At 47.7% G+C, this 140,395-nt stretch overlaps 6 protein-coding genes across 12 annotated transcripts in view; 3 read left to right on the top strand and 3 right to left on the bottom strand.

Annotated features, from left to right (window-relative positions):
* LOC110078856 (5-hydroxytryptamine receptor 3A) overlaps positions 1-6,409 on the bottom strand; it is a 14,376-nt gene extending 7,967 nt beyond the window's left edge. The window contains exons 1-3 of the mRNA XM_020793403.3: positions 6,048-6,409; positions 1,259-1,425; positions 472-516 (exon numbers count right to left, since the gene is read on the bottom strand). Of these exons, the coding sequence (XP_020649062.3) occupies positions 472-516; positions 1,259-1,425; positions 6,048-6,114 (279 nt within the window). The 5' untranslated portion in view covers positions 6,115-6,409. The remainder of the gene's footprint in view (positions 1-471; positions 517-1,258; positions 1,426-6,047) is intronic.
* A 26,472-nt stretch (positions 6,410-32,881) lies between these two features.
* Positions 32,882-59,260, top strand: USP28 (ubiquitin specific peptidase 28). 7 transcript variants are annotated; one of them, XM_072979336.2, is made up of 26 exons: positions 32,882-33,034; positions 36,024-36,101; positions 37,251-37,377; positions 38,094-38,214; positions 38,650-38,812; positions 39,901-39,987; positions 40,522-40,659; positions 41,251-41,324; positions 42,052-42,128; positions 42,770-42,915; positions 44,702-44,829; positions 45,084-45,179; positions 45,919-46,092; positions 46,480-46,682; positions 48,305-48,375; positions 49,071-49,299; positions 50,169-50,360; positions 50,556-50,695; positions 50,881-51,078; positions 51,953-52,048; positions 53,539-53,717; positions 54,553-54,631; positions 55,670-55,749; positions 56,293-56,416; positions 56,987-57,182; positions 57,845-59,260. In XM_072979336.2, exons 1-26 carry the CDS (start codon positions 32,960-32,962, stop codon positions 58,018-58,020), a joined length of 3,447 nt encoding a protein of 1,148 aa, XP_072835437.2. In that variant the 5' UTR covers positions 32,882-32,959; the 3' UTR covers positions 58,021-59,260. The 7 variants fall into 7 exon arrangements, with proteins under 7 accessions (XP_072835437.2, XP_072835436.2, XP_078235734.1 ...); XM_072979335.2 differs by having other exon boundaries at positions 42,049-42,128; XM_078379608.1 differs by lacking the exon at positions 50,881-51,078.
* CLDN25 (claudin 25) lies at positions 59,140-61,533 on the bottom strand. The gene has a single exon (XM_020794811.3). The coding sequence runs from the start codon at positions 61,410-61,412 to the stop codon at positions 60,723-60,725; it is 690 nt and encodes a 229-aa protein (XP_020650470.3). The 5' UTR covers positions 61,413-61,533; the 3' UTR covers positions 59,140-60,722.
* Positions 61,534-65,227: 3,694 nt separating this feature from the next.
* LOC110079406 (G protein-activated inward rectifier potassium channel 4) lies at positions 65,228-78,467 on the top strand. Its single transcript, XM_020794460.3, has 4 exons — positions 65,228-65,500; positions 72,254-72,524; positions 73,261-74,512; positions 75,885-78,467. The coding sequence occupies exons 2-4, from the start codon at positions 72,309-72,311 to the stop codon at positions 76,253-76,255; spliced, it is 1,839 nt and encodes a 612-aa protein (XP_020650119.3). The 5' UTR covers positions 65,228-65,500; positions 72,254-72,308; the 3' UTR covers positions 76,256-78,467.
* A 1,390-nt stretch (positions 78,468-79,857) lies between these two features.
* Positions 79,858-91,550, top strand: ZW10 (zw10 kinetochore protein). The gene is made up of 16 exons (XM_072979334.2): positions 79,858-80,188; positions 81,431-81,565; positions 81,928-82,029; positions 82,138-82,215; positions 82,327-82,486; positions 82,798-82,947; positions 83,580-83,771; positions 84,037-84,200; positions 84,847-85,029; positions 85,251-85,489; positions 85,841-85,912; positions 86,344-86,501; positions 86,880-87,010; positions 87,665-87,796; positions 89,164-89,366; positions 90,118-91,550. The coding sequence occupies exons 1-16, from the start codon at positions 80,000-80,002 to the stop codon at positions 90,236-90,238; spliced, it is 2,409 nt and encodes an 802-aa protein (XP_072835435.2). The 5' UTR covers positions 79,858-79,999; the 3' UTR covers positions 90,239-91,550.
* A 365-nt stretch (positions 91,551-91,915) lies between these two features.
* TMPRSS5 (transmembrane serine protease 5) lies at positions 91,916-100,614 on the bottom strand. Its single transcript, XM_078379699.1, has 10 exons — positions 100,566-100,614; positions 99,367-99,453; positions 98,033-98,225; positions 97,572-97,685; positions 97,144-97,187; positions 95,924-96,089; positions 95,398-95,561; positions 94,273-94,371; positions 93,393-93,823; positions 91,916-92,778 (listed from the first exon to the last, which is right to left on the bottom strand). Exons 1-10 carry the CDS (start codon positions 100,612-100,614, stop codon positions 92,614-92,616), a joined length of 1,512 nt encoding a protein of 503 aa, XP_078235825.1. The 3' UTR covers positions 91,916-92,613.
* Between the last annotated feature and the right edge of the window lie 39,781 nt (positions 100,615-140,395).

The following is a 140,395-nucleotide window of genomic DNA, read 5'->3' as shown; positions in this document are numbered from 1 at the left end:
TCCACCTATTCCTGTGATGACGTCTGCTCCATTCTGATGCAGTTCCATTTGCTACTGTCGCTGCTGTGAAATCTATGGGAGAAGGAACAATGACTCTCTCACTGGCAAGATGTGCAACCGTAACCTATGCTATCAAATGTGGATTCCTGCCTTGAGCAGGGGGTTGGATTCAATGGCGTTACAGACCCCTTCCAACTCTATGATTCTCTGGCTCTATGGTTCTATGTGTAGTGAAAGGGAGACTGCAGTTAGAGCCTCAGACAGAACCCAGGCATTATCTGAAGAGGAAGGTGAGGCAAGGGGACCATGGTGCCCAGAGCATGCGCCATTATCCAGAAACCCAAGTCTTCTTCACATGTGAGTAAGATGAGAAACACAGTTTCCAAGCTGGGTGGTGGCTTGGTCTAAGCAAGGCCAACCAAACAGAAAGCTGGCCACGTCACTAACAAAAGGGCCTTCCTCTCTTCTTACCTGTCTATACCAGATATATGTTGTCAGGACCTGGTTTTTTTCATCCTGTTCAAAGCAAAGAAGGTAGAAATTGGTTTCACAAAACAGAAGGGCCAGTTCACTAATGTTCATGACATGAGCCTTTGGGAGTCCATAAGGTAGCCCCATAGGGGAAAGGGTCTCCATGAGTCACAATTGACTTGATGGCACATTGTTAATAATAATAAAGGCATTGCACAATCTTATTTCTCGATTCTATATAATGACTGCACGGCTTTCTTTTTCTTCTTCTCTTTTCGCCTATGGAAAATTCAAGTAGTCATCTAAAGAAAAATTGGGGAAGTCACCCTTCTGAATTATAATTCCCTAAATTTCTCAGCTAGCACTTTTAGTTGCCATTTTGGCCGGGCTGGATATTGTAGCTTTGAAAAGCGGTTTTTCTGCCCCTGCATTTGATTCAACGCAATCTTGTTGTGAAATAGTCCCCCATGACAGACGGGAACTGAGCCATAGCTATTCCCAATTAATAACTGACAGATGAAAAATAGACATGCGGAACTTTGGAGAGAATCAGCCGAATTTAGAAAGGAACACAAAGTTCAGAAATCAACCCAATCCAAGTTGTTTCGTTAAGTGGAAGTCTCTATGGAAACCCACTTCTCTAGGCTCTAGAGCCAAGAAAAGCGGGAAAGGTTCTCACTCCTCCATAGACTGAAACAGTTGCTGGATCTTTGTGGATGGCATGCGAGACTTCCACACTTTAAACCACTAAACCAAGAAGCTTGGGCAGTAAGGAGATGGCACCTACCACACTCAGAATAGCGTAGACCATAAAATCAATGGCCACGTTGGTGGCCTTCCTCCAGTTCCGGACGGGCCGAACGCCCTTGGTGTAGTTGGCCAGTAAATAGTCAGAGAGATGGCGGAGGGCCGGCTTAGTTGGGTTGATGGCTTTGTTGGATATCTTCTGGTAGGCTTGGAAACAAAAATTAAATGCAGATCAGGAGGAGCATTTTCTTGTAATGGACCGTCTTTTGGTTAATGTGGATCTCTGTTGGTGAGAATCAGAACCATTGGCCAGAATACAACTGGTAAGGTGTGCATTATTCACTGTAGTTACTTGCAGCTAGTTGATGAGATGCCTGGTAACTTGACAAGTGGCTGTGGCTCATTACACAATCTGAGAGCATTCCTGCCACTTTCTGCTTCCTATTTTTTATTCCCCTGAATGTACAGTTCACTCCTGTATATGTGTACTCATCACTCACAAGTGGCTATAGCTTAGTAGCTCTATTGTCCTTTAAAGGCCCTATGGTATAAAAGTACTGAAATTTGGAGGAGAGGAACAAAAAATTAAAAAAATTAAACCAGTAAAATCCTCAGACTGCCTCTGTGCCCAGTCATTTTGGGCATCACCTGTGGCCCAACCCATCAGGGAATACAGCCCCATTGGAGCAGATGACATCCTATTGGAATTATGACCGTAGGTTCCTTGGGGTAAAGATCTGTGATTTTTATTTTATTCCTTTACTTCCCCTGTGCTTGGGGGATGTTGGTTGTATAAGAGAAAATCCCTCCTATGTACCTATGCTTCTATGACTGTATTGATGCTCTTACATCAGAATGAAAAGATGCATGACGAGCTTCTTGAGGATGACAACTCACTAGCATTTGTCTTCGATGCAGATGTATCTTGCAGACCAACTTTGGATCCCTTCGTCACAAAACTTAAGCTAGAACAACAACAACAAAGACAAAAACTCCCGTTGTTCCTGCCGCCACCACTACTGCTGCTGGTGGTAACGTCTCTCCCCGTACATGACTTCCTAACCCTGGGCCACAATTCACACTTGCATCTCGGACATAATTGGAATAGATCTGCCACTTCACAGGGAAAGCTGCCTTGGTGGCGGCTTTTCAAGCAGACCCCTCTGCCTTTTCGCACTGGCTGTAATTCCTCCAAGTGAGCTGGGCTCACGGGCTCATGGCAGCTGGAGAGAGAGAGAGCCTAGGGAAGGCAGAGGAGAAAGAGGAAAACAAATTAGGGGAGTCAGCAGAAAGCAGGCTGGACTCCTAATTGGACTGCCAGTTTTGCCTTTGTCTCTTCCAAATGACCCTTAAGGAGCCAACTGGCATGGGGCAAGTTCTGTGGCTGCCCATGATTTACACCAGGACTGGGTCTCGGAAGACATTTCCCTATAAAAAGAAAGAAAGAGGATTGCATAGGCTAGAGTCCAGTTCTTGGGGGATAAAGTAGAATTCATGAGACTTTTGGACCCAGGCACCAAAAACCTCAGATCTTGAGATTTTCTTGGAGAGCACAAGTTTGATGAGGAAAGACAGCTGGAACAGAGCAAGCTGATCTCACTTACAGCCAGCAGAGTGTGAGGGTTCAAGTATCACTAGGGTGGTGGCTCTCCTCTGGGTTTTGAGCTGAAGTGTGCCAGAGCTGTCCAAGGTACTGAAGTTTTTACAGTATGGACTAAAATCTGGAATGGATTCACTGCTCAACTGACCCTGGAGCCTCCCTCTTCCACTACTCACAACCAGTAGCAGCCTCTGGTCAGTGCAGGGGAGTGGGCACTTCACCTTGAAGTGCTGGGATTAAGTGCTCTTTCTATCGGTGGCTTTAACAAGAAGCTTGGGGAGAGGGGTCATCAATGCCGATTACTCAGCCCCTTCAGGGGACTACAGTGCCCAGGGATCAAATGAATCCTCTCTTTTGTTTTCTGCCCCCATATTTTCTGCACGCAACAGATGGGGAAGGGCTCCGTCAAGAACTGTGGCAGATTGTTAATTTTCCATATCACAGGAACACAAAGAATGTTGATTGTCACATAGAAAGGGCAAGAAAACAGATCATGCAGTTGCAGGACCGGTCCTGGACTGACTCACACCTGGAAGGGATCGGCATTCAACTGAAAGGTGCAGGATTGCCCCCTCCCCACCCTTTCAAGAGAATCTATTTGGCTTTTACCAAGGTAGCAGTCCATATTCCACGATGAGTCGTGGAGGATGTCCACCCTGTTCTGTGGGAGCAGTAAGTCGGATCTTTGTTTTTCTTCAAAATTCTAAAGGAGCTCTCCAAAGCGCTAAACGTATTTTTCATTGGCAACTTAGATACTTTCTGTAAAGTCTAGAAAGCCCTCCGATATCAGAGTCACCACCTTCCACAGCTAATGGTGGTAGTAGTCCTGCATTGGAGGTCATAAGAGATAGAGCTCAGTACCTCAGTGTGATGATGGCTTCTGCATGTCAACAATGGATATCACAGATTTGGAAAAGGGGATGATGGGGAAGTGGAGCAACTTCCCTAAAAAGGAAGACTGTAAACATTTGGGCTTTTTCTTCCTCTTTTTTTCCCCAGCTGAGGGCAAGGGGAAGGAGGTCATGCTAGACGTCTATAAAGCGATGTATGGTGTGGAAGAAATGATAAAACTCCCCCCCGAACTCCTAATTACAGAACTTGGGGTCATCCAATTAAATTGATTGGCAGTAAATTCAGAAGAGATAAGACAGTACTTCTTTGCAATAAGTGTAATTAATTTATGGAATTCTTTTCCACGAGATGTGGAGCGCCCAGCAGTTGAGAAGTCTTAAAAAGGGAGATTGGGCACACTCACAGATGATGGAGCTGATGATGCTGTTCTGTTTGTGCCTTTTCTTGAGGACTTCTTTGGAGGTCTTTCTGGTTGGTCACTGTGAGAACAGGATGTTGGACCAGACAGATGTTCAGCTGATTCCAACAGGGCTTTTATACACTTAGAGACCATTTGTTACTAATAATTCTGGGAACTGGCCTGAATATAAACCTCATTGGAGCAAACACATGTTTCCAGTACCCTCCTCGTTTATAATCACAGGAGGAATGTTCTGTGCTTTGTGTGGTCCATCTTTTCTCACCTCTTGCACAAGAGGGAAATGGCTGAAACTTTGTGTGAGGGGAAAACCCTGCTGCTTTGAGTAGAGTTCTGCTCCCCCAACTTCTATATCTTCTGTTTTGCTTCATGTTTGCTGACAGGATTCTGGCTGTTCACTTTCTTTCTGTGAGATTTCCACAGACTTCCAGGGAAGAACTTCAAGGTGTGTCCTGACTCTTACATCTCAGCCAGAAGTAAGGTACATCTAGCCCTCATATTATCAGGCCTTTCTCTAGACTATGGGGGGGCATGCTGCTAGTTTATTCTAGGGACAAATATTGCATTTCCAAAATGGCTTCCCAATAGATGGTGTTTTCTAACCTGGCTTCATAGAGCAACCACACGAGCCCAGCATTTTCCAACTACCTGCAAATTTGCTTGCATGGCTTAGCAAAAAGTATAGTTCCTAATCAACTGAACATCAGCCAGCAATCCATTATGTTACTGGGAACAGGAAATATGACCAGCAACACAATCGTCAGCACTGTTGGTGCTCTCTGAGACTTCTAGACCTTGCCATTCTAAGGGACGAAGCAGTAGGGTAAGAATGCCCAGTGTCAGCTTGCCATAAAAGTGGTTGTTGTCATTGTTTTCTGGTGGGTTATTTGCTCTCAGTAGCTCTGTACTGAAATTTCCACATTTTTTTAGCTTGCTAGATGGCTCAAACACAAAGAATCCTCAAAGTCTGAGAGGCAGTTCTAGTAAAAATGATCTCCTGAAACTTGAGTTTCTTGCTCTGGAATTCGGTGACTCAAATTTCATGGGGCAGCCCATTCGCTTCAGTCTGAATTTGACTGGCGCTCTCCAAGAGGCTGATCCAATTGGGAGAAGAGGCTTCAGCACCTTGGAGAGTTCCCGTAAAGCCAGAGTGGATTCACCAACCTACAAACATCTCTTGTGCAAGGGGCAAAGCCTGCATTAGGTGTTTTAAAACTGAGCTTGATTTGGAAAAAAAAAACTAAACAACCACCACTATTCCACCAGAATGTGGTCTTAAATATTGCTTTTTAATCTCCAGCAACTTAAAATCCAGTATTTTCTACTAAAATAAACGTGGTGTTGTAAGAATATCATAAGCATAATCCTGCTGGATGAAAAGGCTGTTTAGCTGAGTGTTTTGCTTTCAGCGATGGCAGATCAGGCATCCCTCAAAGAACACCCCAACATTTTTAAAGGGGGAGTTACAGGCTGGCTGGTTGCTTTTACAAAGCTTTTGTGGATTAAACCCACTTCATTGGTATTTTCCCTTGTCATCTCATATTTGGAGGTAGACTGCCTCTAGACACAGAGATTCAGATCCACAACAATGGCTGATTACTATTGTTGCAGCCCTCACCCATGAATTACAGGTTGCCTACTTACACCAGGTTGCCACCTCCAAACCACTCAGCAGGAAATCCAGCCATTTCTGAAAACATTTCACTTCACCAACACTGTAGTTGCGATGTTCAAGCCATAAACCAAGCCCTAATCACACAGTAACAGATGTCCTTCTCTAAGCGTACAACCCAGCTACCTGATGGCCCAAGAAATTGGGATGGGAGTTCAAAGCAGAGGGAAACATTCGGCTCCCCTTCTCATCTGAACCCACAAATGTGGAGGTTCTTCACAAGGTCTCCAGACAACAGAGACGAGATGAACACAACACGACCCCTTACAACTTCCAGGTACTCTTACCTTTGCTTTCCAGCAGGGCAGCAAACAGGAGCAGAAGGAGAGGGATCCACAGAACAGAGGGCGCCATGGATGTCTTCGGAAAGAGAGTCCACGGAGGTGCTGTACTTCTTACTGCTCCCTCGGATCAAAATGGAAAGAGTCTTTCAGTTCACTCACCCTCTTTCCACCGGTCTGTCTTTGTCTGTAATGCAGATAAATTAAATGCAATTAAGGAGACAGAGAGACTTTACTCCCCTCCTAACTGTTTTTTCCAAACTGTTGGATTTTTTTAAAAAAAAACTGCATAATTAATGTTGCAATCAGTCTCTCCCTCCCTCCCTCCCTCTCTCTATCTCTCTCTCTGTTTTTCTGTCTCCCTCTCTGATTCCTCAAGTTTCAGGCATAGAGGATTCAAGGATACTCAGCCACCCACCCAAGCTGATGTCATGCAAAATGATCAGGCATTGATGCTCATCGCTCCTGCATCTCTACCACTCCAGGGGGAGAAAGGATGCCGGGCACCACCCCGTCGGAGCCATCTGCCCAAGGGTCAACCCTGAGAGCCCATACAGTTACCCGAGACCAGCTTGAGTGCTCTCCCAGCAAATTGAGGGGGATGTTTTAGCAATCATCTTCGCATTAAGGTATTGGGTGTGGTGATAGGGGTACAGCTGGGATGGGATAATGTTCCTGCCCTCCTGATAGGACTGGACCACCTCTCCTGGGATTCAAGGCAGAGCAAAACAGGTTGTGCAAAACATGTGATGTTTACAGGATATGTAAGGGAGACCCCAACGTTCCCCTTACCATAGCTTGTTCAATCTGAGCGCCATCCAAATGTCATGGAAAGGTCTCGCAGCAAACGTGCTGTTTCCCGAGTGCAAGGATGTGGAAAATTATTCCCAGTTGCCCACTTTCACGGCTGCTGAATCTGGGCCTCTCCTGCAACTGGTCTTCAGCTTCGTCAACCCCTCTTCTCCCTCTTGCTTGCAGGAAGAAAATTTAGGAGAACAAGGCTGGATTCTCAGGGTCCCTATTTTTGCCATTTGGAGATGCCTTGCTAAACGTGTGTTAGCGTGACTTTTTAACCCTGTCATGTTTCGCAGTAGATGCATCTTATCTCTAGCATGGAGGCATTACGTGGGCTTTGAAGTGCTGAGTTGAGGAGCTGGCCCTTCACACGCTTCAGCTGCACAGGTATATTAGAGGACCTTGACTCCCCTAGGAATCATGTGTGTGTGTTCTTTTTAAGGAACTCACCGTGTTTACCACTACTTTGTGCCAGCCAGGTTGCCATGATCATTTCCATTCATCTCGCAGGATAAATAAGTTGTAGATGTTCCAGTTATTGTGCCACTGTTACGAGGGCCAGGCAATGGTAGGAAAATACTCAACAGTTCCCTCTTACAGCCAAACTTGAAACTGCACATTGAAAATACTTTACAAAATACAAACGTTGGAACGGCACTTCCCTTGCTGCTTAGAATTCATTTAAAAACTTTACAAAACTTGCCTAAAACCCCTTAAACAGGAACAGTTGGAAGCAATTAGGAAATGTTGCTTGCTGTTTCAAAAAGTAAGTTGCCCTTCATAACTGTTCATTATGTAGTTTATGAAATGTAAACTAACTATAATGTTGTTACTTCCCAAAATTACTTAAAGTAATTGTGACTTGTAACTAGTTACTGTGAAATGCCATGCACATCAGAAATGATGCTGTTTGCATGCTGTAAAAGTGCTCGGTCTAGGACCTCAGCCTTCTTCCCCATGTGGTACCTGTACTCCAGGAAATGTGCAACAGAAATCTTTTTTAAAAAATTGTCCTTAGAAAACTAGTCATCAAAGAAGCCAAAATGGGATATTGGTTTCTCCCACCGTAAGTCTTTATCCTGGTGTTTTTCTCTTTCAGAGAGAGAGAGAGAGAGAGAAAGGAGAAACCAGTAGCTTCTGCTTCATGTTTCTGAAATCTCATCCTTCATCCAAAAGAAACGACCCCTTAATGGAACCAGTTGGGAAACCAGCAGGAATTAGACCCCCCCCTCGGCCACCGTGCCAAGTCAAATTGCATCAGAGGACAACGCGAAGTCAATTCAAACAAGATAAGAAATTAGCGCGGAGCTCTGATGAACTTGCCCCTTGACTGCCAATCGTTGTGTCGTGGAGAAAGCGAACGTAAAGCTGACGCTAATTTGATTCCTTGACTCTGTTAGAGGGGAAACCACCTTCCGGGCAGCAAAGTAGAAACCGTTGTCTTCTGATTGAATTTAGAAAATAAAAAGCAAGGGGCGGTTGAGCCAAAGAGGGCCCGGGTACCTCGTAGAAGGCTGGCTCGTGTTAGTCTCGGCAGCATCAACACTAATGGGTCTGTTGGTTTTTACCAAAGGATAGAGGGGCAAGCTTTTCATAACAAAGCAGAACTAACTAGGTGAATAAATACATAGCAAAATCTTGCCTGCAAGTATGGCTGAGGACGTCCAGGGTCACTGCAATCTCTCAAAATTAGGGGAAGCCTGGAAAGGAAAGATTTCTGGGTCCAAGCTCTGGAAGGACCCGGGTGGTTTACAAATCAGGTGAATAAATGCATGTTCATAACCTCAACAGAAGAACAGATATAGCTCAGCAGGTTGCAGTCCCCAGCTGCCGAGCTAGAGGCCTGGCGTTCGAACCTGACTGGGTCTCAAATGGAGGAGACTAGAAGAATTTCTCTAGAGCCTGCGTAGCTTATGGGGTGATGTGCCCAGCCCCCTATGGTGGCCTTGGGGAAACTTGTGCCATCAGAAGGATGGTGTGGGAAAGGACTTTCTGATACTTTATACCTAGAACAACTCAGGGAAGGTTGCTATAAATTGACTAGGTGCTGCAACAGACAAAGCCGGCCACAATCCACAGAAGCTTGTGCCTCCCAAGATGGGTTTAGCTCTTCAGATGGCACAAGGGTCTTGGGTGTTCCTTGGAATTTCAAAGCTGAAGATGCTTGGCCCAAAGCTGAAGATATCCTAACCGCTGACGGGTATCGTGTGTCGTTCTTAAAAGGAGGTTGTATTTTTCCCCCTGCCTTGATTGTTTTGGGTCTCCAATTAGCCCCATGGATCAGCGGTTCATATTACCCTCACGTCTGTTCTCCCGCTCCATCCATCGAGGGCTCCCGAGAGCGCCCCTGCCAGAAATGGATGCAGTCTTTGTGGGCCATCAAAGATGAATCGGCAGCATCCCAATCAGATTTACTTTCTGAAAATGGTATAATGGGCTTTTATTAGCTCTCTAATCTGTGGTTCAGTAATTGGTTTCCCGGAAAATCAAAGGAACTTTGTATCTAGAGACTGCCAAGCTTAGGCTTCTCACACAGGGGCAAACTTTGCTCTCTGAGATCCGGTGAAGAACTGTGTCCAAAAGAAGATCTTTCGTGCCTCATTTTCATTATTTACTTATTTATTTTATTCCTTGTATCTTTAGCGTTGCACCTTTTTTCTTTTTTTTCTTTTTCAACTTTAGATGCCAGCCTTTTTGTGTGGAGAGGTAGACCAAGCTAAAGTGTTTTTGTCCCGGTGCTGTTTCTCACAGATTTTTTTTTTTAAATGAGCAAATTAAAAGATGGACCCCTTCATGTTCACAAGAGAACAGGCAAGTCATTCAGAAAGAGTGAAGTGAATTATTTCACAGTTGTGGACATATTGTTTCCTCAGCTCTCATGTGTGTTCATGTGTGTGTGTTCATGTTTGTGTGTGTGTGTGTGTGTGTATGAATGTACTTTCTTCTCACCGACTTGCAAGGATTCTTTTTAGTGATTTGATAGGGGGCAGTTTTGATTACTTCCCCTAACACAAAACTCACACCCTTGTGTGTGAGCGTGCGTGTGCACATACACAGGTACTGCCTTTACCTGGTATTTGTTCAAAAGAGGAAGATTTAACATGTGGCTTGCTTTGGATCAGTGGAGGCTGCCAGGCAGGGGATCCATTCTGGGTTTTAGTCTGAACTCTGCAAGAGCTGACTAAGGTGCTGAACCTATTTTGGAGGGCAGGATTGGGAATCTTGGATAGCTCCCCAAATACCCAGACTCACAAAGTCAGATCCCCACCAGCCTCCACTGCTTTGGAATACCATACCGGAGGTCACCTTCCTGTTTTTTGTTGTCATTTTTCTGGTTCAACGCCCGCTTCTAATTAGTGCTTTTGAAAAAAATAGAACTGCATGTGAAAATTAGCTGAAGCACTTGGCTGATTTTTGCTGCCATCATCATTCTCCCCCCCCCCCTTCGTTGTTTCCTTTCAAATAGCTTCACCTCAGGGCCAAATGAAAATCTGAATGCCACCTTCGTAACCAGGTGCCTTCATCCCTGTCACCCGTTCGTGGAAATGCTGCCTGGGGATTATGGAAGATGTAGTCCGATATTGCTTCTTGAACAAGGGCTGGACTCTGTGATCCAGAGGGTCACTTCCAGCTTTGCAATTCTATGATGATGATGATGATGATGATGATGATGATGATGATGATGATGATGATGATGATGATGATCCTTAAGGAACTGCTGGATATCTCAGTGGTTTAGATCTCTGGCTGTGGAGCCAGAGGTTGGGGGTTCAATCTACCCTCTGGGTCTCCTTAAGAAGAGATGTGTTCCATCGTCCAGAGGGTCCCTTCCAGCCACCATTGACCCTCACCACCATTCAAGGAATTTCCAAGGGCAAGCAGGGATTTGAACCCAGGTCTCCTGAGTCCTGGTCTGAAGCACTCTATCCAATAGATAGTGATCACACAGGTTCTCACTGCGAGCTCTGTTTCCTGCCGAAAGCAAAGGTTTGCGTCCCCCTCATGCGGACAGATGTACAGACAAACACACTGTGCTCCCGTCACCTTCTGAAAACCCTCAGAACTTGGAGAAACAGGGAACCTGCTTATGGCCGCCCCCCCCCCCGAGTCCTGTCTCTGAGGTGCCGCAGAGGTTTGGCAAATGGCCACACGGTGAGCGATTTCTTTCGTTGATGACGACAAGCCGCCCATAAAGGCTAATGGGTTTTTGAAGGATTTCAAGCAGGAGACAATATGTGGGCTGGGCAGGTCTTCCATTTTGAGGAAATCTAAGATGGCCCCGGGCTGACTCTCTTCATGGGCCACGGTACCACGCCGCCCGTTCAGAACCGTTGGAGATTCTTCACTGCAGACAGACTTTTTTAAAAAATCCATCTTCGTGCTCTTCGCTAAAACTGAAATTATAACTGAGAAGGGGGCTTAAAATCTGATCTGACTTTTCTGCTTCAAACATTTTTCTTATCAAAGCCATGCACCCTGAGCAGCCTTCCCGTTTCCAGTGAGAAAGGACAAGAGGTCCCCATTTCTCTGCTTCTACACAGGGAAGAAAGTAAGTGAGGAGGGGGCTTTAAAGCAATTGGTAACAAGAGAGGGAGGAAAGTAACCACTTACTGCCAATGCTGGTGCTAGATTTACAGGAAATACGCTGCAGGCTTCTACTTCTTTCTTTGGAAAATGCAGTGCATCACACTAGTAATCACAGCTGTCAAATCAGGAGACTCCAAAAAGGCAGAGGGCTGGATTAGTCCACCTCGAGAAAGCAGAGGAAGGTCTTTTGTAAAGTCAATGGCTCTAAATTACCAAACGAGTCTCAAACACTTTGCGGTGTAACAGAGGTGGCTTGCAGGGGGCTCACTGTTCCCAGAGCAATCCATTTCTCTCCCAGCTACTCTGAGGAGGGCAGCTTAGCTCAGAAGGAAGAGGAGAGCCTGATGGGGTGAAGGGGGATATCAAAGCCCCTGCTTACTAAGAAAGTCCTGGGATTTTGACCCCGGTTCCACCACACCCCTGGCAGGGACACGAGTGGCCCTTAGAGTTCACCGTTCCCAGAGACGCAAGAGGTTGCCTTCCAGGACTTGACAACGGAGGGCCGGTGGTTGCTGCCAGAGACAGGATGAGTGCTCTTGGAATATTGCCCCACAGGCGGCCGTTCTTCCTTGCTTCCCTGCTTCTTAATTCTTTCCTGTCTCCTTCCCATGGAGGACTCCTCTTTAATGCCTCTCAGCCACTCTCAGCGGGCTATTCACATGGCACCATATCGCAGGCACATCGAGGCGGAAAGCCTTCCCCTTCAATCATGCTGGGGATGGCTCCTTCTCTCTCTCTCTCTCTCTCGTCCCATGGCCCCCCGGGCATGTGGGGTGGTTGTTACTCACTTTTACAGGGCTGCCCCTCAAAGTGCATATTTCAAACTCACGAAGGACACACCAGGGCCCTCGCTCGGATCGGCAGAGAGCTCGGAGCCCCTGGCAGGCCGGATGCCGGACGAGATGGCAGGAGGGACTCAGCGTCGCATGGCGCTCATCTCATGGCTGTCATGGGTCATTTCAGGCACTGATGGCTTTTTGCTCCCTGGCTAAGAGGCAGGATCTTGCCAAGTTCTCGGGCGCTGCTGCTGCGTTGTCTCACTAATTATGGAGCCATAAATGTCTCTTTAGGTAAATAACTCACTAAAAATAGAGGTGGACTAAGAGACAGAGAGCATGTGGGGGGGGGGAGCAGAAAGGATTCCAGAGAGGCCTGTGATGGGAGGATCCAGAGAGGTAAGTTGATCCGAGGGATCCAACTTACAGGGTCTGGCTGGGTCAAGGATTTCTAGCAATCCCTTTGTGCGGACAGGTCTTTTTCACAGGTCAATCACAATAACTCCACATCCTTGCATACCCTTTCATCCTTCAAGAGAACAAATAATAAGAATAATGGTCTTAGAACGCCAGAGCTGGAAGGGACCCTCTGGATCACAGAGTCTAAACCCCTCTCAAGAAGGCCCAGTGGGGGAATCGAACTCCCAACCTCTGGCCCCCCAGCCAGAGACTTCAATCCCTGAGCGATCCAAATGGGGGGAAACAGGGACGTCGTAAAGGGCAGAAAGCGACATTGTGCTCGAAGCGCGGTCTATGAAAAGATGTTCCAGTGCTGCAATCCTGCACCCTTCTAGAACCCAGTGAGATCTCCTTTCTAATCGACATAGACAGTTGCGCACTGTAATTTGTGCATATGTTGTACACAGTCAAAATTATGTAGCTGAGCTTCTTGAAATCCATTTATTTCCACCAGTCATGATGGGTCTGAGTTCTAATTCTGCTGATGTTTGGCGAGGAAGGCTTGCTTCCTGGGAAGACTGAGAACACTTGATTATTGCTTCTCAACTGCCTTTTGTTGGGTTCAATCAGGATCAAGATGACCCATGTGCCTTTACGATTCCCGCCCCCCCACCTGTGGGTTCACTAGTTTCCTCGAGGTTTTTATGAGTAGGGCCAGCTAAGAAAAATGCCTGTAATGGATTCCAAATTTATTCCCATCTCTCTTTGGAAATCAGAATTTATGTTAGTGATAAGGAAACCTCACCAAGTGGAGCTCACATGCTTAATAATAAAAAGGAATGAGGCTAATAAATAACGTGCTGGAGGAATGGATGCTGGCAGGTTGGAAGCCGAGACGCATTCTACTGTATTTCATCATTTAATTATCAATTGCGACGAAGGCAGGATTGGGGGCATCCAAGCCCATCTCCATTTAAAATTCAACTGTGACCTGTGTAATGATGAGCTACTGAGCTTTGCCAGCAGCGAAGGGAGGACTCTTGATGGTGTTCAGAGATGTGGAAAGGAAGAGGGTTCGGCTGACGCCAGCAGCTTGTTTTGACAGACGGAGAAGAAGTCATGGCAGCTAGACTTCCCCATGTTTGGTCACCAGGTCCATGACTACTGTACTGTGAATCTCTATCTGTTGTCTTAAGTCCCCATCACATCTAGAAGAGCTTCCCAGAACACCTCTGGAAGGTCATTTTTTTAAAGAGATGATTGTCCAAGACATTGGAGAGTGTGAAGTTGGGACAGCTGGTCTGCTCTGGCTCATAGTGACTCACCAGGACACAGGCAAAAGTTCCTAGATTCTCCTTAGCTTGCCCATCACTTGATCCCCGAGTTCTTTTGAACTGGGTGCTGGATCTAAACCAGGTCATCTATCCTTAAGCTTTGAGCCCTCCTGTTATTCTGTCTCCCTTCAAATCCCTTCTGGGAGTCCACCTGTTCTATATAGCCTATGGAATCACTCCTCCACCTTCATCTCTGTCTTCATGAAGTCTAGCCTGAGCATGGCTCTCTGAAATCAAGGCAGATCCTTGCCAGATCGGCCCACTTCCATTCCCCTCTCTTTCTTCTGCAGCCCCCTCCCCCAGTGTTGAATTTGAGTGTGCATGGGCCTGGGGCAGGAGCCTCGTCTCCCATCCTTTGAAAAACATCCCACACTTAGGTGGCACCATACAAAAATGAATAAGAAAGAAAGAGATTGTAGAATTATAGAAACATAGAATCAATGAGTTGGAAGGGGGTCTATGAGGCCACGGATTCCTACCCCCTGCTCAAGGCAGGAACCCAAGTCAAAGCAGATCTGGCAAAGGTTGGACGAAGTTTCTCTTGAAGGCCTCCAGGGTTGGAGCATTCGCCAAGGTCATTAGTTCTATTGTCGTACTGCTCTAACAGTTAAGAGGTTTTCCCTGATATTCAGCCTAGATCTGGCTTCCTGTAGCTTGAGCTCCTTATCACATGTCTTGTGTCTTTGTACCTACTCTGGTTACCACATGGAGGCAAAATAAGCCCTCGGATAACAGAATGCTTTGGGAGCCATCATTCCAACATTTAGCCATGTCTGGGATGGCAGGTGTATGCGTAGGATGCACCATGGATTCTGAAGAGAAGCAGTTCATCCAGACAGTCAGAACTTTGGGTTTCCTCACCATGCTAATTAGATGATTGCTTTATTATGCATTATGATTGTTATGTGCTTTGAAACAGAGCGCTATATCTGTACTGTATATCAGATCTCACTGGGGGGGGTAGTGGTTTCACACAAGAAAAAAAATATTGCAGAGAACCGCCAAAGGCACTGCTGTGGGATGATGAGCAGGATGACAACCCTCAGCAGGCATTGACCACCTGATACTTCTGGGCACGGTTGATTTGAGGGTCTGAAGCCCGTGGAAGAAGTCACCCAGCACAGCCAGGGGGTCGTGGAAGGCCCAGGTGGAGGGGCAGCCCAAGGAAGCGTTTCCACGTCTGGCTCCTGGCCTTTTTCTCCCAAACTGGAGGAGGTCAAAGGGGTGGGGGGGAGGAGGAAGGGACCGATTTGAAAACTGCTGGATGCTCATCCTTTCATTAGCAGCGGCAGGAGCATTTCATGGGCAATTAGTGCTAAGTACTACTGCTAGCAACAGCAGCAGCAGGTAAAAAAAAAAATAGTCCCTCCGGACTGGCCATTTTGCGCAGTGGAAGGTGGCTGTTTTGACAGGGGGAAGAATGTTTAGATCCACTCTTTGTAGGTAGCTTTTTAAAAAAAAGATTTAAAAGATTTCTCCATGAACATAGGACCCTGTTCTTCAAGAGGTTGTTTGGGGAGCAGTCTTAGCAAGCTGGTCTAATCAGCCCTCAAAGCTTCTATCTCTCCCCTTCTTACACCTTCAACCACTGGTTCCCCCAGTCCCTGTATCTTTTTTAATGTTGCCTGGTTTACATCGTTTCTCCTGTGACTAATGCTGAGGTTGCTGGTTTTTTCTAGAGTAGCAACCACAGGATGGAGGTTAGTATTCTGGAGCCAAGCACATCCACTGTTAGAAAGTGACTATATGTCATCCCTTTGGAGGGGAACAATCACCCCATGGAGAGAGCCCTCCATTTACCTCCTGATGGTCAGCCAAGGAAGGAAGGAAGGAAGGAAGGAAGGAAGGAAGGAAGGAAGGAAGGAAGGAAGGAAGGAAGGAAGGAAGGAAGGAAGGAAGGAAGGAAGGAAGGAAGGAAGGAAGGAAGGAAGGAAGGAAGGAAGGAAGGAAGGAAGGAAGGAAGGAAGGAAGGAAGGAAGGAAGGACGGACGGACGGACGGACGGACGGACGGACGGACGGACGGACGGACGGACGGACGGACGGAAGATTATCAGACTCTCCTCTCCATTTTTTCTTCTTGACAGCCCTGGGAGGTAAGTCAGGCTGAGGCAGAAAAAGCAACTGATCTCATGAATTTAAGAGCTGGCGACCTAAACCTGAATGCCCCAAATCCCAGTTCAAGGCTGTCTCTACTTGCCCATTCAAAAACCAGGTATGCCCTCTGGAGCAGCAAGAACATTGCCAGCAGAGCTTTAGATCTGTGCTGCTTGCTACACAGATTGTCCAGGCTCCTACTGACGTTTCTCCAACCAGCATCAGTCCCCAGGCCAGCTTCTTTGGGGAGCTGTCCCTGGTGCTGAACTTCCTTCTGCATCCCCCTCGGCAGCAGAAGGACTCCCTTCCCATCCCAGGCAGCAGGAAAGAAAACAAGCTCCTTGCTTTTAAAATTCCCCTAGCAAAAGGCAGCAAGTGGAAGAGACGAACGCTTTCGATTTAACCGTGTTTACCATTAGACACCCTTCAGGTGTTAGCAATATTATGCCACCATTTCATTATCCATTAACGCCAGGCAATAATCAGCGCATGAGAGGTATTTGCTGCCCATTGGTGCTAATGAAGGGAATCAATCTCCACCGGTGCCCCTTCAGCAGCTGCCTGCTGGAGGAAGCGCATTGCCCAAGGTGAACTGCCAACAGGCTCCTCTTTGCCAGAGGAACCCACCGGCACTCCATCTTCCACTGCTGCCTTCACAACAGGAGCAGGGATGGACATTCAACCACAGGTTTGCAGACGTTGGCCTCTGTGTGTTTACTCTTTCCCCCCCCACCCCAAAAAAAAGAGGTGACGGACAAAGAGCTTGCAGGAAAAGGAAGGGGCGAGGGAGACAGACACTGTCTGTGTGACGCTCAGTCTTTGTGAGAGACTGTGAGAGGTACACCTTGGAGAAAGTCAAAAGCAGCTCATCAAGCCCACACATTTCTGCTGTGGCGTCTTCATTATCAACCACATGCCCAGCGCCGTCTTCCCTCATCCCACAGATGCTGCCTTTAGCACGATTTCCTTTAAACCTTCTCCGCCATTCGCTACGCCATTAATAAACTTTGCAGGCTGATATCTTTAAAATTAATGAGGTGTCAAGAAACACATCAAAACGAAAAGCACATCCCCTCCTCCGGTGAATGGGGTGGGCAAATTAGCTTCCCCCTTTTTCTATGGGCCTCAGGAAGAACTTGATAAATCTTTAAAGGCCTGTGAAAGCTGTGTAGAATGAAACACACTGATTCGCCTGCTGTGTTTCTGACTTTTTGCTACCAAGAAGCTAATGTTTACCCCAATGACAGGCTGAATCTTCATCACCTGAGATGGGAGGCATGAGCGGTCCATGGGAAACCATTCCTGATTTACCCCCCATCCGTGCCATTAATATCCGTCTCAGTGGCTAGTCCGAGGGCAATATAAAATTAATTGAAACAATGAAAAATGACTAGATTCCCTCTCGTGCATCCACTCCAGGCCAAATGTGCATTTACACATCACCATGTGAAGTCAAAGTCACGCCCATGGAAGACAATCTACAGCTGCTGCAAGTCCAGAAGTCTCTCCATTGCATAAAGCAGTAATGATGCCTGGAAAAACTGAGGCTGTGGGTTCAGGAGGACCAGCACAAGTCCTGTGCTCACTGACCTCTAGCATTTCCAGCCTACATCAGGGTCTCCCTCACCTTGGTACATGGTGCTTCTGAAGGCCAGGTTGAAGTTCTGGGTGTCAAATGGAAAAGAGTACATTTCCATCTTGCAAGCCAACATCACCTGGGTGGGCTTGGGGCTCTTGATCATCCCAGTGTCATTTAAGTTGACAAAGGGCAGATCCAGGGATTTGCTGCCATCGACGAGAGAAACGAGGGAGAAAGAGACAGGGAACGGCTAACCTAGCAGAGAGGGTGCTGGATTTTCCTTGCTACCTCTACAGTCTCTGTTGTTCCAGACACATTGCAGTTCAACCAAATCCAAGCAAAAGACAAGCATGGTCAGAACTAAGGAGAAGATGAGGCAGGAGAGTGGAGAGGAGCTTCAAGAAAGAAAGACAAGTGTATGGGGAAAGAAGGAAGACCAGGAAGGTCTTCAGAGCAAGAGGCAAGGTTGATACGAGACAGCAAGTCTGCAGAGTTGTTGCTTTTTTTGAGAGCGAGACAGAGTGCCTTCACACCACACAAGATACAGTAGTTTGGCACCACTTCCCCTCTCTTGGTTCTGTCCTACAGAATATTTGGGGTACGTACATCATTTGGTAAGATCTTTAGACTTCCCTGTTGCCATTCAGGAGCTGGCATGGGAGTTCTTGGGCACAGCATTCTAATTATCCCACCAAACTCCAAAAAAAGAGGGAGGGGATTCCATAGGGCAGAGTCACGGCAGCAAGAGTGGTATCAACCCATCATCACTCTGTGGTGTGTAGACGCATTCTCTAGTTAGCTCTAATGCATAGACCTTTTTTTCTTTCCTTTTTTAAGGGAAAGAAGAGTGGAACTATCTGCCAGAAGTCTCTTCCTGATTCCGTTGTTGCTGGGAAACTGGCCGATCAAGCTAAATTAATCCCAACAATGTATTTTCTGTCATCAGATGACCAGTCTACAAAACAGCTCCGTGGTATTCATTATCTCAAAAAAGCACAAGCGTACAATAGACTCTGTGTGTGTGTGTGTGTGTGTGTGTGTGTGTCTGTGTACAACTGGATCAAGCTTGCATGCATGTGGGGTTTCCCATCACTCTGTGCCCTTTCTTGATTAATGAATTAATTCAATTCATTTCCCATCTTTCTGCATTATGATCCAAAGGAGCTAAAAATGGAAGATTCTTTCACCGTACCATATAAGCTCTAAAAAAAGAACAATATCAAAACACTATAAATTTATGAAGGAATTTTTTTAAAAAAGGCACCCTAACAGGGAATCCACATGAGATGTTGATGGAATCATGAACAAACATAGGTAAAATCTACTTTGGTCCAAGCTTACAATCCACCAAGGATAATATCTGGAACCCGGACAGAGGTGATGGGTAAAGAGATTTCTTGGGTCCCATCATAACCCCTGGAATTCCAGGTGAATCATCCTTCCTTCCAGATGTGGAAAACTATATATATATATAGTACAAATCGGAGCATGATTTTCTTCCAGCCAGCTATGGTTCTCCAAGGTTTCAGCAGGTTTCTGTCTTAGCCCTTCCTGGACACCCCCCCCAACCATCCTCGATGCTTCTTCCTCCAAGAGCTACCTGATCCAGCTTCATTTCCAAAAGCAGGTAAGATTCTGCCCTGTCTTCCAACCCATTTCTTTTCATCTCTTCTAGAAAACTCTTTGCTTTGGACCCAGCCTCTGTTTACCGAAGCGTCCAGATTCCACCTTTGGCTTCCCAGGACCAGAGGAGGGGATCGGTCACTGGATGTGAAACTTGAACCCCTTTCTCTCCATGCTGGCCGGCCAATACAGCACCTGCTCTTGTTGTATTGCTCACAACTCTTTCTTCCCCCTTTGGGGTTTGTTTGGGGGGTGCGTGTGTGGGCACAGATCCCTTCTGTCTTGCTTGCTAAAATCAAAGGATATTTGGAAGACTTAAAATTCATTAGTCTACCCAACATAGGGGGCCTACTTAGCCTTAAATTGGTGGTTAGCAAACATACAGATAATTCCTCCACATTCTTATATATCTTTCCCCCGGTTCGGCATTCTGTCGGAACAGATGCCTTGGCGTCTGTCTGGGAGGCTCTAGTCAGTGGAGTGGAAGACGAAGGTATGTGGAACTCAGCATTGACAAAACTCAATCTAAACAAATTGGAACTCTTTCTCTCCTGACTAGATGATCAGATTTCCCCAAGGCCCTCCGAAGAGCGGGAGATTCTCCGGCGGCTTCCGCCTTTTATGGGCGTGAAACAGGAGGCAAAAGATCAACAAAAGGAGTCGGAGGCGGTGGTGAAGACGAGGCGAAGCGTCTTTCATGCGCCACAATGGCTGCCGAATGTTCCTCTATTAGTGCGTGCACCTGGCGAGGTCCCGGCTCGGGTGGCACTCTTCCTGCGCCTGCCACTTCCGACAACGGCGATGAGGCCATCAAATCACCAGGGGGTACAAATATGGTTCTTCTCAGTGTGAGTTTGTTCCCCTCAAACAAGGGAGAAGGCTCTCCTCTTCCAGCGCAGTGACCAAGTCACTCTGTTCCCCCAGAGGTGGGCTTTGTGCCCCCAACTTGCTTGCGTAGAGGAAGTTGGGTTTGTTTGTCCACCTAGCCCCTGTGTTTGTTTACTGTGAGGGAAAGCAGCCCACTCCGTTTGGGTCTCTCACGTACCCAGCTGTTGGCCGACGTTGGGCACATAGGAAGTTACGAACACATAGCCTGTGCTCTGCTGCAGCACGAGAAACCTAGTGCGACAGATAATGGCAGTGATGTGTCTCTATCTTGTGTTCATCAGGTCACACATAAGCGCGGATGAAGAGTTGGGCTCGGATCCTGCTGGGACCTTCGCTGAGAGGGGAGGCCGATCACTCCATCTCAGAGGAAAGCCTTTTCTTTCACCTCATGCAGCGCCTGTGTGTCCACTTCCCCCTCTCTTCCTCCCCCTTTGACTCTCCGTCACTCTCAAAACTCAACCCGCAAAGGTTTCCTGTACCCCAAGACCAGGCACTGGGAGAGTGTGGGGGGGAGAGATGGAGAGAGGAGAACCCCCACTTCAGAGATTGGCTCCTGGGTTTCTTCCCTCAGTGTGAGAACCCCAGAAGGTCTTAAACCAGGGTGGGAAATGAGTGGACCATGAGACAGTTCAACCTCCGGTTTCTATCCTCCCAATCTGCCATGATCAATGGGAAACCCATTCCTTATTCCTGTTTTAAACTCCATCGGCGTATAGCACCATGGGTTGCTGTGGGTGTCAGGACTTAATCTGGGAACAGACAGAGCCATTAAGAGAGAGGAAATGCCCCTAAGTGCTCTTCTTTCTGCACTGCAAAATCACACCCTACTGTCATATATGGTGAAAGCAGAGGCCTGAGGCTGAGCTTCTGGCAGATTTGTGAGTCTCTGCAACTCCCTCGCTCGCTCGCTCGCTCTTTGCCTCAGCCCTGAACAAATAATCTGTCTTCCTCATTTTTAGATCCAATTTTCCATCTTTCTCTGTTCCATTCCATCTGATCCCCCGTGCGAAAGCTGTAGAACACCTAGGCCAAAAAAAGAAAAAAAAAGTTTTCATCCTATTTCAGGCAGAAGCAGCTTCTTGAGAAAATGTGAAGATTTACTTCCTCAAATAATACCTGCGCGCCTGACCTCTAGAAGGGCAGAAATATTATTCTCTTACATGTCTTTCTTGGCTGTGCCTACCTCACAGAAAATGACAAGGTTGATTGCTGCCAGCTGGTTTGCGTAATGTGGCAACATAAGAATTAGCAACACATCCCTGTTTAGACCTCTGGGTCTACTACAGACATGCTCTGTGTGCACACATGCGTGCGTGTATCCATGTGCGTGCGACCTGTTTAAAGCCATTCCCCACAGGAATGGATGCCCTTTTTAAAGTTCTTCTGAAGGTGTCAGGTTAGGCAATGCAATGAAGAATTCCTGGGGCACTGAATAGCTGCAGCCAAATTTTCTGATAAGCAAAAAAACACAGGTCATTAAGTCTACCATAAACATGAATACAGAGGACTCTGCCGTTCATAAGATGGTCTCATGACTCATTCAAAACCAAGTTGGAAACTTTACAACACAATCACTTCCACCAGTATAGCCCCTGGCCATACTAGGTAGAGACTCTAGAAGTTGTTTTATTTTCAGAAATAACTTCCAAGTGGTGTACTTCCTCAGAGTCCCCTAGCTACAGTTTCCTTCCTTCCTTCCTTCCTTCCTTCCTTCCTTCCTTCCTTCCTTCCTTCTTTCCTTCCTTCCTTCCTTCCTTCCTCAGGCTTTAAGCATCAATATTACATTTTCATAAAAGGAACAAAAACAAACATGTTTGGACAATATTCATTCATTCATTCATTCATTCATTCATTCATTCATTCATTCATTCATTCATCTTGTATACCACCCATCTAGCTACCAAGGCCACTATTTATTTATTTATTTATTTATTTATTTATTTATTTATTTATTTATTCATTCATTCATTCATTCATTCATTCATTCATTCATTCATTCATTCATTTGATTTGTATGCCGCCCACGCTCTGCAAGAATCTCCAACAATATCAGTCATACGCAAAGTTTTAAGTGCATTTTGAGGGGAGCAGAGTGGCTAATATTGTGAGTGCATCCAAATTCAGCCTAGGAAAGATGGAGCAGCCAACAGACCTTGGCGATGAATGGCTTTCACCTCTAAATACTGTATGTAGAGTTAAATGCTTTAAAGGACTGTTCCAGGGTGAATGTTATGAGGCTGCTTGGCCAGTTCCCGGGAAGAGATGGAAGTGTCTTTCCCGTCACCCTTCCCCTTTAACTGGAGATGCTGGGGGATGGCCATGGCTTTCACCTCTAAATACGTAGAGTGAAATGGTTTAAAGGAGATGCTGGGGGACGGCCCTGGAACCTTTTGCACACAAAGCAATTCCTCTGCCCTTGAGCCATGCCCCTTCCCACACAAAACACAACCAGCTTGGAAGCCGGTGTGCCAAGCTCCACCACCATTTCTGGTGACAATTTCATCTCACGTTCGCCAACTAAAATATGACAATTTCTTAAAATGTTCACCAGAGGCAAGCTGGAGCTGGCAGTATTGGTTTTATTTGCTAGTCCATTCACCCGATGAATGATTCCGCACTCAAATTCAATTATTTGTCCAATTGTCCAACCCAAGATCCAAGAAACCCAGTTGTTACTGGAAATCGGCTCTATGGCCCCCCTGGATCTCTCCTGATTTTCTTCCATACTTCATTTTGTTTTATTTGTTAGCAAAGGCCCAGCTCCTACAGCCACTTCCTTGGGAGTAAGCCCCACGGAGCTCAGTGGGGCTACTAAGAAAATGTGCTCAAAAATCGGGCTGTGCAGTGTTTCTGTCCCAGTGGATGGAGAACCAGGAAAAGATCAGGTCAGGGGCAGCTGGGTAGACGTGACCTCGGCTTCGAACCTCGAATGGGAAAGGCTGCTAAGGGCCCAGAAGGAGGACAGGAAGGGTGGCCTGTTTTCTACTTGAGCCTGGCTTCCTTCTCTAGCAGCCCGCTCTGCTCTCTTTCGCCTACTTCTGAAGCCACTTTAATTTTTTGGATAATAGACTCGGCTTCCTGTTAATGGGCTTTTTCATTCTGTGTTGTGCAGATCTCATTCAAGAATCTCAACCGAGAAAGTGAATGTGGAATAGGAATTAGTGAACCCAGAAACCCATGTGGTTTGAAAGCTAATGAGATTTTATCTGATCCTGTAGAGAGGCGCTTCTGTTCCTTCTCTTGGCTTCCGTCTCCTTTCCCCCACAACCCACCCCACGTGAACCAGCTACCACCGGGACTCAAAAATCTGTCTGCAGAGCAGCAAAGACTCTAAGGATAAAGGGGGGAACAGGAATGCAGAGGGCTCGGGCAGAGGGAGGGCAGTGCAGGCAGAGACACGGAGACCCAAAATTGCAAGTGACAAGATCCTTGAGTGGCCCCTCCGAAATGCAAAAAGATTCATCCCTCCCTGGCCCCCGCTCGGTGTTCTAGCAAGTCCTTGGGGAGGCCAGCCTCGCCAACTCATTGGGTTGAAGCAAATTGCCAATGTGTGTGAGCAAAATCTAATCTGCCGGGTCCGACGTGGCGCGCGCGCCCGCTCGCTGGGCCTCTGATAGCTGTTTTGATGAGCTGCTCAAAGTTACAAGGGATCCAGCAGGAGACGCTAAATGAGATGTCCTGTCTCAGCCGGCTGGGGCCGCTGGGGCCATGTTTTCATGAAGGACGCCGCGCCGGGATCTGGGCCAGCAAGTAACGCCTGCCTTTGGTCAATGTCATGGTGGCTAAAATCCAAAGGAAGGTGCTGCTGGCATGACCTTCTCTGCAAGAGAGGCAGAGAGCGTGCAAAAGAGTTATCCTTGATTTCATCTTGGACACCAGAATGGGGACGAAGATGCTCTTATAAGATCACAAAGGCAAAGCTGGAATCAAAGAGGCCCAGATAATAAACCTCCAGTTTCTGGGAGCATGGTCGTTTTAATGTTAAAAGATTTGGGGACCTAGACTGCAGTATTGTTGTGTATGATTCTCGATGTTGGTGAAGTGGATAGACAGACTAGGACTCTGGAGGCCTGGATTTGAATCCTCGCTCTGCCATGCAAACATACGAGGGTGTGGAACTGTTAAGCAGCTTCTCAAATATCTCACTTACCTTTGAAGCTCTATTAGACTTGCTATACATTGGTTCTGGTTTAACAGCACATAACAACTGTTATGTATTCAGTCCTAAAATGCATACTGTCAGCTGTAGTGTTGGGTTTCCTTTCTGGGAGAAGAGAAAATCCAGATGATATAAAAAGTATTGGATTTGGCTAGGGGAAGCCACACTGGAGTCTGTGCCTTCGGACAGATTCAAGGTGTGGACACATTACTTTTCTGCATGACAACTCTTTATCTATTAGAGCAGTACGGAAATGGGACCCATGAATCTTGGGAGGGGGTGAGCACTCCAACACTGGAGGCCTTCAAGAGAAAGCTGGACAACCCTCTGTCAGATCTGCTTTGATTTAGATCCTTGCTTTGAGCAGGGGTTTGGACTTGATGGCCAACTGCATGGGTCTACAATTCTACGATTCTAACTCCTTGATTTCCTGAGTAGTCCTGCAAAAAAAAAAAAAAAGGTAACTTGTCCAAAATGTGGTTCACGGACTTTTATACCCAACTGTCTTCTGTTGTTGCTGTTGTTGTGTGATCACTAAACACAATGTACCAAGGCATAGCATCTTGGGATGCCTTGTAAGAGAAGCAGATAGCCAGGAGTGCAGAATTTGGGGGAAAGAACTTCTATTTACTAGAGCTGCTCCTTTCAGGATAAATATTTGAGTGCTTGTTCATTTCCTGGTACTGATGTATACACATCACTTCAATAAATTGTTATCAGAGGGGTACATGAAATAGAAACAACAACAACAGGCTTCTGAAAGTGCAATAAAAGAACTGTCCATGAAACAGCAGGATAAAATAGCCACATTAAATCGATGTACTAATACTCTTCAGATGTTGAAAGCATGGGAGAAACAAAAAGGGAGAGGAAAGGCATTGTCTTTTGGAGACTAAATTGATCTATTCCTACCAAGGCTCACTGGGGGATAACTCCATAAGGAAGGCAAGGCTGCAGTTAGCCCTACCTTCTCTCCTGGTCCCACGCAGGTCATCTGAGATGACTCAGACATGGTTCTCCAAAGGCATGGTCCTTATTTAATCAATGTCCCTTTAGATGCCCATCTCCTTAGCTGTGTAAAGTTTGGAAGCTAAATACAACTGAATTGTGTTCAAGGATGGTCCCCAATAATCAGCCCCAGCTTGAAAACCACCAGCTGGGTGTTATGCTAAGTGCAATAGTTGTACAGTCTCCAGAGTGTGCAACTCTCTACAGTGTACAACTCTGTGCAAGGAGTACAGCGTGCTCTTTATGCGACAACACAGTCTGAAAGTTGTGAGAGCACAGGGGCCAGAAGGAATGATGCTGAGGCTGTGAAGAAGAAGAAGGTCAGCTGCCTTGCAGAGTTAGAATCTCTTGTTGAAATATTCTTCGTAGTAGAAGTACAGACTCACAAAAGAGAATAGCTTCAAGTTCCCCAGATACAGTAGTTCTCCTCATTAACTAGCACTTCCAGTCTCTGAGACATTAGTAGTAGCAAGAATAAATCCATGTCGTTACAGTTGTAAATAGATCAATAGCAAACAAGACAAGCAAACTATTTTCCTACAGACTAAAGAGAGGGAAAGGAGCACTCAGTAGAGAGGCGGGGCTCTCTTTGAATTCAGAGGTGGGAGGGAACAATTGGTTAGTGCTGGATAGACTGACAGCCACCCCAGCCCATAAAAGCTCCATTCCAGCCACACCTTCTGTAAGCAGCATGCAAGCTTGCAAAAAATCCAACAAACTGTCCGTGTATTATTGTCATCGGTGGATCTCGTACCTTCCTAAGTATATTGATCACGTTAAATGGAAACTCTTCTTCTTTCTCTTAAAGGGGAGTACCTCCTCATGACGGGGAGAGGCAATGTGGGAGAGTCAAAAGCTTTATTTAGAGGGGAACTTTAGAATCATGAGGTCCTTTTTCGGCTGAACGACAGAGCTGTGTTTCAAAGTTTTTTGCCTATAAAAATATACGAAATGGACCTAATGAAACAGATCAACATTGTGTGGCCAGCTCTTTATGTCCAGGAGGGTCAGCAACTGAGGAAGAAGCTCTCTGTATGGACCACGGATGGCAGATGGACTTCAGAATACATTGGGTTTAGGAACACTGCCCAGCTTGTAGCCAGATGGTTTACGGAGTGGGAACCTATTCCCAAGAATGAGTTGAATTCCATTTTGTTTCTGCCTCCTCTGTTTTAATCTTCCTGCTACCTGGCACTCGATGAAGCTCGCTTCAGCCCCGCTGCAAAAGCGGCGCCGGCTGAACGGCGTCCAAAATGGAACTAAGTTGGGGATTTCACCTGCTCTCCAGAACCAGAAGTCAAAACCGGACGTTTCCATGGGGACGGCGTTGCTTAATGGAGTTAATGGTGGTGCTAAAAATAGGCTTCCTAATAATCCATTGTCAGCTGCGGTGCAATAGAGTTTCAGGCTCGGTGCCCACCTGTGCCCATTGTGGCTGCCGTCAAGGGAAGCAATGCTTCTGGGCTCCCGTCCAAGCAGAAACGGCAGCCACAAGCCCCGGGCGCAGGCGAATGTCAGGGACCCGTCGTCGTGAGCAGCTGCATATTGCTCCTTTCTAGATGTGGGCATCGTTGCCACCCAGACTCTGAAAACTCAGCTGACAATGAAGCTGAATAAATAGGCTTGTTCCAGAAAAAACATTTTTTCCCAGGTGGCAGCCTGCAGGAAACTCAGACCGGAACGGCTGTGTTTTCAAGCCAAATTGTTTATACAGTCTGGATCTCCGACATCAGGCATATACATGTCTTAATCCCGTATCCTTTGAGAACTGCCAAGAACATTTCCTCTGAGTTTGGCCGCAGTTCAGAGTCCCAGAGCATGCCTTTTATGTCGTGGTTATAGAGAGACGAGCTGCCTAAAGCACGGTGAATCAAGAACAGATGGATATATTTTAGGTGATGCCTGTTCTTTTAAAATCTAGATCAGCTGAGTGACGCATGCAGGTTGGCCAGTAACAGATCCCTTTCTCTCAGTCCCACCACCTTTACAGGTGCGCTTGGTAGGGACACAGGAGGGGGCCTTTCCTTTGGCTGCCCTTAGACTCTGGAACTCCCTGCCACTGGAGGCCAGGCTGGTCCCCTCTTGGCTGTCCTTCCACAAGCAGGCAAAGGCTTTTTCTCTTCAGGCAGGCTTTCCCTTGGCAATTGCAAAGTCAGAGACCATCTCTGAATATGGCTCACGCACTGGCATTTTGGGCATTGACGGCAATTAACCAACCTCTCTTGACTTCCCTGGGCTAATGGGCCATTTCTACTGCCTAATGAAGAACCATCACTAATACTGCAGGGAAAGTGGTGTCAGGATAACCAGGTTGCTCATCATCTTTCTGCATTGATGTCTTTTAATTAAAAGACAAGGTATGCTATGATTAATGGGGCTCCTTCGGCAGGACTTGGCTTGGTGTGTTTTAGAAAGAAACCCAAAACCCTCCTTCCTGGTAAGATATACAGCCCCATCGGTCATGGCAGTCAGGATGCGTCAACGTGTATTTTTTCCACAAGGGCGATGACTGGAATGGAACAAGCGCCCAAAGACAAGCAAAAGGGACCCGATCCACTGACCCTTCTTGGCCAAAGCAATAGAGACGTAGCAAAGGGCTCTTTAAACCCCTGTGTTGTGGAAAGCAGCCGAGATTTGGGTAAGAAACCCCAATAGCTATTGCTAATTCTTGCTGGATGCTTCCAGTTGCTGATGATGGTCCTTCTCAAGTCATCAGAGTTCCTGGAGTCTAGATGAGGCAGGGGTTTTACACAGAGAAAGAGACAAACAGAGAGAGAGAGAGAAAAAAGAATCTGTTCATTCATGCCCTGGAAAGGAGAGCAAACATTCTGTGCCTCTTTTTTTTCTCTAAAACTAAGTCTAAGGTCTTTAAATTCTATCCAGCTTGCCGGACGACTCAGTAGGCTGAGGTATCTGGCTGTGGAGCCAGAGGTTGGGAGTTCAAATCTTTGTTGTGCCTGCTGCGAGTAGACGCCAGCCAGGGCAAGCGGGATGGTCCCACTGCACCCCCTCCCCAGAATAAGCGAATGGGAAACCATCTCTGAGTCTTCTCTCCCTAGAAAACCTTGAAGAAGGGCTGCTGTAAGTCCGCATTGACTGGACAGCTCGTGATGATGATGACGATGACGTTGAGGATGACCATTTTCAGTGCTCATGTTCCATCTGGAATTGGTGCGAGAAGTTTAGAACAGGGTCTTCCGGTGTACCCTCTCAGCTAAAAATGGCAGAAACTCCCAACACTTCCTACACAGATTTTATGGTAAAGCTGCGATGCGACACCTCATCGCAAGCCTGGAGGTAATCTCCAAAATGCATGTTGAACAGAAAGAGTGTGGGGGGGGGGGGAGAACTCAACCACACCGGGGTTCACAAAGGTCACTGATAACTTATAAATCCTGGCACATTTCCGGGATTCATGCTCTCATAAGAGAGGCGCCGGGTAGATGGTGTTCCATCTGCTTCTAGAACTTTATGTCACCGTCCTGCACGGAACCCCGGGCGCCGTTACCTCCTTCCTGCCGCGGCGCTCGGCTGCCCCCCCGTGCGCTGTGCTCAGTAGGAAAGCCACAGTGGAGGCACGGCCCTGCTGGAATGGCCGTCTGAATTATCGAGATGGTGAAAGGTTTATTATGCAAACATAATAAACGTAATAAGGGACGTGTTTATTATGCAAACAGCAACTGAGTTATGTGTCCTTTAAGACTACTAAATAGTTTTTAATTACTGCTATATCAGTAAATCCCATAAATATGCAAATGCAATTAGTTCACAAAATAGGCCCTAAATATCTTTATTCCTCTCCAGCAAAGTTCTTTGAAGTTAATCGCCGCCTTCCTTTGTTCGCTCCCTTGGCAGTGGAGCTGAAAATGAGGGGAATTATGACAGATGTACCATTTTATTTTATTTTTGCGGGGGAGAGAGAGAGGCCTTTTTCTCCCATCCTCCCCAGCTTCATCCTAATGCCACATCTGGACAGGCTAAGAGGGAGGAAGTGATGGAGAAAGTGCCACCCCCTTTACAATAACTAGCTCCATTGTTTGGCCTGCTCTCAGCTGTTTGTGCCTGACAGATCGCGCTGGTTTGGCCCCATGAGAAAATGGCTGCGGTTCATTCCGTTCCGGCCACCAACCCATTTTTCTCTCACCATCCTTCCGAAATCATCATTTCATGGGAGTACGACTTGTTCAGCCCTCATCAGGGTGGCTGGGGGGGGGGTCCTCCACCCTGAGGGTTTTGTTTTAAATGGGTTAAATCTGAGCCTATGGGGTTGTGAGTGGAGTCTTCACTGCAGGACTGCAGTTCAACCGCAGCGTCACGAGGTTCCTGATATGTTATGATACTTTTTCCTTTGCATGGTTGCATTCAGCCCTCTGAATTTCTCTCTGTCTTTCTCTCCATCTGTTTCTCTCTGTGTGTACTTGTGTGTTCAGTGGAACAGGAGTGAAGGACAGCTCTAAATAAAAGACAAAATACCCACCACATTTGAAACTGTATGTATGACTGAAACAGTAGTATATGCCATTGAAGACTGAGAGTGAGATATCAGAATTTGGAGTTCTGAGAAGGGGTTGCAGGAATTACGTGCTCTGAAGAAATGAATTAAGTCCATCAAGGTTTATGTCAGGTGAAACTTATTATAGTAGGACTCACATATCTGTGGAATCGGTATCTATGGTTTTATTTACCCTGTTTCCCCCAAAATAAGACCTAACAACAAAATGATTTTTCAGGATGCTCGTAATATAAGCCCTACCCCAAAAATAAGCCCCGGTGCAGTGAAACCCCGCCCTCCACCCTTGTGCAGCAACCAGAAGATGACATGACTATAAAATAAAACACAAGCCCTAATGCATTTTTGAAAATAAGCCCTAATGCATTTTTGGAAGCAAAAATTAATATAAGACCCCGTCTTGTTTTCGGGGAAACACGGTACCTGTAGTCTGAAAATATTAAAAATATTTGAAAGAAAAAAAAATCCAGAAATATGTATTTCCATGATGTAATTACCAGAACCAGTCCCTAGAGGGAGCCAGAGCCTATGCTATAAATATGGGGTTTGGTGTTATCCTCAGTTTTCTGCATCCATGGGGGAGGATATTGGAACCAATCCCCTGCAGATATGGGAATCCTATCGTAGTTCTTAAGAAGCGACAAGAATCTTTATCAGAGCCGTTTTTGATGCCTAGGGCAAGTGCCCCCCCATCCCACCTACTCCACCCAAAGGCATGAGTTCAAGCCCTCATTAAAAAGCAGGAAGAATGTGATGTGTATCAATTCGGGGAAAGGAACAGGACTGGAAGGTTTTTATTTTCCAGTAGACTCACTCCCTGAATTTTGGTGCCCTGCAGCAAATACCCTGTTGTTCTGTCCTTGTTACAGCCCTGTAAATTATTTGTTAATTTAGTAAACCACCATCACGGCGTTATGGGCATGTGGGAGTAACTTCAAACCAACAACCCCACCAGCAAAACTTCAAGAGATTGTTTGGAACAGTTCCAAGTTCTTGTTTTAGTACTTCAAAATAAATAGATTTCTCTATTTATTCTCTGGATTATTGACATCTATTTCCCCACCCATGCACCGGCGGGGGGGGGGGGGTTCACAGCCAAGTGAGGATTAGAACCCAGAACTCCAGAGTTCTTCCTTGAGCACTTTATCAACTATACCACCCGAGCTCTCATGAGCCACTCTCTGGACTCACAAAAAAGTTTTTTCCCCCCCAGATAAACTGTTGCTTCTCTCTCTGGCACATTTTGCATAGCCAGAGTGCCATCTGGGGGCCAGGCGGGATTTCTCTGCCCGGCTTGGTTTGATTCCAGATCAACGCTAGAAAGAAAATGAGGCTGGTCCTCCCTTTATTTTATTTACCATTTATAGGGAACAGGGCGACTTCGTTCGGAGGACTTACTTACCTGTAGTGGAATTGCACAGCAGTTCAGCCAAAGGGACATGGCAAAGCTAGGAAGGGTACATTAGGATTATCATCCGTTCCAGAGTCCCAACGTGGTGTGTAGTGGATCAAGCGATGGGCTAGGATGCTGGAGACCCGGGTTCTATTCTCCACTCAGCCACGGAAACTCCCTCGCCAGGGGATGTTGGTCAAGCCACTCCATCCCACATAGTTTGAAAACTTTACTAGACTTGCCATTGAGTCAAAAGCGACAGTGCGGCACATAATGCACACCTTATTGATTACTAGCTTGGGGAATAGGTCCCTTCCAACCTCCGCCATCTCTGGCCCAGCAGCAGAAGTGGTGAGTAGGGCCAGCAAGCCCCAGGTGTACTGTTTTGTGAGTTTATCCATCCACTTTCTCCTCATCTCCTACCCTGAGCATGCACTGGATACAGCTGGCCAGTCGGCAACTGCCATGGCTAACTAAATCTCTTCTTTCTAGCTTCCTTGCACAAGGGGGACGGTGTTTCTCCCAAACAATTATGATGAAATGTTGCTAATGTTATGTGCTGTCAAGTCACCTCTGACTTATGGTGACTCTGTGAATGATGGGGTCTGTCTACATACAGTGGTCCCCCAACCTTGGGCCTCCAGATGTTCTTGGACTACAACTCCCAGAAGCCTTCACCACCACCTCTGCTGGCCAGGATTTCTGGGAGTTGAAGTCCAAGAACATCTGGAGGCCCAAGGTTGAAGACCACTGGTCTACAAAACCTCTTGTTTTCAACAGCTCTGCTCAGCTCTTGCAAACCCAACCCTGTGGCTTCATTTATGGAGTCTTTCCATCCTGTCTTGGGTCTTTCCTCTTTTCCTTCTGCCTTCCACCTTTCCCAGAATTATGGCCGTTTTCCAGAGAATCCTGCCTGCTTGTGATGTGTCCAAAGCACCACAAACTCAGTTGCACTTCCAGAAACAGTTCAGGCTTGATTTCGATCAAACAAACCAACTCAAAGGTGAATGAAAATACTGTACCTCGGTCCCAATTTTCAAACTGGAAGGAGTTCAAAGCAATATTGGTCATTTCTTATATTTACACTAATTATTATTAATATTATCATCATTATCATTTTACATTGGCTTCATGGGCTAAAGCGCGTCTGATCTAAATAAACATAACAAAGCTGGAAAGTGATAAATATATAACCAAATTGGTAGCTGCCAGGTGTGAGGTGCACTGAACAAGCCCAGTTCCATTTTCACTGTGCCCCAGGTTTCTCCCACCCTCCGCATGAAAAAGAAAGGGTCTTTAAATATACATATTAATTAACACAGCACTGTTTTTAAGCAGGTGCCCCGGGCGCGCCTGCGCAGAAGGGTGAGGTTGAACTTCCGCGGGGCGGGCAGCAGGGGGCGCTGGTGGTCAAGGCAGGGCAGAGGGTGTGAGGGCGGGGGCGGGGAAAGGACGGTGAGCGGCGCTTTGCGGCGCCTATCAGCAGTGGAGGCGGGTCGAAGAGAGACGGGAGGGCGTGGGCCAGATTTCATGGGCGCGGCCAGGCCGGGAACCAATCCCCGCGCTCGCCTGTGCCCCCTCCCCTTGCTACGCGCTGGGTTTGTTTTTTGAATGGCGGGCCGCGCGGGGAGGGCGTGGCCAAGAGGGGGCGTGGCTGCGGGAGGAGGGGGAGAAAAGGGGCGTGGCGCGGCGGCGACCGCGTCCGTTGAAGGCGGGGGGGGGGCGGCCTCGGCGGTGGGCGTCCAGCCGGGAGGAGGAGGAAGAGGAGGAGGATGATGATGATGGCGGCCGGGCTGCAGCGGGGCCGGGAAGGGGGCTCGGGCGCCGCCGGGAGCAGCCAGCAGCAGGTGGGTGAAGGCTTTTTTGGGGGGTGGGGGGCCCCTGGGGACGCCTCCCCCGCCCTCAGGGTGCCTTAAAAGGGCAATGGCGGTGGGGCCCACCCGGGGCAGAGAGGGGGGGGCTTTTGCTCAACCTGCAAAACATACACACACACACCCCACCTGGCTGGCTGGCTTCTTGGTTTTTGCAATTGTTGTTAATTGCTGGTGGTGGTCGTTCTGAGGGCAGCCGGGGTGTGCCAACCCCTCACTCTCCAGCAGTGCCTCCCTTTCTTGCCCTCCAGTCCTGGGGCGCTCGGGGTCTCGAGGGGGACGCCCGCCCCGGCTTTGCTCTCCTCCTCCTTCTTTTGCATTTGGGGGAGGGCGTCTCTCTTTCTCTCTCTCTCTCCCCCCCCCAAACAGGCTTTCCCCCTCCTTTGGGTCTGGCTGGGGTGGGGTGGGGCACAAGGAGAGGAAAGTTTGTTTGTTGGTTGGTTTGTTTTGTAAAGGTGGACTCCTGGCCTCAGGCCTTCTCTTACTCCCCTTGGAGGTCCTGAGGAGCAGGAGGGCAAGGAACCCCCCCACCCACACCCCCCAGTTGCAAAGTGGAGAGAACCCTCTCTCCTCCTCCTCCTCCCCCCTCCAAAAAAGGGCCTTTGTATGCAAGCTTTGGCATCACACAGGAGTCTTCCTCCGGCTGGGTGTTGCTGAGATAAGAGAGGTGACGGTTTACAAGACCCCCCCCCTATAAAAACCCACCCTCCTGAGCCACCTTGGGTTTGAGCCTCTGAATGGGGTCCTTGTAGGTTCTGCAGCTGGTGCCTCTTTGGCCTCCTCCTTTCTCCCTTTGCTGGCGGCCTCCTCTTTAGCAAGGGTGGGGGGGGGTCCCGACAATAGCTTGGGTTCAGGTGGTCCCGATGCATCCTCCCTGGGGTCCACCTAGACTTCCTTGGAGGTCTCTGGCCGACAGAAGCAGACCTGTCTCAAAACCTTCCTGCCTTGAGAACCGGAGAAGAGGGTGGCCGGATTCCCCCCCCCCCCCAAAAATCCCCTCCGGTGGTCCCAGGTCTTTGTCGCTGTTGACATAGATGAGAGGAGGCTGTGACTCCCCAGGGAGGTAAAAGAGAAACAACCTTCTCTCCTAAGATGCTCCAAATCACCCCGGGTTAGAGGAGCCCCCGAGGGCTGGAAGCGATCCTGCTGACCTGGTTGAGGCTTTGCAGGTATTAAGTGGGAGAAGACCCCCCCCTTGCTTGAGCCAAAGCACCTTATTGTGGACATGCCTGAATATTGGGCGGGGGGCACCATGTAGGGCATTTGAACTGTGTGTAAATAGCACGGAAGCAAAATACCATGGAAAGGGCTGCCTTTTGTAGGTGTGGGTCCTTCTGTGGCTCGTGGCCACGCTCGGGGGGGGGGTCATGGGGAGCAAAGCCACCCCTTAAAAAGCAGACTTGATGGACCTGGATGGGACATAGGTCTTGGGAACACCTGTTCCCTCATCACTTTTTCCCCCCTCCTATTATCAAATGGCTTACTTCCTTTCTGCCCAGGTATCGAAGCTCAATGGGGAAGAAGCAGGAGCTGTTTTAGAGAAGGCACCTGTTTGGTGAAGTGCCTCGTTTGGTGATTATGGTCTGAAAATTGCATTCCCCCCCCCCCCAAAAAAAAAAATTCTAGAGCCACGGAGATGCCGTCCACCCTGCCTGATCGCTGCGGTGGCAGGAAGATTTGGTTGTGAATTTTGGGGTCCTTGTTTTCATGTTTCTAAAGAACTGAGTGTCTGTTCTCCTTTTAAAAGTTTGGAGAATTAAGGGGGTGTGGGAGTTGATTTTTATATATCTTTTTCCCTCCAAAGAGGGTATGTGACCTGCGTAGAAGCATAGACAGGTGCTTGAAATGAAATCTTGTATTCGGCCATTATGATCTGGTGACTGTTGTACCGTTCATTTCCCTCGGATCTCTAAAAAAGCTCAGAAAGGCAAACCTCCCCAAAGCACCAGAAACTCACCCCTGTTACAGGGCAGTTTGAGGCGTGGGCCCGGGCGTGCTGTGTGTCTCCGGCACCTTGTTGCAAATGTGAAATGACAAACCGAAAAGGCATGTGCAGCCAGCTTAAAATAGCTGCTCACCAAACCCCTGCAAATTCCATGGCCTCCTTATATGTCCGGTAGCATCTGCTGTTGCTTTTTGGTGGCATAAATATGCAGCCTGCCCCCCTGCCCCTACTCCTTCACTTTGGCTAAAGGGGTATTTGGACGCATTACAGTATTATTGATTCAGCCATGTTTTAAAATATGGCCCAATGTGGAAGAGTTTGCATTCTGTTTATTCACGCCTAACCATGTTGGGAGTCTGCAAACTTTTGAGCGAGATGGGATGCTTAATTGGGAGGTCTGGATGACTCTGTAGACACATAGATCCATATACTCCGTGATACTTGGCTTCAGGACACACCGTTAGAGCCGTAGGACAATGGGACCCATGACCTCAAGGGCAGGTGGGGAATATTCTGACGCCGGAGGCCTTCAAAAGAAAACTGGGCCGCCATCTCTCCGTTCTGCTGTGATTCGGATTCCTGCCTTGAGCAGGGGGTTGAACTCTCTGGCCTCATAAGCCCCTTCCTAGTCTGTTACTCTTTGGTTCTGTACGCTATGCCTGCATTATCAGCTTCACAGGGGAAATTGTACATTTGTTGTGTGGATTCAGTGACGGTGATCAGTGGGAGGAGAGGTCCGGTCCCTGAAGACAGGCACCATTCAAGAAGTGAGGCAGCCCCTCCAGGAGTGACGTCTGTAGGGGATCTTGCATTGGCTTGCATGGACGCAGGTGTGTAAAGGAAAGAGTGCTTGGCTTCTGTGCATTGGCCTGTGGAGGCACCTGCTGAACTTGATCCGAACCAGCCGCTATAGGGCTCCAGATGCCACGGGCTGCACCGTGGGCCTTGCCTTGTTATGGGTAGAGAGTTACGCTTTTACTGCTTCATTTCCCCCCCCCCCCTTGTGCCGTTTTCTTGCAGACCTGCAGTGTGCAGATCAACCAGTTAAGAGAGATCACGGGCATTCAGGATCCTTTGTTCCTCCACGAAGCCCTAAAGGTGAGTTTTCTTGGCGGACGCCAGCCTGATCCGCATGCTTAGACATTTCTGCCACTTTGGGGGATAGGGTGTGAGCGGGTTGGAGATCCGGTATTCAGTGCAGAGCTTGGACGTGATGTCAACTGAAAGCAGACCTGGTCACTAGTCCCATCCATCACGGTCGTGTCCGAAGCAGCCTTCCTCTGCGTGAGCCTCCCTCCATCTCTGTTGTCCACCTACTTCCTAGCCTGTTCACTCAGGGTGGCTTGTTTTGGGGGCCCTAAAGCCAAGAGCATCAGCCATGTTTTTGCAGGTTTAGTTCCAACAAACCCGGCGAAACTCTTTATTGTATACCCTTCCCTGGCCAGCATCCTCTCGCATCTCTATCCGCCTGGCCATAAATTAATCTGGGGATAGACCTTGGTGTTTTTGCTCTGTGACTTTCCACAAGCAAATAATGGAAAGATTTCCAGTAGCAGTCTGCAGGAGTGAGTGAGTAGCTCATGTTTGCCAGCAGGGGGTTCGGTTTTTAGTACAGTGGTGCCCCGCATAGCGAGGTTAATCCGTTCTGGATTAACCATCGCTATGGGGAAACATCGCTATATGGATAGGAAAAGGCCATAGGAACGCATTAAATTTAGTTTAATGCGTTCCAATGGCTTCTAAACTCACCGTTAAGCGATGTTTCCTCATAGCGCCGCCATTTTCGCGCCCTCGGTAAGTGAGGGCAGGGTGCGAAAATGCCATTTGGGGTCGTCTGGCGGCCATTTTGGAACCGCCGAACAGCTGATTTCCCGACATCAGAATGCGAAGATCGGTAAGCGAAACGCTTACCAATCGTCGCAATGCAATTTTTGGCCATAGAGACCATCGGTATGCGATCGCATTAGCGATCTCAAAAAAGAGATCGCTATGCGAATTCGTCGTTATACGGTGCACTCATTAAGCGAGGCATCACTGTATTTTTATTTTTCCCCTTGCCCTCCTGTGAAGTTGTTGCTCTCTCTGCAGGCAGAGTGGAAGATCTGAATTAAGGATGTTTTCCTTTAAGTCTTAACCCTGGCTCCTATTCCAGAAAAACAGTGGGTGTGCTGCAGTTTGAGAGAGCTGATCCCACGCAGCTTTATAATCCTGCTATGTGGCAAATGTTGCCTCCTCCTTCGTCCACAGGCTGCTGATGGGAACCTAATGCAGGCGGTCCGCTTCCTCACGGAGAGGCACGCAAAAGAGTCAGGCCAAGCAGCAGAGGCAACCACCGGCCACCAAGGCAGTGCGATTAGCCAACAGTGGGCCACAGGTAGGTAACCCTTGGCCTCCAACTGTGATATCTCTGTCACCAGTTAATAAACTGGGCCTGTTCTACTTTGGGCAAGTCATGAGAAGGCAGGGTTCTCTGGAAAAGACCATTGTGCTCGGAAAGGTGGAAGGCAGCAGGAAAAGAGGAGGACCCAATACGAGATGGACAAATTCCCTAAAGGAAGCCAAGTCACAGGCTTTTGTTTGCAAGAGCTGAGCAGGGCAATTGAGGACAGGACAATTTAGAGATGGCTCCTTCGTTGGGTCGCCATGAGTCAGGCGTGACTTGAAGGTACACAATAAGAACAGCAAGGGAAGTGCCTTAAATGGGAAGTGAGCTTGCATGTGAGTGTTTGCGTGCAACTTATTTTCCTGGCTCCCTCCAAGTTTGCAGTTCAGAGCTGTGCGCCAGCCTCCAGTCAGACTGGGCTCCCCTTCTAATCTAAAGACCAGGCCATCTGTGGGAGGTCGCGTTCCGGTCTGGTTTGAATCTTGGATGGACCTCGAATGCCCCTTTTCCGGTGGTATTCTTGCACACCCCATCCAGATTGTGTTTTGCACACGGGAGGCTGCGAATTAGGGTGGCGATCGGAATGTGGCCTTGCACGACCACGAGGCTGGGCGTCCGATCATCCTAGATGGTGTTTCCCTCTCTGGTTCTGTCTGAGGAGGTTTGGCACAGGCTTCCTAGGGAATCGCAGTCACCTTGCATTCCAGGTCCGGTAGAGGGAACGCAAGACTGCAAAACGGTTCTTCAGGCCGCCGTTCCTTCTGGAGACCAGAATTTCCCGAGCGCTCGCGTGGTCGCAGACAAGGATTCCAACACAGCCGGGAATGGGTATGCTAAATTGTGCTTCTCCACCCCACCCCCCTTTTCTGTTGTGTGCATCGGTTTAGCAACCTGGTTCCTGCAGGGGGAGGAGCGACTGTCTTCTTGTTTCTTCCCCAGACTGGGTTTGGGTCGAGCATCGTTTGCTGATGCCTTAGTTATGCAGTCCGATGCTTGAAACGGAAGTTTGGCCCTACGTCCGAGCCCCACAGAAGAGGGGCCTGATCAGGAGTCCCTCCTCTTGTCCTGGTCGGCTTCTCTTTCAAGCATAGCGGTATTTTGATGGGGAGACAAAGAGAGAGACTGTTTTCAGAGCAATTTCCCTCTCATCTGGAACACGGTGTGTGTGTGTGTGTGGGAGCCTGTTGTGGGTTTGACCGTAGTTGCGCTTGTGATGCAGCACAATTCCTCCGTGATCACCTGTTGGCTTACGATTCCCGGCAGGGCCTGTGAGCTGAGCGTAGCGGAAAGCACAAACCGCTCCAAACGGAAACGGTGTGAAGTGTGGGGAGAGCATCCTTCCCCCAATGACTGGAAGAGAGTGGCCGAATGGCCGGTGGGGCTGAGAAATATCGGGAACACCTGCTGGTTCAGTGCAGTCATACAGGTAAGGGGGTGCTGCTCGGGTTTCCAGCCATCGTGCGCCTAGGCTGACGTGGGGGGGGGTGCTCGCTGGGTGGGTAGGCGTTGTCTTTCCTTGCCTTAACGTATGCCGGTTTGTGTTTGGGCCTGCAATTGGTGGCCATTGCAAATAGTGCTGTGGCTTCTGCTTACATGTCCTAGCTGCATTTCGGGTCCATGTTTCCAAGACAGAGCAGATGAAATGGATGTCCCGTTGAAATTCTGTCTGGGGCTTCAACACCCTTTGGTCTCCACCTGCGAGGAGGCGAGGGACAGCATCTGAAGCTTTAACAGTCCCACGAGTCACCTTCTCACTTGCAAGGCAGCCAGGATGATTGGGGGACTGGAAACCAAGCCCGATGAGGAAGGACTGAAAGAATGGGGCCTGTTCAGCCTTTAGAAGAGAAGACTGCAGGGGGATGGGATAGCGGTTTTGCAACACTTGAAAGGCAGCCCTACAGAGGAGGGGCAGGATCCTGTTCCCCATCATTCCAGAGTGCAAGATACATAATAATGGGCTCAAGCAACGGGAAGTCTGATTTAGGCTAAAGATCAGGAAAAACTTCCTAACTGTTAGAGTAGTACAACAGTGGAAACAACGGCCTTGGCAGGAGGTGAAAGCACTAATGCTGGAGGCCTTGGAGAGAAAACTGGACCACCGTCTGTCAGACCTGCTTTGATTTGAATTCCTGTCTTGAGCAGGGGGGTTGGACTGGATGGTCTTCTAGGCCCCTTCCAACTCAATTATATCATGATTCTGTGAATATAAGGGTTTGAGAGGATCTGGCACCACTGGATGAAAGAATTATTGTCTGAATCTCATTTGGAGGCAGAGTTAAGCATATGGGTACCACACACACGCACACTTGCTCCTCTATACCTAATAGACCCCCTTCAGAGGGGACAGTTGGTCAGCAGAGTGTTTTCTCCTCTGCTTTTGCTTGGGAAATAACATTTGGAACAGCCATGAATGCCGAGTGACAAATTCTGTTGTGAGCTGAATGTGAGGGCCGATGGCGGTCTTGCTCTGATCCTTCGAGATGAGGTTTTCACTTACGGGGTTTCTCTTGTCAGTCTCTTTTCCAGCTGCCGGAATTCCGACGCTTGGTGCTCAGCTACTCCGTCCCAGAGGGTGTCCTTGAAAACTGCCACAGCCGAAGTGTAAGCCATCCGGAGCGAGCCCTTCTTTTCCTATCCTGATATCCGGTCGTGGCCTAAGACTGGAGTTGGATCTTTGTGTGGGTGGATCTGCAGAAGGGGAGCAGCTGTCTTTCCCTTTTCACTGATCCCGTGATCCCACTCGTTAGTCATTGACGCACAGAGTCTGGACGTCGACAAAGCCCAGAGGGGCGTGAGCGCCCAGTGCGTTTGCTGAACGAATCAGACCCCCAAAATAAACTGCCTACAGATAGTCCAGAAAATGTGGCGTAAAGACACAACCTCTTTGCATAACGGACGTTATTCACCAACTGTTCCGACACGGTGGGGGTGGCTAGCGTTTGTCAGAGGAAGAGTTGGCCAACATTTCTTTGAATGATGATTCTTTTCTTGCCCTTTGTGGGAGGCCTCGGGGTGACCACAAACAACCAGAGCAAGTTCAAGATTTAAAATAATTGCAGGGCAAGTCAAACACAGTAAAACGAAGTGGAAGAGGGACTCTGCCAACCCAATTGTTGTGCTTTGTTTCTTCCGTAGAAGAAAAGGAACATTGCCTTCATGCAGGAGCTCCAGTATCTCTTTGCTTTAATGCTGGGAACATCCCGTAAGTTTGTAGATCCGACGACGGCGCTGGAAATGCTCAGGGGCGCCTTCAGGTCTCCCGAGGAGCAGCAGGTGAGCCCAAGGGAGTCTGGTTATCCGGAGTTGCCTAGTGCGGCCACTGTCTTGGGGAACAGCCGGCGGCGGCGGTGGGGGCCAGACACGGGCCCGGCTTTGGATCGGCGTCTCTGTCCGTCAGGCCGCTCTCAGAACTAGCGTGGCCTCGGTGGCTGCTTGGTGGCCATCGGCCCACATCCTGGGAAGAGCAGGCCGTTGGACAAGGCAGGAACTTGTCCACATGCAGGCTATTTTTCATAATCTCAGATCTTGCAGGAGTGTTGTGAAAACTCTTAGACTTGCAATCTGTAGGGCTCCATGGAGAACCACATTCTCACTTACTTCGCCTCTGGCAGAGACTTTGAGCTTTCAGTACTTGTTTTAAATTATTAATTGTTTTTTAATCAGTTTTGTAGCTTGTTTTCCTTCATGTGCAACATTATGTTTTTAGTACTGTGGAGAAAGGTGGCCGGTTAGATGGATGGGAGGATGGATGGATGGATATGCATGTTGAGACCCAAACTGTAAAACCTTTGTGACAGCTGTTTGTAAAAAGCAGGTGGCAAAAACAAAATTACACTAATTTGGAGGTCTCTGGTTTTCTTCCAGCAAGACGTGAGCGAGTTTACTCACAAGCTTCTGGACTGGTTGGAAGACGCTTTCCAGCTGACTGTGAATGCTCAGTGAGTGCTCTTGGAACTTCTGCTTCCTAACTGGGTTTAGTAAATGACACAAAAGGGAACGCATGTGTTAACGCTGTTAATTGCAAAGAAATAGAGCTGTTTCTTACACCATCCTGGTATCCTGTTTGGGGGCTCAGATTAAGATCCTAATTAAAATAAAATGTGGCAGCTCCCACTGGGTACATGAACATTTTTCCCCTAGGCAAAAAGGGCATCCTCTGAGTAAAGTGACTTGTGTGTTAGCCGCTTTCTGTTCAAGGGCCCATGATCCCCTGTGTTTAACATCACTGACTTTGTATCTAAGTTGGCCATTAAAATTTGTGAATCACGACTCCATGCCGAGGTTCAGTATACCCAGGTTTGAGAGTTGGGAGTGTTGAGGTTTTAATCTTACAGTATTGTGTTGAGCGTAGTTCTCTGAAGCCTCAATCTCACAATGAATTGTGCCATTTCAGGCTACAGAAGAGGCTTGTCTAATGGAATGGGCTGTTGGGGGCTAGGGATCTCCCACTTGTACTGTGGGGGATCCATCCTGCAGGGACCGGCTGAGTCTTTGTAATGATCTACTAATAAATCTGTGGGTGGTTTGCAAGAGATTGGCATGGTTGATGGTTGACCTAGGGAGAAAGAATGCAGAAGGGTGGTGAATTTTCCCCCAAAAGTGGCATTGCATCCAGCGATCTCGGCTCGCTGTCATTCTCTCTCTCCCTTCTTCTGTCTGAAGCAGCAGCTCCCAGGATAAATCTGAGAACCCGATGGTTCAGCTTTTTTACGGGACTTACCTAACCGAAGGTATTCACGAAGGTAAGCTGCCAGAGCGTGATGTTGGATATTTTTTCCGTAGCTGGGTGTTGCTCCGTTGCAGATGTGTTCTGCCAGCAATAGCATCAGAGACGTGGCCCAATGCGAGATTGGTTGAGCCATAGAACGATGGAGCTGCAGGGGACCTGGAAGTGGCCCCTTTAACCTCTCCTTAAAAACTTCCAAGGAAAGACAATCTTCTCTCTCTCCTCCCATTGCTGAACAGCTCTTGCTCTCAGGAGGTTCCTCCTAATATTTAATAATATAATAACCTTTGAACAACGGCAGTTAGAAAGGGCTTTGGGTTGTGTGCTGCCCGTTGTCCCTGTTTGAAGGATGGGCTCCCCCTTCAGTAAGGCAGCTTCCCATGCTCAAGAGTGACCAAAGCTGAGCCGTGTGTCTCATTTCTTTGGAAAACATTTTCCTCCTAAAATACAAAACTTGGGCTAGAAGAAATACGTATTGCAGGAACCCAGATCATGTAATCGTGGTATCCCCACATTTGTCATTCATTTTGTTTCTAATCCAGGCAAAGAGAGACGAATGAATAAATAATTGGAAGATTCTGCAGCTATGTTTTCAAATAAATCCTTCCTTTTTTTTTTGTGACGGGTTTTTTTTTCCTCCCCCCGCTTCATCTTCAGGTAAAACTTTTTCCAAAATAGAGACCTTTGGCCAGTATCCTTTGCAGGTGAACTGCTATAAAAACTTGATTGAGTGTTTGGAAGGAGCCATGGTGGAGAAAGAGGCCGGATCCTCGCCCAATCAGTCAGTGAAGTACGGACAAGAGGTGAGTTGCGGATGGCTGTGCTTTTTTTCTTTTTGCCTGCAAGCAGAATTGGCACAACTACGAGAGTGTAAAATCTTGGGCGAGCAAAAATTGCCGTGGGGGTGCAATCAATTTGAAGTGTGTAGGGGCTGACGGGAAAGGTCAGCTGGCTTGCTAAGAGGGTAAAATCACTGTAGCAGCTCATCGGTGTCAGGGGTTGACCTTGTAAACGAGTCTTGTGAAGAGCAAGTGTGGTAAAAGTGTTTCTCTTTCTGTTGAAGCTTTACCCGTACCTGAGTAGGGTGGGAAGAGCCCCTGCCTCCATATTTTCGGAGGGTAAAATACAGTTCTTAACTTAATGGTATGCTTTTTTTATACATATATATATAAATTTGTCCCTTTCCTCTTCCTCTATATTATATTTCTCTCTCCAATCATTTTAACAAAGTCTTCTGCCTCTGCTGATTTTGGGGTGCTTCCTTCCGAGTTGAATTCATGGGGCCGGCCGTGTGCTGCTTATCTCAACTATATTTGTAAGCTGTCCGGAGTCCTATTAGGCTACATACCAAGAATTTCCCTTTTTGGAAATGCACGTGGAAAAGTATACGTAGGAAGGAAGGCTGCTTAAGAAGGTGGCTGGGGGGGGTAGAGTTTCAACCAGCAAAAGTGAGGAGATTTATGCCCACAGCACAGAGTTTGGAAAATATATAGAAAGGTTAAAATGGCTGTTAAACAAAGATGTTTTGTCATATAGTTTCCCAGAATTTTAAGGTAGGGGATCCGAAAGCTGAAGAGAATCACCTTCTTTTGCTTTGGGAATCTGAGGTGTTTCTTACCTGAAACTCCACAGAATTGTAGGAATCTGTACAGGAATCCGGTAAATAGATCTTCCGAGGCTGCTGCCCTCAAGCTAATTATCGGCTCTGGTGAGCCTAAAATGGTGGTAGGGAATCTGGAGTCTTTGTGTTGGCTTTTGTTGAAAATAGGCAACATTTGTGGGAGCAGATGTTGTGCTCTGTTTATTTATTTAAAATATTTTAACCCCACCTTCTTAAAAGACCCAAGGTGGCTCATTTCATCAAGAGACAATATTTATAGCTAGAAACAATCGGTATACAAAAGCAGCGTTCATCATTAAAAGACAATATTTAAAGCTAAGCACAGTATGTATGAAGATATTTTAAACAGAACAAAAAAATGCTATACTAAAAGATGGTGAGCAGCAGCGACACTAAAAACACATTCCAAGGAGGGAAGGTAGGACAATCCATTTGAAACACACAGTACACATGCCCTGGGAAGCCCCTGTCCCCTGGGGTAAAACTTGGCTGAGGGGTAGAGCTTCTTGCGCCATTTTAAGCAGCCGTTAAGTTGCCAGGACAGCTCAGGTTGAGGCAGATCATTCTGAGGGGAGGGCACAAACGCCAACGCGGAAGACCTGTCTAGCCGCAGACAGTAGAGGTCTACAAAAAGCTAGGTACCTTTGGGAGAGGCTCAAAGATATTTTTAGCATTGCCCTGGAAAATCCTTTTGACCGATGTTTAGTAGAAATTGTCTCTGAAGAGGTGGTAATCGTTAGTTGTGTACCAAATGATTGAATACAGGCCCAACCTCTGGATTATTCTGGGTAAATCACGTAGGTGAATGAGGTCTAATAGTTGTGGGTGAGATACAGTGGTCTAAGTATTTAAAATCATTAGATGTGGCTTTGTGTTCTGCATCAATAAATAAAGGCGTTGTAGCATGACATTCTCCTAGATTTGAAAGCCAATATACCTATTTTATTTATTTATTTTCTTTGTCCCAGCGCTGGTTTACGAAGCTTCCTCCGGTGTTGACCTTTGAACTTTCCCGATTCGAGTTCAATCAGTCCATTGGACAGCCAGAGAAGATCCACAACAAGTTAGAGTTCCCAAAGATCATTTATATGGACAGGTAAGGTGGTGCAGAAAAAGTCCACTCGTTGTGTCTTTCAAAGCCTCCTATAAAAATAGTGGATCATCTTAGAATCATCTCGGAACTGCAGAGCTGGAAAGGGACCCAATGGATCAAGGAGGCAGCTGTGGGGAATCAAACTCCCAACCTCTGGCTCCACAGCCAGAGGCCTCAACCACTGAGCTATAGTGGTGTGGCGAGAGGGTGTATGGGCCAGTGGAAAAGATTCATGGCTCAGAAATATATTTCTTTAGGTTCCTGTACAGTAACAAGGACCTTGTCCAAGCCAAAAGAGAAGAGATCAAGAAACTGAAAGATCAGATAGCAGGTCTTCAGCAGAAACTGGAAAAGTAAGTAGTTTTTACTTGCAGTGTATGTGGTCAGCAGTGGGACGTGGTGGCACTGTGGGTTAAACCGCAGAAGCCTCTGTGCTGCAAGGTCGGAATTCCAGCAGTCGTAAGACCGAATCCACGTGACAAAGTGAGCACCCATCGTTTGTCCCAGCTCCTGCCAACCTAGCTGTTCGAAAGCATGTAAAAAGGCAAGTCGATAAATAGGTACCACCACAGTGGGAAGGTCACGGTGTTCTGTGTCTAGTCGCACTGACCACGTGACCACAGAAACTGTCTTTGGACAAACGCTGGTTCTACGGCTTGGAAACGGAGATGAGCACCACTCCCTAGAGTCAGACACAACGGGACTAAAAATGTCAAGGGGAACCCTTACATTTATATGGTTAGTAGATGCCAGTGTGTGGCAGGCAAAAAAAACCTTTTTGTGACTAATCTTATTTAATAAAACCCTGTCTCTTTGGAATTTGATAATTGTCTTACGTGCCATTAAGTTGGATCTCTCTTGCCACGACCCTCAGGGGTTCTGCGGTATCTGAGATGCTCAAGGCTTGGTTTGCCAGGGCCACTGTCCAGTGGATTTCCATGGCCGAGCAGGGATTTGAATCCAGGTCTTTCTTCATCATGCTATCCGCTCCACCACAATGGCTTTTTTGATCCAGTTAGCACAGGTTTGTAGCGATGTGCCAAGCCACATGTGGGAGAGGTGGCCATAACCATCGCCTTTGACCATTTTTAGGTACATGAGGTATGGGTCTGGCTCCACCCGCTTCCCCTTGCCAGACATGCTGCAGTACGTACTGGAATTTGCAAGCACCCGGTCCTCTCCTGGTGTGCTCAGCACCCAGGTTTCAGCACCAACGGAAGCCCAGGTTGAGTGCCAACCTTCAGAGACTCCACCAGCACAAAGCAGGTAAAACTTTATTTGTTTTCTTGAAGGTCATGGGGCCATAGTTTGTCGGTTTCCTGAAAACTCACTTCCAGCCTCTCATCTATTTCTGACGGACAAGAGTCATTATCTGTAATTTTTCTCTTTCCTGAATAAGAGCTTGGTTGAAAGTCTGATTCTCCTACGGCAAACGTTGTGATTGTTCAGCACCGTTGTCTCTAAACAAGAAATGAGATGGCAGTGCTGAAAAAAACATGATCATTGTCTGTGTTACTTTTAAGGGATTCTCCCCAAATCGGCAGAAAAATAAACATTAGCAAACTGTTGTCCGCTAGAACTCAAGAGTAGCAGCGTGTTGGTTTCCATTTACTGAAAAGCCACTGAACCGCTTTGTGTTTGTCTGTTTCATAGTGTAAAAGTCACAGAAACGGAGAGGGCAGAATACGTAGCCTCTGCTCCAGCTGTCTCTCAAGCCAACGGGCCACTACGGGCATCCAGAGGTTCTGTGGAGATGCCAGAATACCCAGCTCCTCGTGTTACCTCAGAGGACAACATTAATATTGTCATGACTTGTCTTCAGCGATGGAGGGAAGACGTTGAGCAAGACATGGCAGGTCAGTGCACAGAGAATCCAGTGTCTGGTTTCTAGCTTGCCCTTGAGGAAACGAGAGAGGAAGAAGCTGAAATAAGCGTCCCTGAGGGACTGCTGATTCCAACGCCCCCTCGTTGAACCCCTAGGCTTTGGTTCAGCTGAGCAGGCTGGGTGTCGTGGCAGGAAAGGTGCTGAAGGAAGCCTGCGTCTTTATGCTTGACATATTTCGCTGCTGTGAACCGGTTGCTTTGGAAAGCTTTCTTCAGGCAGAAAGATGGGATATTGAGTAACCATAACTGGGCTGGAAGGTGCCGTGTGGCAGCAGCAGCAGCAGCTACAGAAAAACTGGTTGTCTGGGTCAAGGCGGAAGTATGCCAAGTTTCACTCTTGGTGGTTTGTGAGGATATGGGGAGCGAAGTCCTTGGACAGAAGGTTGAGTTTTCTTCTTTGAAAAAAAGCTGGGTTCTAGGAATTAGCTCCCCCCCCCCCCCCCAATGTGCCTGGGTTTGTAACAAATAACATCATGCTGGCAGAATGGCAGGCTCAGTCACCTTTGACTCTTCCTGAGAGCTTGGAAATCCTGCATTTTGGGAAGCTAACTTCCAGATCCACCCCCCCCCCCCCCCAGCCGGGCAACATTTCCTTCTTTGCCTTAACGCATGGCACTGTAGGTGTAAGGAAAAAGTAACCAAATATGCAGTTACAAGCTGGGGATACTTGGCTCAGCAATACTACAAACGAGAAAGGTCTTGGAGTCATTGTGGATCACAAGCTGAATAAGAGTCAACAGCATGATGTGGCTACAAAAAAGGCCAATGCTATTTTTGGCTGCATTAATAGAAGTCTAGTTTCCAAATCCCACGAGGTTCCAGTTCCCCTCTATTCGGCACTGGTTAGGCCTCATCTTGAGTCCTGTGTCCAGTTCTGGACGTTGCACTTCAAAAAGGATGCTGACCAATTGGAACAAGTTCGGAAGAGGGCGACAAGGAGGATGATCAGGGAGCTGGAAACCAAGCCCTTGGAGGAAAGACTGAAAGAACTGGGCATGTTTAGCCTTGAGAAAAGAATATAGGGGGGTAATATAATAGCACTTTTCAAATACTTGAAAGGCTGTCATTTGGGGGGGAGGGCAGGATCTGTTCTTGATCATCCTAGAGTGCAAGACACACAACAATGGGCACAAGTTACAAGAAGCCAAAATTTGATTGAATATCAGGGAAAATGTAACTGCTAGTGCAGTACAACAGTGGAACCCATGACCTTATGGGGAGGTGGTGAGCGCTCCAACACTGGAGGCCTTCAAGAGAAATTTAGACAGCCCTCTGGCAGGTCTCCTTTGACTTGGATGCCCGCCTTGAGCGGGGTGTGTGTGTGGACTCGATGGCCTTTAGAGGCCCCTTCCCACTCCATGATTTATGATCGTAAGTCATTCCTTGTAGGGCTGTGCAACTGCCGCATGTGTAGCGCAAAAGCTAGACATACGTTTTGGGAGAATATTATCGGCTGCACCTCCTGCATGTCTCTTTCCAAATGGCTTCAAGGCGCCCTGCTGGTGCCGAACCATCCTTGGCTTCTTCTTAAGGTTGGGTGGCTAGGTGGAGCTCTCACATTAAACGTGGGCATTCAATGGGTTTTTTTAAACAGATCTGAAGAACTCCATCGCCTTGCTCTCTGAGGCCATGGGCCAGATGTACTCGGACACTCAACTCCAGCAGGTAGGAGGTCAAGAGTTCTCACCTGGTGACGTCCTGGGGCCTGTTGAATTTGGCTGAGAGTTCCTTGAAAGCAAAGTCCTGCATGTCTGACCCCATAGCCCAGGGCAGGGGGAAAGAGGATAACGGTGATGGGACATTTTTTTTCTTCCGAGGAAACCTGACCCTTTCTAGGTAACACTAGACCACCAGTCCCAGTAACCTCTGCCTAGATTTTTAAACAGGCAGAGTGCCAACAGTTGAGAGGGCGCATCTTGTAAGGAATCAATGTACTACACTCTAAAGTAAGGCTCCCACCTAGACCACAGGTGACATTCTAGCACATGCCCCTCCTGTTCTGCCAGATGTGTTAAGTATACAAAGGAGCAGAGTTGGTTCCGTTTTCTCTCTCCTTTTTCAATTTCTCTCTGATACACTGGCTTTTAAACGGGTAGGTGTGACCCAAGAAGGGGCCATGAAGTTTGTCACAGCCCCCCCCCCTCGGTGAAGCACTGACTGCCGATCTCTAGAGCCACGGGCTGCTTCAGGAGGCAAGGCGTGACTGCGTATCATGCCATCATTGTATGCACGGGTAGCTCTTAGAGGCACAACAGCTGGGAATGTCTGGTGGAATCTCTCCAGAGAGATTCATGTTCCTTCGTCTGCTAAAAATAAAAACCTGACAGCTTCTTGCGGATGCCTGTGTCTGTTTTTCACAGGTCCCGTATCATCTGCACGCCGTCTTAGTCCACGAAGGCCAGGCCAACGCCGGACACTATTGGGCCTACATCCACCACCAGCCCCGGAAGACGTGGCTCAAGTACAACGACATCTCGGTGACCGAGTCGTCCTGGGAAGAAGTGGAGAGGGACTCCTTTGGGGGCCTGCAAAACGCCAGCGCCTACTGCCTGATGTACATCAACAGGAAGCTGCCCCACTTTGCTGCAGGTGAGGATTCTGCCTCTGCTCTGTGTCTGAAACAGAGGTTTGTCTTTTCTGGAGGCCTGGAATCCCTTCTCTTTCCTCGAGAGCAGAGGTTCCCCACTGTGGGTAACTCCCCCACTGTCTTCTTGGACTGCAGCTCCCCGAAACCCTGGCCAGCCCAGCCGGTGGCGGAGGCTTCTGGGAGCGGCCGTCCAAGAACACAGTGGGGAGTTACCCACAGTGGGGAACCCCTGCTCTCGAAGCCGGAGTAAGTGGCCTCTTCCTGTCACCTTCCAAGGTTGTTACTGGGTAAGACAGCCGATGGGCTGTGAATCTCAAGGAAGGAGATGCAGGTGTCCGGAACAACGTGTGTGTTTGGGGTGGGGACAACCCCCATTGCCCTCTGCTTTACGATGGCTCCTTCAGGGACCCCAGTGCACTGACAGGAAGCATGTACAGCTCTTTTTTTAAAAAGTTAAACCTATTTCCCTAGCCTTATCGGGTGATGCGTGCGGTGGAGGTGGTGGTGGGCTTACACAGGAGTTGGCCAATGCTTTGGGAACTAGCAGAAGGCACGGGCAGAAAGGGCAGGGGAAGGGTTTCTGTTCCCTTGTCCTGTGGCCAGGGCTTTTCATCCACGGCTTATCCTCTGAGGCCGGACACTTTGCCTCCATGCCTAAAGAGGCCCGTCGCGTGTGGGTGGGACAGAAATCGGAAGCATCTCAGGGCCCGCCTCTTTTTGGCGACAAGGAGTGCTCCACCCACGAGGAGCCGGCAAAGGTTAACTGTTGTTGGGATGCCCAGGGGATGCTGTGAGCCCAAGAAGTGCTCCGGAGGTCAGGCGGAGGGGCGGGGGAAAGCGCCTGCCTCCCACGGGTGTCATTCCTTTGTAGACGATGGCGAAGGGCAGATCCAGAAGGAAGTGGACGCCCTGCCTCTGGCACTCCGGCGCTACATCCAGGAGGACAACTGGAAGCTGGAGCAGGAGGTGGCCGAGTGGGAGGAGCAGTCCTCCAAGATCCCCCTGAAAGACCAGTCGACGCCCTCCTCGGAGTCTCTGGATCTCTCCTCTGACTCGATCCAAGGTGAGAGCAGCGCCCGCCCTTTCCTACTCTTGGTTGACCGGCCTCCCGCTTTCCCCCATTAAACATGGGGCGAAACCCACCCAGCTCTGGTGGGGAAGACACAGCCAAGGGGTCTGCTTCCTCTGAAGACTCGGAGGCCGGATAACGAAGACCCCAAAGATGGGCTGCAGTTTGTGCTTCATTTTCTGCCTGCAGAACAATCGAGCTCGCCTGAAAGCAGTGTGCGCTCCCTCTCCTCGGAACACGCCGTGATCTCCAGGGAGCAGACGGCCCTCGCCATTGAGAAGACGGGCAAGGCCTACGAGATGGGTGGGGTGCAGGCCGCTTATGAGAAGGTACGAGAAGAGTCCTCGAGGAGACAGTCGCGGCTCTCTCCATGTCAGCCTTCTGCCTAAACCGAGATCCGGCCCTTCTGCCTTTTCCTCCTCTCCCCTCTCTCCTCTACCTCTTCCTCTTGGCATTCTTGGCCCTTGACTTCGTAACTCTTGACTCCTCTTTCCTTCTTTCTCTGCTGCCCCAGTCCGAGGAGGCCGAACCGGCGAAGCTCCCCCCAGAAGGAGCCGACCTCCCAGTTCAGGCGGAACCAGCGCCAGCGGCACCTCGGGAGGCTCGGAGCCCGGAGCCTTCCGCCCCGCCTGGCTCTCAGATCTCTGAAGTGGAGATCCCCAGTGTGGGAAAGATTCTAGTTAGATCGGATGCCGATGGATATGACGAGGAGGTACACGGCCACATGCCTTTCGGTCGGGCTGCTTTTGTAGGGAAATGTCGTTGGCAGGAATCGGAGCCTGGCCTTCACTGGGTGGGTCTTCTCCCCACTTCTCTGGTGTTCTTTTCTGGGCCACCTGGAGCCCAAAAGCATCTCATTGGGAGCCGGTCTCTGAGAGCCCTGCCTTTAAACCCACTTGGTGAGCGTGGTGTTGTTGTTTTTTTCCACTGATCTACCATTGATTTCATTTGATCCAGGTCACCAAATTGCCTTACGGAAAGCTATAGGGTCAACCCCATTAGAGTTGATTTTACCTCCTGCGGCTCAAAGCATTGTCCTGAGTTGGCCCTCCCAAACCCTCCCACCATCTGTTGGGTCACTGCGACGCTTCCCGCTGCTCATTCTTTTTAGAACTTGGGGGGCTTTTCCCCCCCTCCAACCAAGAGCCACTGGGGCACAAGGTTTGCCCACAAGCCTTCTAGCAGTCTGGAAAATACGCAGCCGTGGTGCGAAACCTGGTGGTTTCCTTCTCCGGGGAAAAGTTACCTTGGCATGGCCAGGTTTGTGTCCACATGGTGTAGGCAGTGTTCATTGTTGGGGTGTGTGCTGTGGGTGGGTGGGGGTCAGTGTAAAAGCTGGCAGCTGAAACAGGCTTGCCGGTTTAAAAAAAAATGAACATGACGTAGCTGAGGCTGTAGCGTTAGCTTAGGGGAATAGAGTCATTCCATAAGGAGTGGTGAGCCCTCAGGCTAGAACCCGATCTTCTGCCTGCATAACCGAGAATGAGTTAGTTTTATGCGCCCCTATGCTCTCCCCTCTTGCTGTAACTCCTTTGCTGCTAGCTGTCTTTTCCTTTCTTTCCTTCCTTTTCTCTTTGTCCTGGCAGGTGATGCTTAGTCCTGCAATGCAAGGTGTGATCCTGGCTATTGCTAAAGCCCGTCAGACTTTTGATCGAGATGGGTCTGAAGCAGGGCTAGTGAAGGTACTGCTTTAAATACGGACACACGGGTTTGTTTGTTTTTTTGCAGTGGGGTGACCCCCCCCCCGGGCCGGCCGTCTTTCTGCCCTTGCATGAAATAGGTCTGTTCAAAGTTTGGAGGGGCTGCCATCTGTGTGACATAAGTGTCCCTCCCTGACACATGCGAAGAAGCAGATCTTCGGAGGCGGATGACAACTTTGCTGGGGGGTTAGTTAGGGCTGTCACTACATTTAATCTCCAGCTTGTCTGCCGGAGAAGATTGTTGTTTTTCCGGGTGGAGAGATTCACGGAGAACCACCTAATGTCATATCTAAAGGCAAAGGTTCCCCTTGACAATTAAGCCCATTTGTGTGCTACTCTAAGGGCCGGTGCTCATCCCCATTTGTCAGCCGAAGAGTTGGCGTTTGTCCGTAGGCGCTTTCTGTGGTCAGAATGACTAGACACGGAACGCAGTTACCTCCCCGACAAGGTAGTGCCTGCTCATCGACCTGCATTTGCGTGCTTTCGAGCCACTAGGTGGGCAGGAGCTGGGATGTGCAACGGGAGCGTCACCCCTGTTGTGTGGATTCAACCTTTCGATCAACCATGCAGTGGCTCGGCAGCTTAACCCGCAGCGCCACCCGTGTCCCTAATGTTGTATCTACCATCTTGCAGATGGCCATGGGCAAGTGGCCAAGGAGAAACACCAAAGTGGGTTGGAAACCTCCTTTCTGAGAACTTTGTGACCTCTTCAAGCTCGTGTTTTTATGCGAGAGACGGGGCTGCCCCGTCATCGTTAGAATCAGTGAAATATCAAGATCGTTACTTGCCCCATTCTTTTTTCCTCTGGAAGGGGGCTGTCTGGTTGGTTCACATGCTGCTTTCTTTGGCTTTTGAGTTTATTTCTCAGTTGCTGGGGGGGGGGCTTCTTTCCAATTTGAGGTTACAGAAGTCTCTGGAAACTTTGGGGCCTCAAATTAGGAAGATGGAGGTGCTCCATCTTCTCTACAATTAGAAAGACCCTTTAAAGTAAGTCCTGAGTTCTGAGTGGCTGTTAATTTGACTCGCCGCCTACACCAGGCTCGGCTCCTGATTTGCCACTGAAATTTGCAATATAACCACAAGAATTCTGAGTGTTTATTTAAAAGTTAAACCACAGGATGCACCCCAGTGATATTCCCTGGCGAAACTTCGTAGAGTGTAAAAAGTTAACCGTGGGCTTAAACAAACCTTAAAAGGGAAACTCTTTTGACCGCTGGTGCCTCTTGGGTGCGGCAAAGAACACAGACCTTCCTTCCTGCCCCAGAAAGGCCAGGTGGTGCTAGGTCGGAGGCACAATTTCTGGGCCAATCCCTTACAAGGCAGGAACGAGGCCGCCCTGATATCATCTTTTGGGGGGGGGGGGGCAGACGCAGTTCACATCTTGGCCTATTCCTTGCATTGAGGGTGGGGAGCCATTGAGGGAGGTCCATAACGAACGGAAGTGACATGGCCCCAATCCTTGGCTCCCCTAGGCATTCCGCGAAGAGTATTCCCGGCTCTACTTGCTGGCTATGGAGTCCCCGACGCCGCAGAATGACCCCCGGCTCCAGCACGTCTTAGTTTACCTCTTGCAGAACAAGGCCCCGAAGCAGGTGGTGGAGCGGAGCCTCCTGGAGCAGTTTGCTGACAAAAACCTCAGCTACGACGAAAGGTTCGTTCGGAGCCAATAAAAGGGGACAAGAGTCAAGATTCGTGGGAGGACATGGGCAAGCGCACGGCCGGAAATGGTTTGGAAATATTCCGGTCCCTCCACGGACAGGATCTGTGGTTTCAAGGGGGGCCCCTGCTCTTGGGGAATGGATTCTGTCTCAAAAGGGGGTGTGGCCTAAGGGGAGGGGTGGGGCTTTAATTCTTCCATGAAATGGGGAGGCACCGACGGATAACGTCTTTAAAAACAAGGGGGGAAAGCTGAAAAAAATAACTTGCAGTATTTTTCTCTGTATAGACTTCATTTAACTATTTTAAGTTGGATGATAACAAAATCCTCTTATCCGTATTTGGAAAGATCTTATGAAATTAAAAGGAAGCTTGTTTGTTTATTTAAAACTCACTACCATCAACGAAACTTCTAAAATAGAATTCATTCATTCCATTTTGTGTGACCTATTTTGTCACCTCCTTTTCGTGCAGAGTCATTGAATTTGGGCTATCCTGTTTTTAGGCAGAGTCCTAAAAATGCACGTCTTGAGTGCTCTCTAAGGGAAGTGATGCTCAGCCATCAGGTGGTATTGATTCATATTAAACATTACCTATTTTCTTGCAAGTCTGCTTATTTTTTCAGCTGGCACACCAACTCCTCATAGATAAAAGCGGTGATATCCCGTAACCATTCTTGTCCGATCCCACAAGGCCTCTTCCAGTGATAGAATGTGTCTCTACCTCTTAAAATAGAGGGTCGGTGTCTTGTGCAAACAGAGCAAACGAGACCGAAACCTCTTGTCTGGGACACTTCGGCTTCTGAGCATTGCTTTGCTCTTTGTTCACAGGTCAATTAGTATTATGAAGGTGGCACAGGCAAAATTGAAGGAGATTGGACCTGATGACGTGGACATGGAGGAATACAAGGTAAAAAGATTTGTCCCCAAAATGCATTTCCAGTTATGATCCGGACACACCATCTCTGCAGTTGGGGCTTGTGGCATCCCGGAGGCCCTGGGGTCGGAGGCGTTTGCTCCTTGGACGACACCCAGGTCCTTGGGAGACAGAGTTGTCTATGGCCTCTTCTCCCCTGGGACCTGTACTCTAAGGCAGTGGTCCCCAACCTTGGGCCTCCAGATGTTCTTGAACTATAACTCCCAGAAGCCTTCACCACCACCTCTGCTGGCCAGGATTTCTGGGAGTTGAAGTCCAAGAACATCTGGAGGGCCAAGATTGGGGACCACTGCTGTAGGAGATCTCTTCTCCATCACGCCTGGATAAAATCAGAAATACTGAGCTGGGGAAATGTTGAGCTGTGTACATGAAGAAAGCATGTCTACTGAAGCTTCTTGATGCTTAAGATAGTCAGAGGAGGCCCTCCTCTCGGTCCCACGGCCAGGAGCACACACTGCTGGTGGGGACACAAGAGAAGGGCCTTTTTCTGTGGTTATGAGATGCTCCCCCTTGGGCAATCAGGCTGGCCCCTTCCCTTCTCTCCTTCCACTGACAGCCGAAGATCCATCTTTTCAGGCAGGCTTGCAGCCCATAAATAAAACAGATAAATGCCATCTCCTTCTCCAAAACCCTAGCATATAGTGCGTTGCGGTCTTCAGTAGGTGATTTATGATGCTGCCGTGTTTGAGTGTTCCCTGCCTGTCGGCTCTTCGTTGATGGTAGCCCACAAGCTTGGGCTGCTTCGTGTTCAGGGCGGAAACTCTTGCGGGCTGGTAGCGATGCTCGTCTGATCGCAGACGCCATTTGCAAGCACGGTCCCGAAATGAGCTTGGTCGGGAGACATTGCTGTTGCTCTTGAGTCCTTGCACTTCATAAATAAGCCGCGACAGCAGTTATCCAAAGCTGCAAAAGAAATGGGAGAGAGAAGAGTGAGGCTGAGCGAGAAGTCATTGGGTTTACTCATTATCGGAAGCATCCTGTAGATTTTGATCATTTTGTCTTTCTGGGCAGAAATGGCACGAAGACTACAGCTTGTTTCGTAAGGTGTCGGTTTACCTCTTAACAGGCCTGGAGCTCTATCAGAATCAACAGTAAGTGGTGGACACTTAACGGTGTTATTGTGATTAAATTGTGGGAGGGGGGGCGATGAGGACTTCAATGTCCTTTTGGGACAGTGAATGCTTAGGGCCAGGGCAGAGGAGGGTCATGACTTGTGAGCTTTGAGGAAGGGCCACACTGGGCCTCAAAACTCACACGTTGACCAGAGAGATGAGCGAGTAAGTCTTCAACAAACCAAGCCAAAATGCACTATTGAGTATCTATTGAAAGTCACCCAGGCCTGCTGAAAAAAGACCCAAGCAATTGGAGAAACCATGGAGGAGACACTTCACAGTATGTGGATCCCGAGTGACTTTTTTCGATCCTGCCCTTCTCAGAATGAAATCTTTAAAACGCTACACCTTTTCACTCCTCCTCTCCCTGCATGTATTTATGCTCCAGAACGGTCTCTTTTCTGGACAGGGTCAACCAGACGGCAGGAGCATGTCTGGAGGGGGCAAAAACTGCAACCCAGGTGCGGCGCAATGATGGAAATGCTAGCGTTCGACAGCGATAACCTCTTATCTTTCTCCAAGGTACTACGAATCTGTGTCCTACCTGATCCATGCCTGTCAGAACAACATGGCCCTGCAGGCGAAAGGACCGAACAGAGGGGCCGATGCATCTCTGATCGCGCTCTACACGAGGAAGTGTCTCCTGGTATGTACGAAAAGCGTCGCCCCCCTTCTCCCTTTTTGACACCTTCCAAGCAAAGCTGCTTGACCCAGATGAGCAGCTTCCAAATCCCTGCTTTTGGATTTTCCGCCTTACTTTCACGTTCAGACAGTTCTGTTTGACTTCCCTTTTAAACCTGAATTGTCCGTAGGCATCTTTTTTCAAAAAAGAAAACCCACATGGCCCCCTGCAATCAGCGGGACTCACAGCCTCAGCAGTGGAAGCTCCTTCCTCTGTTGTTTGCAGGTTTTGATTCTCTTGGGCCTTCTCAGACGTGCGAGGTCTCTCTCCTAAGTTCCCCTTGGGGTGCAGCAATTTCGCTTAGTGACATTTGCCGTCTCTCTTCTCCTTGCGAGTCCTTTTCCACGGGAAGGGAAGAAATGTGAGCGGTCTCCGTTTTCTCCTGTTTGCTCGGGAAACCCAAACCGTTCCCCAAATCTCCCATTTGAAAGCTCACCACAGCCTCGCAGGCAGCCCTAAACCCTGGGGGCGGGAGTGCTGTGGAGGAGGAGCATCAGCCATGAACACCTCTCTCTTGTTTGGCTTTGCTTACAGAAGTTGAACGACGCTGCGGCGACTCTGCTGGAGAGCGGCGACAAGCTGAACGTGGACGAAGGCGTGAAGCTCTTGAAGGACCTGATTATACCCTGCATGCACCTCCTGATCAAGAGTAATCTCTCCCAGGACGACCTGGAAGCCCTTGAACTCATGAGAGGCGAATGGTGCGACTACATGGCAAAAGATATGAACGGTAAGAAAGGGATCTGAGTCCGCCCACCAGACCGCCTCCGTAGGGGCTGCGAACTGGCCTCTTTCCATCTCCCACCTCTGCCCGTTTCTCAAGACCCACCGGAAAGCGGCTGGAGGCGTTAAGCTGCCCTCTAATGCGTCTTCCTGCTCCTTGGCTGCAGAGCTTCCCGGAAGGACCCTGCCTTGCTGTGCTACTGTGTCACCGTGGGGTCCCAGCCTTAGGTCACCCAGGTGTTCTTGCACTGCAACTCCCAGAAGCCTTCACCACCACCTCTGCTGGCCGGGATTTCTGGGAGTTGCAGTCCAAGAACCCCTTGGTCACCCAAGGCTGGGAACCGCTGCCGTACGTGAACGCGTTCAGAAGGACGGGATCTTGCGGTTTCCCCAGTTTCTAGACCTACGTGCGGCTGTGCAGAAGGGCGGCTTGCCTCTCAGCTGCCATGCTTTTCGTGAGCACTGCACCGGTTCGTCCTGTGCTGCCTCTCCTGGATGTCTGATGAACACTGCCTATCTCAACCCATATCCCATTCTGCCGGTTTCTTCTTTCTGCTCCTCTCTCTAGACTTCAGGAAACTTGGGTTTCAGCCAGAGCCAGAATGATACCGGCTGCTGCTGTTGAGGTTTCCCCCCCATCGTAATGGTACGTTCCTTTTCCTCCTACAGAGGACCTGCGACTGAAGCTGAACGAACTTCTCTCCTGCCTCTTCGATTGCTCCTCCGAGGGGGTGGTGCTGAGAGAGCCCCCCACCATCCGTCCCAATTCGCCCTACGACCTCTGCAGCCGCTTTGCAGCCGTGATGGAATCCATTCACAGGGCCTCTGCTGTAGCGGTGAAATAGGAGGTCCGGAGACAGCCGGATCCGGATGCTGGAGACCGCAGACCTCCTGGGGATGTGGGGGGGGGGTTGGAATCCAGCAACCAGTCACTCTTAGAAGGAATCGGAGAGAAGTGATTTTACCCTCAGGCAATCCATATCCAGACCCAACCCCCCGACTCTGTGTGCTTAAGAGAAGGGTTCCAGGAAATGGGGCTCCCTCGGGTGTGCGCTCTGCGCGATGCGCCACTGAGCGGGAATTTGCACTGAGGTTTTTGTAAATGTTGTCCCTTGGCCTGTGACAGCATTTGCCTTTCCTTTCTTTCACTCACCGGGTGGAGGGGATTATTAATCACGTTATTGTTTAGAAGTGTGCAATTTTAAACCGACGATTGTACATATTCACTTCTGTGGTGCCCATCTGAGAGATGGTGGTGACGGTGGTTTGCTTTTGGACGATGCACGCCCTGTTAGCGTTGTAGATGCACTCAGGACGCAGGCTGGCCCACCGACGTGTCCTCGACGTGATAGCATCCGGCTTGCCGTGTTGTCACTGGGACATCAACACTGCATTCACGTGGGCCTGCTCGTGGGGGTGCGCTTAAATGCAACAGGGCCAATGTGGAACACTGTGGGGGGGGGGACTCTGAACCCATGGTCCCTATCCTGTTCAGATTGGGTCTCAGAACAGGACCAGTTCAGGGAGTAAGCCAAATTGAGTCATATGTGTTTGGGGGGGTTGGAGGGTCTGTCCTAAATAATGCACACGTTTTACCTCTGGAGGAAAAACCGCTTGTAAGTTGAGGCCTTTCCAAGTTGCTTCTGGAGTTAAAATCTAACCGAAGACGTTGACCGCCTTGCCTGGCGCACGTAATGCAGGCCTTCGTGTCTGTCTTGGACGTGTCCGTGAGCGACTCGAAATACAGCTGTCGCGACTTCCTCCTTAGGGGAGGGAACGGGGACGGTGTGCGGAGGCAAGAAGAGTCATTCCAGCGCAACAGAAGAAGAAGGAGGAGGAGGGGAAATAAAACCTGCGAGGAAGGGTTGCCCCTGACCCTCCCGAGGAGGATCTCCTTCAGGGCCAATTGCCGAAACGGTTTTTAAAGGACATACATTTTAACCGGCCTAATTTTCCTCCAAATATTTTTTTAAGCTGCCTTTAGGATTTTAATTAAACTGAGATTGGGATGTAAATGGAAATGCCTATTTGATAAGACTTTTTTTCTGGTTTTAAAGCGCGATAAAGTATTTCACCCTGTTTGAACCCGGAGTGCCTTTCTTTGATGCTTCTCAGGTCTCTCGTGTTGTTGTTTTTTTCGCCGTGTGGTCATTGGGAGGAATGAGTGACAACCAGTAGCAAGTCATTTTCACAATGACCACCCCCGAAATACTCATATTCTAACTTGCGTCAAAATGGGGGGGGGGGGGCATTTTTAGCACCTCCACGGAAGAGGCGTTTCGTGCTGCAGCCTGTAATGCTGGTTCTCGGCTGGTTTCCAAGACTGACCTCCCAGTGTGGGATAAACTGCTATGCTGCAGAGCCAGAGTTTGGGCGTCCGATTCCCCACGTGGCCTCCTCTGTGATCCAGAAGGTCCCTGCATTTCTGAGATTGAATCTTGATGTCTGAATTTGGCCGTACTTCCCCTACTCTACAACCCTGTCAGCTTGAATCTGATGGACTTCTAGAAGTTATTCAAGAGGAATTCAGAAGAATGATGCCTGTATATTGTGCGATCTATGACCTGTATATATCCAGCGTCTCTTAAAGGAATTCATCAACTGGTGATCAGTACCGATGACAGAAGTTGTTTTAAACTGGGACTGTTTTCCAAATGACAGCTCTTTGACCTGTTGTCTATGCAGGACCGACAACTGGGACTCTCTTCTCAGTGATTGCTCAGAATGAATGCCCCGATTTGGTCTGAAATCTTGTGCTCATGGACTTGGTCCCGTTAAACTTAATCAGGGTGACTTCTGAGTAGACCTGTCTAGATCCAAGCTGTTTTCTGGGGAGGCCAGTTGGAGGCTTGACTAGCCATGGGAAGTGATAGGCCTGAGCCCTTCCTTGCTCTTTTTAAAGGAAGGTTCCTCTCCCACCCCTGCAAAATGAGGGCCAGCCTGTCTCAAGGGCCAGCCATTTCTGACCCCCCATCTTGTGAAAAGCAAATATGAACCAAGAAGCTTCTGGGCTTCTTTGTGAATTCTCAAGTGCCTCTTGACGTCTGGCATCCATCCCCAAAGGAAAGTTTCTCAGGCTGTTGACATTGGCTTGGCGCCCATCAGCACTCCATCCCTTTTAACTGAAATTCTTAATGGTCAAGAGGTGTGCTTTATTAATCATAAGCACCCAATTTATGAGGAAGGAGAACTGTTTAGCCTTGTTGAGAAGAGCAGATTTGACTTCAAGGACCCTCTCCCTTCCTCAACCCTGCATAGTAAATGTGTTGCACTCAAAAATATTGGAAGGAAAACAACTTTTATTTCCATACACCCAGCTTGAGTCCTCCAGATAAAAATGGTTGGGTGGAAGAATCTCTCATGTTACCTTTGAACTTGTAAGGCAACACAGACGGTACACACAGATAGTTTTCCGCCTGGTGTTATTTCCCATTTAAAACATCCTTTAAAAGAATCGAACTGCAACTCGATAATCTTAACTCGTCAGTCATAAACCATCATTTCAACAGTCTCCCTTCTGGTTTTGGCAGGTCTTGAGGTCCAGGGTTTAGATGGTAAGGTATGCATTCTGAGGGGGTGAATACTGATGATGATTTGACATGGGGGGCAGCCTTTGCACCTCTTGCTTCAGGTTGGCCACTACCTCTCCCGACGGCCTTTCAGTCTCTGGCAAGCAGGCAGAGAAGAGAAGCAGAAACCCACCGAGCACAAGGGAACAGCCAGCGAACCAGCCCAGGAATAATGCGATGCCAAACTCCCACCTTGGGATGATCTCGGGCAAGGCTTGGTCCCAGAATTCTTGCACAACGTTGTAGGCGATCCAGGAGACCGGCACCAAGGTGGCTATTCCAGAAAGGCAGAAGAGGATCCCTCCCGCCGTGCCAAGCCGTTTTTTCAGCCCTGGTTTCTGGCCTCTGGTCTTCAGCCAGCTGGACCCCAGGACGGAAAGAGAAAAGGCAAGGAAGCCCACCAGGTTGGAGGCGACCATCAGAACCCGGGAGAGCTTGACGTCCCAAGGGAGGGCCAGGAGAGACGGGTGGTCTTTGCACTCCATGACGCTTTCGTCCTGAACCACGCAGACTTGCCAGAGGCCCATGTTCCAAACTTCGAATTCGTTGAGCTCCAGGTTGAGGCTCTTCCAGAGAGGCACAGAAGTTGTGGCACATGAGGAGACCCACCCGAAGAGGGAGAGAATGAATCCCCCGAGGTGAGCAACGGTCCTGCAGCGCATAGGCATGCTCACTTTGTTGTGTGCAGACGGTGCGTCTTTTTCTCCAGGTGCAGTTGGACAGGGACGCTCCCACAGCTTCTCAAGGGCCGCGCGTGCATGCGGCGGATCGGCTGGCCTCAAAAGTGCTTGTTGCTAAACCAGTGCAGGAGGAGCTGTTGTCGGTGCTGACACCACTGGATTCCTGGGTGTGACCAGGATCCTTTTTCATGTCTGGTCAGTTTCACTTCCCCATTAAAAAGGACACATCCTGGCACAGCCTTGATGCTCCCTGAATTAAGCAGCCAGCCAACCCCTTTCCAGCCAGCCCACGAACAGGCAGGAATCGGACAGGTGTAGCAAATGCCTGAGAAAAGATGCACTGAAGCAAAGGAAAGTAGCCGAGGCGAGGAGTGCGATTTAACTCGGCTTTCTGTCGCACAAGACTCCAGTTGACAGAATCCGTCTGCCCCAAACTGGTGCTCAGAGCCAGGGCATGGAGAGGGGGCATCAGGAGGTTGGCGAGGAGGCTGTTTGCCGCTCCTCCTTTCAAAAATATCTGCCATGTTTCTCTCCCTCCTCCACTGCCTTTCAGACAGACGGGGCTGGTGGCCTTTGGGGCGCTGGATCTCAATCTGGAAAGGAGGAAGATGATCAAGGATGGGAGAGAGATGCACCCCAGGGGCGGGCAGTGCCCTGTTCTGTTTAACAGGGAGAAAGCGGCTTCCTGACTTTTTCTCACCAGCAAAAAAGATCTTATGAAGAAGAGTCAGATCCTAGTAGACAGAATCAGATGGTCTCAGAGGAGGTGCTGAACCCTTTCTTTAAATGGGGAAGAGCAACGATTTTCCTTGCTGCTTCTTGGGCTACTGTCTTGTTTTTAGGTTCTCATGAACGCAGATGATGAAGCCCCCGCTTCTGGAAACTCATCCAAACAAACACATGTCCGCCCGCCCGCCCCCAACCCTGGCAGCGTCTCTGCTTCCTTGTTTTCCCATCTGTTCCCCCATTCACAGATTAGCAAGGCAGGAAGGGGGGGGGGCGCAGTCTAGGTTGGATGGATTTGGGATCATCCTGATTGGGGGATTAATGAATCCCATCTTTTTACTCATCGGTCCACTTTTGCCATCAAGTCTGATGTCAGGAGTCAAGGCTGCTCAATTTTAGGTCTTCCAAAAGCTTAGACTTAAAACATGGACTAGTTAGGGGAGGAAATGTCTAAATCAAAGATGATGTGAGCTGCATTGAGGATCATCATCTGAGCCTTGTGTGTTAAGGGGACAGACTTCCTGCTAAGTTGATGCTTAAATATAAACCATAGCGTTGTATGTTTTTTCATTGACGAGACTTGAGCTTTTGAGTTCAGAATCCACTCGCAGCAAGTTTCCTGAGCATGCCATGATGATGACTCAGGCGGAGCGGGATTGCGCAACGAAAGCCGAAATCAGGAAGCACCTCTCGTTTACCTGAACTCGGGCAGCGCACGGCTAAGCAAGGAAAATCTTCTGGGTATATTAATAAACCTCGAGCCATTTACAACCCCGGCTAAGCAGTTATATATACCAACAGGTTAACCGTTGCTATTTATAACTCACCGCTCTATGGAGCCAGGATTCTCCGGCCCTCCCCGTCTCCTGTCTGTGCTTGAGAGTAACACACAGGCCCCCGGAGTGATTTACAAGGCGTTGGGTCCCATCACCCCATATTTTAAGCCGGTTGAGTACTTTTGCTTCCCTGGGGAGCTTGGTTTTGGTCTCCTAGCAACCAGAGATTCCCTTCTCTGGAAAGGAACAGCTGATGATGATGGCTTCCGGGGTGGATGAGGAAATCCCAGTTAAGAGTCGGGGAATCCCTTTCCCCTCTCCTGGCTGAGAAAGCAAGACAGAGGCCTGCTGGAGCCGGGATTGGGGTGGCCTCTCCGTCCGTGCATTTTCCGTAGCGTCCACGTGGCAGGTTTTAAGGGTGGCAGGAGGCAGCCGGGGGAGGCTCCGATCTCTCCTGCAGCCGGAGATGCAATGCCCTTTTCAAAGCTGTCTTACAAGGAATGGCAGAACTTGGGAAAAGATAGGCCACTATTTTTTTTAAAAAAAGCAATATGCCAGCTTTCCTGAGTCAATCCCACTTCTTCAAAGCAAGGACCCAAAGCTCAAAGGTTCACGGCAAGATGGATTTTAGTCGTGAAGTTACTCTGAGATGTAAAGTCCATAAGTTCTCGGCATGATGGGTTTCTCCAGGCATGTCTTTCTTAAGTGTAAGTCAGGAAAGAGGCAGGAAGCAGGAAGGCAGTTGTTTTAAAGTTACAGCGGAGGCAGCTGTGGGTTGGATTTCACAACCCGGTTTGGTTCTTCAAGGATCTCGTTAGGATCCGGTCACTCTGGAGAGGCTATTGTTGCCGAAGGAAATGGACAGTCTCATTGTTATGCATTTAAAAAAGGTCTCCTGCTTCTCCTGACAGAATTCCCCTCCCGCCAAGGGGTTGACAGGAAACCCCCCCCCCAATTTACTTCCGTCCTGCATGCATTTCTAAAGCCTGGAATAGTCACATTTTCCAGAATGTTCCAATGAGACTGACATCAACCTGGGAGGGATGCTGGAATCTGCAGCCCCAAATGTAACTTCTATAAACTCAAGTTGATTCTAGGCGGAAATGGACTCCGTCAACATCACACTGGAAAAAGAAACAGCCACCGTTGGTATTTATTGCCAGTTAGTTTAATGTCATGTAAATTATATCCCATTTCCCTCCCAGGTAAATTAGATAAACAACAAGCACTGAATCAAGGCCATTTCAAAGCAGGACCAGAAGGAAGGGAAAAGCACAGCACCCACCGCCACCAAAAGGACCCCCTCAGAGGCATCACCGCACAGCTCCTTGTGGTGATGGGAAGGATGATCAACTTTGCTGCTCTCCTCAACATACCTTCAAATCGGCAGCCTAAGTTAGCCTTAGACAGATCCTGAAGCTGAGGCTCCAATACTTTGGCCATCTCATGAGAAGAAAAGAGTCCTTGGAAAAAACCTTGATGTTAGGAAGGTGTGATGGCAAGAGGAGAAGGGGACGACCAAGGATGAGATGGCTGGACAGTGTCTGCGAAGCAACCAACATGAACCTGACACAACTCCGGGAGGCAGTAGAGGACAGGAGGGCCTGGCGTGCTCTGGTCCATGGGGTCACGAAGAGTCGGACACGACTAAACGACTAAACACACAAGTTAGCCTGCTTCACTCAGCCCGGTGGTAGGACTGGCCTTGAGCATCGGGGGGGGGGGGGGAAGTCAGAGGGAGGCCAGTTGGACAAGCCAAAGTAAGTCTGTCTGTCTGAATGTTATACTACTTATGATAATTTTGTATATCGCTCTCCATTAGTGCCAAAGTACTACTTTGGGGGGCTTACAATTTTTTAATTTGGGGGGGATGCCAGTGGCGCAGAAAACGGAGCAAAACACATGAACCAGACTTCCCTGGGATGCACAGGGCAGACATCCCAAAGTCTCTCCTTTTAAGCTTTGTGTGGCTGTGTTTTTAGCCCGTGACCCTAGCGGGGTCCTGCATTTTCTGTGTCCCATGCACAGCGCGCTGCGGTTGCTAAAAGAGCTAGAGCAAATACTAGCAGATGTGGGCGGGGGGGGGAAGGGGTCCCTTCTGCCCACACACACATCAACACACCAACACACACGCCACCTCCTATGCGGTTCCCTCTCCAGGACAGAAGCTCTGCAAGAGATTAACCCTGTGGGCCCCGGAGCCTCCTGGCCCGTGTCTCCACTCCTTGCCCAGGCCTCTCTGATTAAATCATCTTGAGGTAATTCTGCGTGTCATTGAGACAGATTATCGGGTGACCTTCTTCTGCCAGGATAGGATTGGAAGCCTGCCGCCCGGCTCCCTCCGTCTCTTCCCCATGAGCGCTGAAGGTACGATCTAGGAAGCGGCGGTTGCGCTCCTTCCAGGACCCATGGAAAGGTGCCGGGAAGCACCATGAACCCCACGCCGGAGATCCGGCCATAAGCCCAGTGGACGGAGGGAAAGGGAGGCCTCCAAGAACCACAACCGGGAGCCAAAGGGATTTGGGACTCATCCAGCCTGGCCCTCTCGGCACCCTCCGTCACCGGAGAGATGAGGTAGGTTGGCCGCTGGTCAACGGCTGTGGGTGCAAGACCGGTTGGATCTCAGTTGTAAGGTCTCTGCGCTGGGGTGCAGTCAAACAAAGAGAGAACGAAGCAGCCGTTCTATCACACAGCTGGATCAGGAGTGTGATCCTCAAATATCGGTACCGACACCACCGGTGGGACATAGACATCAACTAGATGAGTTTCCATAACACAAAATTGTGGGATGATGATGGTGATTATAATTGCTTGGTTGAATTATCTGCCAGTAAGGCTACTGCAAGTTTTTAATCTTTTATCATTATCCTTGCTTTTTTTATTTATACCCAACTGTATCACTACAATGTTCTACTAATGATTTCCTTCGTTTGTGTTTCTACTGCAGTTTTTATGTCCTTAACACTGACCCTAAATAAGAAAGGCAACAACAGAGTGCATGGTGTGGCCTTAATAGAAAGAATGGTTTATTTCTTTCATGGTGGGAACCAGGGTCCAGAGATGCAGGCGTGGGAAGGAGAGACTGTGTTTCTTCTGTTGGATGGAGAAAAAAATGCCTCTTCCGGTCTCCTCCATCTATGGACGGGCAGGCCATCTGTAGCTCCTGTGCAGATTTTAGAGGAGCTCCTATCACCTTGTGTCATTTAGGTAATAGGTGTCTCAGTCTCTATATAATCATTCCTTTCTCTGGAGGTCCTTCAGCTGAGGAACAACCTCACGGCAAATGCTCTTAGGGCTATTCTGGATTCTGATCTTGAATATATTCCCAAAGAAGGCTTTGACTCGGGCTGGGATAAGAATCTCAACCAGAGTCAAAGCCTGCTTTTGGAATCTAAATCTTGTTTTTTTTCCCCCTTTGCTTCCACTCATCACAACAACCCTGCAAAGTAGTGTATGCTAGAGAGGCTTCTGAAAGTGCAATCTATTAACACTTCTAAAGTGCATCGTTCATGCACTTCACTTCTTAGAGAGGGTTGTTGTTTCACTTTGGTAGACATAAGAAAGCAAAATAAAAGCCATAGGGTATACTTGTTGAATTTGGAGGATTTCTATAGGTTTTATAGGAATACATGAAAATGCCCTGCCAAAGATGGGCTGTTTCTAGCACATACCTATGTTCTCCTCAAGCATCACTGTCTGAGGCACAAACCTCCCTCTCACACTGCCAAGTCATTCTCCGCTTGCAGTATGTTAATCTGAGTGTAGCAATTGATTTTCAAAGAAAATTAAGGCTGCCGTCCTACGCACACTTGCAGGGCAGTTAATTCCACCAAAGCCAGCAAGATGGGGGGAAATGCATCCGATTACTCCGCAGGGGGTGTTTTTAATAAACCGCACAGACCGCTCGCTTCCAATGCACACTTTGTTTTTCCTTGAGGGGAAATGCCCACCCAATGCGGTGATCTGCTTCTCCGTGAAATGGGTAGAGGCTCCTTCTGTGAATCTTTTGGCACATCTGGTTGTGCCCAGTGTAGAACTGGGGCCGTTCACATACAAGGTGTGCACCCTGCAGAGAAACAAAAGGTGAGCAGGGCAGGAAAAAGGGCCACAGACAAGGAATTTGTCTCCAGGTGTTTGCTCGCAGTTGGTGTGCAGCTGGTTTGGTTGGTTGGTTGGTTGGTTGGTTGGTTGGTTGGTTGCGTTTATTTTCCAATTTTCCTCCATGGAGCCCAAGGTTGAACAAATGGTGCCCTCTTATTTTGCCTTCCTACCAACCCTATGAGATAGGTTGGCGCGTAACTACCCCAAAGTCACCCACTGAGCATCATGGCCCAGTAGGGATTTGTACAACCATCCTCTCCCCCCAGTTCCTGTGTGACAGTCCCCACAATGCCAGGCTAGCATTGTGAGATATGTGCTCTCCACTCAGCTTATTTAGCAGCTGACTTGAGAGTGATCCCTTGTACATCAACCAAAAGAGGACCCTGATTTCCATGAAATGACTCGTGCTGACATTGATACACAGACATAAAATGGGGGGTACTGTTTAGAGCTTGAATGACATTGCAGTGCTTCCTTGACCAGGAAGGAGAGTCAGCAGGTAACTTACAGCCTGCTGAGTCTCCTGTCCAAGTGCTGCTAACCCTGATGGGGACGTCAGAGGCCTCAGTCTTCCTTCATTTGACCCTTTCTCTTCAAATTGGCCTTGCTCTGAGCAGCCTTCCAAAAGATGCCTCATCTCTTTAAAAGAAGGGAGATGGGGGTCACTACCTTAGAATAATTCAGTGCAAGGCCAGCACCTACTATGATTCAGAAGAAGGCAGCCACTTCAAGCGACAGGTCTGACATTTCGTAATGTCTGGGACTTAGATTTGTTCAGCATATTCGTCATAATTCTCTTCATCGGGCTGGTAAAATGTGAAAATATCTACAGACTTGGGTCCCTATGCAGAATTCCCTGGACTTTCCAATGTCCCTGTTGCTTAGTTATAGCATCATTGTAGGCATCCTTCAGTCTCGAGAGACTATGGTATCGTGCTCTGTATGGAGGTCTTGGAACAGTGTCTTGTGTGGCTGAGAAGGCCAATTCGAGAGTGACAATCCCTTCCACACTGGAGACAAATCCAATCTGTTATAGCAATGATGGCAGAATTGCTGTGCACACCTGCACATTTTCCTTTGGAAACACACATCATTGTTTCCCCTGTTGCTTCCTCCCAGGTACCTGTGCAAGGGGTTGCGGCCATGTTTTCAAGCTATGCCCTATGGTTTTCAGCAGTCTTTCTCCCAAGCATACGTACGGCTGACTTAGAGCCTCAACCTACAGAGTGCTCTGCATCATGGGCTCCTGCAGAGAATACCAGATGTACAGGAAAGAGAAACAGATGTTTGCCACCCTGCCCTGCTGATAGGCTTCCTAGAGGCTGGTGGGCGTCTTGGGAGGAGACCGTGGGACAACGTTGTCCGCACAATGGAAGTTTTCCAAGCTATGTTTACCAGCCACATTATGGTGACAATAATTTAGATCCTAAAGGGCTGTTTAAGGATGGTTGGAATACTGAGGTGTCTAGACCTTCTGAAGACAATCAAAGGCCCAAACAGCCATGTCTGACACCCTTTTCTCTCCTTTCCTATGTACCCCAAAGAATCCCATCCCATTGATTATTGGGGGCCAAACTAATGGCTCTACTTTATGCTGCAGATTTCCAGAGGAAGCCACCCAACCTAGTGTTGCCAAACACCCCCCCCCCCTGCACCCACCTGATGTGGCAGCCTAGCATTTTCACTGCTGACGGTTTCCAGGAATTGGGTATTTCGTAACAGCTGTGGCAATGAGGATTATGACTCCAAGCACAGCTAAGCAGCCCAGGCAATGGACAAAAGCTGATTGGGACAGAGTTGCAAGAGTTTCCCCCTTTCCTTCTCCTCTGTTTCCCAGGGACGAGATGCTATCTTGTCCTAGACGGGTGGTGCCTGCAGGAAACCATGGAAATGATGCCCATTCTCCATGCATGCCCTCTTGACCTGCTGGTTGCTTTGAAGGATGCAAACTGGGAGCGGGATGTAAGAGCCAAACCCTCACTCCACCCAAATCTGCAGCCACGTGGAATTTCCATGTGAACGGTTGTGTCTCCCAATCTTCAGAGGGGAAGCCATCCTTTCTCAGCTTGTACCCTCCAGAAATTTTGCACGGCTGCCACCGTCATCCCTAGACAGCTGAGGCTAGAAGGGCCCAGTCGACGGAGTAAGGAAAAGCAGCTTGTCTACAGGGAGATTTAGATCTTCCTCCTGTCTTCAAGTTTTTAATTTTCTTGTAAAGGGGACCTAAAAACGTGGCTCTACAGGATGACCTACAACGTTTAGAATTTTTTTTAAAAAACTGAAGTTTATCTTTATGTAGCAAATAGCATTTGAGAAGGCTATTTTTTCTCAGGATGAGGGCTCTGGGGTCAAAAGTCTCCAGCGTCAGACTTTCAGACCTGACCTCAGTACTGCTCCCCAGTCCTTTGTGCTGTGATTTTAAAAAAAATGTAAAGAGACCGAGGGCTCCATTCACGGATGTCCAATGCCTTTGTAAACAGCTGTCCGGGTACCATTGGGTTACAACATCTGTCAGCTCTAACCAGCATCATCAGTGGCAAGTGAGGCTGAGAGTCAATCCAGTTGCTGTGGGAAGCCCACATTTTGCTCAGGCCTTCATTAAACCCTGAGACCCCAACGCTTGCTTGCTGTCATACCCATATTTGCTTTCAAACTCACACTTCCATGCATGTGTCACTCTGCATTTTCTAAAAAATGAATACCTTGCCCCTCAACCAGCTGTGCATTCTTGGCTGCGGAAGGAGAGGCTTCACCCCAAAACGCCTGCGTGGTACCCCCCCATCTCAATCGTGAAGTGTCTGGGCACTCATATTTGTGCTGTGTACTAGGAGCCTTCTTCCCTGAAGAATAGGTTAAGCAGAGACATGGATGGCTACTCCAAAATTACCTTTCTCTTAAGAAAATGGGGGGGGGGGGAAGCTGTAGGACTCATAACCGGATAACACAAATCTTTTAAAATGCATCTCAAAAGCCAGCTAAAAAGTAACTCTGAAAAGTCATTAGAAAGCATTACTCAAAATGGGGCTCCAGTAAAGTAACTTTGGTCCCACTTGTTACACAGTTTGAAATATAAGTCCATAACTTATATGTTATTCCCCCAAAAGCAAAAGATTCCTCTATATAAGGTAGAATATAAATTGTATAATAAAAAGGAACTAGATGGAGACAATGAGGCAGCTTTTGTGCAGGTAGCTTGGCTCTTTTCCATCATTAAGTGGCAGGCTTCCCCCTTGCCCTCAAGACACAGGCAGTTCCTCTCAAAGACCTCCTTGCATAAGGTTCAAAATGCATCTGTCTGTCTGTCTGTCTGTCTGTCTGTCTGTCTACTTGATGCCAGCATGTTGAAGAAAGTGCTCAGTTATGCAAAGGTCCCGTGTCTGGATGTCAAATTAAACCAGCTTTGTGACTAAGTGCTCTGGCACGCTGGGGTCAAGCCGTGCCTCATGGGCAGAAGGTTCTCAGGCTTGGTCTTGACCGGTCCCTGTCGTCGTCGTCGTCCTCCTCCTCCCAGCTGGCACCAGCCCAGACTCCCTTTGACTGGGAAGGAAGGCTGTTGATGCCCACAGCCTTCCTGTAGCATCAACAAGGCTATTATGTCATGTAATGGGCTTAGCCATCTGCTATTATACTGTCACCCCTACACCCCAAACAAACAATGGGCATGCCACCGGACTGGGCTGTAAACCCATTATTTCAACACAGCCGATGCCTCGCCAGCATGGGGAAACCCGGGCTTGATCTCGCTCGCTCGGTCTGTCACACCCACACACCCCACGCACCATCTGGCACGAAGGCAGGCCACTGCAGAAGGATCAGCTCAAGGGGAAGGTTATTCCTCTCCTCCCCAGAACCCAGACGATTTAGCTCCTGGCCTGTTTTGCCCTGGCGAGTTCCAGCCAGGAGCAGAAGGGCTTCCCAGCTGGGAGCCTGCAGGCAAACAGAGGCACCCGGCGCTACTTAAATAGGCATTCTCTGTCTCCGGAGAGGGGGGATTACTCAGTTGGGTGACATCTGCTGAGGGTGATGAGATGGACGAGGGATTCTTAGGACCCTCGTCAAGCATTCTTTGGGCGAAAGGTTGACAGCTGGGGAAGACATATATATGTAGATGTGTAAATGTTCGGATCAGCACGCCAACCCTCTTGGGAGGGCCGTTTTTGGAAAGCCAACATTTAGGCATTCAAACCTTGCTTTCTGGGCTGTCAGTTTTCCCAATCCAGAATTTCTCATTTGGCAAAGGGTTTCCCTGCCACCTTTGAATGGGGGATTTTGCACATTGCCTTTTCCTTAGCATCCATTTAATATAGTGGTTCCGAACATGACGGTCCCCGGAAGCCTTCGCCATCAGCTGCACCGGCCATGATTTTTGGGAGTTGCAGTCCAAGAACATCCAGGGACCCAAGATGGTGAGGCCACCGATTTAGTGTCCATGGAAGCTGCTGTCTGTGACTGTCTTGAATAATATGGTGATTTGGGGACCGATAACGCTCTGGATCTGTTCTCTCACATCTGCAGCCGCTCTCCTGCAGCCGAGCGCTCCTGGCTCCAGTGCACAAAGACGGCCACCCAACTAACCTTTGGAAACAACCTTTGCTCGACTTTAAGAGGATCTGGTGCTTTAAGTGGTCCTCACCCTGAATCAGGTGTACTCTGAGCAAAGGAGGGTAAACATGGAAAGCTTGAACATTTCTCTCCAGCTTTCTCTCCCTTGCCTGGTGAGCTCATTGTCAAGGAGGGAACTGGGAATCAGGATACTTAGAACAACTAGTTTTTGAAACTTGTCAAACTGCCTGTGTTTCTCCAGGAGAATCTCCCTCAATGCTCTGGGAGTATGATGACCTCCAGAAACACATGCCACTTCTTATCCCAGTAAACCTGTCTGTGGAGTACTGGGTTCAAGGATTCAGTTTCCTGTGACCCAGCTGGTGAACGTTTGGCTCTTCAAACCTTTGGGACTACAACTCCCATACTCCTTCACCATTGGCAATACATGCTGGGAATTCTGGAGGTTATTTCCCTTAATGCGGGATCGGATCCTTGGAAAGCCACTGATTTCCCAAGAGGATCTGAGCTGAACACAATGGGTGAAGTGTTTTCTGGGGTCCTCAGTTCTGCTTCATGGCTGGCTCAAGAAGGGATTTTGGCTAGAGTCTTCCAAGCGCTTCAGCCCCCTTTTGCTTCCCTGCAGAGTAATCCTCCCTGTTCTTTTGTCTTCTTCTCCGGAAGGATCCTGCACCGGAGGAGGCATAAAGCCCAAAGTTAACCTTGCGTTGAAGCCACCATGGTTTTGCCTGTTACAAGCAGCAACATGGAGTTGCAGCCGGAGAGGGGCCTTTGCACCCGCACCGCCCACGCCAAATGGCGGCCGAAATGGGAAGAGTCCCGAAGCCGCAGAAACTCCATTCCTCCTGCAAAGACGCCCACCGCCAAGCACATGTTGGCCTACCTGCCTCGGCCTCCCACAGAAACGAGCAGTTACGGGACCTTCCCCCAGAAGGTGAGGCACCCAGTGGGATTCTGGTCACTGTTATTTGCTGTCAAGTTGCTTTTGACTTATGGGGATCCAAGGACCAGTGGCCTCCAGGAGGTCCTGTCATCCAGAGCTCTACTGAGGTCATGAAAACTCAAGACCATGCCTTCTTTCATGGGACCGATGCATCTCACGTCAAGTGAGAGGCTCCTCTCCAGTTAGGTCTTATGATATTCCTTATCCCAAATCAAAAAGAAATTTAGCTGTGTGGTCCATCCAAGGTGGCTATTTCAGGATTATAATCATTAATCGGGATGCTGGGTTTCCTCCAGGAAGATAGGACTCTTTCGCGCCCCCCCTTACAAAGTTGAGTTTCATGACTAGAGCACTGATGAAAAATAACCATACTTCCTGCAAGTCCCCTTAAGAGTCAAATAGGCAGTGAGATAACTAAGGACTCACTCTGCCTTGTAAGAACCAGGTCAATGAAATAAAACATACATGACCTGACTACTGTATTTATTTTCTGCATGCGTGAGGCTGACTGGATAGCTCAGTGAGTTGGGTACTTGGCTTCAGAGTTGGGAGTCTGTCCTGTTTTTAATTCAGTTATTTTACCACACCTCTCTCGGGTGGACCGTGTAGGCGGAAAACCCGTTTGTGAATACGGCAAGTAATAACACTAATAATTGACAAGTGTTTGGAGGAAGGACAGAGAAGGAAGCAACATCATGGCCTTTAATGCGTTCCTTTCTGTTTGCAGCCAGAAATGATAGCCGTCCCCATGGACCCTTTAGACGAGAGCCACCAGCAAACGGAAACCACCGCCACCAAACGAAGTGCCCTGACGTGCAACTACGTCTCTGCGTCCTGCAGCTCAAACATCCCCAACAACCGGTCGGCCCTTCTCCAGAGGCGGCCCAGCACCGTGGAGGCGGTGGTGCCGAGCAGACACCGGCCCAGTGTCTCCATCAACACGGAGGAGCTGCCCAAATACCACCGGTCGTCCCGGACGGATCCTCCTCCGCCGACTTTTCTGCGGGAATTAAATGCACGGCTCTATCCCCAGTATGCTTTCAGCGCCCCCAACATCATCAGCTCCGGGAGGAACAAAACACCGACCCGTAGCGTCATCTCCGCGCCGGCTTCTGAAAAGGGGGGCCAGAACCGGCGCTGTAAACTCATGGACGACGACCGGCAGTTTGGTGGGGGCAACAAGCAACAGAGGCAGCGCTACGTCACCAAAGTGGGGAAATGCCAGGTGAACTTGGGCAACATTCAGGAAAAGAAGAGGTTCCTGTCGGACATCTTTACCACCATTGTGGACCTCAAGTACCGCTGGTTCCTCTTTGTCTTCAGCATATGTTACATCATCACCTGGGTGGTCTTTGCCATCATCTACTACTTCGATGCCTGGATACGGGATGATGTCAACCATATAGGTGACCCGGAGTGGAAACCTTGCATCGAGAACCTCGATAGTTTCATCTCTTCCTTGCTGTTTTCTGTTGAAAGTCAACGGACCATTGGCTACGGTTCTCGGATCGTGACGGCCAACTGCTCGGAAGGTGTTATCTTGTTAATGGCCCAGTCCATCATTGGCTCCATGATCGATGCCCTCATGGTAGGGTGTATGTTTGTCAAAATCTCTAGACCCAAGAAGCGTGCCCAGACCTTAATATTCAGCAAGAAGTGCGTGATCTCCCATCGGGATGATCAGCTCTGCCTCATGTTCCGTATCGGAGACCTTCGCGACAGCCACATGGTAGATGCAAAAATAAGGGCCAAGTTGATTAAATCCCGGCAAACCAAGGAAGGCGAGTTCATCCCGCTAGAGCAGTCAGAACTCAACTTGGGCTACGATACAGGGGAGGACCGGCTCTTCCTGGTGGAGCCACAGATCATCTGCCACATCATCAACGAGAACAGCCCTTTCTGGGAGATGTCTGCAGAGGCACTGAAGAAGGAGCAATTTGAAATCATCATCATCCTTGAAGGCATTGTGGAAGCCACAGGTGGGTAAGCTGTGAGGTAAAAACTGGGGGAAATCTGGGGAAGCCATGGCCGTGTTCTAGAGATGTGTTTCGATGGTCCTGCCATCCTTCCCCACCCCAAAATGCCTTGAGGTATCTTTGGGGAACCTCCTGTTGGCTTTCTGGTTCAACTCTGGAGAAAATGCGAAGTAGTGTCGTGGATAGAGTGTTGGACGAGGGCCAGTGAGGCCTGAGTTCAAATCTTGGCTCAGCCACGGAAACTCACTGGGCAGTGGTAGAATGGGTAAAACGACTCCTAGAACCTCTTACATATTCTGGAATCTCTAGTAAGGCCACCATAAGCCTGAACGGAGTTGACAACACGTAACACATACCTAACACGCTCAGTTCTGGATCTTGCCCTTAAATGATTTCTTCTTTTATACCCAGGAGAGTAGACAGGATGGCTTATGACACAACGCCAATAACGAAATAGGCAACAGAAGAGTAGCAATTAAACACCCTTTCATCAAAGGCTTAAAAAATCATCATGGACCAAAAGCCTGAGGGAACAAGAAGGGCGCTGGTGTCAGACAAGTCTTCACAGGGCAAGAATCCTACAGACTGGGTGCCACAGCTGAAAAGGCCGCGTCCTTGGGGCCGACCGTTTCAGATGACAATTAGCAGTTCCCAATGTTTCTAGGAAGAAGAAACATCAATGGCTGGCTGTTGAAAGAGATCCGTCACCGTGTATCCCAGATACGGTGATCGATCCTCTTTCTCGCGGGATTGATCACCATGTGGGTGGTACTCCGTGCGTCAACTTGGTAGGGAAAGTTCGTGCAAAAGTGAGCACGACTGAGAAACAGAAATTTAATGGTGCTGAGGACATTTTTTTTAGCAAGTGCTCTCTGAATGTTTACTTTGGTGGCTGGGATGAGGCTTTGATTGTTGTCCCGGAAATGGAGGTGGGCGGGTGAAGCTGTTATTCTGCCAGTGGGTTGGCCCATGAAACCCAAAAAGGCAGGCTGACCCTGGAGATGTCAAAGGAAGGTTAAGAGGAGAACACTCCAGAACACATTGGTATCCAAATTTCGGGAAGATCCCTTTAATCCGCAGGAGAACTATCCACTGATTCATTTATACGCTGCCAGAAAATGCTAAATATAAAATCATAGCAGTTGGCATTTAGAGGTCTTTCCAGGTTGTGTATTTATCACAACTGGTAACAAGACGGAGCCAGAGACCACACGTTTAGGGTTTGATACTATCATGGTTTTCGGCATCCACTGCGGGGGCTTGGAACCAATCTCTCGTGGATACTGAGGTCTTACTGTAGGTGTAGCTTATTTGGAATTAGTTACAATTCCTCTGGCCCACTGAAAATTTTTCTTAACCCCCCCTTGCCCCCCAGGAATGACTTGTCAAGCCCGGACATCGTATGTGGAAGATGAGATCCTGTGGGGCTACCGTTTCGAGCCTTGCATGACGTTGGAAAAAGGCGCCTTCCGTGTTGATTACACCAAGTTTGAGAAAACGTTTGAAGTTCAGACCCCCGGGATCAGTGCCCGAGAGATGTATGAACAGAAGGAGCTGGAAAACCAGGACCGGTCGACTCTCAGCTTGTATTGGGATCATTTGGTGCACCCTTGCCTTTCAGCAGAACTCAACCACGAAGGGCCCCCCGGAGAGGGGCCCTTTGATGAAAACGTCTCCAGGTTGGGTTTCTCCAATATCACAGAGGAGAGAAGCAATGACTACCAGAACCCAGAGGCCAGTGTTTAAGTGACCTTGAGATGTGGCTGGAAGCGGACGCCTTTGAGGTTGGCAAGAGAGGACGCATCCCGATTGAGAATCCGGCTTCCTCCCGCTGTGGCTGTTTTGAGCTCCCTAGCAAAGCCACTTGGAAAGAAGGTGTGATCCAGAGCTTCTGTTGGGGGAAGCCTGAGGACAAGGTCAGGAAGTCTTGTGTGCAACCACCGGTGGGTGACTTCAGATGGCCAATTGCCGATTTTCCATCTCTGTGGAGTGAAGATCCTGCCCAGGACTCGCATTGCGTTACGGAACTGCTCTGGGGCTGGCAGTTCCGTAACGCAATGCGAGTCCTGGGCAGGCTCTGGGAAGAGCCACCTTGTGTTCCTGAATGGGTGTACGATTAGGAGCCTTGGTTTCTGTGACCAGAAGTCAAAGGGGGAACCCCGTAACACTTTCCAAAAACTTTCTTTAAAAGGGAACTCTCCACTGTAATCACTTTCGTCAAAGCTGATGAATTTGCACACGTTCCCTTAAATTCCTTTTTTAATTGCTTTGAGATAAACCAGGGGGGGAAACATGGGTCGCATTCCACAGTGTCCTGGGGGCTCTCTCTCTCTAACCCTTATGGCTCTCCCCAGCACTGTGCACCTTACAGAAGGTGCTTGAGGCTGCATTGGCCCAGTGACAGCTCTGGGTGCAAATACGAAAGTCTCTCTCATTCTTTTTTTTCTACAGTGCCATACAAAACTGTCACAAAAACATTCTCCTCTGTTCCCTGCCCGTGTGCATAGCTGGAACCATCTTCCTTTTTCTTTGCCTAAGAGAAGCCTTTTGCTCCTGAACTCATTTTATGGTCCTTTTGCTGTGGCTGCTAAGTGGGCTTATTTTTACAAGAAGCCATGCTCTTTTGTAACAAGAACACGAAGAACAGGACGAGGTGGGGGGCAAACAAATAAAAGCTTTTGTCTTGAGCCCTGTGTATCTTGATCCCTCTTTTGGTGGTGTGCATGAGGTGGGACGTCGTTCCACTATTTATACAGTATAGCATTTTATCAAAATGGATTTAGCAATTTGGTGGTGGGGGGGGGACAAAACAGAATCACTGAGAATATTGAACTAGGGGAAAAGTTCTGGAAATCCTGAAGCTGTCCGAAGTGTGATATTTGGGTAATGGTGTGGGTGTGAAGACAATCTGATACAAGGAGAATCTGATATGTTTTCAAAACTGTATGTTAAATATTTTGTTGCTTAAATCAATACTTAGTTTTACGTCTTACATTTAATTGTGTTATTGTAGTACCTTCTGAAACTGGCTAACGCCTCAACCTCTTTACGAACCTTAACATGGACAGCTAAATGCAACTTAACTAAAGAAATCAGGTCTATATGAGAAAATATCTAAATTTTTGAAGTTATTCTGCTGTTTAAAGCCGCTGTGTAAGCAAATTTAGTTTTTGCAAGCTTCATATCAACAGAGAAAGACACTGACGAGCAGGTAATTAATAGTTACCCGATTTCTTTAGTAGGTCAGACTAGACTCAGACAATGCTTCATCATCTCCTAAGCCAGTGCCTGCCTGCAGGGAGTGATTAGAGGCTCTTTAACTGTCAGCATGTAAAAATGCCCAGCACTATTCTTACCAGCTCAGCCTCCCACCTGTAATTTGAGGTGTGCTCTTTGACATACCTAATGTTCTTTGCATGCATTATTTGCAGGCGTGTGGTTTTAATTAATCAAATTTTAACCGAAATCGCTACAAAGACTCACCAGGCAGTTAGTCATACACATAATTAGGCTCACTTCAAGACGATGGCCTTTTTAATTAACCTTTTTTTCCCCTTGGGATTACAAATTGGACCTGAAAAAAGACTGAAAGCATTTGTTTGCTGTGGCTGGAAAGACATTCCATTCAAACTGATGGGAAATGTCTGACTGAGCTTGCTAAGGGGTCATAGAGCATCCAACTATTTGCCACACCTGTGTTTTTGAGCCCGTGAAGATTTGTTTTCTTATTTATTTAAAATATTTTTTACCCTTTATCCTGAAAAAGGCCATATTGGCTTACATTATTCAAACTACAATACTGAAAGTTAAAAGCAGTTTATTCAAATATTTAAAAAGGACTAATAACATATTAAAAGTGTTATGTAAAAGCATTACTAAAAACAGATTTAGAAACAATAAAACACAAGCAATCCCATTTTAAAACCTCTCCCAAACAGCCGGTCCACTCAGGGAAAAACCTGCCTGAAGAGAAAGGTCTTTGCCTGCTGGTGGAAGGACAGCAAAGAGGGGGCCAGCCTGTCCTCCAGTGGCAGGGAGTTCCATAGTCTGGGAGCAGCGACAGTGAATATATTTATTCATTGTATATTTAGCAAGAAGCCCCCACAACAACTGGCACAATGTGAATGTGACTTGCGTAAACAAATGTTCAGAAACTATAATTTACTAACAGTTTTGGATCTTTTGAGTCTGAAATGCAGAACTTGCTATGGCTTGGTTGATACATTTTAAGATGGAATTTCCCCATTTAAGAATATATATAATTTAGCTTTTCTGACAATCTTACCAAAACTTTTGAAATGAAGGGGAAAACAGCTGAAGTACTTGCTTGGGGATACTTAATTCCTCTATAGAACTGCACTGTAAGTGTGCAGTGTGGCTGCCTGGCCTTGTAACACAGGACGCCTGGACTGTGACTATGGCCTTCTAGGCTGAAATACTTCTGTTGGTCAGCCATCCCTCTCCCAAGGGTGCTATTTTGCCTGCTGGTGCTCCTCACTTGGAGGCTCTGGGCCTCTGAGAACAAGCAGATTTATTTATTTATTTATTTATTTATTTATTTATTTATTTATTTATTTATTTATTTATTATTGCTACATTTCTCCCAACAAGGGACCCAAAGCGGCTCACAAGATTAAAAATGCACACAATTAAAAAACCCAATTAAGTTAAGTATCAAAAGATAAATTAAACAATATGTGATTTAAAAATTAAATTAAAAAATGAAAACATGGAAAAGATTAAATTTGCTGAAATGTGTGCATATGCGTGTGTATATACAAAGACATACATATACTGTATCTATAAAAACCTGCCAATTCTCAAAGTGAAGAGCAGTTAGACAAGAGAGATAAGCCTCTCTATAGAGACAGACAGACAGACAGACAGAGACATGCGCGCGCACACAGAGAACGGACAGGCAGACAAAAGTGCCTTTGCGAAATCAGCTGGCGCCAGAGAAACCTCCCATCATCTCCCGCCCTTCCCCCAAGGAATTTCAGCCACGCCCCCTTCCTCCAACCAGCAGCCAAAGGCAACGCCCCCCGAGAAACCGGAAGCTGCTCTCTATTTCGGACTTTATGGTAGAGGTCCCCTTCGTGCTTCCGGGCTGCCGCTCTAGGCCTTGTCCCTCTATGGCTGCTGCCCCCCCCCCCCCGTTCCAGAGAGGGACCTTTTTGGTACCTCTTTTTTTTGGCGGGGGGGGGAAGGGATACCAGGCTCGGAAGCGGCTGACCAGCCCGGGATGGCCAGAAAGAGCGACCCTTCAAGGGCGGATGGAGGGAAAGGCGGCACGGAAACCTTTCCCCTCTCTTCTTCTCCCCCCCCCCGGGAGCCTGACCGGAAGTCCTCCGCCAGGGCTCTTCCGCCAGGGCGGCCGCGGTGCATGCTGGGGCGGGGGAGTCTGCGCCGGCGCCGGGCGGGAAAGGCTGGCCGCCTCTCTCCCGTGATGCCTTGCGCGCGGCGGCGGCGGCGACGCGGCTGAGGAGGCTCATGGCGGCGGCGGCGGCGATGGCGGCCCCGGCCGACCCGGGGGAAGCGGGCCCCGCGGCGGGGGCGGCGGCGGGAGGGCCGCGGAGCTCGTCGCTGGTGGAGGCGGTGCTGGCCTGCTCGGGGCGCCTGGAGAGGGAGGGCCTGGGCGGCCGCCTCGCCCGCCTCTCCTGCCGGGTGGAGGAGCTCAAGGTGGGCCGAGGGCGGGAAGGAGGGCGGGGCCTGGCGGGGATGGGGGGCGGGGCCTCGGGGGTTGGGGGCGGGGCCTGGCCGGCAAACTCTTCTCCTCCCCCCCCACCTCTTTCCACCGAAGGGTCGCTCTTCCTCCCTTTCCTGGAACTTCACGAGGGGTTTCCTGAGCATGGGTGGAGTGCCGCCCTGAGCAAGACCCAGCCTTGCAGGGAAGGTTTTAGGCAAGCACGCTGCCTCTGAGCATGTGCAGAGGGTTCTTACACACACACACACACTTTGGGGCTGGAGAGCTTTGGAGCGCAGGGTTGGCAAGAGGGCAGAGTGCCAGGGGGGGAACATGGATGCTCAGCTGGGCATTGGGCTCTGCTTGGAGCAGATCTCGCTCAGTTAATTGAATCCCCCTGGATTTTGTGATGGGTGTGTGTGTCTGTGTGTGGAAGGGCGAAGTTTTGGAGTCTCTTGAGGAGCTGTGTGTTCGCAGATGAGGAGGGAGAGGAAGGCGGCCGAGGACATTCCCAGACCGCTTGCTAGCCTTGGGAGAGAAAAGAAGTGGCCAGGACCCTTTCTGGGGAGCATCCAAAGTGTTCTCAGGGATCCAGGACTTTGCGCAGTGCCTAACGTCCAAGAAGCGCCCTTCCCCCACCCCCCCCATCCCAGACCTTTCTCGGCATGAAGGGTTTTTATTTATTTATTTATTTATTTATTTTGCTTTGCTACCACTTCCCCTCTTCTCTTCGTGCAACAGAAGAGGAATTTAGTGTGTGTATGTGGGGCGGAGGGGGTGCCTTGTGGAAGAACATCCTTTAGCGATCCCGGAGCAGCGGGTTGTTTCTGCTCACACTCAGAGACTAGAGGTGAGGCAGGGTTGTCATCATCATCATCATCTTAGAACTGCAGAGGTGGAAGGGACCCTCTGGATCATGGAGTCCAAGCTTCTCTGAAGGAGGCCCCGTGGAAGGAATCAAACTCCCAAACTCTGTCTTCACAGCCTTAAACCACTGAGCTGTCCAGGATCTGGGCATGAGTAAAATTCTTCCAGGGTCAGGTGAATCACCTGGTGCAGTTAACTCTGGGGATGGCTTGTTTTATGCTACACACCTAGCGGCTTGCTTCGCACTCTGGAGCTCCCTTCTTGGGGTAAATAATGGAGCTGCTTGCAAGAACTTAACCCGTTGCTTGGATTGTGGCTCCACTGCCAGGCTTGAGATGAGTTCCTAGTTGCTCTTCCTTTTGTCTTTTCAGGACGAGGTTTGCAGCATGATCAACCAGAGGTATGTGGAGTTCCTGCCCAGTGTGCAGAGCGCCAAGGATTTGGAATCCCAGGTGGAAGAGCTGGCCGGCAGTATCGACCAGCTGAAGGCCAGGATCGAAAACGAGGTGAGGACACTTCAGGAAATCTGGAGACTTTTGCACGAATTGGGTTGGCCAAAACAGAGAGGAAATCATTTCTGCCCGGATACTCGGCAGAAATGTCCCATAGAAGTGCAAATATTTGGACATTGCTGCCAAATTGAGGACTGTCCCATACTTCACCTAATCCCTCGTTCCTGGGACAGAACAGCTCATGATGCATGTAAGAGGAATAGTATTTTTTTTTAAAGCTGATTTGAAACATCCATGGGCTTTAGTAAGAGGTCTTCTGAGGTTAAACCCCACAGAATGTGGGTATTTTATAGTGTAAAAGCAACTAAATAATGCTTGCAGTGTGTAGTTTGATATCTTCTTGGGTTCTCTTTCAGGTACAACATGACCTTAATGTCGCCATTGCAGAATTTGCAGAGTTGAAACAACAGCTGGAGAGAGACACACTGATTCTGACTGTGTTGAAACAGCTGCAGGAAGTGAGAGATGAGCCTTGCCTTCCATCCTCCTGTGCTTGTTTTGTTTTGTTTAACCAACTCCATTTTCAGATCTCTCATCAACCATTGTTCCTTTTTTCCCCCTTTTAGTTTGATGCTGCTCTTAAGCAGTTTAATGCTTTGTTAGCCCAGAAGAAATATGTGCCGGCAGCCTGCCACCTGAATAAGGTAATTGTCATGCCTCCAGGACTCCATGTGACCGCTTCACAGTGAATTCATTGGCTTCCTGGTGTGCCATTAATTGCTAGGTGCAACTTGCTCTCCCTCTTTGCCCGCTAGGCCCGGAGGAATTTAAAAATCATGGAATCCCGCCGAGGCTTTGAGCTGAAGATTTTGAAGGCGCTTAGCAGGGAGCTCACCATACAGACCCAAAACATTATCTACCTTTTGGGTCAGGATTGGGAGCAGATGGCTGTGTGGAAGCTTCCTCAGTCAAAAGGTATAGGATCCACTGCTTGCTTGTTTTGTGTGCAGTCCTAATGGGTAATAAATAGTAAGAACGGTTTTGACCTTGGTCAGCCAAAGGTATTGCCCGCAGCTCTGGAGGAATGTGTGCCTTTTTAAAAGTCAGAAACTTGGTTTAGAACTTGGGACTGTCTGTAGAGCAAAGTATTTGCTCTACAACTGAGCCATAGCCTCTTTCCTGAAATGAATTTTTGCAGTATTCCTCGTGAGTGGAATTGAAGCCGTACCTTCTCAGTGAGTTTTTAGACTGAGCAGCTGCTTTCCTGTGTGCTGTTTCTAACCTAGAACTCAACAGCCTGGAGTCAGCCATGCAGACGGAGCTGCATTTACGCACCGTGCTGGCCAAGGAGGACTCTGCCACGTGCCCAATGGTGGGAGCAGTACTGCAGGCGTTTGCCGTCTTGGGCGAGCTCCGGTTGAAATTCAGGCACTTTGGTAAGTTCTGTTTAATCCCAACACCAGGTTCTTAGATGTAACGTTTGATTCTTCTTCTGCCTCTGAAGCTATGAAACGCTGGCCCTTCGACAAGAGCCAGGCTCTTCGGTTTTCCTTTGCTTTGCTGTACTAAAGTCAAGAGGTCTGCACTGTGGAACGTTCAAAGTGCTGTCTCCTTTAGCATTCCTGGAACTGCCTGAGAACTCAGTTCACGCTGCCTCTTGGTGCCACCTCGCTCCTTACCCATCAGGAATGATCTTGTATTTCCCAAGCCATAACCGTTGCGTCTCCTCGTTAGAATAGCTGGCACTTAATAGGTGGAGGAGTCTGTAATTGGGCTGACATCACATCCTGAAGAAGCAGGAGGCAGCATAGAAACTCAGTGCTGCAGGGGCTTTACTTTATCCCTTAGAAGACTGGAGGGGCCCAGTATAGTGCCTCAGTGTTTTCAATCAAAGAAAACAGGATGGTGAAAAGAGAAAGGTTAGGAAGTGGAGGCTCCCCTTTGATTGAACACAAAACGGATGTGATTTGGCATCCCTTTTCCCTGGGAGGCCGTGCTCTCAGCCGGTTTCTCTCAGATCGTTTTCAGGCTCTGCTGACACCTGCTGCTTCCTCCTTCCTTGTGCCAGGACAGTTACTGCTAAAGCACATCCTCCAGCCCCTGATCTCGCACCCGTCGCTGCGACCCTTGCTGGAAGAGCAGTCCGACGCCATCACGCTGAGGTTTGAGTCCCTTGGTTCTGACCTCGGGCATCCTCCCCCGGCAGAAGTCTTTGCCAAGATCAAGCTGGTGCTGGAGAGTCTCCACAAATACCAATTAGGTGAGTTGCTCCCGGGGAGGAAGCACAGCTGCTGGAGTGGGCTGTAATAATGCATCGTCTTCCACTGCAGAGGATGTTGATGGAAGCTTCTGTACAGAGAGGTGTTGTGAAGCCAGCAGGGAGAAATTCCACGCATTTCCACCTGCTGGGGCCAGCCCTTTGGAAGGGCGAGCTACTCCCACCCTTGGGGCAGTGGTGCACCTTCCCAGGTCAGCGGGCAGCCTCAGAGCCTTCTTGCCGCCTAAACGCCGACCATCTTTTCCAGATGTCCCACTCGACCTTGGCGTCGAGGACGAGAACAATACTAGGCTGGTCTTGGCAGAGGAGTTGGGCGATGTGATCTGGAAGGACCTCTCAGACTGTCTCATTCGTGATTGCTTGGTCCACTCGATCCCAAACAACAGCAGCAAACTGGGACAGTACATCGAGGTGAGCCCTGGCTTCCTTTGGTTCAGGGGAATAGGAAGTGTGTGTGTGTGTGTGTGTGTGTGTGTATGTGTGTTTGGGGAGGGAGGGGACATCTGCTGGTGCAATTGCCGTAACCTTCCCTCTAGGCTTTCAGAATGATTTCTTGAATTGTCAGTATGAAGCAGGGGAGAACATTCTCTGTGGGGTCACGGGCCAGTTTTCTGCCTGTACAGTTTTCTAGTGGCTACCTGGACCATTAAAATTGCATAAGCCCTCCCCAAGAATTAAAGCAGAAGTGTCCTGGTTTTGAAAGACAGTTGAATTTTTCTGTGTTATGCTGCAAAGGGGCTTTATGTGATTTAAAAGATAAACTTCCAGGAGCAGCCTCTTCCTTTTCTCTTTCGGTGGAAGGCCAAGAAATAAAAGGGGGAAAAAAAGACTTGAGGGCTTTGTTTTGTTAAAATATCCCCAGTGGATTAAGAACACAGCATAGCGAATTGACTTGGCCTTTTGCTTGTTTGGAAGCTGTTGTCGTGCTTGGTGGGTGTTCATGCTTTTGCCTCCTAATGGGTTCAGAGAGCACGGGTTCAAGACATGCACCCCAGAGCCGCACAGCTCTGTACCCGGCTCACCTGTGGCTACCCCCTCCCGCCCCAAACATCTCCAGGTTATTAAAGCTACCGAGGAGTTTGAAAAAGCCTTGAAGGACATGCGGTTCCTGAAAGAGGATTCCACCGACCTCCTGACGTACGCCCGCAACGTCAACTGCCACTTTGCTAACAAGAAATGCCAAGATGTGATTGTGGTGGCGAGGAATCTCATGATGTCCGAAATACACAACACCATCAAGGTACCAGAGTCCCTCAAGGGCTGACAGTTCTCTTGAGGTGTAAACATTTCCCATCTTTAAGCTGCCATATGACTTTTTGATTTGTTTAGCCGCTGGGCCCCTGGAATTTCTGAAACTGGTTGGAGCGTGTGCGAATCCCAGTTTGGTGCTTTGCTCTTGCAGAGGCTTTGCTTTCTGCGCCCAATACTAAGTCGCTGCTGCTCTTCCCTTGGTTCTCACAGGTTACTCCAGATTCCTTGGTATCCCTGCCTAAACTACCAGACCCTGGAGCTGGTGACCAGTTAAAGGCTCTGGCCACACCGGATGCCCTTCGGAAACAGGTGCCCAGTTTGGAGAATGAGACAAGGCTGAGCCGGCATACTTTTTCATTTCCCGCCTGCCGCATCAGCGATTCCGTCCAGAAGTTAATGGTGTTGGCTTACCAGACGCTCCAGGAAGCTTCAGCCAGCACAGATCAATGGTGAGGGCTCAAAGGGAGGGCGGCGGGCTCTCCCCTAGGTGGGAGTTCGGGAGGAGGGGGCCTTTGAGTACATGCTGTTTTCTTGCTGCTGAAGGAGCTACGGCGGATGTTGTGCCTCCCTTGACTTACACAGAGCAAAACCGTAAGGGGAAAGCACTCATTTATGGAGGAGCAGGACTGCAAGGGGGGGGAGAACCCAGAAAACCTTGCTGAAAATCTGAGTTTCTAGTCATCTAGGGTTGCATTCCAAAGTCCAGTGGTGTCCTCTGGTGACCTGGTGCTTCTGCCAGGGCTGTGGCATTTGGGGCAATCATGACTCATGGCGATGTCTCTCCCTGTCTCCCCATCCAGCTGCATCCAGCTCTTCTACTCCGTCCGGAACATCTTCCATCTGTTCTGCGACGTGGTGCCGATGTATCACAAGTGAGTGGCATCCTTTGTTTACACCAAAACATTGCCAAGGAGGAGGGAAGAAATGCCGTTTTGCTGCATTTCTTGGCGGGGGGGTGTCGTTAGGCCCCGACCGTCTTCCCAGGATTGGCCAGCCGCCCAAGGGAGTAACTGGGCCATCGTTGCTCGTTGGCCTCTTAGCTAAAGTGAGACACACTCTGCTTTTAATCGCTGCACTGTTGCTGTCTCCAGATTGCTTTCTTTGTGTGATCTGGTTCGGCCTTCCCACCGTTGTCCTCCTGCACCCTGCTTGTTCATCAGGGGTTTTGTAACTGTCCAATTCTTGCTTTGTGAGTCTGGTGGTTTTGACTTTCTATATTGCCTCAAACCCGGTGTACTCCTTGAGAGCATTTGCTGTTATCTTGCCTTCTCTCTCTCAGTCTCTCTCTCTCTCTCTGGCCTAGAGAGAACCTTCAGAAACTTCCCCAGCTGGCAGCCATCCACCACAACAACTGCATGTACATTGCACATCACCTCCTGACCCTGGGCCATCAGTTTCGCGGCCGTGTATGTGACGGGACGGCCACTTTCGTTGATCTGGTGCCTGGGTTCAGGAAACTCGGTGAGTCCAGCTGAGACTCATATCTTCTACGTGTTCTGTTTTAGCATACATTCTTCTTGTCGGCCTAGATGGTCTTCTTGAGCTGCTTACCATTAAAATGCCCAGCCAGATGCCATTTCCCCTGAGATCCAGATGTGCGGGTAGAGAGAGCAGAAACTTAGATTGGTGGTAGGATTGCAAAAGTCTTGTGTTCCATGCAGTTCTCTCCAGGGGTGTGAGAAGGGAGCAGCAGCTACTCCACTTCGTATCCTCTTTGTGTGGGTTTTATAGATTTTTGGTGGCAGGTCAGAATTTCAGAAGTGTGGTGAGCCAGCTCCTTGAGCTCCAAAATTAAAGAGTTTCGCACGCAGCATTCCCACACTTCTACCTTTTCCTCAGGGACGGAGTGTTTCCTGGCCCAGATGCGTGTCCAGAAGGAAGAGCTCCTGGAGCGACTTTCAAATGCCCGGAATTTCTCCAACGTGGACGACGACGACAACTACAGCGCAGCCAACAAAGCTGTACGGCAGGTGAGCAGACGGGAGCTGGGGGAGTCAGTCCTCACTAGACTCTGTGGAATGGGTCCCTGGTAGCCTTTGCGTCCTGTTTGACTCCAAAGAGGGCACCTCTAAGCCTGCACCAAGAAAGGGCTGAGCTGGATTAGCAGAGAAGGAGGGGTTTGGTGGACCTCATATTTGCTCCAGCAGCCCATCCCATGTCTCTGGGAGTCCCTAGGCAGATGTGAAGGCAGTAGCCTCCCCACAACTGGCGTTCTGGGGTTGGTCGCTTCTGAAGCAGCGTTTCCCTTCCAAATCATGTCTGGTAGCCATCGAACGGTGGTTCCCAACTTTGGGTGCCCAGATGTTTTCAGACTGCAGTTCCCAGAAGCCTTCGCCACCAGCTGTCCTGGCTGGGGTTTCTGGGAGTTGTAGTGCAAGAACCCCTGGGCCGTAGGCAGTGGCTCCTGGCCTCAAACATATCTCTCTTCCCCTTTTAAAGCTGTCTGCAGGAGAACTGAGGAAGACAACCCTTTGGGAGTGGGGAATTCAGGCGTGTTTCTGTCTGCCTTTTCTGTCTACTTTTTCTGAAGTCTTGCTGTGCCCTTTTGCAGTTGACGCTGTGTTACCAGCCTTCTTGGGCTGCCCGTTTGGACCTTCTTGCCTCTTGTCTGTGTTCCTTTCCAGGTCCTGCACCAGCTCAAGAGGCTTGGATTGGTGTGGCAGGATGTCCTTCCCGTGAACGTCTACTGCAAGGCCATGGGGACCTTGCTGAATACGGCTCTCGCCGAGATGATCAGCAGAATCGCTGCCTTGGAGGTGAGGGCTGTGTGGGCCGTGAGTGGCTGCTCAGTGCCAAGGTGCCTTCCCCGCCCCATAGGTTGCGCTGCCTTTAACAGAAGCCGCCTGCTTTTCTGTGGAGCTGCCCCAGCTTTTAGCAAGGTGCAGAGCCCACTTACCTATTGATGGGGGGAGGAGAGCATCTGATTCTGTTCTGTTACAGCACAGGCTCCAGTTTCCCTTCTGCTAAAGTGATATGAAGAATGCTAGCTAGACGCCCCTATTTCCCGTTGCATTTATTCCAAATCAGCTGGACAGTCTGGGAACCTTACGCGGCCCAGTGGTTCTGGACAGCATAGCTTCCTGTTCCGTGGTTAACTAAGGCCATGGAGTTTGCCAGAACCACTTTGTGGGCGTAGGATTTAATCCTACTTGAATTAATTAATACTGGGTTTCTATTGCAGGCTGGCTAGTTCAATGCTTTAGGTGTCTGGCTGCAAAGCCAGAGGTTGGGATTTTGATCCCCCACTGCTATGTCTCCTGTGGGACGAGCCCGCCTGGGTGGCCTTGGGCCATCTGCACAGTCCCGGGGCGCCTCCTAGTGGAAGGGAAGGGTCAACCGCTTCTGATGTTCTCTACCTGGGGGACCCTGAAAAAGGCTCGCCATCAGTCAGAATTGACAGTACATAATTATGATTATTAAAGAATGTTATTATCCGGGCGTTGCTGAACTGATGAACATGGCGTCTTTACATCATCTGCTCATTGGCTGTTTGCCTTTCTCCTTCCTGTTGATAAGGCGGTGCTTTAAAAAAAGTTACATTGGAGCATCCATCCATGGAAGAGTGCATGCTTTGGGAGTCAAGGTGCCTGCCTTTGAGCATGCCCGTTTGAGGCTAGTATGAGAAATAGATGGTTTTCTTAAAGCCCAACCCAGTGTTAAATGCTGGCCTCGAGGCCGAACGAGAATGTCCCATGAAATATGCAACTCCAGCTTCCTGGAAAAAGCCTAATCCTGCTGAAGGGCACGAACGGGTGGGTGTTGGTGTAAGAGGAACACGGCAGCTTTGCTGAGACAGTCACGTTTCCTGTATAAGGTTTGGGAGAAATGAAGATGGCGGAAGACCTGGTCTCTTTAGTTGGAGGCACTTTGTGGTTTGTTGTGTCTCTTGTGAAAATGCCTCAAGTCTGGTCCTGGAAGCCACTTTCCCTCTCCGTTTGTGGACAGGCAGATGAGAAAAGCCTTGCCTGTTTCCATAGCTCTCTCTCTCTCTCTGTGTGTGTGTGTGGCAGTTCTCTCTCTCTCTCTTTCTCTGCTCCACCTGCCAGAGATGGGAGGATGTGCAAATGGCCGCCGCTCAGCTTTTGGAGAAGGCCTGCCTGATGGCTCTCCCATCACCTTGCAGGATATCTCTGCCGAGAACGCAGACCGGCTGCATGCCCTGTGCCAGGTCGTGGTGGAGGAGGGTCCCCGGGTCTTTGTGCCCCTGCCCGAAGAACAGCAGAACAAGCCCTTCCAAGAGGAGGTCCCCGTCTACGTGCCCCAATGGATGATGTTCCGGGAGCTCATGCTGGTCCTGCAGGCCAGTCTGCAGGAAATAGTGGACCGGTGGGTGCTGCGTTTGACCTCTCCCGGGCAGGCCTGGGTGAGGAGGGAGGGGTCCGGGAGAACCCTGTGGCCCCTGCTTTCCAGACCCCCTAGCTAGGTCCTCCCCCAATGGAAAACAGTAGTGTGTGTGGGGGGGGGGGGGCGATATGTGACTTTGTGCTCCTGGAAGTCGCCAAGAAGGGTCGTTCTTGCTGCGAAAGGGAGTGCAGGGCTTCCCACCTACCTCCATCCCTCGAAATGAAACCACCCCAAGAAAGCGAGGAGTTCCTGCTTTTATTTCTAATTTATTGTTACTTTATTGTATTTAGCTTTTGCAAGGGGTCATTGGGGCCCACAGGGGGCCCTGCCGGGTGGTGGAAAACACCACCACCACCACCCTTTCAAAATTGGCTGCCCCTGCTGTAGCGTGAGGCATAGCACGAGTCGGCTTGTAGGTCCATTCTCCACTCTCTTCCGGTCCTGTTCGATATCACTGCTAGAAGGGTCCATAGTCTTTGTCATATATCATTTACCCTTCAGAGATCCGAGTTTTTCAAAGAATGTTGGTGTTTATTTTTTAAAAAAGAAAAGGCTCCATGAAAGGAGGGGTTTCAGGCGGCAACCCAGTATCCCCCAGACCGTCACAGGCAAAAGGTTCTGAAGACTCCCTAAGACCTTACACACTTTCCTCCCCTTTCCTTTCTCTTGGTTTATTAAGTAACAGCGCTTGCTGTTGTCTTCTCCCCTTCCCCCCTCCCTTCCTGTTTCCAAGGTGGGCTGATGGCAAAGGGCCCCTCGCAGCCGAGTTCTCCCCCGGCGAGGTGAAGAGCCTGATCCGAGCTTTGTTCCAGAACACGGAGCGGAGGGCCGCTGCCCTGGCGAAAATCAAATAGCTTCTGGTTCTTAAAACGTCTTCCGGGGGTGTACGCTGCAGGTGGCACGGCCTGCGGTCCTTTGCTTGTCTAGCTCGATGGTTTTCCCCTCTGAAACACTTCCTGGCCTTTGTCTACAGAAGTTTCTGGCAGCCAGGCCTGCCGCCTGTTCAGAGGAGCGTCACCCAATCCACTGAGGAAGCCAGGGGTGGCCTGGGGTGTCCAAAGATCATGGCCAGACACTGCCCAGATTTTTTGACTCCATGGATTTCTGCAGAGGTCTGGGCGCTCTCCCTTATTTCTGCTTCGGGGGCTTGGTGAGACCCATCTGGGTCTGGTGGAACTCCTGGATCTACCTCTGACAGGGACGTGAGGATGGTAGGGTCGGCGGCGCGGCTCATGGGCCCTGGTAGGACAACATCTATGCAGCTTTCTTTCCTTTTTTTTTATTTACAAGAGGCATCCTTTGTGCCTCTTTGCCCTCCTCTCTTCTTTGCAAACAGCATCTGAAGCACACAAGACTGGAAGTTCTCTCTCTCTCTTTCTCTTTCTCTTTTTCTCTTTCTGCAGCCTTTCAGGGCTCTTAAAAAGTGCCAAAATGGGCTGGCTGCCGCTTTTAGTGGATGTGGTGCAGCAGCCAGAGGAGGAGGCTGGGTCTTGTCCGAAGCCTCTCCTGACATCCCCCACCACCGCAGACTGTGCTTGGATAAGGGGAGGGGTGGGGCTGCTTCCGGGGGCAGAGGGCATTGCTGCCGTGGAGGGCCGAGCGGAAGCCTTTCCTCCCCCTGCTCTCTGTATTTAAAAGCTATGCACGGAGGACGTCACAAGAGGCTTCTCGTCCGTCTCGCCATGCTTTCCTTGACGCAAGTATCCCTTCTTGGTCATGCGGAAAGTTTAAAGACTGGTGGCCCCTCGGCTTTCTCAACCCTCCTCTATCCAGTTGGGTAGACGCCCTCACCCCCCACACCTCAGTTCTCAGGTATGTGACTGGAGATGGACCTTGGTTGAGTGGAAAACCTCTGACTCAGCACACGTGCACCCATGGATTCATCATCCCCTTTTTTCATGTGATGATATCTCTTTTAGTATTTTTTTTAAAAATGCACCTCAGTTTGCAGGAACTAAAATCAGTCACTAGCTTTTGAAAGAGAAACTGGGTTGAAAGGGGGCAGCCTAAAGACAGAGCAGGAGAAATGTGGAATGACTAATTTCTTCAAAATTATTTTGTATTATATTATTTGCAACAGGCTAACTGGCGTTACTCCCTCATGCTGTTTTTTTCCCCCCTTTCAGATTTGGTTAAGTGGGGGATTATTAAATATTTATCTCTAAATTAGCCTGAGTGGCACATTTTCATTTGCAAGAAAAAGTGACAGCTGACAGCGGCTGCTTTTCTTCTCTCTGCCTGCCCTTTAAAGGCAGCCTTGTTAGTCAGTTTCTGGCCCGGGGAGGTGGGGCAAAATATCACACGCCTCATTTTTACTCACATGGTACAGGAAAATCGCTTCCTTGCTTGCTCATTCAGTTTCAGTCCTGGTCATGAAAGAAACAGAAGCCTGTTTTGGCAAAGAATTCCAGGGGTTAAGTTTGAAGATAATGAAGTACCATTATCTTTGTGGCAGGTCTGAATCTCCCAGTTTCAGCTCCAATTTTAAGGGGTGATTAGGCTCCAGTGCCGATGACTTTTAGCTTTATTCCTTTTCCCTGTGACCCATCCCTTCTGTGGGATTCACCCTTTTCACAGCAGCAGCATTTTAACTTTCTTGGATTCGTTGGCCCATGATGGGCATGAACTCAGGTGCCAACCGGAAAAACCGACTGGCCTTTGTGCATGGGGCCCGTTGCCCAGCTGGGAGGTGAGGACATGGAAGGCAGCGGCCGACTCCAGCCAGGGAAGCCAGCCTTGCCTATCAGCTGGGGGGGTGGGCAGCAGCCAGCTCTGGGTCACCACAAACCCCCAGTTTTCCGGTTTGTGCCCAGCCCATGACCTCAGGATCCCGTTCCTGGTCAGTCGGTGACAGTACAAACATTGCCACGATGTGTTTAAAATCAGGAAGGCTTTCTTCCAAGCATCGAACCAAGTTGGCTTTTGTCTAGCCTGCCCCTTCATCGGCAGCCAGGTGGAGCCCTTGAACTGCTTTCCAACCTCTCTTTCCTTCCAGCGAGGCAGCCCTGCCTCTGATCTGGTCTACTAATAAACTCTACCTTAACCATCAGAGGAAGGCACAGGGTTGTGTGAAGTTGGGCTGAACCCCACACTCGAACACACTTTGCCGAAAAGGGGCTCCTGGCTGCAGACCACCTCCATCATGGTTGTGAATTGTCTCTAGTTATGTCTCAAGAAGGAAAGGGGTGGGGGGGTCTCTGTGCCAGGCCTGGTTGCTTGTCGGCTGTTGCTACCCCTTCTCTTCCATAATGTGATGGATCCAGTCCAGGAATTCCACCACTTTGGTATAAACCCCAGGAAGTCTTGGTGATTTCAAGCCCTTTTCCCGGCTTCCGATCCCCACCAGGCGCGGCACGTCTGCTTGCTGGCAAACCAGTGGGACCCCCCTCTCGGCCTGCGAGGACAAGAAGATGGAAGCGTGAGTTGCCATCCTGATCTCGCCCAAGGAGCGGCGCTGGGGCCTGGGTCTTTCTCTCACAGAGCACAGCTCGGTTCGTGTCAAGCTTGTTCCGGTTATGAGAGAAAGGATCTGAGCTAAGTTCAGGAGAAACTTTTTGATGGTCAAGAGTTTTCCAGCCGTGGGGTCAGAATGACGCAGGAAGCAGTGGGCTGCTATCCAGTTGGGCTGCTCTATCTTGTCTATTGCACCAAGAAGGTGGTCAGGTTATAGGGGGAGAAAAAGGGGGAAAGATACTGGCTGGAAACGAAGCTAAGAAAGAAACAGAACGATAGCATTCCTGCACTTGGGGAACAACAGAAACATGGGTTCCCTATCTATTTACAGCTCGTGAAAGAACTGCCAAGTATTTGAATTGCATTATGCATTTCAATATATACAGCTGCTTTGGAAATATTTGTGTCCAAACTATGCTTGTGTCGACGTTTGAGGTCATCCAAACAAAGGTTTGGGCAGAAAAGTTGTCAGACCCCCTGAAATCTGTCTTCATAATTGTTGCCCTGCAACCTTAGTTCTGCCTCCCGCCCCCCCCCCCCCCGGCCAGTTACTACCTTGCAAGTGGAGGTGTTTCTGTCCACATAGTGGGCGCAGAGCATCCGTGGCGTAATCTTGCCTGCGTGCATGCAGGAGGTGTTGCAGTTCTTGCTGGTGATAAGGCTCACTGACACAGCCGTGGGCGTCTCAGCTGAGGAGCTGGTGGCTGGGAAACAAGCAAGGGGAAAACAAGCATCCTTCAATCTTGATGCAGTGTGTGATAGCAATAGGGTTTTCCCAAAAAGGAGCCGTGGGGGCCATCCGAAACAGTGAAGATGTCGTGAATCGTCACGGATGTGGTCATTCTCAAAGAAGAGGCAACTGCTGTGTGGTTTTTCACTCCTGCCTAAGACCCAACACTTTTCTCCTCTCATTGACAGTTTTAATTTAAAAATGTGGATTTCTGCAAAATAAAACACCCTATTGTGTATTAAAACAAATAATAATAATTCCCCCCCTTTTTTTGCAAAAATAAAAATGGAATGCAAAAAGCTCACCGATCTTGTCCACTGGGGAAACCTTTGGAACCCCCTTTTTCCCCCTTAAGAACTAAACAGGCAAATGTCACGCCTCAGTTTAACCGAGGAGAGCCATATGATACTGTATTTGTTACCTGGTAAGCCTGAAGTCAGTTCTGGCCTGGGTATTATTAAGAGATTGCTACTGACCTGAAGGGACCCTATAGGTCATCCAGTCCAGCCCCTGTCAAGGAGCCACACTGGGGAATTGAACTACCTACCTCTGACTCCACAGCCAGTTGCCTTAAACCACTGAGCTATCTAACCATTCTCAAAAAGTCATGGTTCCAACCTCCATACATACATCAGAATCTCAAATCCAGCAAGCAAGCGTCTCCAGCTACAGACCCTTCCCGCTATGGTCTGAAGATTGGCTCACCGTTTTCCGGTCGTTGGTAGTCCTGACCTGAGATCCAACAGGTGCTGCTGTTGGGAAGGTCCTGGTGGGAGAGGGGCAAACATACAGCCTGGACAGTCTCTGTCGAAGAGGGAGAGGGAAGGGGTCTCATTGTCATGCATGCTAGACAGCTGCCAAGATCCAGGCTTCCGTCCCTGGTGTCTCCAGACAGGGCTGGGCGTCCTGGGAGAGAAACACCCGGCCCAGATCTGGGGGAAACGTCATCGCTAAGTGTGCAAAACGGATCTTTGCTAGGAGGCAGTAGCTTCTTCTGGAGCTTGGGAAAAATTACTTCTAAGTAGAAAGGTTAGATACTGGTCTGTTGAAGCCATCGGCAACTGAGCAGTGGTAGCAAGATCCTGTGGGTCCCAAGGCAACCATCCTGCTTGCTCTGTTACAAGTGACGTTGGCATGCCATTACAGCCCAGTTCCAGAGATGGGAAGGATATTTATTCGAATGGGTTGCAAAGACATAAAACACAAGAGAGAAATGCAAGGACTCTGGTCACCTTGCATCTCTTCAAAAGCACCAAAAGAACCTAAATGTCCCACCCTTGGCAAAGGGACGTTCACCAAAGCTTATGTGATCATCCTCTGGTCCGCAGAGCCCCATTTTTCCATCTGAGATTTAGTGCCGCCCTCTGCAATCTGAGATGCCTAGCTGTGCAATTCAAACTTCCATGTCTTTCCAACTCCCTGTTGTTTTTTTAAAAAAACCACTTACTTTGATTAGGAAATCCTTCTGCCTCCTCCCTTCCTTCCCCATGGGTGTGGATAGGACTGTCTGGGCTGGGTAAGGAACCGTGCTTGAGGCAAATGCAATCGTCATAAGTAGGGTCTGCTTCCTAGAATCTAGATAAGTCCGCTCAGTTCCCTCCCTTCTCCAGACTCATTTGGGCCAGGATCTCTTCCCAGGTCCATCTGGATCTCCTCCTTAATTTGTGATTCTGTCCTAGTCAAGTTCTGTAGCCCACCCAACGGATCTCCTAGATTTTCCTCTGACCGTCCCCTTTGCACGGGTACATCTTCCTGGCTGGCTACAACATCCAGCCCCTCTCGACTCCTTCTGCACCAGGGGCTTTCGCCAAGCTGACCAAGACCACTCACCAGAGAAAGCCAACGGCTCTTTGAGTTTCAACATGGCAATGTCGTAGTCGTGATGCTCTCTGTCGTAGTTGGGATGGGCCACCACCTTTTCCACGGCAACTCTCCCTTGTCCTTCATCGTCTTTTGGTTCAACCAAGGCCACCCATCCAGAGAGCTGAAGCTGGCTGAAATGGAATAAATAAATAAACAAGACACACTTCAAAGCTTTTCCATCTTGCCTTGCCCGGCAGTATAGAATTCAGTTCTTTCTCTGACATAGCTTTAGGCCGGTAGAACCTGGGCTGGTCAACGGTAACTCATCCAGACTCCGGCATCATCAGCAGGAAGAACTGCCCACTGAGAGGAATAGTGGGACGACTAAGACCAGGCGTGGCGGAGACACTTCCTGGCAAAGAATATCATCATTTTCTTTGCTATCACTAAAATGTTGGAAAAACAAAAACAGCGTCACTTGGCTTAGGCCAGCTCTTGGCGTGGGGCAGCCTCCCTGTTTCTGCCGCTCTGGCTCAGATGTCTCTCAACTTACCAATCCACGCAATGAGCAGCTGTGACAATCCATTTGTGTGACACCAGGGTACCTGCGCACACAGGCTGGGCGTTGAGATAGAGGGTGACCTGCCAAGGCCATCGCCTCAGGCGAGTCTCCTTTCCTCCCGTTGTCTCGGCTGCTTTTGAGTAAGCAGTGCCACACTCTGTACAGGGGGGAGAGAGAGAGAAGGAGAAGGAGGTTTCAGCCCGCCAAGGGAAGGAAACAGACTTTACTGGAGAGAAGGCTGGCCACCAAAGGCTTCCCAGCATCTTCTCTACATTGCACCAGATCCTTGGGAGACTTTCCAGGCACTCCTTCAAAACAACCATTGTGCAAGACAAAAGGTTGTTGTTGTTTAGTCGTTAAGTTGTGTCTTTGTGACCCCTTGGACCAGAACACATCAGGCCTGCCTGTCTTCCACTGCCTCCCGGATCAGATTCATGTTGGTCGCTTTGGTGACCCTGTCCAGCCATCTCGTCCTCTGTCATCCCCTTCTCCTCTTGCCCTCACACTTTCCCAACATCAGGGTCTTCTCTTCCCATGAGATGGCCAAAGTATGGGAGCCTCAGCTTCAGGATCTGTCCTTCCAGTCAGCACTTGGGGTTCAGAATGGATAGGTTTGTTTTCCTTGCAGTCCAGGGGACTCTCAAGAGTCTCTTCCAGCACCAAAGAGAAAAGGTTTGGGGGGGGGGGGAATAAATACCTTGCCAATTGGTTTTAGAGCTTTTTCTACTTTGAAATTCAATTTTCCAGAGGAGCTACGCCTGGCTTCCTCCCTGTTAATCTTTAGGAGGCAACTTAAAACGCTGAATGGATGCCTTCTCCATTCAGGTTTCTAGACTTCAAGGTTCTGGTAAAACACCTGGAAAGACTTGCTAAAAGCCTCTGCAAAAAGCAATGACTTTATGGGGTGGGATTGTCTGGTGGCATGGGCTCCCTGTTCCCACAACTGCCACCTCTGCCCCCCCCCCCACAAGGCACTGTCCAAATACAGCAACAGAAAGGATGGAGATAGAGAGTATCTGTGAATGCAAAAGAAATCCCAATAGGTTTACCCATCTTTTATTCTGCGTGCAGCATTTGGCGTGTTGAAGGCTTGTGTCTGGAAGCAAGGAAGAATGTCAGGGGCACCTCACTGAGCTGAGGAATGTGCTACTCTGTTAGGGCAACTCCGGGGGCCAATGTGGCCAAAGTCTGGATGAGACCCAAGTACTTACCAGAACATTTGAGGGCCACGATTCGCCCCGAAGGACAGCTACTCCTAAACAAAACAAACTGGCAGTTAGGTGCTGTGACACGCAGAGAGGCGGCTGAATCTAGCCAGGAAGACGTCTGGAAACCCCAAGAAATGTTCAGGGTTTCAAGGCCTCTTCAGACCATTTAAACTGCAAATAAGTTAAGATTCCCTCTGCCTTTTCTTGGAGATGCCTGCACAGGTGTTCCCAGAGTGGTGTCATAGATAAAGTGATGGACTACGGAGAACAGGGTTCGAATCCCTGCTCAACCATGGAAACTCACTTGGGAAAACGGGACTGGTAAAACCACTCCTTCAAATATCCCCCTTACCCTGAAAGCCCTCTTAGGGGTCACTTGATGGCAGAGAACACACTTTACCATAACCCACACGCCTGCACAGGTGCCTTACCTGACTTGCCATTTTCCTGCAGCATCTCCCTTCCAGCTGGGTGGAAGCAGAGCATACTCTTGGCGGCGGCTGACCGTCACATCTGTCAGGTTCACCCCTTTGTGGTGGGTGAGGCTGCGGGAGGAGAAGAGAAGAAAAGACAGCCTTTTGAGAAGGGAGAAGCACGGGGGTTGGACTAATTCAATGCACCCGGAGGAAAGAGAAAAAGATGAGCATGGGGTCTCTGTGAACGTAAAAAGCCATCACGAGGTGGAGTCAAGAGTTCCTGGATTTAGGGATGTTTTACAGCCTGAGGATTCTGCCATTTCAGGAACTGGAAAGCATGTGAAGATAGGATTGAATTCTGCAGGTTTCGGAGAGCCATTCTGCCCCCTCTTTTGAACCCTCGCTAGTATTTTGGTGGACAAAGTTGTCTCTTCTAGAAAAAGAGCAGGCTGGAAAAAAAGGCTGGCACTTCTCACCGAACGTGGCCCAGTTGCCTGCAGATTCTCATCCCCAGCGAGCTGTCCCAGTTTTCATGGCACAGGAGCAGCCAGTTGGCTTGACCTTCCGCCTGCACTTCTACCACGAAGGTGCTTCTGTTTACTCTGAAAAACACTGACAGAACTGGCTTGTTAACCTGCCTGGAGCAAGCCAAGAGGGTGGTGAGGTTTCCTGCCAAAGCTGTCCTTCAAAGGCCTTCCTTGCTGGATGGAAATGGAGTCGTCGTCCCCCCCCCCATGGTCGTATTTTGATGCCAAGCCACTTGCCAACATGACCCACCCTCTAACAAAGCTTCCTCCCCATTCATTTCAATGGAGGGGGCAGATTTGCGCCTGCAAAGGAATGAATGGATGGCTGGACTAGAGGGGGAAGCCTACTGAGACAAGTGAAGAACGTCTAGGAGGTGTCTGACTTCTGGACTTTATGCACCTTCCTATTCCCCCGTGGAACTGAGCACATCTGCTTAAAGTGCAGCAAAAGCCGCAGGAGAAATGGTCTAATTGGGTTTGATTAATCACTTCCTGAGCATTTTATGCAAGCAAAGCACTTCTGTGAGTTTCCTCCCCCACCGTCATGGTAACTTTGCAAGCTCTGATGATGGCATGAACCGACTGAATTGGGAGTTGGTGGCGATGAAAGAAGGGGCTGGTATAGCATTTATTCATTTTGAATCAAAGCTGCTGATCGTATCCTTGTCTTCTGTGGCCAGGCTCCCTCTGGGTGGATCTCCTTGGATCTTTGCACAAATGAAGTCAAAGACCACCAGGATGGGAATAAGGGCAGACCACAGAATACCTGTCAGCTAAGCTTCAGCAACCAGGAAGGAAGTTTGGGGAATATATGACATTTGGAGGGCAGGCTAGGAAAGGGGGAAATACTCCAAACCTCTCTTGTTACTGGTGTTTCCAAAAGAAGCTTCTTGGTCTCCTTCTCCTTCTACAACAGCTTGGCACCCTGTCAAATGGGTTCCTGGGTCCTGGAGGGGCACAGACTCTCGATGGTGGAGAGGCTTCAGCAGTTGTTTCACTAGGAGAGAGACAGCAGAAGGGAGACCCAACCATGTTCCATTTTTGAAGTGAGGAGGGGGCTTGGCTTCTCCCTCCCACTCAACCCAGATGGTTGGAGAGGGCACCTTGAAGAGACGGATGCCTAAGAAGTTCACACCCCTATGGTTCCACTCTGTTCCTTGTGGGAGCTGCCAAATCAACTTCTGCAATGCATGTGAGAGATGTCACTGTCGTTCTGCACACCCAACCCAGCTGATGATGTCCGTGAAGAAAAGGAGAAGCCCCCAAGTGGGGCCGATACTCACCCAGGGACCAAACCCCAATGGATGTTCCAGTCAATAAGCCAACGGTTCCAAGGAGCAAGAGGCACCTGCACACGGTACAAGTATTTGCTGCAAAAGAGGATGTGTTTATAGGTAGGTTTAGCGATAGAACGCACGCTCCTCGTTGCTCCTTCCAGTTGGGCATTTCCCTGTACGGATGAACACAGTGCTTCTGAAACCCAGAATGGCTGCTGTCACACAATAGAGCAATGGGTTGATTCGACATAAGACGGCTTCCTAAGCCCCAAGAGTCATTTCATTGGTTTCGTGCTTTGGGGTTCATCTTGAAGGAGACTTAACTAGATTACAGAAATCTCCCCAGTTGCCTCCCACTTCCACCCGACCCAGATCCTGGCAGAAGGTTACCATGAAGGGACAGAAGACTAAGAGGTTTGTAGCCTCAAGTCTCTTGCCATTGCTGCCACGTCTGCTTCTGTGCTGTGCGTGAGAGATGGCCCTTTCATTCCACACACCCCACCCAGCTGATGTAGACCATCCTGTTAAATACAGAAGAACCTCCGGTGGGCCTGATAGTCACCCAGGGGGCAAACCCCAAAAGTCATTGAGGGGAATGGTAGAAGGAAGGAGATTGCAAAGAGGGAGGGGGCTATACCAAACTTGATACAAGTTCCAGCATCAAAACCCTGTCATTCCATGGCTTCATCCTATCCAGCTTTTGACAACTCTTGGACAGGATCCCATCGAACAGCTCACCACGTCTTCGAGGTGCTTGTGATCTCTCTTCCTCTCTTGCCTCCAAAGGATCAGGCTTACAGCTTTGAACCTGAAGACCAAAGAGTATACTGGAAGTATTCACTGAAGAGTGAAGGCCAGTCATCAAGGAGTAAGGGTGGTTAGGAAGCCCCAACCATCATGGCTCATTTGAAAGAACAAAGAAGAATCTCACAGTGTAACTTTTCATGGATTGGAGATATACAGGAAGCGAGAAAGAGACCATTAGCTGGATCTCATTGGCAACCAAAACTGAAAGAAAGAAGAATTGGGGGGGGCACCCTGTCCCGCTGCAACTGCAGATCAGAAAATTAGTAACTGCTGGTTATCTACATTTACAGTGTTGATAGCCTCTGCCATGGGGCAGATCACTGTTTTCATCTGGGGCGAGTGGGACAAGGAGAGGCTCACCAGGATCGCAACCAAAAGGTCAACACAAGTGGACCCACCTACGCTTAGTTTGCTGTTGAACCTACTCCTTTGCAAGCTGTAAGCCATACCTCTTGTAACCCCCTGCGAGTCGGGAGAGTGGGGATTAAGTGGGAAGCACCCCATCTGCCCAAACAGTCGGACCACCCCAGGGTCCTAAGGATCTGTAGAACCGAACTTCCTTTGTGGGTTCTAATTCAGGAGCTTCTCATCGGTCATTGCTAGCCAACGGGAAAAGGCAGACCCTCTCTCTGTTGGTGTGTAAGTCAGCTCCTCAAAGCAGCAAAATCTCTGCATTATTCTCCAGCAACAGTGTTTTGAACTGCTTTTTGTTATTGTTGTGGAGGATGGTGTTAAGGTAATAATTATCATTGCCTTCAATATTATTATTTTTTAAAAAAACATTTTTGTTCTTTCTGAATTCATGGTTAAGCTTCCCAGCCTAAGCATATGTCTGGGAAGCTGACAACTAAAATATCACGTCCACATGTCTGAGGACATGGGCTCTGATTCGGTTGTGCCACAACGAATTTATTGACTTTGAAGGTATTGCAAAACTTTGTCTGTTCGTGCTAAGATTATCTCTCTGGAAAGAAGACAGATTAATTTTTTTAAGTTGTAACGAGTAACAAATTAAGAGACTCTTGCATGCATAGAATTTCAGTAAAGCAATGGAGAAGAGCAAAAGGGTGGACCAATGGGGGCACTCATTTGCCCAGGGATCAGGCCCTAGGATCTACGAAACGGGACAGCTGGTGTGTTGTTGTATGGCGTGGGTGGTGTTTGTCCTAATCTCCCAGCCCCTGATGCCTGATACCTACCTTGTTGCCTACCCTGCTGAGATCTTTTCCCAATCCAGGGGTAAGAGAAGGGGAAAATTTGTCTTACCATGGCGAGGAAAGCCTTAGGGTGCTTCAGCTTAGGGTGCTTCTAAGCAGACAGCGAGGGAGAGCTGAAAATGGCAGAGGGATGGGAAGACTGTGGTTAAGTAGACTCTCTCTCTCTCTCTTTGTGTATGTGTGTGAGTTCATGCCTTGTGCCCCAATGAATTCCTCACACCCACCAACCTCCAGTGAACAACGGAGCCATTCTCTCTGCCGAATGGGGTTGCTCGGACATTGTTGCCCCCATCCCCTTATCTCCAAGCTGTTGATGGGATACCTGGAAAGACAGCGATGGGTATGTGGTTGCTTAGCAACCTCTCCTCTTTCCGTCTCATCCCCCTGCAAAAGATGTCCAAGGCACCGCTGGGGAACTTTTCTGAGGCTTGTTTATGGAGGGAACCTGAGTGACATTTACTGTTGATGAAACGTTGTTGAAATGAAGAGTGCTTGATGATTCTCTCTTTCTCCCTCTCGTCAAATATTACGGGGAAGTGATTATTCTTAGTAGCAGGGGTTTTAGAGAAAATTGCCCTCATCTCACAGTCCTTCTTTCTCTCCAAAGGTCACCCCAAATGCCATCACCAAGGGTTCGCTGCACATTCAAATGCCCGTCACATGGCTTCTTTCTCCAAATAACATGGTTTCTAACTTGCTACCAAAAAGGTGGTGGAAAAAAAATTAACAGTTACACTGAGAGTGAACTGAAAAACTATTTTCCCCCCCAGACTTGTTTGTCTAGGAACAAAGATGCTAAAATTCTGCCTCCACGTAAGAAAGTTGGCATGCTGCCTACTAAATCTGGTCAAAGTCAAGAGGGCAACAGGGCTTAATTTTAGACTGTTCTTGCTTGGTGGTCCCCCATCCTCAACTTGGCCATCTTCAGTGTCCTCTTGGATGCAACATAGCCATCATAACAGGCGGTTCCGGAATGATCCAAAAGGGAAATTTCAACTGTCTGTCTCTCTTTCTCTCTGTGGTTTTGTATTTGCAAGCAGGTTTGCCTTAGCAGGAACTTTCTTAACATGGTCTTGCCTCAAATTCATTTCCAGCTGTAGCAGACAGACTTGGCCTTGAGCAAGAAAACACAATGTCCTTCTTTTATGAGCGCTTTCTCCGCAGAGATTCTTGTCCTTTGCCTGACGGCGGTGAAATTTCAAACCCTTCATTAATCCCTGCCCCAGACCCCCCCCCATGCCCCATAAAGGTCTCGTCAACTGCCATCATTTAGTATTCTTATTCTCCCAAAGGCCAAAGATAAGGGATGCTTTAAAAAGAAGCAACCACCAATCTCCCAGCTGCTCTGTGCCTGATGACGAGATGATGTTGGAAGCCAACATAGACATACCCCTTTCTCCACTGCCGCTCTCACTTAGCGTGGCTTTTTAGGACCGAGCAAGACATGAAGTGGGTTGATGAACCAAGGCGGGGATCAGGTTTCCTGATACCATCTGATCTTAATCCACATCCTGGGACAACTGCAACTGAAGAGTTTGTTTCGGGGAAATTTTGCGAGGGCTATCCGGAAGCCATGCACCCAGAAGGATTTGCACCCTGGGCACAATGAAGGGTCTAATTCATCCTCCTTTTGGAGATGCTAGGATTCTTTCCGTGTTTGCTTCTCATCTGTATTCTGGAGCTGACCCAGGAGGTCTCTGGCATCCTGAAAAGCCCTGAGATGATTTATATACGAGCTGGTTGGAATATTTAAAATTCACATTAATTAGAAACGAACAAGTTTTAGGCTGATGGTGCAGCTTCTGCAGAGGAAGGCGCTGAGTCGTGTTCTTTTCACTAACCCTTTAAGGCACAAGAACCTCCCTTTTCAAACTGATTCGGTTTTAAAGAACAAATGAAATGTGATGACTGGCATTCAAGAGCCACCTGGACACACTGGCTTAGCTCTCAAGGGCCTTTGCTATTCACAGAAGTCAGGGCTGGGTAAAAGTTCTGAACCATGAAGGGCCTCCTCCACCCTAGATGCCCTCTTGAAATTTCTTTTGTAAAAAAAAAATCAAAAGGGCCCCTTACCTTCTATAGCACTAGTTCCCAACCTTGGGGTTCCAGATGTTCTTGGACTACAACTCCCATAAATCCTGGCCAGCACAGCTCATGGGAGTTTTAGTCCAAGAACCTCTGGAAACCCAAGGTTGGGAACCACAGCTCTGTAGGGATCATGCAGAACAATTCCACTCTGTTGTCAACTCTCCATCCTGTTTTAGGTTTCTGAGGGGGGCCAGGGAGCTCTTTTCTTCCCAAATGGGACATGATTGGAAAATATTGTGTGTGTGCTGGCAGATAGTGAGGGGTTGTGGGTGCTGAGGATCACACCAAGCCCCCCAGTGTGGGGGTTTCACACAACCACAGGCTTCACTTCACCCAGCCCTGATGTCAAGGACATTCATGACTCCTGTTTTGATATCCTGTCCTGTGGACCTGTATCCCACACCACATCAAGAACCTACAACCTGTAGGAGCTTGTGGGCAGGCGCAAAATACAGGTAGATGTGGGAAGTGAGAAGTCTGCCTTGTGCAAAAGTGAGTGGTGTTACATTCACTGAAGAAAACGTGGTCTCCGAGCAACAGAATTGCAGAAAATGCATGTGGTTTAGTGGTAAAATGCTTCTCTTGCCTGACAGAGGTTGCAGGTTTAAACTCTTTGAGAGTATTGTTTTACCTGCTGTGATATATGTCTGAGAAAGACAGAAATGATGACTAAATGATCAAGTGTTTCCCAACAAAGTTGCCTGAGAAAAATCCTCCGCATCTCAAATCTTGATCATATCCTTAATGAAGAAATGCTACAAAGATCAGACTCAGAACATCTGTTGACAAGTATGAACGAATGTTGAAGGCAATTCGCTGGCCACATTTTACACATGCTCGAAGATCGGCACCTGAAAACTGCACTACGGTGGATCCTTCCTGGAGGAAAGAGAAAACAAGGCTGGCGTCAAACTCTGCAGGAAGATCTCAAAACCATTAATGTTCCTTTGGGACGATGCCGAAAATGTTGTGAATGATTGAGTTCGTTGAAGAAAACTTGCTGCCCAACATGCTCTGCTCAGGACCTAATAATGATGATACCACATGGTGTAAAATTCCTTAGCATCCATTTGTTGCACCTGAGATCTTTTCTTACAAACATACAATGTATTCTCCCTACAAGGAAACCGTTCTTTGGTCTTCGTCAAGCAGCCAGCAGATGGTGGTAAGGAGCTTCAGCCAACACAGTTAGAACAATGCGATTCAGAGACTCTACATGCCAAAAATTTGATCCTACCATATGAGTTACCTGCCTATTATCTGGTTCAGTCGTTGTGGGAAGCAGAAAAATGGGCTGGATTCGCCACTCGTGTTACGTGACCGCAAGGCTCCTCTGATTTGTGTCCACCACAGAAGACTTGGGCTAACTTGCAGTAATTCACATCAACCCCTGGTTGATACACATTCTTTCACAGTGTTAACCTAGCAAAAAGAAGGAGAGCAAGAGAGACCCCCTCAATGTCTGTTCACTGAAGTTTTCCTTGCCCACTAAAGGACGTAGGAAAGGCAAGGGTGCACGCCAAAAAGGGCAGAGGAATGGAATGGGTAGAAGAGGGGAAATGGAATAGTGGAAAGAATGCCCACTGGAAGCTGCAGAGAAATACATGCCGCTGCTGGTGCCTTGCTGATTGAATGCTCACAAGCCTAAAGTCTACAGAGATATGTGTGTGTGAGTGTGTGTGTGTGTGTGTAGAGCAGGGGAGATAATGCAAGAGAGCAAGATTGATCCATATTTTTTAAAAATAAACATTTTCTTGTCTGTTTTGCTCTGCTGTTATGAGCCTAGAGGGGTATTAACACATCACTAAGGTGAAGTCCTTGGAAGGAACATGTGTGTGTGTGTGTGTGTGTGTGTGTGTGTGTGTGTGTGTGTTAAAAAAGACAAACTGCATCACACGGAAGGGTGGCCTTCGGCAGTCCACACGTTGCATGTGAACTGAGCTTGAAGGTTAGGCTCCCTCATTAGCTTGGCATCCATGCCAGGAACAGAGGCGCCCTCTCAAACACTGTGGGCTTTCAAAAAGAAAGAAAGAAAAACCCACATCATTTTAGTACCCCTTTAACCACAGGTCGGTGCCTCATGCTGAAGCAGAAAGGGTGTCCTTTATGCAATGCCTAATAACACTGTGTCATCAAGTCAACGGGAACTTTTAGCAACCCCACTAAGGGTTTCCTAGGTATATAAAATACTCAGGAACGGATCTAGTCAACCAGCCTGCACATCCAAAGGTGCTCTGGGAGCAACATGCAGCTTGCCCAAGGCCACACAGGTGACACGGCACAGAACCCATCTTGGTTGGCTCTTCTCCCTTTATGAACTCTTCCCCCCCAGGCACTCCAACCTCCTGAGCTGTACTCATACTTCAGCCATTTGTGCGCCCCATTTGTTAAGTCAAATAGGGTGACCGAACGGTGCCTAAGAACAGGAGAATAACTAATTGACTAACTGGCCCTCGGGATGTGCTTATAACCAGGTGCTTCAGCTATTCAAGAGAAAACTGGACCACCTTCTGTCAGGTCTGCTTTGATCTGGATTCCTGCCTTGAGCAGGGGGTTGGACACGATGGCCTTCGAAGCCTCTTCCAATTCCATCATTCTGGGATGCTCCAAACTGGAAAGATTAGAATTTGGGTCTGATCTCAAGATGCAGAGATAGGTTGGCAAAAGACCTTTTTGGCGTTTCCTGTCTGAAATTATGCATCATTATGTCAATTCCACCTTGCTCTGCAGATGAGACCAGCTCTCCTGAAATTGCTTCCACCATCATTGTTAAGTAAATTGCCTTAAGAAAGAACCAAGAAAAGAGAGGCAGGTGGTCCAGAGACAAACATGTTGGATTACCGACTTCGCTTCAATCAGAGGAAGAAGAGTCAAAGTTAAGGCATCCAGGCTTGGTCATAGCCAAGAGTGAGGGAGGAAAAGCCTCCATGAAAGAAGAAATAGCTCTCAGGGGTCTGCCTGATAGAACTGAAATGAAGCTGTCTTTTGATCCAGCATAGAGTGTCAGCCCATCCATTCCCCCAGAAGCAGAAAAGAGCAAGTAGCACTTGTTTGTATGAATCTGGAGATTGTTTTAGGTAATGTAAAAAAGAGAGTCAAGGGAAGCCAATCCGGGTTGCTGCATCAAAAACAGGCAATAAAAATCCCAGCTCAAGGTGGCATAAAGCTATCTTCATCCCATGTAGGATGCTGCTGTTGAAAGGCTACCTTCTGTATCCTTCATATAACATGACAACCTAGAGCTACGAAAAATATCAGACAAACTCTATTCATTGGTCTGCAAGATTTCTGCTACAATAAGTCATGTGAGTCATAGTGCTGGTGCTCCAGTCCTTGCTTTGCTCTTGTTGGCCCAGGTATAAATCTCATGGTCTTTCTCCCTCGTTCTGTCCCTTCAGACCTGGCTTTTTGGTGTGCTGAGAGTATGTGAGCACAACACGCCTAGAATAGTCTTGCACCAAGCTCGTGAGTCCTGGTCTCGGCTGGAAATGGGAGGGTGGACTATGTGCAGATTTCTTGCCTCACCTGCTAATCTGGAGAAGCACAACAATGCCCTGAGACTTCAGGTGGTGCCTTGAGTCTTGGGAACTCTGGCCTAATTCATGATAAGTAGACACTCCTAGGGTGAAGCAAGAACGGGGCTGTGTTTTGGAATCCCATTGCCCACATCACATGTGCAGTCTAGCCACATTCTTTCTCCTTTCTCTGCCAGCCATCCTCTGAAATCAACTGTTGATGCACAAGCAGCTGTCTGTATTTGAGGAGCATTTTGAGACCCCAAGACCCTCCAAAAGTAGTATCAGGTGGCCTTTGTTTTCTGATTCACTGCAGGCTCTCTTTGGAGAGAGGAAGAGGTATAAAGCAGAGGGGAGGAGATGGAACCCAGTCATGTGGACAGCTTGGAAGGACCCAGTGAACCAGCCCTCCCAGGGTAGAAGGAAAGCGAGAGTCATCTGCCAGGGGAGATTTAGAGCATGATTGATAAATATGACTCTCAAGGATGACTTAAGAATAGATGTGGTCATGATAAAGCACAAGGCAAGGGACCCTGTCTGTTTTTTAAAAAGATTAAAAATTCTGTTTTTGATTGTAATCCAGAAAAGCTCACATTAAAGAGGAGAGGAGAAAATGGTTATTTTAAAAGATACCTGAAGATTCTTCATAGCCACTTTCATTGTGATTTGCCCCTCATATTTTCTATTTATTGCATTGCTCAAGGGAAGGACTGATGTTTCAAAAAAAAGGGGGGGACATAGGAATAAAAATGTTGAGTTTGAATCAGGAACCTGAAGAATAAAGCATCATTGGATAGTTCTGCACACCCACCCTCCAGGAGGAAGGTGGTTCTCAGCACCAAACGTAGGTCTGCCCCCTCCAATCCTGCTGTGTCCCCCCCCAGTTTCCCGTAATCTCCCAACTTCACCCTGCAGAACTCTTATTTCCCATAAACGGTTCAGACAGTCAGCAAGAGGCCGTGTTTGTGTCATGGAGTGGGGCAAGGGAGAGGAGGGGGGAAGCTGGGACAGGATGCTCAGGGGATGAGGGAGTGGGTTGGGTTGAGAAAATGAATTTATTGGCAAAATGTCACTCCCAATCAGGTCAGCCCTGGCCAACCGAGAGAGCTGATTGGGCCATCCCTGGGGATCGTTATGTAATGGCCATGTGCCGAGGAACACTGTCTGGAGGGCAAGAGGAGTCACTCTGTTGTACAGACACATCTCTGGACTTTTTGCACAGAAGAGTCCAGCTGTCACTGTCATCTCCAGAGCAGAGAGAGAGGCTACAGCATGAGGGAATGCTCAGGCAAAGGACCCCGCAGAGTTAGGGGAAGCTCCCTTGTTGAATTATCTAACATTCCCCAAATCCCAGAAGTGGAAATCCAAAAAAGCCACTTTCTCAAAGCTCTGAGTTCCAATCATATGCATACATGATAGGTACCATAGAAAAAGGGAGCTCCCCAACCCGATGTGCTTCTTGGCTTAGACCACGTTAATGGAGACTGGCAGTCTATTGGGCGCTGTCCATGGTGCTGAAACCCAATGGCCTTTTTTTAATCAGACACTTTCTGTCCTGAATATGTGGAGCTTAAGCAGATGGAAGAAGGCACAATCAGCAACTCATGATAACATGTAAATAGGTCTCCCTCTGCAGCAACCTTCCATTGCTGTCTGCTCGGTTTGCACTCTGCTTGTGACTTGATGTGCGAAGCTGACATCTGCTCCCCTTCCTCTATAGGAAGCCAGGGAGCTGATTTAGGTAGACATCTGAGTCTTCTTTGAACACTGGCTCCTAGGTGCCCTATCAGAAGCTGGTAGAAGAATTAGGGCAGGTAGGCTGAGATCTGGTTATGCATGGCATCCTGAGTCCTAAACAAGAAGAAAAGAGGACATACTTCTGCTCCGGATCCTAGGGAAGTTACTTTTTTGAATCACAGTTTCCAGAATCTCACCAGCTTAGGTTAGTAACCATGCTGAGTGGAGAATTGTGGGAGCTTTACTAAAACAAACAAACAAACAAAAACAAAACAAACAAACCCACACAATTTGTCCAATTTCTGTGTATTTCTCCTAAGGACAAAAGCCTGTCCCTTTTCCTGCACATCCTCTTGGCTGCTTTCCTGCCAGTACCTTTGAAGGTGTTCAGAAGGGGGAAGAGGCAGATGCCTAGGACACATACTTTGTGATTTATTAGTCTAGCATGTGCATTACAGGGGAACATAAAGGACTCTTGGAATTTATGTCTTTCGAAATATTCCATGAACTATAGACATCACTGTCAACTGTAATTTACTAGTGGTGTTTATAGTCGATGTTGCGGAACTGTACCCTAAGATTTTGTCAAAACACTGAGACAATTATTTGTGGTTTATGTAGCAACCTTACTGGACACAAGCCTTTGCAGAGAACAAGCGGGAAGTCCCTGCTCCAAAGAGTTTGCTGTCTCCTTGGGGAGACCACAACATTGGGGAGATGATACAGGAAGGGGAGTGAGATAGAGCCAAGGCTAGGGTGTGTTCCAGGTGGATGACTTAGCCTTAGTCGTCGGACATGGGACCTAGGGCGTTGTCCTCGAGGTTTCATAGGAAAGGTGGCTTTCATGGAGGCCAAAAGAGAAGTGGCAATACCTGGATGTTCCAGGTGGCATCAGAGGAGAATGAATAGAATCATGTAAGATAGAAAGAGACCTGCGGATGATGAAAGGTGGTGAATAAATATGGGGTTGTTTGATTTCCTGTACTACGAATCCCATAATGCCTCATTCTGGGAGACCTAGCTAATTTATACATACTTTACAGGTACCAAAATGTGACTCACCTGGGAGAAAAGTTCTAAGCTGGAAGGCTTTGAGGCTTAGCAAGGGTTCTGTCTAGCTTCCTGTTCAGAAAGAGCTCCCAGCTGGCACCACAGCAGAAACAGGAAGCGTGGGCAAAGCTAGGCCTAGCTAAGCCTCAAAGCCTTCCAGTTCAGGCATCCCAGGTGAGCCATATTTAGGTGTGTGTAAGTCAGGGAGAACTCCCAGAAGAGAGAAGTATGAAATTTGAAGAAATCTAACCCTGGGAATTGCACCTGGGTGGGGAACTTAGAATTCTCCCTGAATTTGTGTCAATTCCTCACCAAACTACAAATCCCAGAATTCCTTAAGAGTAGAGCCATGGCACTTGAAGCCGTATCATACTGCCATGATGGTGTAGTGTAGATTGCAATAGTCTCAAGAGAAAAATCTGATGATGAGAACATGCTTCCTTTTTGAGGAAGCTTGTTGAACTCTTTGAAGGTGAAGGAGGCTCCTTAACATTTGAGAAATCAAATCAAAACATCATCATCTCATCTCCTCAAATGCTTCCTTCCCAGCAAAGTTTTCCTCCCATTAATGTTATGAAGAGGCATATGATGATCATGAAAATTCTTCTTCCAAGTTGTGAAAAAGTCCCTTAGAATGGAGGGGGTGGGGTGGGGTTTGACTTTCCCTTCCATAAAACGCCATTTCTGAAGTCCTTAACGATCAAAATTAAATCCTACCAGTGCAGATTTTAATTGTCCCCAAACCAGACTGCATATTTAATTAATATTGTTAATCTGCAGGAAGCACAACACCACAGACATAGGCAGGGTTTCAAGTAGACGCCTTCCCTTCTGTCTAGCAGAATCAATCCAGAAGGATGTCATTAAAAAAAAGAGGCTGTGATGTGCAAAGCAATTCCATTGTATTGCATCTAAGACTTTGGGACTTGTCCCAGCAAAGAAGGAATTTCCAAATTTCAGAAGGCTTACTCTATTTTTTCCCCCATAAGAGTTTCCAGAATCCCCCAGCCGTGCTGCATGGGAGACGGCGGTGCCATCTGAGAGGTATAAATAAGGATACAGCCATGGGGGTTACGTGGGTCACATCGGAGTCCGAGACCGGCTTGGGAAGACTCGATGAGTTGAATGTACTGCAGCTGACTTCTAATTAAGAAACATTTGTGCCACTCTTCAGGTCATCCATTATCAGTGTTTTAGCAGAGGAACCTTAGCAAGTGGGGACTGACCTTCCTTCCTTCCTTATTGAGGAGAAGCAGCAACAGCAGCATTTTATAGCCTTCAGGCGACTGCAAGGGGGTGCATCATTCTGGTCTGGGCCTTGTAAAAAGGATGAAAGGCTTTTAAAGTATAAGAAGTAAAATGAATGAATAACGAAGTATGGAACAATTGGGAAAGGGGTGAAAGAAAAGGATCAGATGCAACTTCTTTACGATGAGAGGTTACAGCGTTGGAAGGTTGTTAGCTTATGAAGAAAGCAAGGAAGGAGAGAGATGACTAGTTACTCAGAGAGGTTTGAAGTCTGCGTTTTAGTCTGAGCTTTGAAGAAGCTGTTGTTCACATATTGGGTATTCAATTCAGTGTCTTGGATAGCGCTTGTCAAGTTCAAACTAAAACCCAGAATGTGTTCACTGCCCTCTCGTGGACATCGGAGCAGGCAAGCCGACACTCCCTTTGGGCCGTACTCATATCTGCCACCAAAGCCAATGAGCATCCATCTAAAGGAAAGTGTTTCGGTCGCTGGTGCACCGTCGCTCTGGGATTTTACTCTGGGAGACATGTGTTTCTCTTAAAAGCTTCTCATCTGCTTGACGTGATGCATTTCAGTCGCTCCGAGTCAAAACCCGTCAGTTTCGCTGACAGGCTGGCGTTGTGCCATCCATCTCCAGAAATGAGAACAATTTGATCCACTTCTCTGTTTGCTCCCCCCTTTCCTCTCTGGCCCTCTGGCATCTGCCAACATGCAGCTGTATTGGTGATTCGCTTGGGATTTTTCAAACCCATGCCGAGGACACGTTCCAACAGTTTAGCAGGGTTTTCTCTTGGGAAGAGCAGGAGGTGGTTTCAATGCAGATGCTGCCTCTACAGTCCTGAACAGAAAGAGCCTTTCCTCATTTTGTCTGAGAAAGCAAATGTCAGGATCCAAAATGGGATGGATGGATTCCCATTTAGCAGGGCATGTTGAGGCAGTATCGGAAAATCCAGGCGTAAGGGCAGGGAGGCTCAGAGATTTCTGTTGCTCTCTTATGGGAAACATTTCTAAACTGGTGAGCCCCAAATTGGTTTGCCATGCTCAGATTTTCTCTCCACCTCCTTCATCCTCAGTTTTAGGGAATTTTTGGAGAAGGCTCCACATGATACTCTAACTCTTACCATCCCAAAATGTTTGTGTACATAATAAGACGCTTCCAGTGGACAAATGTTCTCTGAAGCAAAACAGATAATGAAATGTTCAGCCATTCAGGAAATTAAATAAACAGGATGTGTTGTTTCATTCAATAAGCTGTTGCTCTTAAAACAAAATGAAAGTCAAATGAATTTAAATGTGCAAAATAGCCAGTAACAAATCAAAGTAATGAGGAGCATCATTTGTCACTCAGAAATGCCACTGTGGATGTTTAATCATTAAAAGCATGTATCGTTCCCATTCTTTAAATCCACAAATTAATTTTTAGGAAATTATCCCCAAGTTCTGCTCATTGACAAGGAGAAAAAGCCCTCTGCATGCATTCAAAGGGAATCTCTTTTTTTCCCCTCAAGACCTATCTTATCATGAGAAATGATGCCGCAAACAATGGAGGTTGTTAAGGCCTAAGCTCAGCGTGAAGAAGTATCTGCTCTTGCATGTAGAACGTGTCAGGATCTCTGGAAGGTCCTCTTGCCAGTCAAAGTAGACAACCAAGGCTTAGCTGGATATATCATTTGACCTGGTATGAGAACATTCCTGAGGTCCTAGGCTGTCTGTTTCATCTTTTCCTACTTAAAAAAATAAATAAAAATAAACCAAGTCTACTGTTTTTATGTGAGCGAAAGGACAAAGCCCCATAATTTGGAGAGGAATACAGCTGAAAAAATGCAACCTGTTTGGAGCTACCAGAACTTAGCATTTCAACAGCTATGGAAATCCTCCATCATAGGATGCTGAGCACACCACGTTTTAAGGAAAATGCCATGGTGCCAGATGTTGACATGTCGTAATGATCTCATGAGCATGTAATCATGAGTGTGCAATTACAGGTCATGCTTTCTACAAACAAACAAACCAGCTGCAGCTGCCCAATTAGGAAAGACCATTATCGAAAGTAAGGAGGTCTGAAAGCAAAGGGATGCCCCTCTTCACCGTGGATTTTAGGCACGTCCGCTGGAAATCCTGAGGAGGAACGATGACCGGTGGTGGAATTCAACTCTTTTTCATGTTTTTGGCATCATGTGAGAGTGTAGGAGCTGTCTGTGGAGGACCTCGCCCTGCTGATAAAGAGGCTGTGAGGCCACAAGATGTTCCCAGACATTCTAATCGCTGAGGTGGAAGGCTCCACCATGGAGCAGGGCCAAAGGGGGCCGGTGGTAGAAAAAACAGCTTGTCACACAGAATGGGTGTTGCTAAGTCTAGAAACAGAAGGAAGGTGCTCTTGGCAGTGCGTGGGAAACAGACGCACCGATCTGGGGAAGATGGAGAAAAAGCAGAAGAGCAGAGTACGGGGCAACTGGAGAAGGAGAGGAAAGGGCTGGAAGGAAATCAGGAGAATTTAATAAAAGGCCAAGGCTCCAAGGAGATGGAGGCTGGCAACAAAAATGGGATCCAGTGCATTGTTTGACTATATTTCATGCTATCCCATAGTTTGTCTGGCTGTATGTTTTTCCTCTGAAGTCTAATTTAAATGAGTACAGTAGGACCCCCGTATCTGCAAGAGATTTGTTCTAGGCTCTGCTGTGGATGTTGAAAAATGTGGATAATAACAAACGCTACACATAGCATGGTCTTTGGCTCCCTCTAGTGGCCAGTTCTGAGAACTTCAGTGTTAGAAATATATATTTTGGGGATTTTTCTTTTAATATTTTCAGAGTGTGGATAAGTTAATCAGTGGATACCGATCCCACAGATAAGGGGGTTCTGTTGTCTCTGCCATGAATATGACTGCCATATTTTCCTACAGCCCAGTTAGAAAGATAAGTTTGTATCAATGGCTCATTCCCAACATTCGATGCTGTTACTAGAAGAAGTGTATTCTACATTATGTTTATAATACAGTGAGTTAAATTCAGTGTTCATCTGACCTAGAGCAAACCTATAAAAATAAGTGGCCCATTAGTCTCAATGTACTTAAGTCCCATTGATTTTAAATGGTTGTTTAAAAGTAGGAATAATATTGGTTATAGCCTATTGTTTTCACAGTTTTTCTATTGATTAAACAGAAACAGAAGACTTGGTGTTGCAAAGAAGAATAGATGGCAATATATCTTCAACCCTTTAAAACATGCCCCATTTCATGCTGCCAAAAAAGGGGGGGGGAGGTTTTTAAAGATGATGCTTGAATTAGATTTATCGCCGACTAATGTTTATAATTCTAATTTAGTTTTACTGATAATGCGGTACTTACATGCTGATATACCACTTGTGGCTATGTTCTAACGTTTAACTGGTTTGGATAAGTGCTATAAAATTAACCAGGGAACTTTTATAACAACCTTTCGAAAAGCTCTTGTTTCTTTGGTGGGATATGGCAGGACGCAAGGTAATACCGAATCGATTTGGGAGAGAATAGCATAGATGAGCAGGGAGACCGAAGGAGAAAGGGATAAAAATTGGGGTGTTTCAACAGAAAGAGAAGTTCTATCATGGGGTAAGAGAGGTAGGAAAAAGTGCAGAGTCTGTTGCCAGGGCAGGATTCATCACAACACACAGTGCAACATGTGTCCGGCTCAAATTTTTAGAAAGAAAATTTTCAGCTTCTCAGGCTAAAAAATCAGAGATCATGCCACTTCTAGACCTGATGGAAGCTGCTAGGACATCTCTAAGCACGGCTTCTTGGCAGAATGTAGAAAAAGTTCCTTTATTGAACTACCACTGGGCAGGGGGATTCTGGGATTTTTAATCCAAAAGGTATCTTTCTTAGGCTCTGTTGCTCTGCCCCTTTGAGTCTATCAGTACCTCACCAAGAATATGGCATCCAAAATCTCAGAGGCCAATGGGGAGCGATTGCCCTGTTAATTTAAATTTAATGTAATTTTGAAGCACATTTAAATCTCTTGATCACAATACGTCTTCAGGGGGGAATTGCTTCCTGTGGAAATATATATGATTAAAAATGTAAATCCTTCACAAATGGCTTTCCGGCCCTTGCACGGATCACAAGACCTTGCCAAGTTCATTTGGAGGTTTCATTTGGCTGTCAGGCCTAAGTCTTGCTTCCCCAGGATTTGGACAAATCCATCTTTGCCTCTTGCACATGGGGCACGGGCTTGGATTACTGACCTTTAGAAAAGATCTTCTCCGACAGCTATTTGGACATGACCTGGAAAGCTTGCAGCAAGCTTAGGTTCCTCCTTGCTTCACCAAGCATGCAGATCTCCGCGTCCTCTCAGGAGTGACCTGCAATCTGTGCTCACGGGGCAGCCATAGGGCAATGTCCAACTGGGGCCGAGAGGGATGATATTCTGGCTCTTGTCTGTCCACCTCATGCTCCAACTGGCTATCAAATCTGGCCGATGCACAGACTGGAAGATGGGCAGTTTCGTGTTTGGCAAACGGGCGATTATGTTTCTACTCTGAGTCATCACTAGTTCTCTTTGCCCAAAGACAATACATTAAGGGCTAATTTTAGTAAATGCTCAGTGAGGTCTGGTTATAAAACAGGGTGGTTATTTAGGGCATCAGCTGGTGTGACATTCTGAAACTGATTAGTGTCTTGATGTGACGATTCCTGCAATTATGGCTTTGGAGTGGAAACACACGCCCTGACACACTTTCCTGCTCATAATGTCCCAAACTAAAGCTCATCGGATGAAAGCAACCGGTGGACGTTTCAAGACAATCAGAGGGGCGGGAGGAGTCTTCATAGACTTACACACCAAAGGAATTTGTGTAGACCCGTCCACCAACCTGGATTAATTTAAAAGAGGGTGAGACAAATTTGTACAAGATGGGGCTCAGGACTTGACCTTTGTAACTAGAGAGGGGCATTAATTTTTTTAAATCGCTAATTCATTGATTTGTATTTGTACAAATCAATGCCTCTGACAAATACAAATCCCTTTGGGAATGTATAATTCGGACATCCAAACCTGAAACTTCACCAAACTTACAGGAATTGCAGAGGAGAGTCAGGAAAAGCCTTTCTGCAAATTTGGTGTCCCCTGAGGTTCTTGGTTGGCCATTTTATAAGACTTTAAATTAAAAAATGAATTGACAAATCGATTCATTTTGTCAGAACTTTTTTTGTAGATTCGCAATTCATGATTCCTCAATGTTGGCGAATCATGAATCAATACAAATCACCATTTTTTACGATTCACACCCATCTCTGTTCATAACCTACCTGCAACTCAATTGGTCCTTTTAAGCCATCCAAACCTGACAGGTAAGCAAAGAAGGGCCAAGGAAGGCAATAAGCTGCATACATCGAAATGCCAGGACACAAGAAATGAACAAAAAGCTTCACAGAGTTTGAACCACCAGTGTCAACAGCCGAAGCATTAATAGCAGAACGATGCCAGGCCATAAGTACACTTAAAGGGCATAAAAAAGAATGGGACTCTATTCAAGGCCAATCCGTCTCCTTAATTACGAACAGCGTGCTGTTTAGAAAAAAAGGAAAGAAAGACAGAAACCCAGCTGGCTAGTTGAAAAAAGTGATCCACTCATCTCTGGAGATATTTCATTAAGAGAGGAAAGGAAAACATACTTAGCTATAGAGCTTCAGGTGCTGCTTTTGCAAAATACTGTGTTTATTTCATGCCTATATCTGGCAAGAGGTTGCAGTGACAGAAAGTGGAGGCTCTTCGGGCATCAGTCCTGGTGGCCAGGTGTCCCCCTTTCCCCTGTCCTCCCTCTTCCAGAAAGTCTGGGTTAAGAATGTCTACACTAAGAGTTCTTTCCTGCAGCTCTGCTTAGTCAGCAAGGGGAAAGGAAATGCAAAACCTTTTTCTCTCCCAGTGGACGTCTGCTGCTTTAGTGAAGGCAGGTTGCGGGAGGGGGAAAAAAACTTTTGCTTCACTAGATGGAGACATGGTTTGTGGGTGGTTTGTGTCCTTCACAGTCTTTGCCAACACTGAAATCATTGCCTCTCGTTTCACTTTCTCTTCTTTCCACTGGGACTGGACTCATTTTATGCCTTTGGGATAGGCACATAAGGAGCGCTCGTCAAATCCCTCACTATTGATGGTTGAAGCTGCCTTGACATGATGGGACACCACCACAATAAATGCTTCAGCCCTGCCAGGTTTCTCACCCGGAGGGTGAAACAAACCCTTCCCGCCCGCTCTGTGGTCTCTGCAACTTGCACAAAATGTCTGATGCAAACCTAGTACACCTTCCCTTTAGGAAGCAGTGGATGCACCCTGAGCAGGTAGAGAATGATGGCAAATTATTCAGGAAGAAGCAAGAAACCCATCCGGTGCTTCTCATCCTTAAAAAGTCAATGAGAGGAAGCAAGACATGACCACATTAGTTCAGTTCACACAATAATAGACCACATTATTTTTGGGATACAGGGTATCTCACTCAGCAGCTTGGATAGTGTCTGCAAAAGTACAGACTAACACCCATAGCAGAATTATTGTGCCCCCCCCAGCAGAGAGGTCATCAAATGGGCTAATGGGCTAATACGATGACTCAGTATAAGGAAAGTGGGTGGAAGGTCATCCATCCCAAAAGAGAGCTGAGGGCTGCAAAACAGAGCATTGCAAGGTGCTAAGACCAAGTCCTTGTTCCTGAAAGGTGGCCCTCACACTTTCCTTGGGGAGAGGCATTGGGAACGCTAGCGGCCACCTTGACGACACACCTGGTTGGTGGTTAATTGAGTGCTTTTGATTCACACAAGATGTGGGGAGGGGCATCTCCCTCTTTGGGAACGTCGTTTTCCTGCACCAGAAGAGAAGTGGGCACAATGGTTTCTAAAAATGTAGGAACTGACAAGAATCACAAAGGGCTCCCTGTGATCTATGAGAACGTCATTGTTGAGATGCAGGCTTTTAAAAAAGTGCTATTTAAATGCCTCCCTCATTGACACCTACAAGCACACACACACACACACACACACACACACACACACACACACACATACACATATATATAAATGTTTACTTTGGCCACCATTCCAACAGGAAATGAATGATCTCCTTTAAGACAATAAGGCACTTAGTCATGAGTCCAGCTTTATGCCTTGTTTGCTTCTTGGGATGAGTGAGCGAGAGGGCAGCAAATCCCTTTCCTCGAATGGTTTACTTCTTCTTCCTGGCCAGCACTTTACCACTCTCACCACGTGGATCCCCTCTGAGTTCAAAAGCTAAGCAGGGTCAGGCCTGGTTACTGCTCGGATGGGAGAGCGCCCGAGAATGCCTGTGATCTCTGGGTGGGGCAAAGGGAAGAGTCTTACCAGCAGCCTTGGGAATTCACGGCTGCCAGTCAGAGTTGACCATACAGGTCTGGGTGGACCTGCTATTTGTTAGTGAGAAGGCTAACAGTAAAGTGTATAATGAAGCAGCCTCCTCCTCCTCCTCTTTCCTTCATGCTCTCTAGGTCAGAGGAAAAGCACAGCTGAGGGATCTTTTTTGGGTACCTCCCGATGGGGTCATGGACAGCCAAATAAAAATTTTTTTTGTATTCCTATGCCTCCTCTTTTTTTGTTGTTTTATACCAATACTTTTTATTTATTCTGGCTCTCTTCCCTTCATTACAGTATTTATTAATCATTCCTTGCCAAAATTTAAAAATCATCTGTTAACTGTACTGGTAACATTCTAAATAAAAAAAATTAAATTTTGGTAAAATCTTCATTTTTTATCACATTATCACATTTCTGACACATTAAATTACACAATGAAAAGCCACAGGATCTAACAACAGCCAATGATGGCGGTCAGGCAAATCAAATCAAATCTTGCAGTCATGTCAGGGGATGATGTCACTGACTAGTTCCCCAAACAGTTCCATCTCCAGCAACTGTTTGAATGTATTCAAGGAAGGGACCTGATGAACCTCCAGGAGGAGCCTGCCCCATAAAAATGGAGCCACTGCCGAGAAGTCCCAATTTGTAGTCATAGCCTCCTGTGCTTCTCTTGGCATGGCCATCTGCAGCAATAAGGCTTAAGAAGGTGGGGAGAGCAGAGACTCTTAGCTGGACGTGTTCCGACATGTAACGATGGTTAATTCACATCCACTATTCTCCGACGTGCTGAAATGCCCAGATTTCAATGAACACCCATTTTGGGATGACTTCCAAAGTCATTTCAGTTCCAGTTAGGGGCGATTGGATGAAGACAATGCCCTTGGCTGGCTTTGAACCCTGCGTAACCCACTAAACATAGCGACAGGGCTGGGGGGGGGGGGGGGAAGCAACGAAAGCAAATATCCAGGGCTTACTTGCACAACCAAATCGATACATGTTCTCATTGATTTTTCCAAATTGTTCTTTGTTATGGAACAAAATTACATAAGCTGGATCTGCATAAAATACAAACCCCGAATATGCCATGGCATCAGACGTTGTCTAATGAATGCTGGGTTACAGCCATGTTTTTATTTTCTGGAGTGAATCCTTTGGTTAGAAAGAGGCCGTGGGGAGTGGCTGAAAGTTTGACCTGAAGGGCAAAGGGTCGGAAGAAGAGGTGAAGCTATTTCCTTTCTGGGCTTTTTGAGTAGTATGGACTATGGTTTTCACAGCAATGCTGTTTTCTGGGACTACAGCTCCCAAAATCCCCCCATGAGTCGGAAGTAGAAACTAAAATTAAGGGACAGGCATACCCCTTGGATGTAATTCCTCCCTTTATCCTCCCTTTATCCTGAGAGGTGATAAGTCAGGGGGATTAGACTGGCCAGGTAAGCCCATGCTTGCCTTCTACTGGCCAATCACAAAGCCTGCATGTAGGAAGGCGAGATACAGAGGTGAGAAAAAGCAGTGTCTCCCCTTTGTCACCTAAGGGCATATTATTTCTAAATATGAGCTAAATGTGCCATCTGCTTTGACCCTGAAAGGATTCTGAGTTTTAGAGTTTGTTTAGAGAAGCAGAGCAGAATGGCTTCCATGAGCCTTCCATGTACAATGAACAAACGAATGAATGAATAGCTCCTTGTGAGCACCACACTTCTTAATTTAACATGGTGGGCGAAGTCCGGATTTTAAGGATTCTTGCCCAGTTTTGTAAAGAGAACACCATCCAAATGATGGATAGCGATCGACTTCCTTTAAGCATCTGTCACTCTCCTTCACTAAGAACCAAATTGTCTTCACCAAAAGGGAGGGGGAACTGGTGGGAAGGATAGATCGATGTGATGGATTGATAGCAAAAGCAGCCAGTAGTGTGGGCGTCATCAAAGAACAGGACAGCCACCTCCCCATGAAAGCCTGAACCCTTTTGTCTTCCCTACCATGACCTTTTAAAGCCTCCCTGTTGGAGCAAATCATCTTACTTGTGGAGGTAGCACCTATCACTCTCGCACTGATGTAATGAGATGCTAATATGGTCTGATGGCAAAGTGTCAGGAAGAGCTCTTTGACTGTCATCTGGAAAGAAAGGAAGGCATGTCAATATGTCTTAAACAATAGAAGCACAATTACTTTCCCTGTTGCAATATTTATTAGGCCTCTTATTCATCAATAGGCTTTAAAGTATAGGTGGAAAGGAATACAACACACACCACCTAGAGGAAGGCAATATTTTGTGGGTTTAAATAATGGACGAGAGGCTAATGACCATTGGTGGAGCAGGCAAAGAGCATAGCCCGGTGGCAAGAAATGAGTGATTTCCCTTTGGAAGCTGGAAAGAAACCGCTTGAGTTGGAAAAGTGCAACTTGTAAAAAATATATTGTTGGATGGAGGAAAGCCAACGGATGGCAAATAAAAGCAGGTTGCATTCTTTAGTTGGTCCCTCATGTCTTTCTTTTTGGTGGTCCAAAGAATCCCAAGTAGAGTGAAGACGAAGTCACAGAGAGTTCTAAGAGGACCCGCCGGTGTGATGCCAGTTCTACAGGACAGGCTTTGTTGGCCTTCTCAAAGGGCAGAGGTCTGTGTTTGAAGGAAAGAGCGACCATGTCCATGATGTAAGCACCCTAAACAGCCTTATCAAGAAGCAAAAGTGAGGAGCAGACGTCCGGTGGCAGCTTATTCCATGATCAATCTTTGCCATTTGAAGGCTTGCTTTGTTTTGATCGGTTGGCCTTTAGCATGGATGGTTAAGAACAAGGACCTCCCAGGAGCAAGATCTCAGCAAGATCCCACATAAACATTTTGTTTAACATCTCTGCTGACTCTGTCCTGGTCCATGATGCTGGGCCACAACAACCGTGCTAAATACCTATGCCTATGAATTTCATTTGAAAGCAATTTGGAGAAGGAGGGAGTTTTCTGTAATAGAGGATCGATCCATTTTTAATAAGCGGGGAGCTCAGACCCCTTGAAGTTCTGGGAGCAAAACCATCTCAGTCTGAAGAATAAATCTTCGTCCAGACATGGTCTCACCCCATGGTGCCGCCTTTTGCAACATTTGTTCAGATGGATCCACTTTGCTTGGGACAGAGGTGGATCCCTCCGCCTGGGGCCATTCCATTCCAGCTGCAGTAGGAAGAGAAAGTACAGTTGGACTTCCTGCCAGTCACAGAAGGCTGAAGGATGCTCCTACATTTCCCTTCATGCCTTGCTTCTTGGTTGCTGTCCCTTGGTATATAGTATATCTCAGCTTCATCCTTCCACAGGCTGACTTGACGTCTGAGACATTACAGTACCCAAGAAGTCAACTGTTAGACACATTCCATTCTGGCAAGACAGGCTCATAAAAATCACAAGGAAACCCACACAAAAAGAGCAGAAGGTTAAGAAGAGCCTGGAGGGGTCTGTCATAAACCCACAAAGCAGAATGATTAAAGATCTCATATATACATAGATTAGCTCTCTTGGTGGGCGGTGGGTGGGAGAAAGTAGGATAATTCAATAAGCCTGGTTAGGAAGAAAACATTTTTAACCTCTTTCTTCTGCAGAAGGCATTTTTTGAGCTGTCATCTGTTTTAAGCCAGGGTTTTGATTTACTTTGTTATCTTTGGCAAGAAAAGATGATGCCTTACTTTCTTCTTCTGGAAAAAAAAAAGGAGGAACAAGATATCCTAAATTTAGAACACTTGAAACTGTGAAATGCTGATCCTTTCACAAACTCTTTTTTTTATCGGAATGAGAAAGTAATGCAAATCCATTCCCCTCCAGGTGGCATAAAATCTCCATATCCCAAGAGATGGCTTGAAAAACTGTGTGCATTTCTCACTAACTTCGGTGTCCACCTTATTATTTTCTGCTTCAAGCTTCTGTCATCACCGGGCCCAGTTGCGATTCTCATCCCTTCTTGCTTCTGTTCCTTTGCTTTGCTTATCAAGAGAGGGAAAATGTGGACTATTTTAATGCTACAACTTAAATAAATAATGGTGGCTGGGTCGGAGTGACAGAACATGAGCAGCATTCTGGCAAGGCGAGAAATTGCAGAATGGTGTTTTATTGCAGTCAAGGTCTGCTTGCTTGCTTGGTTATCTGGCCGGCTGGGGCTGAGATTAATGAACTTCTTGGTTGTGAGTCATTTAAAGTGTGAAAAATGCTTACGGGTGACAAAGAGAGGAAGTGACTGGAAATGTTTCCTCTCCTTTTCTGAATCTGGTGATTCCATGCCTCGGGGCCTTGCTTTCTTGCCACTTTTTAAAGAACCGGAGCTATAGAAAGAGTTGCAAGGATCACATCTGGAGATCATGTCCTGCAGGGAGGTGGAACACGTGGTCTCCCACAGGCTGGTGAGGTACAATTGCCATGATCCTGCCCCACAGGACAGGGCTGAGGGTAACTGTGGGCCAGAACACATGGAAAGCTTCCCCTTCCTCTCTCTTGGCACACTAACAGGCCCTGAGGGAGGATGCTTGGTTTAGACTCACAGTGACACCTTGACTTGGGCCAGAGAACAACACTGCAAGCTAAATACAAAGCCATCCTCTGTGGTTAATTAATTTCTTCCCCTCCTTCAATGGGATTCCCCTTGAGATGTGGGCCACAGACATTTGGCTTCCAAACGAGGCCCTTGTTCCCTTTCCAATGCCCAATCGCTATTGCAAACAGGTAAACATGTGCTGAATATTTGGGCTGGATTGACCCTTCACTTCCTGTCTGACGGGTGAGCCTGAGGGGCTGCCCAGCAGGCAGGAGAAGACCTCCAAAGCAGCCGGGGAGCTGTCCAGCAAGAGTCTCGAGATGAACCAGGAACAGATCTGGATGGAAACCCCCCAGGTGCTAGTCCCCAAGTGAGCATCTGACCCAAAATCTGACTCCCTCTTCCTGACATGAGATCTAAAGGAGGGTTCAAGTTGCCGGGCGGCTCCTGTGTCTTTTCATCTTCATCTGTACCTCGAGTCGTAGTCATTTCTGGCCCTGGGGATCCCGGCCGAAGACTTGGAATTGAGGTGAAAATGAAATCATGAAGGGTGTGTTGCATCTCACATATCTTCAGCCTCCAAGAGAGAAGGTAACATTGCGGGTGGTTGGGCACAGGTGGGGAGGAAGGAGCCAGATTTGGTGACACTTTTGGGATCTCCACAGGGCAAGCTCAGAGGGATGATGCAGCTTCCCACAGCAGCTGAAACGAAGTATAGGGAGAAGGGATCAGATCAGTCCAACCAGAAATGTGTTTTTTTTTTAACCCAGCCTTTCTCCTTTTAAGGACCCAAGGTGGCTTACATCACGAACAAAAATGAGCATACAAGTACTAAAAAGGAACAGAACAATACCATACAAAAAACATCTGCCACGCGTTATCAATTGATTCAGAGGTTCTATTCTAACTGACACTAACCTTTCGATTTAGGCTTATATATGCAAATGGTGACATATTTTATTGGAAAGCTTTTTTTAAAACAGTTATTCATGTGGGGAGCAAGGTCGGTGTTCCATGACGTCACAGCTCTCAGCCAGTCAGTGCTGATCAGAAACCTTGTTGCTTCACCCTTGCACCATTGGTCCCCCTGACTATGATCCTTTGTGCCCACGGACAAATTGTCGAGGGGAGTGGCTAGTCTCTGGCACAAAATGACTTCTGTTGTTTTTTTTAAAATGCCCATTGTGAGGATTCAACTTCAGGCTCCCTTTTTTGCTCAAATAAATTGGGAAATTTATGCGGTTTTGAAACAGGTGTAACCTTTATTGGGGTGTTCAACAGGTAGCCAGTGTCAACGGAACTAGTCCAACGTTTATCTCCTTCTGACAACGGGTCAGCCAGGGGTTTCCAGTCTTCATTCAGGAATGGGTTTCCTTCACCTGAGTTCCATCGGCCCGGCCAGTCCAGCGATAGGTTTAGGTTTAGTGTTTGTCCTGTCTCACCCTTCAGCAGGGGCCTGATGTCATCATCCCCATTGTCCATCCACATGGGGTTTCAGGTGGACATGTGTGTCTCCCAGGGTCCCCCCTGTATCCCCTCATCCTCATTCCACTCACCCTCCATTCGAGTCTCTCTTCTCTCTCTCTCTCTCTCCCTTCTCCTTCTCCTCTCTTAGTCTTCTCCTTCACTCCTTAGCTTCTGCCTCTCCCCAATACAAGGGTCTGGAGGGAACCTCTCTCCTTTTTCTGTAATCGGCTTCCTCTCTCGGGACTCTTAGTCTCTCCCATGCTTCAGGGATCCTCCATCCAGTCCCCAGCCTCACGGCAACTTTTCTTCCCCCTTCTTTGTATCTGTCATCCCCGCCTCTGTCTCCACCCTCTGTAAACAGCCCCGTATCTCCAAAGAGATTTATGGGGGTGCAGGAAATCGGGACGAGTAAGAAAACCAGACAAACTTCTAACTGCTGAGCAGAGCCAATTGAACTCAGCCAAGTTCTGTCTAAATTTTCTTACTCAGAGGCCAATCTCCTTATTAAGAAAGCAACACAGTCATAACCATGAGATATACTCAGAATGATTTGGCTCTGAAAGTTTGGTAGCAAACCCACGTGGCCAATTAGACATTCAGCTGGTCTGTTCAAGAAACAAAGCTTCTACATAGAAATCAATCATTACTGTTTTATTAAAAAGAATTACTTTAGAAAAGGTTTCAGTTGATAGTAAATTAAGTCAGTAGGTACATTTTCATTCAAGACTAACGGAACACACCACACCCCCACTCCAGCTAAAAAAATAAAGAAATGAAACTATGCTAACTAACAAAAAGCATAAATAATCCATCTCACGTGTCTTGGGTCTTCAAAGGCTGATGCTAGATGAAAACCAGTCCATTATGGGAAAACACGTGTCTGCCCCTTACTCAGGCAAACTCCATTTTTCTTCCTTCTCTCTTCTTCCTTCTTCTTCCCAGAATGCCTCCTGGGTCTTGTTGTTCCGCCTAACTTTCTCAGGGAGCTTCAGTTGTTATCATTCTTTGTGGCAGAATTATTTTGACTACGAAACTCTCTGCTCTCTGCTCATCTTAGCAACGAGATAACCAGAGAGCGAAGCTTCTCTGGAACAGCATGTAAAACTTTCCTACTACAGAACAGACTTTAAATCAAAATGGATGCTATTGGGACAATCTTAGTACTACATATCCCATTCTAATACACATAAAAACACAAATCATCACATGCCCCCCCTGATTATCGTTAAAATTCAGAGCAGTTAATCTGATCTAATTTTAAGAAATCAAGTAAAAGTAACTAAAAAGTAATTCAAAGTAATTAACTGGTTACATCTCAAAATTCAACTACAGATTAACTATTACAATACTGAAACATAGCACACTGTTGAATACATTGTTTCAACGTTCAGGTTCATAAGAATCTTCACAGTACATTCTAGAAAGACCATCTGCCACTACATTCAATTTCCCAGGAATGTGTTGAACTTCAAAATCAAAATCTTGCAATGCTAGACTCCATCTCAACAATTTTTGGTTGTGAGATTTCATCTTCTGCAACCAAACTAAAGCTCTGTGATCTGTTTGGAGTGTAAACTTACGACCCCATAGGTAAGGTCGAAGTAAATTGAGAGACCAAAATATAGAAAGAGCTTCTTTTTCAGGTACTGCGTAACTTCTCTCTCTATCCAAGAGTTTTCTAGAGAAGTATGAGATAGGGTAAAGGTTCCCATCTTCTCCTTGCTGTAACAAAACAGCTCCCAGTCCTAATTCAGAAGCATCAGTTTGTAAAATGAATGGTTTGTCAAAATCAGGGGATTTCAGTATAGGTGCATCCATAATCTTAGCTTTTAAAGCTTCAAAGGCACCTTGACACTCTGGTGTCCACTTTACCTTGACAGGCTGTCTCTTCCTAGTGAGCTCTGTCAGAGGTGAAGCCAAATGACTGAAATCAGGAATGAATTTTCTGTAGTAGCCAACTAGGCCCAAAAACGAGCGTACCTGTTTCTTAGTTTTTGGAATAGGCCAATCATTAATAGATTGTACTTTAGCTTGCAAAGTCTGAATTTCTCCTTGCCCAATCAAATGACCTAAGTACATGACTTTTCCTTGCATCCACTGACACTTGCTGGCTTTGACTGTCAGTCCTGCTTGCTGAAGTCTGGACAAAACAGTTTCAATGTGAGACATGTGAGAATCAAAATCAGAACTGAAAATGGCAACATCATCAAGATAAGCACTTGCAAAAGGTAAACCTTGTAAAAGTTTGTCTATCATCCTTTGAAATGACGCACCTGCATTCTTCAAACCAAATGGCAATCTGCAGAAACGGAAAGTTCCCACGTGCGTGATGAAAGCGGTCTTATCTCGGGAATCTTCAGCTAAATCAAGCTGCCAATAAGCATTCTTTAGATCGAGAATGCTGATAAACTTAGCCTTTGAAAGATGTTCAATTAAATCATCCATTCTAGGCAATGGGTATGGATCTGGAACAGTAACACTGTTTAACTTTCTGTAATCAACACAAAATCTTACTTCCTCGAGAATTTCACCCAAAGCGTTACGTTTTGGCACCAGAACCACCGGAGAAGCCCAAGGGGAGAATGACGGTTCAATCACCCCCAAAGATAACATCTTTTGTATCTCTTGTTCAATTTGGATAGCATGATTACCAATTGCTCTATATGGGCTAGACCGTATGGGCTGGGCGTTGTTCTCAGTAGTTATCACATGACTGATCAATTTGGTGTAACCTGGTTTATCTGAAAACACATCTTGGTATTGTTCTAAAATTTGAAACAACCTTTCTTTCTGATCAACGGTACCTGTTAAAACAAGATTATCAGACCATGTACCTGCATCTCGCAATTCAGACAACATATCAATAGGTTCATTTGCAGCATGAAAATATTCAGCATGACATTGGAAAACCATTGCAGATCTATCTTTGTACAGTTTCAAACTATTGACATGGTAAAGAACAGGTTTCTTATTAGAATCCAACATTTTGACAAGATAATTGACATTTCCCAGTTTTTGAACAATTTCACCTGGACCTTCCCAGACAACTTCTAGCTTAGAAGGTCTGAGTGGGTTCAGAACAAGTACCAAATCACCCACAGAAAATTCCCTGTGTCTGGATCTCTTGTCATGGAAGAACTTCTGACTTGCTTGAGCGTCCAACAAATTGTCTCTGGCTAACTCCTGGACAGCCAAGAGTTTCTCTTGAAGTTTTCTAACAAAATCAGCAACTGGCACAGTACTACTTTTAACCACACCTTCCCAATTGGATTTCAGGAAGTCCAATGGTCCTTGTAGATTTCTTCCAAACACCACCTCACTTGGAGAAAAGCCACCTAGTGAAGAATGAGCTGAGCTACGGTAAGCAAACAAAGCAAAAGGCAAAAGCTCATCCCAAATGTTTCCATATTCTTGGGTCAAAGTTTTAATCATCCTAAGCAAAGTTTGTTGACCTCTTTCCACCATACCATGAGATTGAGGATGATGGGCCGTGGAAAAACTGATGGTTATTCCACTTATCTCGCAGATCTTACGCATAAGTTCACTTGTAAAGGCTCCTGCTTGATCACAAATTATTTTGGATGGTACTCCAATACGCGAGCACAAGTCCACAACGATGATTCTAGCTATGGTGGTAGCTGTCAGGTTGCTAATAGCGTAAGCCTCAATCCACCTACTGGCAGAACAGATGAAAGAAATGATGTATTTCTTCTTAGATTTAGTAGGAACAAAAGGTCCTAGTACATCCATTTGCAAACACTGGAACACTTGGTCAGGAATTTCCATAATCTGCATTTCGGCCTTTACCTTGTCAGTTTGATGGCCTGTGCGTTGGCAATAGTCACAAGAACTGACATAGTCTTTTACAGTTTTTGAAATACCAGGCCAGTAAAAATGTTGAGAAATCCTCTTTAGGGTTTTTTGTATTCCCTGGTGCCCACTACTCGGATGGTCATGAGCCATTTCTAGTATTCTCAGTCTATATTCAGTAGGCACGACTAACTGTTGAACAGGTTGGGCATCCAAGTTGGATTTGGGGAAATATTCTCTGTACAAAAGTCCATTTTCTCCCCACAGGAAACTAACTTGCTGATGCGCAGGGCGTTCAGCATAGTTGTCTGCTTGTGACCTCAAAGAAACTAGAGAGGGATCATTAAGCTGCTTCAGTCTAAAGTCCTCTGATCCCTTAGGTATCACCTCCTCCATTTTAGTTTCTGTTGTAGCTGCATTATCAGGTTCGGTCACAAGAGGCTGCTGTTGGGTAAGGTCTCCATCTGAGCTATCCTCAGTGGATTCCTGCTCCTGTTCAGGATCATGCATCTCCCTACTTTGAGAACGCGTAACTACCGACATTGAAGTTGCATTTTGACTCTGCATGTGATCCAAAAAAGCAAGATCATTTCCAAGAAGAAAATCAGGTTTTCCCTCATGGGTTAAAATATGTTTTGCCCCTGACCAGCTCTTATACGAAATTTTGACATAAGCTAAAGGAATGAAACGCTGATCAGTCTCTACAGATCCATAAGTTTTTACTGGACACCTCAGGTTGTTCAAGATTAAGGTGGGGTCTAGAAAACGTTTGCTTATCGAAGAAATGTCGGCACCCGAGTCACGAAAAGCACTTAAAGCCATATCACCTCCAGGTGTGTGAAGAAAAACCACCTCAGAAAATGTGCGGGTTGCCCAGTCCCTTTGCGCAGTTGGTACTATGCAATCAGGATCCATAACAGAAAACCTCTCTCCTGATGCAGTCTCTTTTACAATTTCTGAGGAAATTGAAGCAATTTGTAAGTCCAAAATTCTAGGCACATATTGGTTTACTGCTGCCTGCATTCCACTGGCTTGCGAAGGGGTTACAGTTAGGTTAACTCCTTCCTGACTCTGTGAAGGCACAATACTTGACTGGTGAGGCACAGAAACTGCATTACTGGCAGCTGGCACTTGCTGAGTTCCTGCTGGCACAGAACTTACATACGCCATCTTGGGTGTGCCTGCTTTAGATCTGCGTGGAGCTGGCACAGGTGTTTTCCTAGCTGGCTCCTTAACTTGGCTAGCTGGCACATTCAACCTTGGGCAATCTTGTCGCAGATGAGAGCCACCACATTCAAAACATTTAAGAGGCGTTTTACTCTGGCTAGGAGCTAGACTCCTGCGTTGCTCAAATGAACTTTGCCTGGGCTCTTGAGGAAAAGACTTTCTAAATTCAGGCTGACTCTGTCTCTTAGGCGCTACTGGTGCAGTCTTTGGCCTAACAGGTAGGTCATCATGGTAGTAAGGTAGATTGCTTCTATCACCACTGGCTATTGAGTCCCCAAACTCCTCTTTTTCCTTCAGCTTATTAACCAAACGCTCCACCTCTGCCTCTCTGTACTGCTTCAATAACTCATCATCAGCCATGCTCTGATTACGAATAGTTTGAGTGTGACAAGCAACAAAATCAGCAAACATCATTGTTAACTTATCCACTTGTGATAGACTCTTGTTAGGATCAGGACCCACAGCACCGGCTGCTGCTGCTGCTGCTCCTGCTGTCCCATCAGAAATGCCTCTGCCTGGCACTCCCCTCCCTACTGGAGTGCTGGCACCCGCCATTTCCTCTGCCTGATCCATCTGTTGCAACTTAGTCCAAGTCTGATCTGAATCAGATCTAAGTAGATCCTGGACGTCCTGTGCTGGGAGTTTAGCCATTATATTTCCCTTTTGTAATTCCCTTCTCAGTTGTGAAGAATCATAAGTAATCCTTTGCTTAGCACCACTTGGAGTCAAGACGTCCTGTTCAAGAGCCTCCAAAAGCTCTTGGTGCCAGGGCTTCGTATCTGCACTACCAATCTTAACTTTTCTCTGAGTCACAAACAGCTCTCCAGGCAATTCCAAAAATTCTTCTCCTGCTAAGTGTTGATCCATATAAGCTTCAACCAACGCAAACACCGAGCTGACCCAAAAAGTAAAATCTCTCTCTGCCCATGTAGCCGAAACTGTAGGGCGAGAGCAAAGCCATAAAACACTCTGGCAGGAACAGCCCTAAACTGGAGCTTCAGAAGGGCGACCGTTTACTTGCATGAAAATGCCCACTCATTAAACAGCCCAATTAAACAGATTTTAATGTCTGTTAAAACCTAAGCGTTGTTTCTTATCAGACCTCACTGCAGCTAAGTCTTTCCGTAAGATCCTTAGCTGGAAAGAGAAAAGCAATTTGGCTAATTTACAGCCTGTCAGCATGCACGCACTCCCTTAGCCAAGGCTTCCGGAAGAATGCCTGCAGCTTCACTTACAAAGCAAGCACCATAAATCCATAAATCACACTAAAGCACGTGTTCCGTCCGACCGCTGCCAACCATGTCAACAGCCCCGTATCTCCAAAGAGATTTATGGGGGTGCAGGAAATCGGGACGAGTAAGAAAACCAGACAAACTTCTAACTGCTGAGCAGAGCCAATTGAACTCAGCCAAGTTCTGTCTAAATTTTCTTACTCAGAGGCCAATCTCCTTATTAAGAAAGCAACACAGTCATAACCATGAGATATACTCAGAATGATTTGGCTCTGAAAGTTTGGTAGCAAACCCACGTGGCCAATTAGACATTCAGCTGGTCTGTTCAAGAAACAAAGCTTCTACATAGAAATCAATCATTACTGTTTTATTAAAAAGAATTACTTTAGAAAAGGTTTCAGTTGATAGTAAATTAAGTCAGTAGGTACATTTTCATTCAAGACTAACGGAACACACCACACCCCCACTCCAGCTAAAAAAATAAAGAAATGAAACTATGCTAACTAACAAAAAGCATAAATAATCCATCTCACGTGTCTTGGGTCTTCAAAGGCTGATGCTAGATGAAAACCAGTCCATTATGGGAAAACACGTGTCTGCCCCTTACTCAGGCAAACTCCATTTTTCTTCCTTCTCTCTTCTTCCTTCTTCTTCCCAGAATGCCTCCTGGGTCTTGTTGTTCCGCCTAACTTTCTCAGGGAGCTTCAGTTGTTATCATTCTTTGTGGCAGAATTATTTTGACTACGAAACTCTCTGCTCTCTGCTCATCTTAGCAACGAGATAACCAGAGAGCGAAGCTTCTCTGGAACAGCATGTAAAACTTTCCTACTACAGAACAGACTTTAAATCAAAATGGATGCTATTGGGACAATCTTAGTACTACATATCCCATTCTAATACACATAAAAACACAAATCATCACACCCTCTTCTTCCGCTCCACTCCCACCATTTTCCTCTCAGTTCTTTCGAGGGCCAACTTCCGTATTCCTCCCTCTGTCTCTCCTGTATCTGTCTCCAGCTGCTCCGTTCTCTTAGGGGATGAGATGGGCATGGTCAGTGTCTCCTTTTCCACTGTAAGGGGGAGGGACGGCTCTCCAGCAAGAGGGTCACTACTCTCCCCCCCCCCCGTCTCACACCCATGTAGAGAACGCTCCCTTGCACTTGCCTTCATTCGCCTGCTGTGGTACATGCAGAAGACAGATAAGGTGAAATGGCTTTGGATTCAGCAAGTCAGTTTTATTTGGATTTCCCCACCATCTTTCCTCTTCTTCTGCTCCCTTGTGAGGACTGGCAGGCTAAACCTCTTTTGAGAAATATCTCTTTGTTTCCTTGGAAGCTCAGCATTAGATATGAAAGAGTTGGAAACATGAAAAGAAAGGAACAGTAGAACAGATGTTCTTTTCATAAGAACATAAGAAGAGCCCTGTTGGATCAGGCCAATGGCTCCTCTCATCCAGCTCCCTGTGTATCTCACAATGGCCCCACCAGATGCCTCTGGGAAGACGCGAGACAACTCAAGACTGTCTCCTGATCCCCCTCCCCTGCATGGCTTTTCACCTGCGATGGACTTTTCCTCCAGAAATCTGTCCAATTAAAGGCATCTAGGCCAGATACCATCACCACATCCTGTGGCAAGGAGTTCCACAGATTTCATTGGTCCATTCTATATCCATTTACTGTAGAGGATCATCTTCTTGCTAATCCTGCAAGTGGAGCCAACCGGTGTGGCCTTGGGCCAGCTGCATGGTGGTCCCAGAGCAACCCCAGAAGAAGGGAAGCGGAAACCACTTCTGTGTATTCTCTACTTGGAAAATCTTGAAAAGGGTCACCGTAAGTCAGAATTGACTGGACAGCACATGATTATTATTAATCCTTTCTTGATCAGAGGAATATAATACTTCCTCATCAAACCTGAAGTCAAAAAGAACAGAAGCGATGGGCAACTTTGGATGGTTATGTATTTCGTTACTGTGGTGTGTGTGTGTGTTTTAAATGTATTTATTCCATATGCTTAGGAATTCTCATAGAACACTGCATCTTCCTGTTCTTTTTCAGTCTATTTTGGGGGTGTAGCCATAGTAATGTCTCTAATGATAGCTTACCCAAATGTCACGGAATAGCTATTAAAAAGCAACAAAAGGCGACACGGATGCTGACGACTTTATGGAAATGCGATGCTTTTTTATTATGTATAGAAATAAGAGACAACACTTCTTTTGCCAGAGCAAAACACTGCCCTGACCTCCTTTTTGCAGCTGTAAGCTACTCGGGGGGGGGTCCTTTCTATCTCAGGGGTGGGGGATGTAAATCGCTCCTCTTACGAAGAGCAAAATTCGAAGTTCTACAAATCTTATTTTCAAGTTCAGCAACATCCGATGCTTCTCTGCCTGCCGGCTAATCCATATTTCCAAATATTACAGAATAAATCGAACTTAATTGTAGTAATTACTTCTGTCTCTCACCATGGGCAATTAGATGTCAAACTGATTGCTTGCCCCTAATTATGGATGCCTTAAATGCCAGATTGATAGGGCTTTATTGAGGTGTTTCTTTCAACAATTGTGCCCCCCCCCCCGATCTCTCCAGGGTCAGGAAGGTGAGAGACAGGCAAGTAAAGATTGATATTTGAACAGACACAAGATTTTAAAACATTAAAATAAAGAAATGATTTTTCTTGATTTCTGTCTCTCTGCAGCCCTTCCAGGCTCCTCCCTGGCAGCCAAACATTTTTTCCCAGAGGATCTATGTTATTAGCGAGGGCCAATTAATACAGCCATATCCATAAACTAATCAGCACCCTGGTGGAAGCATATTAATTAAAATGCGCATGCAAACATACCTACTTGGCAGAGAGGAGGGGGAAACCCACAATGAAATGTTCTGTATGCAAATGTAATCAAGAGACTGCCACAAAAAAAGGGTTTGTTGAGTTGATGCAATTAAAGGCTTAGGGGTGAGGTAATCCATATATTGTGTTGGGCAAAATACTTTTTGAGGACTGCAGGTTCTTGACTCCTTGAGCCAGAATAGCTAGTAAACACCCAAAGAGAAAAGGACTTGTCAAACTCTCTTTTTCTCTGTCTTGTAAGCAGATGGCCGGATGAAAATTCATACACGACCACAGGTGGGGAAAAACTCTTGACTTCCCAAGAGCTGATATTGCCTTCCTGTGAATCGTTGGAAGCTGGCAAGCAGGGCTGCAGAGCAGTCTGCTTGGAAAGGGTGGGCCTTGTCAGAGTGAGGCCACAGCCGCTGGGAACCCTACGCAGGCCCTCTGAAATGGTGAACTCGTAGGAGAACCGATCTTTCCAGCACCCCTGGGAAAGAGCCATTTGACCTTTTAGCAATGGGAATCGGTTTGGCCAAAACACAAACCGGCACAAATTGCCAAACCTGCCATTCAGGCCCATCTCTAATTATGATGTTTCTTCTGTTACTTGTATATGGGCTGAATGTTTTGTTGCGTGTTCTCTTGTTAACCCACCATGAAATGGGCGGGATAGAAGTACAATAAATAATTTAATTTAATCTTCCCATTTCTTGTGTGAGATCTTATCTACCTCTTAGACCTATCCTCTACTTTATCTTCCTTTTCTGTAATGTCATTGGATTTCATTCATTCATTCGTTCGTTCGTTCGTTCGTTCGTTCATTCATTCGTTCATTCGTTCATTTGTGCCATTTTTATCCCACCCATCTAGTGCTAAATTACTGCTCTGGATGGCTACCAATTGTGTCCCAAGGAATAAATGATACCAAGGCAGAAGCCACCAAGAAACTTGCATCAGTGGTTTCATAGTTCTAATTCAGGTTTCTCAATAGTACAGAGGGCCCAGTTTTCATCAGTGTTACCAAAATCACATTCACTTGGGCAGGGAAAAGGGTGTAAAATACTTTAGAACAGGTGAAAATTACATCTTTAATAGATGTTAGCTGCCAGGATCTCAGATCTTTTTGTGTCTTGTCAAGACAGCTCCGTGGTTTCCAAGGTTTTTAATACATGTTTCTTGCAACTTCTACAATATTCAGATTATTAAATTAAACCTCTCCACGTTCGTTGCTTTTCAAACTTCTTAGCACAAAGCAAGATTCCAGATGACTGCAATTGTTTTGCAAAGCTAATGAAAGCAACACCGCCCCCCCCAGCAACACACGCACAGAGAGGCTCTAAAATTGTGTTATCCTCATGGATTTGTTTGGCAGTGTCGCCTGAACAATAGCAGAATTGTCATTCCTGTGTCGAGTCCTGGAAGCGTGAAGATCTATTTAGTGAGGAACTGACAAGGGGAGAGAAAAATTAGACAGCAACCTTACCGCCTAGCCCAGGGCTGACTGTCATTCAGAGGCTACTGATTGCAACAGACATCTGGATGCCAAAGCTTGCAATAATGGATTTATAAGGGTCTGGTTTTGAAAGCCCGTGTTTCAAATTTTCATGAACTGATCAGAAAGCCGCAGGAATTGAGAACTTGTAAATTAAGCACTTGATGGGTTACAGGTGGGAATAAACTTTGCCTGGTTGAGTTAGCCTTGCTCCAGAAGGCAGGTAACTGTCCTTATTCCAAGGCCTACCTCACGCTCAGCTCTACAGACTTCAGAATCACTGTGGTTGTAGTATTACAAGAGATGAAGGGTCCGCTCTTCTACTCTCCGACACAAACTTTGATAAACCTTTTCCCCATTTCCCTTTAACTCACCTTTCCTCTAAACTAAGCAGAGCATTCAGACGCCCTTCTCTTCCACTTGCAGCCCTCACTTGGCTTTTTTCCGTGGCTTCTTGTCTTTTTCTCTTTCCAGGAGAGGAGAGGAGAGGAGAAACCTGTCTAGGAGAAAAGAGATCGATCCATTACCAGCCTAACGTCTTTTGATTTGACAACACCCACCTGAAAGCTGGACTCTGCAGAAGATGGAAGAGTGGAGAACCATCCTTTCCTTGCTTTATTCTGACACAGCAGGCAAAATCCAAAGAAAATAAATACAAAGAATAATGACTTAAAAAAGAAAAGACAGAAACCTTGTGGCACCTGAAAGACTATTATATTTTAACGCGAGCTTTCATGGATCACTTCTTCAGGCTTGTTCTGGCAGTTATTCATCCTGACTTTCCTGAGCTGATTCTCCTTCTCTTTCCTTCTCTTTTCCTTTCTCTTCAGTACTATTGTGGGATTGCCCCACAGGCAGAGGAAACAACTTTATTCCTAATTTTTGCACAGCGAACAATGGCATTTTGCTTCCATTTGCATTTGTTGCTGAATCTAACATTTGGTTATTTCAACTTAAATATTCTGGTCTCTTCTTTTTACCATCTCTCTTGCTGTCCCTATTGTGCTCCTCAGCTCCTGGAGAAGGGGTCCTTTCTCATTCTGCTACCCTTATTCTTTAAAGCTCTATACACGTCCAAAGCACTGTATAAATAAGTCATGCTCAACAGCCTGGGGAACAATTTGGGAAAGAGTTGGAAAGCAAAATTCGTAACCACTGAGGAAATAGCTCGGCAATTGAATGAGGACTATGAGAAATGTGATAATGAGCCAGATTCTCTTAAGAGAAGCCAGGGAAGCAGCTAGCTATAATTCATGGATGATCTTGTCTCCTATCTAACCTTTCCTTCGCTCCTTTCTCTCTCCATCCTTCTCTCTCTCTCTCTCTCTCTTCCCTGTTTTGCAATCAAATCCAATTACACAGTGGCCGAGACAGGACAATAGGTATCCACACTGCCACTGTTCAAGGTGGATCATGACCGTACAGGATGATTGGACACACACACAACTGCAAAAGATAAGAGCATTTATTGACTTCCCTCCCCACGCCTCTTCTTCTGTGTATGGGTATTTCACCAAAGAGAAGGACCATCAGCAGGCAATTTCACTTGTTGCAAGAAAAGTGCATTTTCTTGGACGCTAGAACTTAATAGGCGAGGCAACGATTTGTAGCTAAAGAGGGGAAGGAGCAAAGCAGCAGCAGGAAATGGTTCTCATCACTCACAGAGCTCTTAATCAGCACTTCTGGGAGGCAAGACTATTGTGGGGCAGACCCTTCCTTTGTCACGCACCTCCTGCCCCATCACAAACCAGGAATCAGCACTCAAGTCATATGACTTGCTGTCAACTGCTGGATAACACCATGATTTACATCTCTATTTATTTCAGAAAAACAATAGCAATATAAGAGAACAACAACATAATAGAATTCTAGCTGTGGAGCCAGAGGTTGGGAGTTCGATTCCCCCACGGGGCCTCCTTGAGAGGGGCTGGACTGGATGATCTAGAGGGTCCCCTTCCAGCTCTGCAGTTCTAAGATGATTCTAAGTCAGACTTAAGTCACATTGGTGACTTGACTCAGACTCCAATCGGGCTTCCCCCTCCCAATGACTTGGGCTCAAATTGTGACTCAGGACCCACCCACTCCTCCCTCCCCCCCCCCATTTTTAATAGGGAATTGGCCTCAGTTTTTGGACATTCTTGCCAAAAAACACAATTCCCAGTGGCTCTCAGCATGGAAAAGAACTGAAGCCCCTTACAACAGTTGGATTGCTCTCCTATGTTAAGAAAAGAAGCAATAGTGGTGGTTATGTGCACAAAAGCAGTGGGTATACAGCTGCTGAGGCTTCTTTTGCCTACTTCTGAGTAGAACCTCATGGGGTATGGATTCCTGTCCTTCCCCAAACCAGTTTGAGAGGCATGGCAACAGTGGCCAAACCTTCCGGGGAAACAACTGCCTTTGTACTCTGCCAAATACCTAGTCCCCCCCCCCCCCCCGACTTTCACTCAGATCAAGACCCCCTTCCTCTTGAATTATAGATGGTTAGGGAACTAGAGACCGTAAGTGTAATTTCCTACCGTAATAGATCTGTTCCCCTTTTCAGGCAACCATCATAAAGACTGCTGGAAATTAGGCACGAGCCTCAGGGAAGAGGAAGGTGGGCTGCTCGCTGGGATATTGTCAAGGTTCTTATTTCAACAATTTGTAAGACTCCAGCTCTTTCATACTCTCTCTGTCTCTCTCTGTCTCTCTGTCTCTGTCTCTGTCTCTGTCTCTGTCTCTGTCTCTGTCTCTCTCTCTCTCTCTCTCTCTCTCTCTCTCTGTGTGTGTGTGTGTGTGTGTGTGTGTGTGTGTGTGTGTGTGTGTGTGTGTGTGTAATGCCACAGATATGTGTGCGGTGGGCCACCAAGTTGGTTCCAACATCGGACGGCCCTAACCAAATTCCCAAGGTATATAGAAGTGGCTCTTTCTCCCATTCTCCCCTGATTATGCTACCTAGGACCCCTGGGAGTTGGAATATCAGAAGAGCCAAATTTTCCCTGACCCCAGAAGAGGAGGTGGAATAAAACTGGGAGCGGATCTTGCTCCTTCTCCTCTTGGGTGGACAGCCGTTGTTCCTTGCATTATAAATTGCAGGGCAAAAACCTTCAACGATTCTTCTGTTTGCTATGCAAAGAAGCCTCTTGACCCTTCACAGTGAACAGCTGTGTGGCCACCCCCCCCTTCTGGCGCCAGCTGGGTGGCTAATCCCAGGAGAGTAATTGCATACATCTCATCAAAGCGGGTGGCTTGACATCATCAAGATGTCAACAAGTTACGTCCACGCTGCTTATGAAGAGGGAGGCAAAGGCAGGAGGGATAACAGCCCTTCTAATCCATGCCAGAGTTTTCCTCCAAGTGCGAAAGGAGGATTGCCTCGTTTGATGGAATTCCTCAATTTATTCAGCCTAGTCAGGCTGAAAGGTCAATCTCACACTGCCATTTTCAGGGAACGCTGGTCTTTCTGGAAGAGGAAACTAAAAATAAATGTCTTTAGTATTGATCGGAGGGCACCTCCTTATTACTGCCTTCCCTGCATTGTTTCCACAAGACAGAGAAAACCCAGCCTTGGTCTTGCAAGCAGAAAGGGGCAGCGGACACTCTTCTTAGCCACAGAGCAGGGACACCTCTGGAGGGATTGAACTGCTACCCACAGGTACCCACTGGCTACTTTGCAGGCATAGGGGTGTATGTATAGCTGTTTGGTAATGCATGCCCTGTGATGCTGAATCATATTTTCTGTTGAGTGATGTTTTCCAGATTCACCACTTTCGAATCCTATGTATTTTCATGGGAAAGTCGAAAGTCGGAAGGAAGGAAGGAAGGAAGGAAGGAAGGAAGGAAGCAAGCAAGCAAGCAAGCAAGCAAGCAAGCAAGCAAGCAAGCAAGCAAACAAACAAACAAACAAACAAACAAACAAGAAAGATCAATTGGTTATTAAAATTAACAAGTAGCACAGTAAATTGAGGTAGTGCTACTCAGATCGGCCTGTTATTTGCTGCCTGGTGGCTTCCCTTTTGAACAGGAAGTTAGGTAGAACTAGGCTTAGGTCCTTCTCCCAGATAAGTAACAGTTGGGTGTCTGTCAGAATAGAACTCTCAGAATAGAGAATTCAGGGACTTATAATTTTTTTTAAAAAAAGAAGAATTTGTTGCATGATGAATTTCTATTATGCAATTTTTCTTAAGAACTGTTGATGGGAAAGATTTATCTAAATATGTGAAGAAACTCCAAGGTAGATGCTATTTTATCATTGCAGGACTTGAGGTGAGCCATGTCGACAGGCTCTAGAATGAGCCTATTTGCCAAACGGAATTTCAACATGAGTCTGTTCTGCCCAAATATATTCTCTCCATTATGGGAACCTGGAGGAGAACAAAGGTGAGATGATCTGCATGGACTGACAATGTGGGTTCATTTTTCCACTGACTTGGGATGACGCACTGATGTGTTATTTTTATTTTTATTAGGAAAAAGGGTCTCAGGGACTGCAGAAAATCACAGTAGTTCTATCTCTCTCAGTCCCCCCCCCCGTATATGTGTGTGTGTGTGTGCACGCATACACTCAAAAGGCTTCTCCTGAACTTTACCTTATCTTCTCTGGGGAAGCCAACACATATGTCCGAAAGATTCAAATCTGCTTTGCAAGGGAAGACCTTTCCTAATGCAAACAACACGAGTGCTGCTGCCTCCATCTGACGAGTATGAAATAAACGTAGGAAGCAGAAGGGACTTTGACAGCTCCCCGTTTGTCTCTCTGCATCTTTCTCAACAGTGAAAAATTCTGGGTCCTGGCATTGCTGGAGTCTGTCAGAAAAGCCACTGGGGGAGACCCTGGTTTTGACAACCCATGAGCTTCTCCTTTTGTCTGCTGGGTTGCTTTGCGACATTCTGACACCTTTCTGATGCTTTCCCCTTTCAGTTCATCTTCAAAAATGTTCTTGTACCTTTTCCGGCATGAATAAATCTTTGAATACGGCTTCTAATTAAATACCCCACTGGCTCGCTGCATTAGCTTTCCCACCCCGTTCAAAATGGATTTTGTGCACAGTGTTTATACTGTGCTTTGCTACATCCTCCAAAATCCAAAAGAGCCCACCCTCTTCCTCAAAAGATAGGGGCGTTGGTAGCACCATTAGACTCGGGAAAATGTTGAGATATATGGAGAGACGGACATAAAAGGTCGGCCAGGGTTAATTCAAAGCTCTGAACAGAGAGGTCTTCTTCTTTTCAAGTTGGCCGTCCTTGAGAAGATAAAAAGCAAACCTCGGGGATTGGGCATCTAATTATGCATGGAGAAAGGCCTTTGTTGTCACAAGGAAAAGGGTTGCCAAGCACACGGACGTCCCAGCCAGACCTTTCATGCCATTGCTAAGCTGACATCATAAGCACACCTGGTCTATCTGAACACACAGACAAATTAGGGGGTGGCGGCAGCTGCTTAGCATCTTTTAGCCAAGCTGAAAGTTGAG

The sequence above is a fragment of the Pogona vitticeps genome, chromosome 8 (genome assembly GCF_051106095.1).
Source record: "Pogona vitticeps strain Pit_001003342236 chromosome 8, PviZW2.1, whole genome shotgun sequence".
Lineage (NCBI taxonomy): Eukaryota > Metazoa > Chordata > Lepidosauria > Squamata > Agamidae > Pogona > Pogona vitticeps.
This window is presented reverse-complemented; position numbering and strand designations above follow the sequence as displayed.

Bases quoted from the DNA above. Each gene is read 5' to 3' on its own strand.
- CLDN25 (XM_020794811.3), bottom strand. From the start codon at position 61,412: ATGCCTATGCGCTGCAGGACCGTTGCTCACCTCGGGGGATTCATTCTC.
- LOC110079406 (XM_020794460.3), top strand. From the start codon at position 72,309: ATGGTTTTGCCTGTTACAAGCAGCAACATGGAGTTGCAGCCGGAGAGG. The intron at 72,525-73,260 runs GTGAGGCACCCA...TTCTGTTTGCAG, and splicing joins ACGGGACCTTCCCCCAGAAG to CCAGAAATGATAGCCGTCCC. The intron at 74,513-75,884 runs GTGGGTAAGCTG...CTTGCCCCCCAG, and splicing joins AGGCATTGTGGAAGCCACAG to GAATGACTTGTCAAGCCCGG.
- ZW10 (XM_072979334.2), top strand. From the start codon at position 80,000: ATGGCGGCGGCGGCGGCGATGGCGGCCCCGGCCGACCCGGGGGAAGCG. The intron at 81,566-81,927 runs GTGAGGACACTT...GTTCTCTTTCAG, and splicing joins AGGCCAGGATCGAAAACGAG to GTACAACATGACCTTAATGT. The intron at 86,502-86,879 runs GTGAGTCCAGCT...CCTTTTCCTCAG, and splicing joins GCCTGGGTTCAGGAAACTCG to GGACGGAGTGTTTCCTGGCC.
- TMPRSS5 (XM_078379699.1), bottom strand. From the start codon at position 100,614: ATGGCTTACAGCTTGCAAAGGAGTAGGTTCAACAGCAAACTAAGCGTA. The intron at 99,454-100,565 runs GTGGGTCCACTT...CCTCTTTTGCAG, and splicing joins CAACAGCAAACTAAGCGTAG to CAAATACTTGTACCGTGTGC. The intron at 94,372-95,397 runs GTGAGTGGTCTT...CCTCTTCGACAG, and splicing joins AGAGCCGTTGGCTTTCTCTG to AGACTGTCCAGGCTGTATGT.
- USP28 (XM_072979335.2), top strand. From the start codon at position 32,960: ATGATGATGATGGCGGCCGGGCTGCAGCGGGGCCGGGAAGGGGGCTCG. The intron at 51,079-51,952 runs GTACACGGCCAC...TTGTCCTGGCAG, and splicing joins CCGATGGATATGACGAGGAG to GTGATGCTTAGTCCTGCAAT. The intron at 52,049-53,538 runs GTACTGCTTTAA...TGGCTCCCCTAG, and splicing joins CTGAAGCAGGGCTAGTGAAG to GCATTCCGCGAAGAGTATTC.